Raw genomic sequence first — 144,179 nt, forward strand, 5'->3', positions numbered from 1 at the left:
TGCCACGCTTCTCAGTGTGCACGTTATTCTATTGAAAAGTCCCCGTTTCTAGGCCTCAAAAGGGCCTGGACTCCAGATTCAGCTCCTGTCTCCTGAAGCCTCGCTGAGGAGCGATACAGCCCCCACCTGTATCCTCGACCCTTCACTTACTTCCTGCCTCGCAGTGCCCGGCTCACCCTGGCTCTGCCTCTGAGTCTGCCAAGAATATGTTATGATTCCAGTTATCAGTTCAGTCCTCCTTCTCTGCATTCCTAAAGCTACTGAATCGCATCGATAGTTTCCGTCATTGTCTAGCCTTCACGTCTCCACGTTAGAGAAATACTGCATTTAATGGTCATTTAATATTCTTCATCACGCACTACATGTAGGTCCAGTCTTAGAATCAAGTTAGCCTTTCCCCTCCTGACTTCTAGTTTATATCAACATGTTCTCTAAACATCAGATACTAGATACTGCTTAGGTACATGTCGCCCTGACTCTCCAGACTTCAGTCTCTGCTCCTAGCACAGAGTTCATAGCCCCCAGCTTCCCCTAGTAACACGTCATTGCTAGTTTGCGCGCACCATCAGGTTAGAGGTCCCGGCTCCTCAGGTAGCCCCCTCCATGGTTTCCGCCCCATTCATGACATATTCTGTTACGTTTGCATCACATGTCTATGTATACGCCCTGTTACACCTCTTTTCACCCTTATCTTTCGCGACTGCTACGCGTCACGCCTTTTGCTCCACCCACTGTTACGCCTATTGCAATGTAATGCTATGTGTTCGCGTTATGTATATATGCTCATGCACTGTTATTAAAAGGTTACTTCCTTTGTCCCGATCCTGACCCCGGCAGCGCTGCTGGGCCTTACCATCCTATTCCTGTCCTTTATGCTGTAATAAACCTGCAAACTCCTACTACCTCGAATCTTGACTCTTATTTATTGAGCTATCTGTTATTCATTTATTCATTCAAAAATAGGGTATTATTTATTTATTTACCACAGTGTGACTGTTGGTACAGATGCTGAAGTGGTGGATGCTATGGTATTTCTGGTACTTATCTCATTAAAACTCTTTACAGCAAGAAAATAGACGCACCAATTAAAAGTTATTAGTGCCACTCCAACAATGATACAAAACATAAATGTGACAAGAGTACATAACTTCGCATTGTGGCTGCTGTATTCCTGGACCAGCACGGATGTGCCTTCTTCTTCTTCTTCTTCTTCTTCTTCTTCGGCAGTGGACGGGAAACCGCTGTCCTCATTCAGGGGGACCATGGGCATGTCTCCTTCCTCTCTCAGTCCATTGTCTATTGCTGCGGAGGCACAGGAGCGAGCCAAACGTCTCGCCGGTGGATCCATACTTTGCGCTCAGCTATCCGGACGGCAGTTGGAGAGGAATCAGTCACTGCAAAGGGGCCGTCGAATTTGGGGTCTTTCCACTTCCTGACGTGCCTCCGGACGAAGATCAGAGTCCCATGGTGAATAGGTGGCAGCTCTGGATCGTTGGAGCTCTTCTCCTTCCTTTTGGATCTCTGGGCAGAAAGGAATTGCGTAGCGCGGGTTAGTGTGCAGACAAAATCGTACAGTTCAGCTTTCACAATCTCACAGGATGACTCACTGTCAATTTTGGGCCTGGTGGGGGGGACAGCCACATTTATGGATCGTCCAGTGACAAGTTGGTGGGGCGTGAGGTGGTGATCCGAGCTTGGGGAGTTTCTTAATGAGTAGAGGGCAAGTGTAAGGCAGTAGAGCCATTTCTTACCGATGGTGGCGCTGATTTTGCTTATTTTATTTTTGAGCAAGTCGTTGAGGCGCTCACAAATACCATTACTTTGGGGATGGTAGGCAGATGTTAGTTTGTGTCTGATGCCTAGCATCGTGGTCAGGGAGGAGAAGATGGCATTTGAAAAATGACTTCCATTGTCCGTTCTTATGGCGGCAGGAATTCCAAAGCGTGAGATGATCTCACGTAGTAGGAATGTGGCTGCTGCTTTGGCATCGCAGTGGACGCAAGGTCCAGCTTCGATCCATCGCGAGAAGGGACATACCACCACAATGAGATATCGGTAATTTTGGCACCGATCAATCATGTCCACATAGTCGAGGTGGAGTTCTTTGAAGGGGCCAGAGGGTTTGGGAATGGTGGAAGTGACTGTTTTGAGCGTTGGATTTGGTGAATACTGTTGACAGATGAGGCAATTATTAATCAAGAGTTGGATTAGTTTGTTGGCATTGGGAATGAACCAATCTGCTTGCAGTGTTGTGGACATGTTATTTCGGGAAACGTGTGCGGGATGGTGGAGTTGGTCCAGTGCCACTTGCAGTAAGGCTTGTGGCATGACTGGTTTCCCTGATATGGTCTGTCTGTAGATAAAATCAGCAGTGTCCTGCTGTACTCCCCTCTTCTTCCATAGCTCTTTCTCTTGTTGTGGTGCACTTTCTTGTACTTCTCTAAGATGTAGTTGGGCAATGTGATCGTATTGTTGTGTGTCATCAATAGGGCAGAAACCAGGTGCGTCAGAATTGTCATTATTTGTGCCTGAGTGCTGAGCTGGAGATACACCATCGTCATGCTTTTGTACTTGTTCCGCTAGTGTTATTCTTTGTTCTGTGTGTTCTGACGGAGCGATAGCCTGAGAAAGTAAGATAGGGTGATATGGTGCAGGTACGGGTAAGGGGCCCCTGGCGCAGCTTTAGCTGCCCAATCTGCCAGGGCCCCTTACCACAAAGTCCTGTCCATTCGTGTGTGCTGCGCATTTAACAAGGGCTACCTCAGTTGGAAGTGTGAGTGCTTCAATCAAGTCTTCCAGCAAATCTTTGTGGCACACGGGTGTTCCATCTGATTTGAGGAACCCACGCCTTTTCCAGTGCAGGATGCTTGAGTGTGTCGTTGTGGTGACATATGCAGAGTCTGAGTAGACTGTGATGCGGTCATCGGCCCGCAGTTCAGAGCGGCAATTAGTGCCACTAATTCAGCAGCTTGGGCTGAGTAATGTGGGGGCAATGTGAGGTGCTGTACAATGTCAAAGCAATCGGCGGACTCGTGCTTCTGGGCTCTAACTACTGCGGCTCCTGTGTACCTGATCCCTGTTTCCTGGTCAATGGTGGAGGAGCCGTCAACAAAGTATACTGTGCTGTCAGGCAGGGGGTCCTCTTTTGCTGCTCCTGATTTATCTGGGGAGTATGTGGCACAGTCATGAGTGTCATCGTCTGATGCTGCAATGGGATGGGCAAAGAAGGTGGCAGGATTGACTGTGTGACATTTAACAACCTTCAGGGAGGGCAGTGACAGGATGACTTTGTAACCTGAAACTCTCTATGTAGTCAATGTTGTCTTGGCTTTCTGAATTATAGCAAAGACAGCGTGCTCTGTGTACAGTGTTAGCGAGGATCCCACGACAATGGGGGTGCTTTTCTCTACTGCAAAGGCTGCAGCAGCCAGGGCTTGTTCGCAGGGGTAATGACCTTTCATGACTGGTCTAGCATCCCGCTGAAGTAGGCAATTGGCTTATGGCCCATGGGGTATTTCTGAGTAAGGACTGCAGTCATGACCTGACCATTGCAGTGAGTGAACAGGTAAAATTCCTTTGTGTAATCGGGTGTGCCTAACTCTGGTGCGTTTGTTATCTCATCTTTGAGTTGTTTGAAGGAAGCTGTCATTTCAGGTGTCCAATCTAATTTGTTTCGCCTGTCTTTTGCACTTTAAACGGCTTTCAGCAAGAGGGTTGTTATGGTGGAGAAATCAAAGACCCACTGACGGACATAATTGACTAGTCCAAGGAATTTCTGCATGTCTTTTACAGTTAGTGGCTCAGGTGTCATTTTTATGGCTTCAACTCTTTCTGGCGTGACTCGTCTCCCTGATGCTGAGAGTATCAGGCCTAGATATTGTACCTCTCTTTGGCAGTACTGGAGTTTGTTTTTGTCTACGTTATAACCTCTGTGGGCTAGCAGAGAGACTGTATCAGTTCTGCACTGTCGTTCTGTAGTGCTGCAGAGCAAGATGTCATCGACATATTGCAGCAAGGTGCTATGACATTGGAAGTTCGATAAGTCCTCTTTGACGACTCTGTTGAAGACGCTGGGAGACTCACAGTACCCTTGTGGGAGTCGTCTGTACGTCATTTGCACCCCGCCGAATGAGAAAGCCAATAGGTACTGACTGTCTGGGTGAAGGGGGACGCTGAAAATCGCATTTTTCAGGTCGATCACCGAAAAGTATTGCGCATTCGGGGGAACATTGGTGAGGATGACTGAAGGGTCTGGGGCGATGGGAAACTCTGGTACCACTATGTTATTGATCGAACGCAAATCATGAACTAAACGCCACTGATTGGTCTTGACTTTTCGGACAGGAAAAAGACAGGTGTTAACTGGAGATACACAGGGGTATATGACTCCTTGATCTAGCAGGGCTTGTATTGTTGGGGCAATGCCTTCCTCTGCTTCCTTGGAAAGTGGGTACTGTTTAATTCTGGGTAGAATCGCACCTTGTTTCAGTGTTATTTTAAAAGGAGTGGCTGAACGGATGAGGCCTACATCATTTGGACCAGTGGTCCACAGATGCGGCGGGACTTGTGCCAAGTCTGCCCTCACGCACTGAATCAAATGTTGGTGGGGCACCGGGTGTTCTGTTTTCCACTGTCACTGAGAGGGGTACCTCATACTGATAGATGATCTCTGTTATGGGGTATTTGTCAGGATCACCAAAGAGTCTGCAATGTCTCTCACTTGGTGTTCGGGTTCGATGAAAATTACACAGGTCCAGGAGCGCATATCGTCGTCTCCTGCTAGGAATGCCCCATAAGTAGGTGTAATGTGGAGGGCGAGTATGCCTAGGATCATATTTTTGTCCGATATTTGGTAGTGCTGGGACTGTGGGCGAAAGAGAAATTCCTTTGGGAGCTGGACAGTGCGCTGGTGTAGTTCAGGGGTGTTGGCTATAACGATGTGCACCACGGTGGAGAACGCTTGCTCATCCACAGGGCATGCCCTCATTTGATCTGAAGAGTCCACCGTGAGTGCCATCATCCGTGCTAGGGGTGTACCTGGCATAGAACAAATCATGGTACCGTTCCCATGGAAGTGAATTGTCATGTTTAATTTTGCCAAGAGATCTCTCCCTAACAAGTTGACTGGAGAGTGTGGTGAATAAAGCAGTTGTTCTCCAGCACCCGGTCTCCTATTTGTAGGGGTACTGGCTTCGTAAAGGGGACCCTTGCTATTGCCCCAGAGTATCCCTGTGTGTCCGCTACTTGATCAGAAATAGGCAGGTGTCCACCTGTAATGCAGGAGTACGTGGCCCCTGTGTCAATGAGGAAGCTGTAAGTTTTGTTATTTATCGTGACCAGGGCGGTGGGGTCATCTTCACCGCTCATGATGCATGATAAAACTGGGCACACAAGAGTTGTCTGTGGGCTGTCCTAGTGAGCGTATCCTCCAGCTTGGTACTGCTGGATTGTGCCCAGTGTGAAGGAGTTGTTGGGAGTCATCACCACTCCTCCTTGGGGTGTTGTGTTTTGGGCTTGGGACACCATTTGGTACGTGGATACTTGCTGTTGCGGCTGTATGGGAGCTTGCATTTGCTGGGGCTGCATGGGGACTTGCATCTGCTGTGGCTGCATGGGGACTTGCATCTGCTGTGGCTGCATGGGGACTTGCATCTGCTGTGGGTGCATGGGGACTTGCATCTGCTGTGGGGCCGGCTGGGCATAAGCATACAACATCTGGGGCTGTTGTGAGAACGTCTGTTGTTGTTGTAATTGTGGTACTACTTGTTGGATGGGGACTTGGGGGATGGGGCTCATGAGTTGCTAGCCTTGCTCTCGAAGTCTAATGCGACATTCCCTCATCATGTGACCTGGTTTGTGACAGTAAAAACAAGTGCGTGCCCCTGCCTGTTGTTGGGCCCTTTATTGCCCCATTCCATTTCCTCGTCCCTGCATACCCATGTTTCTGTTGGAGTAGTTTCTGTCATTGTTGTGGTACTGTTGTTGGTCATTCCCGTAAGCAGGCAGTGGTGCCACGTATTGTACAGGGGGCTGTTGTTGTACATACTGCACTGTGGGCTGTTGTGGGGCTTGTACATCCTGCACTGCTTGTTGTGGTGGAGTTTGCGAGTACTGTATGGCGGGCTGTTGTTGCTGTTGTGTCTGTGCTTGCACATATTGCATGGCAGGCTGCATGGCAGTCTGCTGCACTTGTTGTGGGGACTGGACATTGGTAGTAAGCGCATGTTGGGCGGCCTGTGGAAAGGTGGTAACTGCTGTCATTTGGCTGACAGGTGCAGCCAACATGACAGTGTCTAGGGCGTCTTTTTTCTTAAGCTTCTGCTGCACCAATTTTGCAGCTGCATTTTCCATCGGTAGCTGTCTACTTTTTTCCTGTTCTATTTTCTTTTTGCAGAAATGTATAATGTGGTCTTGTATTTCAGGCCATGGTTTTCCTTCCATTGCGACTACTCCATCTAATTTTTCCTGCACGTCGTCTGGCAGTCCTCTTTTAACCATGTGGTAAAAGAGTCTGCTATTACCTCCAGTTGTATTCCAGGATTCACCTAACTCCTGGTGCCACTTTTCTTTCATCCTGGAAATGAAGTTAATCGGGTCTTCATTTGTTTGCATAGTCAGTGACATGAGAGACCCAATATCTGGGACGTCAGGGTATTTCAAGCGCAATTTAGTCCAGAAGGCCGCCCTAATTTTATCAAATGGTTCTCCATCGTATGTTGTGTCGTTCATAGTTATCAGTCCTCCACTGATGCTTGTGAAAATTTCTTCTGCCTCCCCTCCCATTAGGGAAATTAGCAAACTTTTCATATCGCCAACCCCTGGTTTTGTGCCTGTAGTATTTTTCTCTAGGGCCACTATCCATTTGCTGGCCCCCTCCGTGAGGGGCGGGAGGTTCTTTTTAATGGTTTCCTTTTCCGCATAAGACCAGCAGTTATATATGGGGCGGTCCTTTGCTGTTTTGTATATTAGCGGCATCTGGCGGCTAATCCCTACACCTGGGAACTTCGGTCTTGTGGTGTCATATCGTATAGCATATTTCTGCCAAATTTTGAGACTGGCTTCCATATAATCATAGTCCCAATCCTCATCCCCTGCACCCTGCAGTATACATTCTACTGCAGTGGCCATATGCTGAGGGTCAAAGGACCCTTCTCTTGGCCAGGGGATCATCTGCGGGGCCAAGGATTCTGTCCATCCAGCCAAATTGTCTGTGAAGGGGATGACAGCGTAATCTGAATTCTCGCCTATTGTCACTATTTTGTTGGGAGTTAAGTCCTTGTCCCGCAGGGCACATTGCCTGCTGAGGAACATGCCATTAGTTGGTCTAGTTCGAGTGTTCCGCATGGAGGCGGTGCCAGTGACCTGGTAGTTAATGTGAGCGTCCGTGCCAGGGACATCGTATGCGATGTCCTCTGGTCGTCCGTGTGTTCCCAATACTGCAAGTCTTTCTACCTCTGTTTTTCTCTTCTTCTTGGTCCCGCCCACAACCCCCGAGTTTTGGAATTCCTGATGGTGGTAGAACGGGTTTGTAGATGTGTTTGTCCCATTGATGGCATGTGGCTGGCTGGAGGAATTTGTCATGGCTGTGGCGGATGATGGGGCAAACGGGTCTGATACAGGTGCGGGGAGCCGTGGGGGTATGTCTGGGGGTGTAGGCTGGACCTGAGTTGTTTCAGGCGTCATATGTGTGTGGTCTGGCGCAGCTGTCTGGCGGCAAGGGGAGGGGGACCTATGGTACTGCACTTCCGGACGTCTTCATAATGTCTTATGTCCCGAGAGGGACCTGCACTTGGCAAAGGTGTGGAGGGGAAATGGGCTGTCTGCCGTTTACTATGGCCTAGTTCCCCAATCCCTCCCGTGCTTTCAAAGATGTCTGCCTGTTCGGTAAGTTGTCGCGAAGTGTTCATTGTTGTTTGGGTATTCGGTGAGTTAAAGTGGGCAAGCTTGAGTGTCTCGGACAATCTGTCACTTATCTGTTCTAACTTCAGTGAGGCGCGTCGGACCACCAGGGATATGTCGTCATGTTCAGGGCTGGGTGGCCTTTCTCGGATGAACATGTCAGTTCGGCATTCCCATTGGGACTGCACTCTAAGCTTTTATTGAATTCTGTGGCTGTTCTCCAGTTGTCATAATGGACTAGATATGGTGCTGGCGGGCCCTGTACTTCTCTATCCTTATTCTGTTGTTGGACAGTGGTGAATGTGATCAGCGGTTCGCCTGTGTTTGGACCGCAGAATGGCATGTGGTCTTGTGCGGTGGCCTCCTGCTCCGGAAGTTGTGGAGCATTGGTGTCACGGAGGCTGTTCAGATCGGGGTAGTGGGGGAGTGCTTGGCGAGGCGAGTCGGATGAGTGGTGAGATGACGTGTGTGAGTGGTTTGATGAGGCGATGGACACATTGTTGGTCGCCTCCTCTTCCCCCTCAACAGACAGGACTGAGACAGAAGTGGGGTTCAGTTGTAGCGAAAACTGCGCATTTATTTGCCCTGGTAATCCTGGCACCGTGGCGTGCAATGTTGGACTGCCACTGGTGACAGGTGTACCAGGTGGGGGGCTGACTGGGGCTGGAGCTGACGTGGGTATGGTGGCTGGCACTGTAACGGGTATTGTTGGCCCACTGCTGGTGCCGGGTGTTGTCAATGGGGCAGCACTATCGTCAGTGACAGGTGGAGGGTGTTCGGGTGTGGTAAAGATATCACTCGGGAGTTGACTATACCCTACAGTTGGCATATTATTAGTTGTACACTGTAAGTCCAGTTCTTTATTTTCGGCGGATGCTATTGCGGGATACATGCCATTGGCTTGGTACGGTGGGGGCGCAGGAGGGGCAGTGGGCCGGGTGGCAGTGTGTTCTGGCGTATTGTCCTCTTTAAAGATACGCCAGAGACCTAAGGTTGCCTTCCTTTTTTGTAATTTGGTGCCGGAGTATTTGGTGTCTAGGATGGTGGTGGCGTGCTCAAGGACATTTACGTCAAAAGTTCCTTCTGAGGACCATGGATAGTTCATATTTCTAGTTAACTTGTGAAGCTCCCTACAATGTTTGAGTATGCGCTGTTCCTGGCTACTAAACATTTTCAGGACATGTTGGAGTGGTGTTGCCATGATGAGATATTTGTGTGGAAGCAAATTAGGCTCTGCAATGGGGGCGGGGCGGTCTGTGCGGTCCTAGAGGTCAGGTATGAGTTCACCTGCTCCTGCCTCAAGGATGCAATCATATATGGCGCTTTGTAATTCAATATTCTGGAAGGGAGTGCACCCGGGGAAAAGAAGTTGGCCTCCAAAGCAAGCGTCAGCTATATTAGATTGATGTGGGTGTCTGGGGAAAACGCTAGATAGGACTGTCGGTCCTTCCCAACTTGCAAGGCGCAAAATAAAATATATATAATAGCCAGTAGGTGTCTTATACACAGTGGAATTCAGTATCCTATTCATAAAGTTACTCAATGCATATGCTGTTGCTGGGCAACACTGTGTGGGATACAGCCTGATGTTGGAATGGAGGGACAGACAAACCGTGCCTGGGTGTTTTCAGGGCTACAGACGTGAGGATGCAGATCTCTGATAAGTTCCTCTCCTATTTCATTACAGACAATATTGTAGAGTATGAATCTTAAATCTAATTCGTCAGGTCCCCTATATCTTCCTTCTGGGGATAAGTCAGGGAATTCAAGATTGTGACGGGCAAAGGTATTGCGAATTTTGCTTTGCAGTGGGTTCCGTGGCCAGGAGGACGTGAATACGGTGGGTAGTTCTAGGCCTGGGGATAGTAGGCGGATCCGTATGAAGATCCACTCTGGTGTTTTATGCACTGAAGTGCCAAATATTCGTTTCTCGTATACTGCCTGAAGAGTCTGCATGGGGCTTGTCTCCTGTGAGCGACAAGCAGGTGGTGCAGAGGTGTGGTGAAAAGTGCTATGAGCCTTTACTATATTTTCGGTGGGTCGTGAAAATGCTGGTGCGAGAGAGCCTTCACTGTAGGCTTGGCGGGGCGTGAACATGCTGGTGCGATAGATAGGGTGACTTGGCGAGGGTAGGCGTAGTCAATATTGAGTGCCTGAAATATTGTGAGAAGGACAGAGCTACTGAGAGGTGTGACGTGGATGAAGCAAGATGGTTGGCCGTCAGAAATGCCTACAACGTTATTGTTGATCAGGAATATTGTGATATTGTCAGTGGTATTATTACTCATTCCCTTATGTGAAGTTGCAACAGTGAGATGGGTTCTGCAGGTGTGGCAGAACGCAGGGTCCACAGTATTTTATGGGTAGTCGGTCAGTAGAGCTCTTAAAAGGGGTGCTGTATCGTTTTGAAGGTGTGGGTGATAGGAGTAGCAGTTGGAGGCGGATGCCGGGGGTGAGTCTGGGCCCTTCCCTTCTGGCGGTGGGATGAACGCTACTTCAGAAGTTGCACCAGACTGTATGGAGTCTACTGAAGACTCGTCGTCAGTGATGAGGATGGGTGAGGTAGCAGGGTTGTTTGGGTACCCTGGGAATCCAAGGGGAAGAGAGTGGGGGGAAGACAGGGTGGAAGAATCAGAGGCCTCTTCTGTATACAGCAGCTGAGGGTCTATAGTGTCTGGAGATGGTGGGGTAAGAAATATGTCTGGGAGGATGTCAAGAGATTGGATAGAGATGTTAAGCTGGGTGCCTGGCGTAGGGGTAATTCCTAAAATTGCCCAGGCGTCTGTGAGTATAGTGCGGAGTTCGTCGTCAAGGGAAGTGAATACGTTGGTAGCGGGTTTGTGAATTAATTCAGGCCTGCCGTGTGAGAACTGAATAGGTCAATGAAGGATATGTGGGGGGGTGCTGGACATTATGGAAATAAGGAGAGGCGGAGCATGACCGGTGTGGGGGGGCAGAAACCGGGAGGCAAGGGCCAAGACGAAAGATAGTTCTTACCCCTCCTCTTTTGGCACTCAGTTGCATGCGCAAGTGAGAGGCAAAAGAATGTAGTGGGAGTGGGTGAAGGGCGAGGCACAGGTAGTCAGTTTGTGGAAGAGAAGGCGAGGCTACCTAGCGAGAGTGCAATAAGGGCAATGTCAGTGAGGATGCACCCCAGCCATCGGGAGAGCTGGGGAGAGGTGCGGGGCAAGGAGGGCACTGGGGCCAATATCACGAGCACAGCTGCAGAGCCTGTTGACATAAAGCACGGCACAGAAGCAGCAACAGTACCGTGAGCACAAGCAGGGAGACTTATGACCTGAAGCATCAGACATAAACATGAAGCACAACACATAAACAGGAGACAGAAGGCAAAAACAATGAAAAAGGTATTTTTAGATGGAGCAAAAAATGCTAATTAAAAGAAAAAAATGATGTAGTCAGAAAATGTCGTAGGTGAAAAATTAGCAGTGAAAGTGTGTGCATGCGTCAGTATATGAAAGGGAAGGGAGGAAATGAAGCCACGGGTGAGGCAGCGTTCACAGAAGGCAGAAAAAGGGAAGTAGGACATGAGGCAGGGTGCCGATGCAGAGGGTAGAGAAGAGGGGGGCTGGGGGATGAGAGAGAGAGAGAGCTGTAGAGATGGACGAAGGAGTAGCGAAGGAGAGAGGAAAGGGTTTGGGGGGTGTCAGTAGATGGGGGCTGTGGGAGACAGGTGCTCAGGGTCGTCTGGTGTGACGTGCCATGCTATTAAGTGACCGACCGCAGCAGGGTGTTGTCTACAAAGAGCACAGAGCCCTTCCTCTTTCTGTGCGCGCAAAGGAGAAGCTGACAAAGGCAATAAGTCTTGCCGTCTCTGCCTGCTGACAATGTGGAGTGTGAGATATACAGCAATACCTACTCCGTGAACAAGAATACCCAATCCTTGCAGAAACAAATCAGGAGAAGAAAGAAGGGGAGAAATGAAATTGGGAAAGGCCGCATGCATAAAGGACACGGGTAATTTTGAAAGCATGAGAAAAACCATTAAATGATGTCTGTATATACTACAGCATAATGAAGAGTAAATGACATTGTTATCAAATATAAAACGGAAGCGAAACCAGAGTGTAAGACAGGGAAATGCAGTGAGACACACCAGTCGTATTATTGTACAAGGAAATCACACTGAGTATAGGCACATCAAATCATCTGTCCAGGAATTAAAACCCTGGACCCCATACAAACCTCGAGCTGCTGAGGGAGTATAAACCTAGAATTTGTCGAGGAATACCACCTCGACGCCATGCATGCGTAGGACCCAAAACTAGGTTTAGTCGGAAACCAAAAACCGATCCCATGCAGTAACAGGAATGCCGAGGGTGCGTAAATATATAACCGTAGGAGTACACCACAAAATCTCTCAATCCCCTCCGGGCTTTAGAACCGGCAGGTGTAAGCCCAACAGGAGAAAACGACAAAGTAACGGCGTTGGAAGGCAAATTTCTAAAACCACAGGAAACACCGAACCACATGCGAGAAACGGGTACTGTAAAATATAACTGGCATTTGTGCGAAAAGGCTACAAATTGTAACCACACAAAGATAGAGATATAGAGGGTAGAGGGTACTATTCCTGGCCAGACAGAGTGCCGACAGCAGGGCAAGAGGCAGCAGAGAGGCCCCAGAGAACCTGCCCCCTCCAATCAGACCCCAAGGGCAACTCAAGGGAAAAACAAAATATCCTTGACTTACCCCCAGGTCAGCAGAGGAGACCGTATCCCGTGGCACAATCCGCTGTTGCACTCCAGACCCAAATGGCGGCAAAATCTTTGCAGGATCTATTTCGTGGTACGCCAGCTGACAGAGGGCAGAAGAGGCCCCGAGCCCCTTTTTAGGTTGTGGTCACGCTTACTGTGGTCTGGATAATCGTTTTAATCAGGCACTGGTAAAAGGAAGAACAATAACGTGAGAATGACGACTGGTCAAGTTGGAGTGGCACGTTTTATTATTACAAACACATATGTATCAATAAGGCATAATGCTAGAAATCCTCTTAAAAAGCTCTGGCTTCACTCTGCCAGGAAGTATGCTAGGAATCAATTATTTCTAAAAGTTATTGCGATGCAAACAGAAGTGGCTATCTATTGAAAGACGACTTCAGCAGGAAACGTTTAAGAAGGCATTTAAACTGTTCGAGGAAGTACGTTGCCTTTACACAATGTCTCCGCCGAGAACTATCATTGCAGGTTAAACATTTTAGCAAGAATAAAGTAACAGTGGTTCAGATTCTTAAAGAAGTATACTAGAATTTCAGCTTGATTATTCAAAGTACATTTCTATCAGGCCTAGTGCCTGAGAGCACCTGCCTAGGGGAGAGAACCCTAACAGATCTAATGCTGAAAGATACCTATGACTATTGCAAGCAATTGGGTATGGATGAAAAAGCATTTAGCAAATTGAGATAATTAAGAGAGCTCAAGCTACTATCTCATTCAGGAAGGCATCACCTGGTAGAGTAGGTTTGCGTGTTCCCAAATCAGATAGTTCAGTCGACTGGAGAACCGCCCAAAAGGTCAGCTTGGAAAGTTCTGCCTTCTAAATGTAATGGTGGATCTCTTATACCTAAAAATAAGGAACTAACACTGTTCTGACGTATTTTCGGACGCAGGTGGTTTTGACCGCATTGTCCTAGGACAGTGGGGCCGGTCAGGTGACCTAACAGTTGGTGTACAGAACATTTTGTTCTGTACATTATGGGCGAGAACATCTTGTTCTGTAAATATTTCTAAAAATGTATGGGTGACCGGAAACTTACGCCAGGTGCTAGCTTTGCAAGAAGCTTGTGGCTTATTTCGACAAACTAAGTTTCAAAACAAGACTTCAGTGGAAAGTCCCTGAAGTGTGTCAATCTGTCTTTGCGCCAGCTGAATCTGGTGTACGTGTGTGGGCGTTGGCCTTGATTCTGTGGGAAATTACTACTTCACATGAGGCCATTTTACCACGTTATTTTTCAGTGCAGCAGAGAAATGCATTTTTAACATTATTGTGGCCTAGTGCATTTTTTGTTAGCCCAAGAGGCCTTCTTGGCCTCAGCCTTGGGTCTATAACCCCAGGATTCAGGGAGTTAGTGGGATTTAATATGCTGATCATGCATAGCAAAAATTGAGAGTATTTAAGCAGATTTCAGGTTCTCTCTGGCAGGGCCATATGTGACATTTTTTGCTATCAAGACAGCTAAGAGATGCTCTTTCTGGTGATCAGATGGTAGAGCGTGATTTTAACCCTTCATCAACACTGGGTCTCTTTTGTGGGGGTTAGAGATAAGCTATCTGAAGGAAGTGCTGTTGACACAGCTGAGAAATTTAAAGCTACTCAGAAACATGCACTGTAGCCATGTTCGCCATGGAGAAATCTCATACTGCTGTAAACATTTTGGAAGAGTTTCGCAGCAAGGTTTTTGAATGGCTGCACCCAAGAGGGCTTAATATTGGTTTTGTTTCCACAGATGTACTTAAGGCCATGGAGCTTGGTTCCTATTTCAGGGTTCCGTGTTTGGCACGCTGCATAAACATTATAGTTCAAGACTTTCTGAAAAAACAACCCATAGTCAGCAACTTACTGACCCTCTGCCGAAGAATATGCACTAATTTCAGCCATTCTTTTAAAGCTCGGAAGAAGCTGAAGATCATTCAATGTTCCTATAGAATGCCAGTCAAAGCAGTCATCCAGGAGGTGGCAACACGTTGGAACTCAACTTATTACAGGCTTGATCGTCTGTTTGAGCATTGCAGGCCACTCAATGAATATGTCATGCGAAGAGGGGATGCTACTGTGAAAGGCATGACCCTTCAGATGGACCAATGGTGCCTAGTTAAATGACTGACTGAGATGCTTCGTCCTTTTGAGGTCTTTACACGTGAAGTCAGCAAGGAGGACTGTACTATGGGCCAAGCTATCCCATTATTGCAAATGCTAGAGCATCAGCTGAAGGCGGTGTCTGAATCATACAAAAGGTGTAGAGGAAAAAAAAGAAGCCTATGAGTTGGTGGAGAGCTTAGCCCGTCATTTAGCTGGCAATACAAGGGTGCAAAATAAGATTTTGTCACAAGAACATTACATTTCTGCCACAATTCTGGATCCCCGGGCAAAATTGTCACTGGAGACATTAATTCCTTTTTCAGAGATGGATGTTGCCCGCTACAAAACTTGGATATCTGAGGCAGCGAGTAAGTTGGAAAATGAAAGGCTTCTAATTAAAAGTCCACTAGATCAACCCCCAACAAGTACTGCAGCAGGGCATCCGGAATCAAGTGCAACTTCGGAGGCTGAGGGCAGTGCATTTGGCTCAGAACACTCACCATCACTATCGACAACAGCAATAACTGGATCATTAGGCCCAGTAGCATCGTTACAGGATTGGTATTTACATTTAGGCATTGGTAAATGCAGTGCTGATGCACAGAGAAAAGAGCCCGAGAAAAGTTTAGCACCCCTGAACTTTGAGCGGATGGTCCAGGCCTATCTGGACGACCCAACAGAGGTGTACATTGATCAAAACCCATTGTGGTATTGGTATGGGAAAAGGGCCCAATGGCCACTGCTCAGCAGAATGGCGATAAGCTATCTGGCTTGCACTGTTGCAAGTGTCTCCTCCGAACGTGTTTTCAGTGCTGCTGGTTCCATTGTAACAGTGAGAAGGACCAGTCTCTCGCCCAAAAACGTGGAGAGGTTAACAATTATCAAAATGAATCAGCACTTTATAATACCGAATTGTACAATACATGAATCAAGGGAGGAAGATGAGGAAAGCGGCTCAGGTGACGGAAGTAGTGTGTTACATGATGATTACCTACTTCTGGTTGAAGCCCCAGAGTTTGAGGATGAGCTATACTTCCCTGACAATTAGGCTTACACTTACTGTCTTCCTTCCTTATTTTCCTTTATTTGTGTGTCTGTCTTTCCGGTTACAAACTTTGAATCACAACACATCCATCACCACCGTCTTCTACTTTTTTTTATTTCATTATACGAGTTTCAGCTGTCTGCATTTTACAGTACAGTCCTCCACATCCTGCTCCTCCGCTCCATCCTCCTGAATCTCCCGAAATCCATTGCCCTCAAGATAGATGATGATTGGATGATGCAAAATAGAAGAAAAAATAAAATCTTTCCTAGTCCCTCCAAAAGAAGTGGAACATGATGATGAATCCTATTAGAATTGGGGGTCTCTAGTTGGCACAGGTAGGTGCCTGTGACAAATAGGGACCCTCTCCTCTAGTCAGAGTAAGGGGGATTACACACCCAAAATAACCCCTGCTCAACCTCTAAGTGGCGTGGCGCAAGCAGTCAAGGCTTATTTCAGAGGCGGTGTAAGTTAAGCATTTATGACCACATACAGTAACCCAGTGACAACACTACAAATGGACACCACACAGGTTTTATATAAAAAATAAGTTATACTTTATATAGAGTTACCACAAGACCAATAAACGACAAAAAGAATCCACAGTACTATTAGCTTTCAAAAGTTCTTGTTAAAAAGGCTTAAATCAAGGTTCTGTGCGAGTCGGTAGCCCGGACGGGCTACAGCGTCGTTGAAAATAACAGAGTCTAGCAAATCCAGTGGACCGCGTCGGTACGGGTCCACTCATATATCGACAGACTCAGTCACAGTACCTTTTTCTTGGGGCAGCCGGCATGGATGTGCGAGCTGGTTCCAGTGATCGTCGCGGTGCAGAAAGGGAGCATTGCAGGATGCGTTGTCCCTCGATGCGGTGCAGGCAGCGGCCCATTGACAGAGTCAGTGGATCGAAGCCTTGTCTTGCAGGGCAAGACGGTGCTTCAATGTGGTGCTTGCAGCTTGCGGTGCGGTGAACGAGCCGGAATTCGGGAGCTGACGTCGATCAGTCCGGACAGCGGTGTGAGTCGGGCGGTGCATCGCAAAGCGTGCGAGGCGGTGTCCAACTCGTTGCGGTCGCAAGACTCTAAATCAGCAGCAGTGACCGCTTCGGTCAGACCAGTTCAATTCAGTGTAGCAAGGCGTTGCATGTCACGGTGTCCTTCTAGTCGCGGTGCAGGCTATGGCTTGGTGATGGCGTCAGGACGGAGTCGGTGAGCGCAGAGCTTGCGTTGTTTGAGGTGGACGTTGCATGATGCGGTACCTACAGGACACCGGGCCGGTCGTGAGAGTCGGTTACAGCTCCCTGCCTCTGTAGCCACTTGTTTCCAGCAGCAATTCACAAAGGCTGGTGAAGTCCACTGCTCCTGGGACTTCTGTCAGGGGGCAAGCTCTCTTCCAAGCCCTTGAAGATCTTTGCACAAGTTGAAAGAAAAGTCCACAAAGTTCTTTCTCCTCTCTTTGGCAGTCAGGCAACCACTCCAGGCCAATCCCCCAAGCAGCACTTCAGCTTGGGAATAGTCTCTCCTCAGTTTCTTCAGGTCCCTTCTCCTCAGCAGAGGTTTCGTCTTGTAAGTCCAGAAGTGATCTAATTTCATGGGATCAGGGTACCAATACTTATACGCCTAAATATTTTGTTCTCTGAGGGGGAGAGGGGCCTGTGCCTAGTTCAAGCCAGTTCTGAAGTACTCTGTTTACCAGACTTCTCCTTTCTTTTCACAGCGCAGGGCAGGCACATCAGACGCCCCACAGGAGGTGGAGCCAGCATTGTGGAAGGCAAGTACAGTCCTGGAGCACTTTGTTGACAGTCTTCCTTCTCTTCTTTTAGTGTGGAGGGCTGAGACATCAGACGCACCACAGGGGGTGGAGCCAGCATTGTAGAGGGAAGGCCCAGCCTTATTCAGGTCCCAGGTGCAACTCCTCCCTCCCATCTAGATGCAGATCCCCCTATTTACCACCGGGCTGGCCCAGCCTGTCTCCTGGAATTCCCAGCCCTGTCACACACAAACCCAGACAAGGAATAAACAACCTCGCAGAGGCAGGCTCAAATGGTTAGGCAAGCAAATACCTACTTTCTAAAAGTATATTAAAATGTTAAAATAAACTTCACTAAAAGATGTATTTTATTATTCAGAGTCCCGGCATACTATACTCGAATTTCTACCATGTCCTCTGAGTCTGCTAGGATTATAAAGTGTAATAATTCTAGCAGCCCATTGTGGCCTATGGAGAACAGGTAGCCTTGCAATAGTGAAAAACGAAAATGGCTGTAATTAACTAATAGGACATGCCACACACATTAGGGCTTGTCCTACCTTATACTTACAATGCACCCTGCCCTTGGGCCTACCATAGGGGTGACTAATATGAAGAAAAGGGAAGGTTTAGGGACGGGTAAGTGTGTGCACTTGCCCAGTCAGCATCACAGTGCCAGACTGCACGCAGTCTCTGCAATGGCAGACCTTAGACACATTTTACCAGGCCGCCTCTGTGGGTGGCACAACCAGGTCTGCAAGCCCACCAGCAGCATTTGGATTTACATGCCGTGGGCATACTCAGTGCACTGTACTAGGGTCTGACAAGTAGACCAAATAGTCAATCATGGAATAACCAATTAATATATTCATATTACAGTAGGGAGCACTCGCACTGAGGCACTGGACAGCAGTGGCACAATGCCCAAAGCATCTAACACCAGCAAAAACGCATGAGGCAACAGCAAAAATGGAAGGGAGACCCACGCCAATGGTGCTAGGTCTAACAACTACTATAACTATTCTCCTTTCTGACCCGAGAGAGACTTCCCATTAACTGAAAATGAGATGAATGAATGATGCCATGCGTTGGACGCAGATTGAATGATTTTGTTGTTGTTTGTTATTCATGAAGTTATTTCAGTGTGTACTATTTGTAATAATCATCATTCTACACACTAAAAGTAACTCAAGGAAATTTTCCCCTTCTTGCAACTATTTTTAATAAGAAATTTCTACTGCAACCTGATACATTGCTTTTGAATACAGGAAGGGGACTCAATCTGTACACTGCACACTGAGTAGGACAACAGCACCATGATGATGGCGGCGAGAGAGACGGCCCCTTAACTTAAGATGAGAAGGAACAGGTAATGAAAATGAATGGCATGCATTGGACACCTGACTCTGAGTGATTGGTGTTTGTGTTTTTGTTGTTTGTTGTGCATGAAGTGAAGTCAAAGTGTACTAGTCTTACTGTACACACTAAAGAGTGGCTCAAGTCAATAATATTTCTACTCTTGTTGTTTAATAACAAAATTGTACTTCTACTGCAGGCCGATCTTCACAGTCACACAGTACAAGTATCGGAGATGATTGATGGAATAATAAGTCAGGGCGTTTCATGAGTGGCATAAAAGGTAAACAAGTCAACAACAACCACAGCAGACATAATGTCTGTGTAGAAGTGGAGTCAAGTGTGGCGATGGTATGACTGCGGTGCATTGATTTAGTCACTTAAATTGTAAAATGCTATGTTGTTGGATATGTGCTTTGTCCCACTCTTTCAAAAAATGTACACTAAACAAAGGATGTGCTAAGCGACGTGCCGTCACTGTGGGCCTGTCTGTCCTGTTGTTGTTGTAGGTCAATGCTGGAAAAAGACTAGAGTAGAGATGATGCATACATGCCGCCTCGGAAAGTGTTCTTGTTGCACTGCACCATAACTTGTGCATTTTTTTCAACTTTGTTTCTCAATATCCCTTTTGTTTTTCCATCTACAATTACAGGCCAGGCCTTACCCTGTGCTATACTTGGTAAAACAATGGACACTTACCTTACCAATAAATCTACATCTGCCAGGCAGGCAGTGGCGACACCCAAGATTGATGGACGAGTGGACCAAGAGGAATGCCGAGATGCAAATCCACATTTTTGACCAGGATAACACAGTAACAGTATCAACTTTCATCATCTTTTAAATAATTTGATTCATTTTTTTGTCTACAATCTTTATAACAGTGTGTTCTTCTTCTTGTTATTATCATCATTAGGTTTGCTCTCTGTTTATGATTCATCCCTACCGATTTTTAAAATTTTTCTTTGCTATCTGTAAAAGTAAGCCCAGAACAAATGAACACAGACTGTATGTAATCTGGGTCTCCTTATCAATCATCATCATGCATGCATTTCCTTTATCTTCCTTAACATATTGATATGGATTTGATAGTCTACAGAGTTTGTCGTTTGTTGTTTGTCCATGCGTACTGTTTTTCATTTTCAAACCTTTCCCCAAAACCCCCTTCCCATCCATTCAAGAAACCCTAACCCTCTTTCCCCGGGCTGTGTGACTTATTGAGGTGTGACTAAATTAAATGTACACCAATAATTTATCACACGCTTGCTGGGGTGGATTTGGCAAAAGCAACAGTACTTCAATTTCAAGGCAGAGCGAGGATCTTCTTCTGCTTGCCCACCCATGAGCAGTATATTTTAGAGGTGATTTTTATTTACCAAAGGAACATATACATCCGCATTAATTGCCGGCATCGATTGGATTTGTTGACATCCTCCTACACAGCATTAACAGTTACGCTTGTGTCCAGTCAGTGTACCATAGGCCTAGTCAAGTGACTCGACACAACTATAGTTTGTAACTCTGTGTAGAAGGCTATCCCCACCAACATTATGTTTTGTTGTAAAATATTTTTGCATATTATTGTTTTGCGGTAAGTTCTGTACTGTACTTCATTCTACTCCCCCTCGAACAGTCTCTCTCAGGCAACTCACTGTCTCATTTTCTTTTTTGGAAATACTGCTGCCAATTGTCTACTACTACAATAACCACAACCATGGCTTGTTAGGAAACGAAACCATCATCACCATGCAGCCATCGCTGTGCCTAAGTTAAATATCAAGCAAAGGTAAGAGAAGTTTGGGGAGGCATAACTAATAATGGACAGGTTTTCAATCAATTCACACACCCCTTTGAGTCCAGTTAAAGAATGCATAGACTAGAAGAGACTGACAGTACTAGTAGGACAACTCAATCAGTGAGGGGTGCCGCATCTATCTGTTTGTGTCTTACAAAGTCAGCCAATTATTTAAATCAAACACTGGCTATGGGCGGCCCTGCACCAGCAAGGAAACAGTGGGATGTAAAACAGTAACCCCACCTACAAAACATTAACAACATTGTATGTAAAGTAGAAATATTGCTTTAATAACCTTAACAAAAATAAACTATGTATAAAAAAACACAAAACCTGACCCACTCCTCTCCTTAACCCCAACCAGCGGTAAGGGACGACGGTGGCAGCATCTCCCGACCCCCCTTGGCGCCTACTTACATAGTTGAGCGGAAGTGCTGCTGCAGATTGTTCTAGCGCATGATTGAAATTGAACTGATAATTTTAAATGTCCCAGCACTGACCCCGCACTGATCGTGCTTGTTTAAAATTGATTGGAGAATTTTAAAAGTCCCAGCACTAACCTGAATAGTCCGTGTTTTAAAATTGATCTTCTAATTTTAAAAGTCCATAGCGCTAAGTGTGTGATTATTGACTTACTGATGTTGCACTCGCACTTTGACGGGGCTCAGAGAGGCTCCCACGGCATCACCGGCTGTCTGTGCCCAATACTCAAGCCTGCCCGCCCCGGTCCGACTCGGTAGCCTATACCGTTGAGCGGAGGGCGGGGCAGGTAAGAGCAAGACACGCCCAGGAAGGCGAGCGGTTTGCCCTGTGAAGCTCTCCACTTCACAGGGCTATTTAGGCAGCGAGGAGGCACCGGACACTTGCGGTAAGGGACGACGCTGGCAGCATCTCCCGACCCCGCTTGGCACCTACTTACATAGTTGAGCGGAAGCGCTGCTGCAGATTGTTCTAGCGCATGATTGAAATTGAACTGATAATTTTAAATGTCCCAGCACTGACCCCGCACTGATCGTGCTTGTTTAAAATTGATTGGAGAATTTTAAAGGTCCCAGCACTAACCCGAATAGTCCGTGTTTTAAAATTGATCTCCTAATTTTAAAAGTCCATAGCGCTAAGTGTGTGAATATTGACTTACTGTTGTTGCACTCGCACTTTGACGGGGCTCAGAGAGGCTCCCACGGCATCACCGGCTGTCTGTGCCCAATACTCAAGCCTGCCCGCCCCGGTCTGACTCGGTAGCCTATACCGTTGAGCGGAGGGTGGGGCAGGTAAGAGCAAGACACGCCCAGGAAGGCGAGCGGTTAGCGCTCCAGCTCTCCACTTCACAGGGCTATTTAGGCAGCGAGGAGGCACCGGACACTTGCGGTAAGGGACGACGGTGGCAGCATCTCCCGACCCCGCTTGGCGCCTACTTACATAGTTGAGCGGAAGCGCTGCTGCAGATTGTTCTAGCGCATGATTGAAATTGAACTGATAATTTTAAATGTCCCAGCACTGACCCCGCACTGATCGTGCTTGTTTAAAATTGATTGGAGAATTTTAAAAGTCCCAGCACTAACCCGAATAGTCCGTGTTTTAAAATTGATCTGCTAATTTTAAAATTCCATAGCGCTAAGTGTGTGATTATTGACTTACTGTTGTTGCACTCGCACTTTGACGGGGCTCAGAGAGGCTCTCACGGCATCACCGGCTGTCTGTGCCCAATACTCAAGCCTGCCCGCCCCGGTCCGACTCGGTAGCCTATACCGTTGAGCGGAGGGCGGGGCAGGTAAGAGCAAGACACGCCCAGGAAGGCGAGCGGTTAGCGCTCCAGCTCTCCACTTCACAGGGCTATTTAGCCCCTCGTCGCCCTAGCGCGCAGCGGTTGCGCGCAGGGGGGTGCCTTAGCCAGCGCCGAAGACAAGCCAAAGACCAGCCCGTCTGCGCCCGCCCACGACAGGACGGGGCCAGGGGCCGGAGACTATGGCGCTACCCTCTCACTTACAAACAACCTATTCCTCGCAGGTATTATTAGGGATTCAAAGCCATCTACCTATGGGGTGTAACAACAGGGTGGATGGAAGTTTAGAGGGTCCATTTACCTGCCGCTACTGCAAAACTCAATTCCAGATAGTCCCTGGGGTCAGATACACCTCTGATATTCACCTTGAGCGGTGCTCACATGATAAGGCGATACTAGCTTACAACTCCACCCCGATAAACAATAAGGTCACCAATACACCACAGAGAAATAAAAACTTACTTTGTAACATCAGATCACTAGCCAAACACGCCATAGAGGTATGGGATCTAATCTCTTCAGAGGAACCCGACCTATGCTTCCTGACGGAAACATGGCTTAAACCCCACTCTGCCCCGGCCATAACCTTGGGAATCCCAGTGGGTTACAAAATTATTAGGTAGATCGCCCCACTAAAATTGGAGGTGGGATCGCGATTGTCCTTAAACAATCAATTAATATTACTGTGCTGGATGAGCTGTGCACCCCCGAGTTAGAACTCCTGATTTTTAAAATCCATATTTCATCTAAAAAGAGTAGAAAGGGAGCACTGATGTACCGTCCCCCGGTCTGTGCTCCAATCTATCTGTTACGTTGGTAGAGTCATTGGCACCCCATGTACACGACAATTCCGACTTCCTACTCTTAGGAGATTTTAATGTCCACAGTGAGGTAGAAAATTGTAACGAGGTGCAAACACTAATGGCAGACCTTAACTCACTGGGTCTAAGGCAGATAAACACCGGCCCAACTCATCAGGCGGGACACACGTTAGACTTAGTTTTAACCAACTCCCTACAGGTTGAGTGTCTACCCCCCTATCAGGTAGAATGGACAGACCATCTCATTATTGAATTTTATACTCCCACTCCCATTTTGCATAGTATAGCACAGATTGCCCTTCCCAGCAAAAGAAGACCATGGCACAAACTGACCCAGGAAGCCTTTAACAAAAGATACGTAGCTCCTACTCCCAGCGCCAGTGAGAGCATTGAAAATGCCCTAAGCAAATATGAGGAGATGGTACTCAAAACCATAGATGAGATTATTCCATTAAAAACCTTTAAGCCCAGACCTGCACACAAACAGGAAATTTGGTTTTCGGAGCTTCTAAGGTCGCTCAAACAAGTCACTAGAAAATTAGAGAAGAAATGGAGGGCTTCCCGCCAAGACAGAGACAAACAATTTTATAGGAACTCCTTGACAGCATACCATAAAGCTATTCGCGCTGCACAAAAAAACCATATCGCATCACAATTATCTGTGGCTGGCAATAACCCCAAAGTACTGTATCATATCTTACAGACATTTACGAAACCAGCAGCATGTGAAAGCCCAGAAGTGGCTTCACAGCAATTATGCGATGATACCTCTCTGTTCTTTACACAAAAAATGGATGCAATTTATGACAAAATTATTCATTCTAACCAAACCAGCAGGAATGATAATGCCCCAATTTTAACTATGGAAGTACAGCCTCTTGCTATGCACTCTCTCTCTGTATTCCCCCCTATCCTGATTGAGGAAGTATTATCACATCACTCAGATAAAAAGTGGCTGTCCAAATGATAATATCCCTCCGCGTATTATGCCCATACTTGCAAATGAACTGGGACCTGTGATCCAGAGGCTGGTAAACCTCTCGCTTAGCACAGGAGAGGTTCCGCTAGGATGGAAGAAGGCGTTGGTTAGGCCGCTCAGGAAAAACACAGCGATCCCCTGGAATGAGCTAGCCAACCTTAGGCCTATATCCCTGCTCCCATTTCTAGGCAAAGTTATTGAAAAGTATGTTAATAGACATTTGTCTAAATACATCGAAACTGCAGGAGGGCTAGACTATTCACAATCGGGCTTCAGGCCTAAACATAGTACCGAGACCGCCCTGTTGTCTGTCGCAGACGATCTACATATGTACCAGGATAGGGGTCATTCCGTTATCCTGGAGCTGTTGGATCTGTCTGCGGCATTTGATACCGTGTCCCACTCCATCCTGACTGCCAGGCTAGCTAACATCGGCCTGAAGCATGTAGCACTGGCATGGTTGAGGAGTTTTCTAACAAACCGCACCCAGCAAGTAACAATGGGTGCGTATCGGTCAGAGGAAGTTGAAATCTCCAAAGGGGTGCCACAGGGCTCATGTTTGAGCCCTACGCTCTTTAACATCTATGTGGCACCCCTGGCTAACATCATGAGAACCTATAGATTCATCCCGATATCTTACGCGGATGATACTCAACTCCTCTTTCCCTTTAAGTCCTTTACCACCGAGGTTAGGAACTCCTTCTCCCAGGGCATGAAAGCAGTGGCACACTGGATGTCTTCCAACTACTTGCAATGCAACGTTGGAAAGACAGAAGTCATGTTGTTTGGTGAAGCGAAACTCCTTTGGACTCCGGACTGGTGGCCACAAGATCTGGGCCCAGTACCCGAGCCCAAACAAATAGTTAAGAATCTGGGAGTTCGTTTAGACCAAGAACTTACACTCAAACAGCATGGCAACCAGGTGGTGGGAGTCTGCTTCCATGTCATTGGTATGTTGCGCAAAATCTTTCCCTTACTACCAGATGCAACTAGAAGAACGTTGGTACAGGCCCTGGTCCTGAGTCGAATAGACTATTGTAATGGCCTACTCCTGTCCGCTAACGAGGGAGTCATGACAAGACTCCAGGTGGTTCAGAACACGGCTGCTCGCCTGGTTCTAAACGTCCCCCCTCGTACGCCTTCCAAACCACTGCTGACAAAATTACACTGGTTATCTGTCAGACAGAGGGCCAAGTTCAAAGTGTGCTGCACAATACACAAAAGCCTTAATGGGCTGGGTCCAGCATATCTGACTACAAAGTTCGTCCCCTATGTACCTTCCCGGACTCTTAGGTCGAGTGAGCAAGGCCTCCTCTGCGTACCTAGAGCAAAAAAAGCCAGACATGGAACCAAAGCGTTATCAGTAGCAGGACCCTCCCTTTGGAATAGTCTTCCCAAGTCTCTTAGGCTATGTGTAGAACACCTCCCCTTTAAAAAAATGTTGAAGACCTTCTTATTCCAACATTAGAACAGCTGCTAAACTGGTTCTTCCCCAAAACATATGTTGTACATGCCTAAAGGCGCGGAGATACTCCTCTGGGAGTCGAATCCAGCGCGGTACAAACCTGCAAATAAATAAACCAATGTCCGTAAAGAAAAAGTCCAATCTAATGTCCAATTGTCCAAAGACACCCCAACGCCCGATTCCCACCCACTAAAACAATAAATAAAAAAGGGGCAAGGAACAGGGTCTCTTCTTTATGTTTGGCAGGATTGTCTTTGGAGGACAGGCACTGCCTCCTCAAGAAGGGCGACGCAGTGCTATAAAGCGCGGTAGTTACAGCCACAGTGGGTGGGGGCACCAATGATGGTAAGGAAATGGCGGCGGCGGGCGGCTGGCAGACGGTGGTGCCATACTGCTAGAGGGCGGTGGCTGGGGTCCAGGGCATTGGGGGGTGCTGCAGCTGCTGCCGCCTCCTCCTCCTCCTCCTCTTCCAGGACCACCAGTCGACGGTATTCCCACTGGATGGCCGCCAGCTTCCGGCGCCGTGCCTTGGCGGCCAACTCCTTCCGATCCGGTTTCCCCGTGGAAGGAGTAGCTATATATCAAAAAGAAAAAACAAGACTATTGTAAAATATACTCTTAGAAAAACAGTAAGACAAGTTAATTATACACATAGTGGCATGGTAGCACTATAAAGCACAGTACATAACATTTGTGGTATGTATCTATCCTCCCACTTCCTTGGACTTTAACATTTGTGGGATTTTTTCAGGCATTCAACCAACCATGCATCTGATTCCTATCAGCCACCTATGCATGCATGCATCACACATAGCCTTCTCTCTGTCAGTCATAAATATAAAATCTCGCGCGTCCTTCTTCCTTCCACCAGTCTGTCCCTTTTAGTTCAACACCAGGTGATCTGATCTGACTTTTATTCTTTTCCATAAAACTTTCAAAGCGCAGTTGAAATCAGATAGAAGAGGCCATTGGTTACTCTATACTCCCGCTGCTAATGCCTTTACTAATGCCAATTAAAGGGTATCTTCACTCTTCAAACATTCACAACAACTTCTTACTTACTAAGTCTCAAAAGCACAGTATACATACAGTATACTCTTGCAGTGAGTGTAATGTCAATAGTTAAGGATTAGTAATCTAACTTACCACCGCCCGCCACTGGTGCTGGCTCACCCCCTGCAGCTTCATCCGCAACTGCCACAACCTCACTGGCCGCGTCGCCTCCACCACTGGCCCCGGTACTGGTGGTCGGTAGTGCGCCTAGAAAAAACATTACACATTTTTTAGGTGTCATATACACCTCCCCTATTGTTCAGTAGCAAGATTGAAAAATGAGTTAATAGTAATACATACTTATACAACATATATCACTAGTACAAATCAGGTAGTAGTAGAGTAGACACTAGTAGTTATATATGGCCCCTAGGGTCATTCTAGTCTTTGCTTAGTTAGCCCGAGCCATGCAACCATTTAACTTATGTGTCTTTTTTTTTACGCACGTGACGTTACCTCGCAGCTTGTTGTATAAGACACCTTTGAACCCACATGACCTCATACTGCTACTGTCTAAGCGCTGCGTACCAGGTCAACTAAAACATTAACAAGCCACATTGTGGAGTTCTGGTGTTAGTCCATATTGCTTATCCATAATAATGCTACACTTTTTGGCACGGCTGAGAAATGCTTGCAATATAGTAACGCACACCATTTTTCTCATTACAGACGGAAGATTCCCTTCTACGAAACAGAGCTTTGCAGAGCTTATGATGTAACAACTACCAGTAACAGGTTCTTCTAAGGTGAGGGGTCACCAGAATTCGCTCAGAGACCTTCATTTATAATTTTATATAAACTATGGGGCATATTACCAAGGGCCTTATCTCCGCTTTAGCGGGAATTTTTCCCGCTAAAGCAGCGATAATTTTAACGCCCTATTACCTAGCTGTCGCTAACACCAGTTAGCGACAGCTAGTAGGAGATAGCGATCATCTTGGGGCCCACTTTGCATGTCAGCGATATTTATCGCTAATGACATGCACAGTGGGCGTGCCAAGATGTTAGCGACTGGAAACAGTCGCTTACATCGCTATCCCCCATGACCTACTTTTGGAAATAATCGCGCTAAGCGCGATTATCTCCAAAAGCTAACGCCTGCCCATAGCAGTTCTTAGCCATGTTATCCAATGGTAGGTGGATAACATGGCTAAGAACATTTGCTCGGTAATGCATGAATATCGCTGACTTTACAGCGATATTCATGCATTTCGGCTGATTTTTATCGCTTAGGAGATAAACCTTGATAATTGCAAGGTTTCTAAGTGATAAAAATAGGCGAAGCACGGCGATACAATTATTGCCTCTAACCAAGCTTAGCAATAATTATCGCTTATTCTTGGCAATATGCCCCTATATTCCTACCAAGGGGATGGTGGTGCTTCCACCACTGTTCAGTTATCATCATTTCCCAATTTTTCTACGGACTTGTAGTTGTTGTAACTGTAACTAAGTGTAACAATGTTTATTGTTTTAATGTTATGCATTTTCATGTTGGTGCTGCATTATAGAATAATGTACACAGCTTGTCAATTGAAAATAAAACTTTTGAACTTACATAGACTCGGTGGTATTCGGTGTGGACTTACACGAGTGAGCGAGCAAAAGGAAGGGTGTGCATGTGCATTGCTTCCACGACTGAGAGGTCGGGAGTGTTATGTTCTGGGTTGTCTACTTGTTGGGTATCTTTAGGGGGTTAGGAGAGCTAATAGTTATGACGAGACACTACTATAACTAGTCGAGCAGGGGATTGTGGTGGGTTCTGAACTTCTGATTGAGGTGTGAGGAAAGTCCAACCTACAATCACCAACATCCTTTTTTCTAGTGCAAAGTTCTGTATGTGCAAAATCTCTACAACAGTAGTGGTATGTCCTATCCTATCAAAATAGTAAAATCCGGTTGGGCATTTTTTGGTGGGAATTGTCGAAAAGCTTCAAGATTAACAAAGACTCAAGATCAATAAGAATAGAAGTAGTACAAGAGGACAACCCAAAGACCTGGACTCAATAGCTAGAGCTACTGGGGAATCTGAGTTATATTTAAAACCTTTTAAATAATGAGTGGCCAACTGGGCAAGCTTAGCTACAGACAGAATAATAGTAGAAGTACAGAGAGTCATCATAGCAGAGGCAGTTAGAGGGAGGGATAACAAGAATTTAGAAACGGATAGTCCAGATCGAAGGATAATTGTTGGTAAAAAATAGCATTAGGAAATGGAAACAATAGTTCGGATAAAATATGGTGCAGTAAAAGTTCAGGAATAAGAATTATTTATATTAAAAACAAGAAGATTTACTAGGGCTAGCAGAAGAGCCCTCGTCGTTGTCCTCCTGTTGTTGTTCTGCTCCTCCATCCAACTGAGACCCTGTGTGCTTGCCCCTGGGTGCTGAACATGAAAGATAAAAGAAAGAGACAAACATTGATGATTGGTGTAAAACAAATAAAATATTTTTAAAGGACAGTCAAAAAACATTTATGTAAACAACAATTGCAATAAATAAATGGACCTATCTAATCTGGTCAACAAGTAGTATAGGGGGATTCGCGGATCGACTACTTACAATTTATCAACACTAATCCAGTCTTCCATTCTGATTCCAGAATACTAACTAAGCCTAAGTAGTACGTACCACCAGACCTAGCCCACCTATTCCAGGCGTGCCAATTGTACATTAAGTATGCATTCAATCAATCAATCAGGTCATTTATAGAGCGCACTACTCACCCGTAGGGTCTCAAGGCGCTGGTTTGGGGGGGGGGGGTGCCGTTACTGCTCGAACATTTCCACTTCTTTTAGTTCTCAAAAATGCATAAATGGTCAAATGGAGGACACATGACTACATTTTTGCATACACCAAATTGTTGGTTGATTGATTGGTGCTGATGTTCTGCTAGTGCTAAGCCTATTACCACTCATTGAACAAACTAAAAAAGGTTCTACTAAGGACTGGGGTAAGCACAAGCAGCACGTGACGTAACAGAAGGGGCATCATGCATACCACTAGAAAATTACAAACACATACCAATAAGTAACTAAACCTAAGTATCAATCCACCCCTACCTCTTAGTGACAGGACAAAGTAAGGACTTGAGTCACTATAGCATTATGTAACTTCATTTACGTAATAAACTCTTACATAATCATGCTAAGCGAGCGCAACGCAAAGTTGCAAACAAGTAAGATTATTAGCGCAGAAGAGCACCTGTGTCATAACAATCACAGAAGACTTTTAAACGTAATTTACCTGTAATGTAAGCAGCAACATTCTAGCTGGTTAGAAAAAAGAAGATATTTGCAATATATAACACAGAGCAGAAGAACAGACTCGGGACCTCCACTCCTAGCAGGTTCAGCATGTCCTGCTCCCGGTCCAGGATATCGGACCACTGGTGCGTCAATTGGTTCTGGGTGCGCCGGACACCAGAGCAGCGAAACACAGCCCGGCGCACCTTCCCCCACCGCTGCTGACGCTCCCAGAGCCCGTATCCGGACCCAGGCCTGCCACCTGCTGCCAGGGTTAAGGGGAGGTGGCGCTGCACAAAGAAAACCGGTGCAGCTAACTCCACATCCCCAAATAAAGCCCGTGCCTGCACCCCTTGTGGGCGCCGGCGTCCAGCCCTTTACCCTTTGGCCATAGTTCTGGGGTACGCGGAGCGGGAAAGAAAAGGTAAAAATTAAAAAAGTAAGTAAAAGAAATTAAAAGAGCAGGCAATAGAAAAAGAGTGGAAAAGTAGTTAAAAAGACACGAAAAGTACACAAAAATAAAAAATATAGAATCAGGAAAGTAGTCTGAGAGATAATAAATAAAAAAGATCAAATTTTTTTTTCGAGAACCAAAGGATTGAAAAGATAGAGGGAGGATTCAAAAGCAGGCCCCAGAACCATAGCAATAGAGTGAAAAACAAGATGGCCGCGCTTATTGCGACCGCGTGGGCAAGTTTGTGCGATATTTTCCCCCCGAACACGTAAAAAGCATCGCGAACACGTAAAAGCATTCTCGAACAGGAAATACGTATCGTGAACGGCCGCAAGCATGCATTGCGGGACCTGGAACATGAAAAAGCATCGCGAGCGGGCAAGACAAGTGAAAACACAATGGCCGCGCCCACAGGCGACCGCATGGGCAAGTTGGCGAGACAGTTCCAACGCGATCACGCAGAAAATATCGCGAACAGGTGAGAAAAGAACTTCCGCGTCTTCGTGACATTTCTGCGTGTTTGTGACGATTTTTGACATTTTCGTGAAGAGTTGCATAACGCGATTACGCAAATTCCGCCCACCCCTATTCCTCTCATGTTCCAAAAGATACTATCACAAAAATGCAAGGTAAAGTCAGTAGTTTTATCTGTTCATCTAAGGGCATAAGGCTTTCTTGGAAAAATCTCATAAGAAAAGTAGAAGGGGAAGGTCTGGCATTACCGGATCTCCAATCTCCAATTTCCTTTTGTTATACTTTCCAGTTTAAAAATAGTAGAATGTTAGCAACACAGCCTGAAAATACAAATATAGGAAGAATGTATGCTGCAATGTTGAGGGACCTAGGGCAGGAACAATTTCTATATATGTTTGAAGACCCAAATTTTGTCAAAAAGGAATGCCTGAAGATACGGATAGCCAAGTTAAAGTATGGTTTAATTTTAGGAAAGGTCTAGGAATTCACTATACATACCTTGCTCTGATAAGGGACTTGCTTGGAACACACCCCTTGTTGTAAATTATTTTGTCCACCCTAAGCGTGGAAGGGTATACTCAGACATGAGTCCCTTGCTCATTGCACCATCAGGATTCAAGCAAGCCGGGCCGAAGACGGCTGTAATGCCAGAAACCGGTCCCCGGAAGCTTGTTTCCTTCCCAGTGTAAGAATTGGCTTTTGTAGTTTGGTTTGTCCTGTTCCCATCATGCACTGGGACAGGAACAGACTAATTTGCATACAGCCAGGTTCTGAAACTGGGATGGTGCAATGAGCTAAAAAACGGTGTTGGATCTAGCCCTGATCTTTGGACTGGGTGAGAGTATTCTGCTTAATTCAGAGACTCTGTCCCTCACCACCCCTTGTTGTAAATTATTTTGCTTGGAACACAAGCATGTCTAGACAACCAGCTTAGTTGCCCATTGAGAGAGGTAGGCGTTAATAGCTGGGGAGATGTAAAAGATGGGGTAAACCATATTAGCTGAGAGACTTGCTTGAGTGCAACAAAAGGTACACTTTTGTGATTTAAATACCTCCAGTTATACACATGGTGAACCTCTCAAAAGTGCACCAAAAAGGACAACTCGGAATTTGAAGATATGATTTAAAATGGAGTAATACCAAAAGGGAAGTGTCTAATTGGTATGGCGAATTAGTCAAAGAAGAAACTGGGAAGCTCATGGAACCCTGTGTTATATGGGAGAGACACTTGCCAACGATGGAGATAGAAATTTAAGGAGAGTATCTTTAAATTTGCTTTATAGCACTGTAAAAACAGATGTCTTATAAAAAAAATCAATTCTTCACCATTCACAGGATATATTGGACAGCAGAAAATTGATGAACAAAAAGTACTCAGAGGTAAGAAGTGTGAGATATTAAGAGCAAATGAAGAGCATATGTGTATTAGCTGCCCTGCATTGGCACCCTTACAGACAGAAGTAAGAAATACTCCATCAGCAATTACTGGGTAAGAAAACAAGGTAAGCCAAACCTTAATTATATTTTTGTGTGAGATCATGCATTTACACGCCTTAATGCTTCTCAAAAGAGACTTATGTTCTATCTAATTCTTTTTGCTACAAGAGAATTCTGCAAAAAATGGATATCCCCAGTTGCCCCTTTAACATTAGAATGACTGAACTCAATCAAATATACTAGTAAAATTAATGTGGAATGTGACCCCAAAAAGCCAAGATAAAGTCTGGGAGAATTTTGTTCTGTGGCTCCAAAGACATATGATTGCACCATCAATCAAAATGTTGATTCTATCAATCAATAAATTAAGATTTGTAGAGTGTGTTAATCACCCCGAGGGGTATCCAGGCGTGAGGTGGAACTACTCAAACAGCCAGGTCATGAGTCTGGCAGGAGGAAGAAGGAGTGTACTCCAGTTCGGGTACGAAGGATGTGGGGGATGGTGATGAGGGCCAGTGCGGCAGACCATAGGTGTCTGGTGGGCTGGTGGTAGGTCAGGCGGTCATTCAGGTATTCTGGTCCCATGTTGTGGAGGGCTTTATAGGCGTGATTGAGCAGCTTGCAGTGGCATCTCCTCTTGACGGGGAGCCAGGGCAGGCTACGGTGGTAGGGGTGATGTGGGCTCATCTGGGTAGGTCCAGGATGATTCTTGCTGCTGGATTGTTTGAAGGTGCTTGAGGAGGAGGGTGGTGGTTCCAGGATAGAGGGTGTTCCCGTAGTCAAGTGAGGAGGGCTTGAGTGACGGTTTTTCTGGTATCGGTTGGGATCCATCTGAAGAGTTTTAGGAGCATTCTTATTGTGTTGAAACAGGTGGAGGAGACCGAGTTGATCTGACATCTCATGGAGAGCTCACTTTTGAGGATTCCGAGGCTGGGAGCGTGGGTGGTGGGGGTGGGAGCTGGTTTGAGGGCAGAGGGCCACAAGGCATTATCCCACAGTGCAGGGAGTCTTTGGAAGAGGTGAACTTTGGTTTTAGTGGTGTTGAGTTTGAGGAAGTTGGCTCTCATCCAGTCGGCAACATCAGTCATGGCATTCTGGAAGTTCGCTCTGGTGGTGTCCATATCTTCAGTGAGGGAGAGTATTTGCTGGGTGTCATTGGCATAGGAGATGATGTTGCGAGCAATGGGTGCCAGCGGAGTCACGCAGATGTTGAACAGTGTGAGGCTGAGTGAGAAGCCTTGGGGTATGCTGCAGATTATGCTCTTGGGGTTGGAGGTATATGACGGGAGGTGGATTTTCAAAGTGCGTGCCGTAGGAAAAGAGGGTAGTGCCTTGAGAGCGTTACCGTAGATATCGATGTGGTGAAGTCTTTGGATGAGGAAGTGGTGGGAGACTGTGTTGAAGGCCGCTGACAGGCTCAGGAGGATAAAGGCTGCTGACTCGCCATGGTCAAAGATGGCTCTTATGTCATGCATGGCAGCTATAAGGGGGGTTTCAGTGCTGTGGTTCAGGCAGAAACTGGATTGGGAGGTGGAGCAGGTGGTTGGATTCCAGGTGGTCTGTGAGTTGGCGATTGAGAGCTTTCTCCAGTACCTTGGCTGATAAAGGGAGGAGCAAAATGGGGCAGTAGTTCTTGAGGTCCGATGGATCTACTGTGGGTATCTTCAGGAGGAGTTTGACTTCGGTGTGCTTCCATGTTTCCAGGAAGGTGGAGGCGCAGAATGCTGTGTTGATGATACTTGATGAGCTGGAGTCCGATTTCTTTGTGTCCGAGGTTGAAGGCGTGGTGGGAGCAAGGATCGGTGGGCGCTCCAGAGTGAATGGAGAACATGATGGATGTTGTGTTTTTGGTGCAGATAGGTGTCCAGTCAGTAAGGAAATGGGGAGGGAGGTTGGTGGGAGGAGAGGGGAGGTCCGATTACAGCAGTTGGGGTTTGATGTTTTTGTAGATGTTGGCGATCCTGGTGTGGAAGAAGCCGGTGAGTGAGTTACAGAGGGACTGGGAGGCCTGAATGTTTTCAACAGCATCTGGGGAGGAGAGTTCTGAGACGATGACAAATAGTTCCTTGGGGCGGTTGGTGGATTGGAGGTTGGTGGCGAGTGCTGCTTTCTTAGCTTCTCTGATGGCGTGATGGTAGGATTTGAGGGCCATTTTGAAGATTGTGTGGTTGCCTGGGTCTTTCCTGGTGCCCCAACATCTCTCCAGAGGTTTGCCTTTGTGTTTTTCTGCTTTGAGTTCATGGGTGAACCACTTGGCGTGCTTGTTGGTTCTACTGTTACTGAGGGTTTTGATGGGTACGATGGAGTTGGCACTAGTAGTGATCCATTCGGCTAGGTGGTTGGCTGCTTGATTGACGTTGTCGGTGTGTGGAGGGTAGTGGTGTTGCGGGCAGTCATTTATTGGGATTCGATGATGGTGTTCCAGCTGTGGTAGGCAGTGGGGAGTGGAGTGACGGTGGCCTGTCGGGTGCCAGCGATGGCGAAATAGACAATGCTGTGGTCCGTCCAGGTAAGCTCGGTTGTGTGGCTAAATCAGATCTTGTCACTGGACATAAAGATGGGGTCAAGGGTGTGTCTGGCAATGTGCATGGGGAGAGTGACGATCTGTTTGAGGTCCAGATAGGCCATGGAGTCTAGCAGTGGCAGAGTTGGTGTATGTGGGGTCTTTGATGTGGAAGTTGAGGTCACTGAGGAAGAGGTAGTCTTAGATTCCAAGGCGAGGGGGGCGATGATCTCAGAAATGGTGTTGCAAAACAGGGGCCGGGGTCCTGGTGATCTGTAGGCAAGAGTACCTCTGGCGGTTGACTTGGTGTTGGCTTGGAGTTAGAAGTTGAGGTGTTCCATGTGAGGTGAGGGGGTCATCGGAGGTAGTGAGCTTGATGGTGATCTTGTGGATGATGGTAATTCTTCCACTGAGTTTGCCTGGTCTGTCTCTGTAGGTTATTTTGTAGCTAGTTGGAGTGGCTATGTCGGGGGCTGAAGAGTCTTTGAGCCAGGTCTCTGTGAGGGAACACTACATCCGGGCTGGTGGTGGTGATGGTGTCCAAGAATTTGATGGCATGCTTGGCCACGCAGCGGAGGTTGGTTGGCAAATATGGACAGCGTGCTACAGGTAAGACGTTGGCTTTTTCCCCCCCTTAATTCTTGAAATTATAGCTCCAATCTCTGTTACTGCGACTTTGTAATAGACATAGCCTGCGTTGGTTGCAAGGCTTTTTTTTCAGGATGAGATGCATAGGAGCCTTGCAGGGATCACAGCCTTCATTCCAAGTAAAGTATGGCATGATGGTACTACGCTTGTCTGCTCTAAATTGCATGGGCACATACTTGGTGAATATAGTAATCACTAGTGTTGTTTTTAGGGACAGTTTTTAATAGTAATGCAAGATCGATAGCTTGATTCCCCCTACTTTACTACAACAATTGATTGACATCAAACTGAGACACTTACCTTGTGTTAGCTGTTGCTGTCTAAATTTCATCTGACATGATAAGCATTTAATGAGCTTATCTCAAATTAATTACTCATTCCTTGGGTTACAGCAGCATTGTTTGGGAATTTATTAAGGTTTTTTACACTTTTATTTGAGAGGTTTAGGAAAGTAAGCGCTTATCCTCTATCCATGGTTCCTGCTTTAGATTATAGCTGTATTGGTTGCACATTGAATATTGTTCAGTTTAAATTCAGAAATTTGACTTTTGACTTTTCCAATGTCATTAAAAGCTTGAATATCATATTTGATTCCACTTCAGAACCTGTAGGGCTGGACTAAGCCAGTGACCCATATGGTGGTGCCAGTTAACTTAAGGCGACTGACAGGTGCTGATTTTTCTAATTAATAAATTAAAAAATAAATATATATTTTCCCTTCTTTTTTTAGTTTACTCATGAATAAACGCCTGTAAATAGGTGACCTACTAGCACTGATGTTTAAGCCTTCTGCCAATTAATTTGGCTATAAGTATTAGATGCTTAGTATTGGAATGAATTTTTGTATTGTATTATCTACTCCTACAAGGTTTTATACTTATTTATCTAATTTCTTTCATCCTTTTCGGTCTTAAAATTATTTGAAGGAATAGGCTGTTCCATTATTTCACCTAATCTTGGAGCCTTTGAATTTATGTATAAACTCCTGCGATTATAATTCAGCATCTCCTCTTGATGTGAGTATGGCATGTGACACTTTTGCCTTCTTTGCCCCTTTGCATAGGTGGATAGGGCCACTATTAGTTGTACATTCCTTTTTTGGTTACATAGCTTCATTCTACAGAGTCATTTTCCGGGCAGACTCAATACGATCGTTGCACCTTTGGTTGGGTTTACTTTAACAATAGGTGAATCGACTATTACATCTCCTTGTTTTGCAGTTATAGGACATTTTGGCACATTAATCTATTCTTTTCACACATATAGGTTCCGAAGATGTTTAAGGGACTTTTATCCCCTTCCTCTTGGTCGTGGTAGTCATTTCGAAGTGCATTATCTTTTGTTTCTTCTCTCCTTTTTCTAAATACAGAGGGTTTTTGTCTCTTATTTTTTGCTGTAATAGAACCCTTGAATGTCTGATACCCATGTTTATATATTTTTGTTGTAAGATGTTTTATTGAAACTGGTACAGACGCTCATATAATTACCGTTTGTCCTGATGATGTCCATCTAGTTTCACTATGGTCGAAACGCCATTGACGCACTTATGTGGACAAAATTGAAGAGGACACATTGTTTGCTTTGTGTTGTTTCAGTTTTGTCCTGAACTTCTGATTTTTGTAAACCTTTTTTCCTCAGCAACTTGTCTGTTTACACATTGCACTATTTTTAGGTTTTTGTTTGTGTATTGTGTTGAGCGCCTTTTGTCTTATATGTTTAAAGATTGAATTATTTATCATTGTTAATAAAACTTTTTCTATGAATTATATATATTTAAACATGGGTTTTCTCTTTTTTCCTTTCTCTCTTTCCTGTTTTCCTTTTCTGTGTCTTCATTTGTATAATGTTCCATATTTTTCATAATATAATGTTTTCTTTAGATTTTTAGATTTTTTTGTTTAAAATGTGATGCACATATTGTGTTAACTTGAACCCTTGTTAGGATTCTAGTATGAATGTATGAGGTCATAAGCAGTGCACGACAAGGGTGTGAATTATAGTTACTTGAAATAAATATGACTTATGAATTTGAGTGGTTTTTTTTTGTTTTTTGTTTAAAACGTTATGTTTAATCTGACATTTTAACTAACTATAACGTCACTTTAACCTTTGGATTTTTTCAGTAAATGTTGGAGGTTTTTTTTAAAAGCAAAGGTAGATTTCATTAACATACATAAGGCCAACTCCCTGAAGGCATGCTCAAACCTCCTGCACACCCAACAATCCAGATATCAAAGTTTTTTAACCTTAATTTCTCAAAAACCTACTGAATGAATTGACACCAAATCAAAAACAGCATGGTTTATGTACCAAGATCTAGCTTTCTGCTAAATTTAGTAGAATTCCGTTCAGCAGTTTCGCTGTATCATTCTTCAGTATCCTATAGACAATTGCATAGGGAAATTACGTTTCGGGACCCCCCTTTTTTCTTGGGCCGCTTGACCAATCACCCCATAACTTTCCAGGAAGGAGCTGTAGGTTGATGAAGTTTCATGAAGTTTTGTCACATGATGCAACTGTTATTAGCAAACAAAAAATTGCTCTGCCTTTGGCACCAACGAACCCACAGCTGCCAGAACCAACTTCCACAGTGGGATGAAGGCAGTGGCCACCTAGATGACAGCTAGCTGCCTCAAACTCAACTCGGATAAGACCAAATTACTCATCTTGGGACCCACCCCTCAGGCTCCTGGTGGCCTGCCACTCTGGGAACCCCTCCCACCCTCACCCCCATGGACCAGGCACCCAGACTCAGCATCATACTGGACTCCTCACTCACAATGAACCGCCAGATCAACAACGTATCCCCATCCTGTTTCCACACGCTCCACCTGCTCTGAAAGACATTCAGGTGGATCCCCACAGAGTCCTGAAAGACGGTCACCCAGGCACAGATCACCGGCATATTACACTACGGCAACACACTCTATGCGGGCATCACACAGAAACAGCTCAGGAAACTACAGAAAGTCCAAAACACCACAGCCAGACTGGTCCTCAAAATACCCCGCCGCAGCCACATCACTCAACACCTCTGACAACTCTACTAGCTCCCAGGCAACAAGAGAATCACCTTCAAGCTCCTCATGCCTGCCTACACAGCTCTCCACGACTCAGGACCAGCATATATGAACCCCCAACTCTCCTTCACATACCCGCCAGAAAACTTTGCTCCTCCCAACTTTCCCTGGCCACCATCCCACGGATTAACAAGACCATACCCAGAGGAAGATCCTTCTCACATCTCACCACCAAGACCTGGAACACCCTGCCCCTCCACCTCAGGCATTCCCCGTCGCTGACTCAATTCAAGCAGGATTTCAAGACCTGGCTCCTTAACTAAACCTTCATGCCCAGACGGATCAGCAGCCCTCCCCCCTCAGCGCCTTGAGATCCTCACGGGTGAGTAGCTGCACTTTACAAACCCCTGATTGATTAACCCAGGTCGACCACCACTGTGTAGTAGTGTGTGTGTGTGTGTGTGTGTGTGTGTGTGTGTGTGTGTATAAAGACTCTGCAGACCTCTGTCTTCCCCCGTTAGGCCACCTTATTAATCTTTCCCTCTCGTCTGGTGTCGTTCCAATTAAATGGAAACAGGCTGTGGTGACACCTATACTCAGGAAGGCTACCTTGGACCCTCTCAAACTTGAGAGCTACTGCCCGATTTCACTCCTTCCTTGGCCTGCTAAAATCATTGAGGCCTTTGTAAATGGGGTGTTGTCTGAACATCTCACCAGGGCAGGTATTCTGGATCCATCCCAGAACTGTTTCCGTGCTAGCCACAGCACTGAGACCGCACTGCTCTCTATGACAGAACACCTTCGGTCCGTGCTTGACTCGGGTCAGACCTCGGCACTGATCCTGCTGGATCTCAGTGCCGCATTCGACACGGTCTCACACAGGATTTTACTTCAACGTCTTGGTGAGGCAGGTGTGTCGGGCACTGCACTTGACTGGTTCAGATCTTTTCTCGCTGACCGGACCTTTAAAGTGGTCACTCCACCATTTGAGTCCAAGTCCCATCCGTTGCAGCTGGGTGTGCCACAGGGCTCGTCGTTGAGTCCCACATTTAATCTTTATGTGAGGCCGCTGGCAGGTGTCGTCAAGCAATGGGGCATTACTATGGTCTCGTATGCTGACGACACTCAGCTGGCGGTCGTCCTAAGTGGTGACTCCGACCTTGATGCCCCCAGATTCCGGAATGGACTCTCTGCAGTGGCCAGCTGGATGAATACCAACTGTCTCCAGTTAAACGCCAAAAAAACTGAGGTCATGGTTGTGGGCAAGCGGGCTGACCTTTGGGGTGACATATGGTGGCCCCCTGAGCTGGGTGTGACCCCCATTCCTGTCCTGGAGCTAAAAAACCTGGGGTATGGCTGGATCCTGCCCTTAGCTTTTCTGGACACACTAAAAAAGTGGCGGCCATCTGCTTTGGCATTCTGCAAGGCTTAAGACCGATTCTGAGGTTTTTTGATCCTTCCACCAGGCAGCTGGTTATGCAGGCCTCTATTTTATCTCGGCTTGATTATGCCAGCTCGCTCCTATTGGGAGCCAATCAGGCAGAGATCACTCGGTTGCAATGTGTCCAGAACGCCGCAGCCAGAGCCCTGGTGGGCTTACCTAGATTCTGTTCTGCAGATAGTACCATCCGTTCGCTATACTGGCTGCGTGTGGCACAGAGGATCCACTTTAAGACCTTGTGCCTTTCTTTTAAGATCCTCAAGCTGGCCTCCCCCCAGAATCTTCGGAATCTCTTGGTGCCCTATGTCCCTGCCCAAAATTTGAGATGTTTGGGACAGAATCTGTTAACTGTCCCTCGGTTCAGGCTATGTAGAGCCGGCGGTCGGTCCTTTAGGGTACTGGCCGCAAAATTGTGGAACTCCCTTCCGCTCCATATCCGTGAAATAGATGAGCTCCTGAAGTTCAGGAGGGCTATTAAAACACATCTTTTTTCTTATTTAGTCTAGCCTTCTTGTAGTGCATTCTTTTTCCGTAGCTGCGGTGTTGTGTTTGTTACCCTTGGAAGCGCCGGGACGCCCCTTGGCTGGGGCAGCCGTGCGCTATAAAAGTGCTTGTAACATAACATAACATAACATATACTCCACTTTTCAATTCTCCTCGTATACCTCAAGTCTGAAAAGGAAATGGATAGACATCCCAGCTTCCATAAGAAGTCAGGAAAGTGAAATATGTGGAAACACTGTGAGGTAAAAACAACATATTCTCAACACATTTCCAGCACCATTTCCTCATTTTTAGAGTACATTTTCCATCTATTGGTCACCTTGCAGATATAAAGGCCAACCACATCTTTTCCTCATATTTTCCCCAGAAAATGATGTGATCCATTTCTGCTAGAACTAGAGGTATGGGGCCGCCCTTGTAATCCCAAGAGACCTTCTGTAGATATAAAATAACCTACTAGCAAGGGAGGGTGAGATATAGGTGTACTCTAACCTGTTTTCCATTTAGCATTTTAACATGCTTTCTCCCTTTGTATTTTATGGAATAGTAACTATGCTGATAATCTTGTTGCTTATAATATGTCTGCTTGTATTAGCTAAGATACTGCGCATGAGAACACGGCATTAGAAATAAATATTTCAAACTTGCACGTGTCTCTATTTACTCCCCATTTTGGACTGGTAGGAGAGTATAACGAAAGAGTGTTCATGTATTCCACATTGCCTGAGGTATTCTAAGTTCCATGTTCTGGGTTGTCTAATCATTGGGGTTATGGAAGAACCAATGAGACACTGATTGCTAGTCTGGTAGGGGATTTTGGCTACTAAGGTGTGTTTTGGTACACCCTAATCCACTGAGGTTCCAAGTCTCTATGCACAGTTCTGTGTATGAGCAGAATCCCTGCTACACAAGTGTAACTGAAGGTGTCAGTCAAATCATGTGCTTTGAAGTTTGATTACAATGCGTATTGTAAATGCATGTTTCGGTAGACCAGCAACTGAGTTCTGAGAGCTTAAAATCAAAATTACCAGCTATCGCCAGGATACAATTGTTACATTTACTTTTAGTTTATTTTAGTACTCTTTTCAAAACACATCACAATGGTAGAAGATGTAAACCAGAAAATGTTAGCAGTTAGTCTCTCCAATTCGATTCCACAACTATTTTAACTGAGGAAAAGCACTTAGGAGGCAGGCAGCAATGGAAAGTCACAAGGACTTCAGCTGAGTGAATTTGTAGGACCTGGCACTGCAGGTCTACCTCCAGTGTCAAGGTCCATGGCAGACTTAATGTAATAATAGAGAGAAAGAGACTGTATCTCAGGCCTCTGGATTTCTCTCCTCTTTTCTGGAGACTCCTCCTTACCCTTAAAGCAAAAATGACTGCAGCAGCAGGGGAAGGAAACTGAAAGTAACTCTGTTAGTTGTAGCCAGCCCTTGTAAGGGGGGCCTTTAAGGTTGATAGCTAAGTGGCAGCTGGGGCTGGCTGATGATCTGGCCACATTAAAAGAATTTGTAACAGTTATGTTATGTTATGTTATGTTATGTTATGTTATGTTATGTTATGTTATGTTAAAATGTACTTGTGTAGCGCACGTACACCGGGTTGGTTTCTTGGCGCTGCTCTGAAGGGTTAGGCTAAGATGTCACTATTATGCCTGTTTGAATAGCCATGTTTTTAGCAGTTTACAGAAGCTCATGAGATTTGAGCAGGATCTGATCTCAAGTGGCAGGGAGTTCCAGAGTTTGGGGCCTAGGATGGCAAACCTAGCCCCCCCAGCACGTTTTAGCCTGAAGGATGGTATAGTCAGGAGGTGCATGTGGGCGGATCGTAGATTGCGGGTGGGAATGTATCTGTTGATCGAGCTGTTAATGAATTTTGGATTCTTACTTTTCAGGGATTTGAATATAATGCATCCTACCTGGAAGGCGCATCTCTGGGATACTGAGAGCCAGTGTAGTTTCTTGAGAAGAGTAGTAATATGTTGACGCTTGTTTTCTTGAAAAATCAGCCTGGCCGCCTGGTTTTGAACCATTTGGAGGCGGTGGGTGAGATAGGCCGGGATGACAAGGTAAAGAGAATTTGCATAGTCGATGTGTGATATCACCATAGCGAGAACTGCCTGTATTTTTGATTCCTGTGAGAGGAACCTACTGATTTTTCTTATTTTCCTAAGTTGAAAGCAGCATGTTGAGATCACAGACCCAATTCGATTTTATCTTTATTGATTATGACTCCCAAGGGTTTGGCAGATGTAGAGGGGGCGGGTGGCTGACCAGTGGTGTGCTTCCTCGGGCTCAGCCTGAATTAGTCACCCTTTAAAAAGTCTTGTTTTTATTTTTGCACAATAAATATGACTAATATTCCTTTGCAAGCCCATAGGCCAAGGGTAGCGAGGGTAGTGCAAGGCGTCTCCTTGAGAAAGCTGGGGGTCACCATGGCGACCCCTAAATGACATCCATGCGTCTGATGGTTATAACATTGCATTCCATATCTAGGCTGCTAATGCATTATGCCTTCCCTAACTTTTCAATCATATCGTCTATTTCTTGGCATAGTATAGGTGTCAAAGGTGTAACATTCTATTCTCGGTTGTTGATAACAGGATTAAAGCCTTCTCCCTAACATTAGGTGTTCAGAGCCGAGCTCTATTATTGATATGTTCTTCCTCTGTTGCCTGCGCACACTGTAAATATTTTGCCTCTATTTGCCTCAATGTCCTCAATCAGTTATTTAGAGCTCAAACCAACGGAACTTTTCTTTCTTTCATTTCAAACTATTTTTCTACCAAAACATCTAGAATAGATCTGGGATATAGTCCAAAAATAATTAGAAAGGAGGAAAACCAGTAGAGGATTGGGCACACAACGAAATCTGTATAAGACCAAAGGCAGCACCTTTCCCAAGTCTTTCTCATTGAGCCCTAGAGCCTTCTTCAGTATCTGTCTTCTGGTCTTACTAAAACACTGTATGAGGCCCTGTGTTTAGTGAGAGTGCACTGTGGTCTTAATCTCTAACTGGTCACAAATTTAGGGCATAAATTGCAACATGAAATTGGTCCCTTGTGCCGTCAAATTCTCATCTGGTTCACTCACACTGGAAAAATGGTATGAGGACATCACAAAATGTGACGTACCACTGAAAAGGAATGCCTATGGAAAAAGAGTAGCATAATCCACCAAAACCAGTATATGTTTATGTCATCTACCCTGTGGCTCCAGTGGTCCTCCTTTGTCTATCATAATCCTTTGAAAGGGTCTTTTAATGACAGGTAATGGTTGTAAAGGAGTTGTAAGAGTATTCCCCAGGTTTACCAATTGGCCTTCAGGATATTGCTTACAATATCCTGTGGTTTCAGCATATATCCTGGCCCAAAAAAAGAGTTGGAGTATGTTTTGTTGGGTCTTTTCCACTCCATATGACCTCCTGTGATGGGGCTATGTGCTAGTTGAATGATGGTATCTCTAAACAACTTAGGGCCAGATGTAGGTGAGGGACATTTACCGACTCATAAATACCGAATTTTACCGATTCTGTATTTATGAATTGGTAAATATGAAGGAGGGAGATGTAGCTAATTTTTTATTTAGAAATACCGAATCGGTAACATTTGGTATTTACCGATTCGGTAAATACCGAATCGGTATTTCCTATTAATTCCTATGGGCTGTGAAGCCCATAGGAATCAATGGGAAATACCGATTCGGTAATTACCGAATCGGTAAATACCGAATGTTGCAAGGGTGCAGGGGGTGTCACTTTGACACCCTCTAGCACCCGAAGTAAAGGCATGTGTGACATGTGGCACACATACATGCCCTTAGGGCATGTCTGTGTGTCACATTGCACAGTGTGCATGCACAGATGTGCATGCACACCTGGATTCGGTATTTTAACACACAATAGGATTGTGTGGTAAAATACGGACTCTTAAGGGCCTGTGACACTCTCAGGAGTGTCACCTACATTTGGATTTACCGAATCGGTAAAATTACCGATTCGGTATTTTACAGATTCGGTAAATTAACCGAATCTGTAAATTTACTGATTCTGTAAAATAATGGCCCCTACATGCCAATTCCTAAATACCGGTCGGTAACGGCCGAAATCGGCCGTTACCGACCGGTATTTGGGCCCCTACATCTGGCCCTTAGAGTCTTATGTAGTGTTTTGCAGACAGGATACTCGATCAAAGCATGAAGGATATACCATCCGCTATATTACAAGGGCCATAGACTTTAATGCATCTTGTAGTACAGTGGACAGGACCTCCACCAAGTTTGTGATAGAGTATCCCATCTACAAATGCTAAATAAGCATGTGCCCCCCTTGCAAAACCAGGTCATTTTGTGACAGGTAATTTTGATGTCTCCACAATACATTTTGTACTCTTGCCTGTCGCGGGTACTTGGCCCACCCATGCGAGTGAGGTACCATTTTTATCGGGGGACCTGGGAAATTCTGGGTGGTAGAAAATTTGTGTCAGCAAGTGATCCCACAACTTTCCCACACAGAAATGTGAGTAAAGTGTGATTTTTTTCAGCAAAATATAAGGTGTGCAGGGGATTCTGGGTAGAAACGTTGGGGGTCAATGCAAGCCATAACTCCCTTTACTCCCCCGGGTGTTTAGTTTTCAAACATTTCTGGGTTTGCTAGGTTTTCCTAGATTGCCACCGAGCCCAGGGCCAAAAACCCAGGTGGCCCCTATTGTAGAACCAGGTAGTTTTGTGATAGGTCATTTTGATGTCTCCACAACACGTTTTGAGGCCTTCCATGCCGCAGGCACTCGGCCCACCTACACAAGTGAGGTACCTTTTTTATGGGGAGACTTTGGGAAATTGAGGGTGGGTGGAAGTTTGTGGATCCATGCAGATTCCAGAACTTTCCATCACAGAAATGAGAGGAAAATGTATTTTTCTTGGACCAAGTTTGAGGTTTGCAAGGGATTGTGGGTAACAGAACCTTGTCAGAGTTAGACAAGTCACCCAATCCTGGATTCCCCTGGTTGCCTAGTTTTAAAAAAAATGTATAGGTTTGCTAGGTTACCCTAGGTGCTGGCTGTGCTATGGTTCAAAATCCACAGCTAGTTACATTGCAAAAGAGAGGGTCCACTTTCACTGGAAGATTGTGATGTGTCCACGTTGCGTTTTGGGCAGTTTCTTGTTGCGGAGACTAGGCCTACACACACAAGTGAGGTAGCATTTTTATCTGGAGACAGGGGAACACATAATAGTAGAAAAAGTGTTATTACCAATTTACTTTTTTTGCATTGCTGCCTTCCAAATGTAAGGCCATTTGTAAAAATAAGAAGTCATTTTGAAAAATGACTTCTAATTCGTATGCTTGTATGGGGACCCACAATTTTGTAGATGTGAAAATAACCACTGCTTATAAACTCTATATTTTGTCCCCATTTCAGAACTATATTGGTTTCCTTGGTACCTACTTTTCACTCTGTATATTTTACCAAATGAATTGGAATATACCCGGTACACAATGAAAATCCATTGCAAGATGCAGCTCAGTTATTGGCTCTGGTTTCCTGGGGTTCTTGGTGAACCTACAAGTCCTACATATACCCACAACCTGAAGGGTGGATGTAAAGGTATATTGCTTTAAAAAATCTGTCATACTTAGTAGACGTTACAGGAGAAAATGTTGGCACAAATGGCTGTTTTTTTCAATTCAATTTCAATAATTTCTATATTCAGCTGTTAGTTTCTATAAGAAAACCTTGAAGGATCTACACAAATGACCCCTTGCTGAATTCAGAATGGTGTCTAGTTGTGAGAAATGTACAGCTTTCTGGGATCCATTATTGCTTACCTACACATTTCTACCACTTACTGGAAGGAGGTTGAAAGCACAAAAATTGGGAAAAATAGGCTATGTCCTGGTAAAATGCTAAAACTGTGTAGAAAGTTTTGGTTTTCTGACAAAAGTTTGCCTGTCCCTGACTGACGTGTTGAGTTTTAACGGGGTTAACCCAAATAAAACTACCCGACCTGGGTTATCAAAGCATTACGTTTGAGAAAAAGGGTCGGGGTAGTGTTAATACGGGAAACAACCTTTACAGCGCAACTTTTACAACGCACTACCATTACAACGAAACTTTTACAATGCAACATCCATTACATCGCATACCATTACAACGCAAACATTACAACACATGACACTACAACGCATACCACTACAACGCATGTCATTACAACGCATACCATTACAACGCATAACATTACAACGCATGGTACCCTTACACTATCCAACACTTACCCTACTGTTGCACTCCCTGGAGTTAGAATAGTAATTTTTACCCCTTCACTATCCAACACTTACCCTACTGTTGCACCCCCCTCGAGTTAGAATAGTAATTTTTACCCCTACACTATCCAACACTTACCCTACTGTTGCACCCCCCTGTAGTTAGAATAGTTCTTTTTACCCCTACACTGTCCAATACTTACCATACATGCAATGTAATGTTATGCGTTGTAATGGTATGCGTTGTAAAGGTAGCATGCGTTGTAATGGAATGCATTGTAAAGGTAGTTTTTAAAAATTTGTTGTAATGGCATGCGTTGTAATGAAATGCATTGTAATGGATGTTGCGTTGTAAAAAATGCGTTGTAAAGGTATGCGTTGTAAAAGTATGCGTTGTAACGTCATACATCCGTTAATACTTATGAATTTCTACATATAATCACCACAGCAGAATTTCTTATTATGTTCATCAAGAGCATATATTTATTATACTGAGTAATACATTTGTTGGTTGTTTTTTAATTCAAAACATCAATGAGGTTTCATGTATCGACTCAAGCATTTTTTCAGTTTGTGCATACATAAATGCTTTTCAAATCAAAACATTTAAATTCTTTCAAGTGTGATATTTTACAGTGCTCACAGTGTGATAGAAGGATGGTTTGGTGGGAAGAATGGGGGTGGTTGGGTAAGTGAGGAACAGGGTAAAGGTGTTGTGACAAGCACAATGACAAATATTTACAATAGAACCTTTACGGCCTTTGAAAGGTCCTCTACTCTCCTAGTATCATATCGCATAGGACATAAACAATTCATTGATTTCAATCCCATGTGTTTGTTGATGTGTAAAAGTCTACGTTTTGACCCCTGTGTGATTAAGGGCTATTATTTCCTCATGTTGGGGTCTTCATCAGGACAGGGGATGGTGAGGAGCACCTGTTGGAGGCACTGTGAATGGACCCTCCTTGTGTGGCAGCAAAACCGCTCCATGAGATTGTGATAAGCATGGGTAATTGAATGTTCCACGGCGTGATGTTCACCTTGCAGGGTCATGAATCGCTGCGTTACGGGATTATAATTCTCCCATTGTCATTTGCTGGCAGAAGTACGGAACAAACCCCGAGCTCTTCTCCTGAAGAGCTCGAGATTTGTTCCATACTTCTTCTGCTGAAGAGCTCGAGATTCGTTCCATACTTCTTCTGCGGAAGAACTCGAGATTTGTTCCATACTTCTTCTGCCGAAGAGCTCGAGATTTTTTCCATACTCCTTCTGCTGAAGAGCTCGAGATGTGTTCCATGCTTCTTCTGCTGAAGAGCTCGAGATTTTTTCCATACTTCTTCTGCTGAAGAGCTCGAGATTTGTTCCGTACTGGATTTGCCAGTGCTTTTTAATCAACGCATGCGTTGCAGATATGCACAGCAGACTGCGGATCGCCAGTCTTCTACACACATAAATTGCCAAACTGACGACCATCACCCACTGTGGCTTTCTCTTAAACCCAATTAAATAGCCCGCTGTTCAAGCGTATTCTTAAATCCGCTCTGCTAGATAGGTTATACAATATGAGCAAAGGCTTTTCAGCCCGCACAAATCACAGTTCTGTTGCAAACCCGATCCATGACAACTGTTTTTCCCTCTATTCAGACCTATCCACACATCAAGGAGAACCTCAATATTCATTACTTTGATGTGCATAAAATGCATTTGTACACGGTAAATATTTTTGTTCATTTTTTTCTAAGAAAGGCATGTGGTTTCTTTTCATTTCATCTCTTGTACAGCATCTGCCTGCCAGAAAATCTCAACTGTTTTTTTTCATTCTCTTATGATTAACAGATGGCTCTGTCAGGCAATGATCATCAAGACTTCAGTTGTGATAACACATATTAATTTAAAATGTTTAAAGAATTTCAATTCTAATTATAACAGACAACACAACGCTGAAAGGTTCATTACCAGTTACTTTCAATCCATCAACCAAATCGAATGAAACAATGAAATACTATTGTCAGTGAACTTGGAATTTATGCGATTATCTTTGAGTTAGGTGGGTGCACTGCTTAATTTGTGCAGTTGATGGTCACCTGCACTCATTTGTGGGGCTCGATACACTGGTGCTTATTTTTTTATATTAGACTTTGACCAACACATAGTGGTAGAAAGGCAGAAAAGGGAACAAGAATTATGAAGTGAAAGAAGAAAACAGCAACGAAGGAAGAAAGCAGGCATGAACATTAGGACCTGCAGGAGTGAAATAAAGACACGATGGCAGAAGAAAGAGGCTTTAAGTGGAATCAAGTCCAGGCAGCGTTGGTGTTCTGCAACTGTAACATATGGCAGAACCGGCGACGGGCTCTTGTGAAGAACTTTGGGCACCTGCAATGTTTTTTTAGGAAAGATTTAGCTTGTTCTTCCGCTCAAGCATAAAGCATACAGAAGGCTGATGTCCGCTGTTGGTTGGGTATAGCTGCTATAGAAAGAGTTCCAGGGGATCTGAAGGACACCAGAGCCCTGAGACAGACCTGTGCTCATTGCTTCAGGATTTTGTCAGCATGCAAAATCTTAGTTGGCTTTGTAACCTTTATCGGTCCAGGGCTCTGTACATCATTTTACTATCTGCTCATACAGTTCGTGAACAGATGTTCAACGAAACAACGCTGTTTTGTTTTCATCTTCCTTTCAGACTCGGAAAAAGTACAGGTAGACAACAGGTGCAGAATGAATCATCGGAGTCCTCAGTGGCATATTATTCAGCTCTCACAATGCAAAACAAGAAACAAAAAGGTCAGGCAAAGGTGGGGTACTGAATGCTAGGAATCAAAACGGCTATGATGACAAGAGCAACGCGGAATAAGAAATCAGAATAAATTTTACCTTCACATGTGCACTTACATACCCAGAGTAGCATTAATCAGGGCCTCGCATAAAACGCATCCCTGTTGCGTCGACAGAGTCGGCCTCGGAGGGAATTCCATTTCAAAGGTTACACATGGCATATACTGGAGCCAGCTGAGGCAAATAGATTCCTGGACATGGCACTATATCTTGCTAACAGGGTAAATTCACCTAATTGAATATATAGATCAGCTGAAATCAAGACACCGATCTACACTCACCAAGATTTAGCTGCAAATCCCATCAAGAGCCTATGTTATTGGGCATTTGTTTGAATCAGACTCATTACTCCAAATCATGTGTCATCACTCTCATGTTAAAGTTCTGAACACATTTAACAAGATGTAGCACCAAGAATCACTTGGTAAATATACTACATGCTATCATAAGACATTGACAAAGCCTATGGAAGGTGAAACACATCTGTGGTAAATTTCAGGTGTTCTTGGTCCACGTTTTTAAAGGCTATTTATTCCATATATTGAGCTACACCGTTTTGTGAAGGTGCTTACTGTAGATAATCAAAAGCCAGGAAAAGAATGCATAAGTAAATGTGAATCACTGTTTGGTTGCACTGACCATGTGTGCAGGATCCAATGGGAGCAATGCACTTTTCTATGTCACGCCGCTCACACAATCAATCAATCAATCAATCAATCAATCAGGACTTGCAAAGTACGGCATATCACCCATGGAGGTCTCGAGGCACGTATGTTTCTATCTGCTTCACCATGCTCTGTTAAGTCGGACAGCCAGGCCTGAGCCCCTTCCTGAATTGCTGTAATGATGGGTTGTCCTCAGGTGTAGGGGAAGTTCGTTCTAGGCCTTGGCTGACAAGTGAGATAAAGAGCGTTCTCCCCTGTTGCTTTTGCAGATCCAGGGGTGTGGCTGAGAGGAAGAGGGAGGCAGATTGTCAGTGTCTGGTCAGATGGTGGAAGGTCATTTGTTTCTTGATGTATGCTGATTTTTGTTGGGGGAGGCCTTTGTATGCATGGGTCAGCATTTCTTAATGGCACCTCCTCTGGATTGGGAGCCAATGTAGCTTATTGAGGTGCGGTGTGATGTGGGTCCATCTAGGGCTGTCGATGATGAGACTTGCCACTGAGTTTTTTATTGTCTTTAGACTCTTCAGGAGGTGTGCAGTGATTCCTACAGAGTGTGCTCCTGTAGTCCTGCCTGCTGGTGATGAGGGCCTGCGTGTGATGAGGGCCTGCGTGACAGTCCTTCAGGTGTTGACTGGGAGCCAACTGAAAATATTAAGGCTCATGCATAGGGTGTGAAAGCAGGCGGATGAGTTTGAACTTACCTGTTTCTTCAAAGATAGCTTGCTGTCAATGATGATGCTGAGGTTGTGCGTGTGGTCTGTTGAGGTGGGGGGTGGGCAGAGTTTCGCAGGCCACCATGCGTCGTTCCATTGGGAGATGAGGGAGTTCTGTCTTGTCTATGTTGAGCTTGAGACAGTTGTCCTTCATCCAATCGGCGACCTTCATCATACATCTGTGGAAGTTGGTTCTAGTGGTGTAGAGCTCTTCTGACAGCGAGAGGATGAGTTGGGTTTCGTTGGTGTAGAAGATGATGTTGAGTCTGTGCAATCTGATGGTGTTGGCCAGGGGGTTCATGTACAATACAATACAATACAATACAATAGGATTTGTAAAGGGCTACTTATCCCGTGAGGGTCTCCAGGTGCTGGGGGGAGAGGGGCTGGTATTGCAGGCTATCTGCTGAAGAGCCAGATTTTCAGTTTCTTTCTGAGCTCTTGGAGGGTCAGTGTTGATCGGAGTTGCAGAGGGAGTTAGTTTCAGTGTTTGGAGGCCACATGGGAGAAGGCGCATCCGCCGCTCCTGCTTTTATGGATGCGGGTGTGTGGGCCAGGTGAAGGGATACTGAGCGTAGTTGTGTGGTGGGTTGGTGGAAGTTAGCTCCATGGTTGAGATAGCGGGGCCGAGTTGTGGAGGGTCTTGTCGGCGTGGGTGATGAGTTTCAACTGGCACCGTTTGTTTACAAAGGGCCAGTGTAGTGCTCTAAGAGGGGGGCATGTGGGCTGATTTTGGGAGGTTGAGGATTGTGGAAAAGGTATTTTTTTTATCTTGACACTCGCTCAGCCATTTTATACTCTGTGGAAAAGTATGTCTGTTATCTTGCCATTCAGTCCACCATTTTGTGCTATACACTTCATGACTGACCTTCTCTCTGTATCACAAACACTCTAGAGCTCCACTTTTGACCTGCCACATTCCTGCAGAGACGCTCACACCCTGTTCGTGCCCTGGCCTGACCACAAACTGACCAGCACATGCGCAACCAGTCGGACAAGGAATTTCCCAGATGCTTATCGCCTTCACCCTGTGCACTATGCCCTGCAGGGGCCCAACAACTACCATCTGCGGACTTATCAGATTAAACTCTACTTGTCGTATAAACATGCTTTTCACCTACGCCCTGCACAGGCCTCACCGCTACCATCTGTGGATTTATCAGATTAACCTTTGTTTGACATATAATCATGTCTTTTTCACCTATGCCCTGCAGGGGCCAAACAGTCACCACCTGCTGATTGTATCAGAACGGACCACTGCTTGTCTGTAAATTATTGGTGTTTGTTATTGTTCACCTTGCACACACAGGGTGGGGATGAAGGGTATATAAGATGGGGAACCAAAGTACTCAGCAGACTGCCTCCTCAGGCAGCTATGGGTGTCTGTTGCTGACGCGTTCTCTCTCATGAGATTGTAATAAATATCCTTTCTCTCCATGCCCAAGTGTTGGTCTCATTTTGTATTCCGGACCCGTGGACTATAGGGTGACCCTGCACCGATGGGTAGTCCCCAAAAGACCCCCAAATCCACAATTGGCGCCCAAACGTGGGGCCCATGAGTGACGCGGCTGCCCGGTCGAGGGGTCCTAACGAAGTTTGAATGGACGGTCGTGGGGTATACCTACACAAAGAGACCCTCATCTTCGTAGCCACCACCTGGCCTTCACTGCATCTGAGGAGACCCCCGCAAGTGGCGTCAGTCCTGACTGAGGCCCCCGATAGACTTGGACAAGCTTTGCAGTAAAGAGACCGCCTTGAGAACCAGACAAAGGATTCTGGTAAGATCGCCAGTTGGCGATACCTTTTGTTTGTTTGGTTTTTGTTATCTGGCTTTTGTTCACTCTTTGCAAAAAGTGAAGAAAAATGGGTAATGTGGACTTTTTGCCCAAACTCGAAATTTGTAGAGATGTTTTTAATACAATATAAAAAAGCATGCCTGTATTTAGTAAATCTGCACGATGGTGTTGTTGCTGCACATCTCGATCAAAGGTATTGGAAGAAAGTCAGCTGGCTTCCCCAGAGGGTACCCGAATAAAGAAATATACATAAAGTACGGTATTTCTCCCATAATGTACAGCACATTATGGAACAAATACACGTCAAAGGATAGGGATAATCCATGGCCAAAATATGGCTCTTTTGACCCTCAGATAATAGAGGCAGTAGAAGCCCAATCGTACAGGCGCAGATCTAGACAATCCATGTTTGATTCCTTGAGTTATGGAAGAAGGAAATTATAGAAAGGGAGAGGAGAGCTCAGGCCGGATCCCAGAAGGCAGTATGGAAATCAGAGCAACAAAAATTGACGGATTTACAACAAGAAAAAGTCTAGATAGAGAACAAAGGCTAAATGCCTCTGGCCAGTATCCTATGCGATATAACCCCTTAGCACAATCAGACCCCCATGAGGATGAATTACTCCTACACCCCCCTGCCACCATCATATCATGTACCTCCCCCTCTACTTGCCGCTAACGGACAACAACTTCCCGGTCCAGACTTGCGTCACTAACCTACAGCTCCACCCTCATCTTTCTCTGGTCCTGAACCGGGTTGATTGCAGATTGATCTCTAATAAAAGAGAGGGACCCCAAAGTCCAAAAGGGTAGGGTACCAAACGACAATTGTCAAGAAAAGATTCCCTTTTGGGTACAATTTTAAGTCATAAAATAAAAAACCATCACATCACATTCATCCTGGAGCAATAAAGGAAAGGTTAGTTAAAACAAGGACAATTTATTCAATACAATTCATTAAAAAAGACTGTTCATTTCTGTACAACAAACACAAGTAAGAATCACATTAAAATGTCATTACATAATACATAAACATCTTGCGAGTGGGAAGCAAAGCTTAAGGAAAAAATATATCCTATTCGCATGAGGTAAGTACATTGACCATGATCAGGTTCACACTCTGATCTCAAATTGGTTTTTTTCCCTTTCCAGAGTCACTGTCACTAAAGCCTAAGGTACTTAAACTCAACAAAAAGGGCATTGACGCGTTTCGGTGGGCATAATGTTTTTTTAGATGCCAACACCTTCTACAGGATATAATGGTTGGTTCCCACAAGAAAAGTAAAATATCTGCAATACAAGAAAGAATGCCTTAAATCAATGTACCTTTTTTAAAAAACATTGTTGTCACATCATTTCAACACACAATTCCTAAATGCTCCAAATTTAGCGCTAAAAGTATCAATATCACAATTACATACATCCTCATTTTATATTTTTACTAGGACATCCTTGTAATTAATACAGTCTCCTTCTCGGAGTACCTGCAATCAATTTACATCCCTGGCATATACCAGCATTAGGTCTTACCAATTTTACCACAAGGCCATACTACCATCACTGGCGCAATTGTTCTTACATATGGATTACATACATTTCATCAACATTTCAAATTTTTTCTGATATACCTTTATGGTTTATACAATCTCTTTCACACATTGTGTTTGATCTAATTTCATCCTTGGCATATATATATATATATATATATATATATATATATATATGTCTTTCAATTGTACCATAATGCCTAGGGCCCGGCAATACAATAAGTTAAAAATAGTAAAAATAGTTGCTGTTATATACAACTTGCCTCACTAATAAGAATAAATCGATAGAAAATATATTACCTTGGTATAGGCTACTATTTCAATAAAAATAAATATAAAACGGTATGATATCACAACAGTGATTATCTTTAGATAGGGGGCAACCTCTTCTTCGCGTTGTCACCAGGCCTTTCATATGCCAGTTAGAATTCTTTTCATTTAGGCTGTGGAGGGAATACATGACACAACTTAGTTTTGAAGTTTCTGCCATATTCGGTCCTAACAATTTTATCGACAGGGAAGTATCAACCTCACTCCCTCTATATCCGTTCATCATGTAGCAGCACTGCACTACAGTAGTTTAATAAAGCCTTGTTTAATAAAGCATGTCGCCCATGATGCGGCCAAGTATTGTAACCCGACTAACCTCTGTTGTGCTAATAAGTCATCGGAGGTCTGAAAAAGGGATCACCAAATAGCAAACATCAAATGATTGGCTACATATTCATAGCAATACCTTTTTGGCCGAGTTTCTAGTCCCAAAAAGAGCCCAAAATTACAAATTCAACCGTATATCTCAGCTCTTTAGTAAGATGCTATAACACAGCAAAGTTTTGCAAACAAAGCTGCCCGTCCCTACTTCCTACTAGAGTTTTGCAAACAAAGCTGCCAGTCCCTGCTTCCTACTGACTTTAATTAACACCATGCTAAAGTAAAAAAAATAAAATATAAAAATATATATATATAGTTAGGATTTTGAAAATTCTATGTCTAATAACTTTGGCGTTTGTGGACGGAATTGGGGGGGGGTTCGTCCAGGGGGGGTCGAGAAAAAAGGGGGGTCCCAAAACGTGTTTTTAACATTGAGTTTTCCATAGGGCGGTTGGCCTCACTTTTAGCCTGAACGGCTGAATGGATTTGCATGAAACTTGGCAAAATTGTAGGGACTGGTAGCCCGATGTGCCTTTTGTAGGTCTCAATATATGTGCTCCAGTGGATTTTGAGAAATTAACGTTTAAAAAAAGATATATATCTGTAAGCGCGCTCTGGGCAGCGCTCCGGTCCGCGGACCTTAAGCGTACCGGAACTTCGCGTAGCGAAGCTGATTGGCTCTCCGGTGTCTGTCAACATTCTAAACAGTCCGGAGCGGCCGCCATCTTGTCTCTCGGTAGGATTGAGAGACAAGAGGAGGCCAAAACAAAGGGGGAAATAACCATAAGGGGGCATACTAGATCCTCCCTGACCCCCTAGGTTTAATGTGGAGGTTTTAAAAGGGCCCCGCGGGGCAAAAAAAACTAAAAAAAAATTTAGTTTTTTTTGCGTGGGTAGCGCCCGGTCCGCGAACCGGGAAGCGTTCTGGGCAGCGTACTGCAATGAAAAATGAATGATAGACTTTTCAAATACTGTATGTTAATTGATTGTTGGTTTTGTTGATTATTTTTTATTTATTTTTATTTTTTAAGCAATTATTTATTATTGTGATTGTGTTTCAAAATTTAATAACATTTCTAACATTTCACTGTCTGAAATGTCGTCATTTTCATTGAACATAGCTTGTAATCTATGAGGGTGTAAAATGTCCTCATTTTGAAGGAGGTCATCCACTGCTTGCACACATTGCAGTAGTTCTTGGTCCCAAGTTTCATCCATAAATTCTATATAATTTGGATCAATTAATTCTTGGCTGCTCTGTTGCAGGACAATTTGAAATGAAACTTTCTGTTCGCCTTCCATGTTGCCTGAAATTTGGATAAAAAAAATTTATATTAGTAGAGATAGGGCACTGTTGGGATTAATTTTAGATAGGCATTTTTTAACAGAGAATTTATCTTTGGGCAGTGTATAGTATCAGAGTGGAAGTAGGAATATAAAAAAGTGTATGTGATTTAACGTAAGTAAATTCATAATTATAAAAGAGAAGCCTAACTCCATCCATAACTATAACAGAGAAGTCTATCTAAATCTATAACTACTACAGAGGGATAGTATATAACTATCAGAAAAAGTTTACCATATTAACTTATAGTGCACAATATAGTTCAGTTTTTAAAATAACAACTTACCTTTAGAAAGAAGTTGAAGTGATTAGTGAAAATCCAATTGAAATGTACACCAGGAAGTAGTAGTCAAAATGGCTGTGTTTCATTCTCTTCTTTTATATATATTCAGGTACATAACCAATCAAATATCAGGTAAAAAAAATAGAAAATGAAAGTAACATTTTAATTGGTTGTCAATTCCAACACTTCAGATGTGTTTTGAGAAGTAATTTACCTCAGGGTATTTAGAGAGGTCTACAGGCTAAATGGCTAAATGGAATTCCAATCAAATTTGTGAAAATGGTAGGGATTGGTATGTAGTATGTGCTAATCTATATTTGGTGAAATTGTCTCCAGTGGCTTTTCTGTAAACTACTTTCCCACCTTTTTTGATGGTGCGCTTCCCAGGGAGCGACCCGGTACGCGAACCGTTGAGCGCCCCGGTTCGCGAACCTTAAGCGTTACGGAAGTCCACCATTTTGTGTTTCGGTCGAATTAAGATACAAAATGGAGGGCAAATAATGTTCAGATTGGGTAGAAGGGGGCACGGTAGACTTATCTTGACCCCCTAGGTTTTGTGAGGGTGGCTGAGGAGGCTTATATGTGCGAAAAAAAACCATTTTTAAAAAAAATTTCGCGAGGTTAGCTCCCGGTTCGCGTACCGGGTAGCGCCCCAGGGAGCGTACTTTGTTGAAAATTAGTGAAAAATGTTACAGTAAAATAATAATTGTGAGTGATCAGATGTAGGGTAGCTCTGAGAAGAGCTTTTGGGTTTATGGTACATTTAGGTACTTATAAGTAGGTACCAATGCACAGTCTTAAATTCAGAGTGAAAATTCTGTTGCCCTCATCTGAGAAGTGAACTCCATCTCCTCTGTAGATATCTTGCATGTAGTAACGCAAGTTATTGTTGTACATGGAGCCCATTCCATGGTCTCTCATGTAAGCTGAAACAGATTTGTTTACATGCTTCCTCGACTTCTCAATTTGTGGACAAAATTGGTTTGACCACCTCCATTTCTGTCTTTGGCATATATTTGAATATACCAAGGCAGTCTGAGGAAAAAGTGCCATTAATTGCTCAAAGGTGTCCTTTAAAAGCATTTCCAGACCTACCCCAGTCAAAGTGCCCAAATCATTACCTCCACAGTGCACAATTAACAGGTCAGGTTTGGGCAAATGCATAAAGGTTTTCACCAATGGTATCAATTGGTGACATTTTAATCCTCTGTGGCCAAACCACTTAATTTCCACATCTTGTAAATTGAGGTTAGGTAATTTTCTGTTCTCAGCATACCTGTGAGCCCAGTGGATATAACTATGTCCAACAATCCAGACAGAAAACATGGTGAGAGAAGGTTCTCCTGCAGTCAGATGAAGTGTGGCAATGAAATGGCAGTTGAAAAAATGAGAGTTTAAAATGAAAAAAATTGTGGAGTTTCTGTGTTCATGAAGCAGTAACAGTGATTGGTGGATTTTGATTGCTGAAAACAGAAAGTTAGGGTGCATGGATGAGTTCTTTGAAAGATGTATTTTGAATGGTCAAACAAAAATCATTAAATGAAAGATTGCACTGGATATGCAGGTGCACTGAGAGTTCAGAGTTCAATTGCAACATTGTTGTGTGAACTTGCAAACACCAGAAGTCTTCCAAGAGGTGGTTGCCATGCAGAAAAGGCATGAAATGGCAGAGGGGGGAAGGGTTTTCATTTGAAAAAAAGTGAGGGAAGAGTTTTGATTGGGTGACATGAGAGATATGTGTGAAGAATTACAGCATTTCTGTGCTTTTGATAGCTGCAGACTCTGGAGTGCATACCTTTTGCTCTGCTGAAGACAAATTGGTGTGTTTCTGAGACTGTTTTCAAACTCAAAGTATTTGCTAAGGTGAGAAAATATTTCTTTAATTTAGATAGAGAATAGTGTGCTTTAAGGAGAAAATTATGAATTATGTGGCGCAAATTGCTTGTAAATATGCTCCCACCTGTGCATGGAAAATTTAGATTTTGAATGTTTGTGTTACATAGCCATGTTAAAAGTGATACAAACATGCTGCAAAGGCAATCAAAAAACGCTTTTATGTGTCTTAAGGACATTTTAAGTAATTTTCCCATGTGCAGTGTTTTGAAATTATGATTTGAAAATCGTTTTTGGGGAAAAGGAATTGTTTTTAAATTTATGACAAGGACATAATGGTGTATGCTTCTTTATAAGGCAATTGACTGTCCCTGATGTTATTTTTCCCATTTTAATGTAAGACCTTTCTCTGTGGCGCAAATTGCTTGTAAATATGCTCCCACCTGTGCATGGCAAATTTAGATTTTAAATGTTTGTGTTACATAGCCATGTTAAAAGTGACCCAACCATGCTGTAAAGGCAATCAAAAAACACTTTCATGTGTCTTAAGGACATTTTAAGTAATTTCCCTGTGGGCAGTGTTTTCAAATTATGAATTGAAAATCGTTTTTGAGGTAAAGGAATGTTGTTAAAATTTATGTGCGCCATATGCCCCCAAATTTCTTTTTCAGGGGTGCAGCAGGGTGTTCTTGAGACAACCCTGCACCTTTGGAAAAATTCCTAATTTGCGATGAGCTAATTGCTAATCGCAAATTGCACCTTCATTCATATGGGCATCCTGGCCCATGGAAATGAATGGGTAATTTGCAATTAGCAATTTGCTCATTGCAAATTTGGAATGGTAAAGAATCGCTATTTATTCCTTAAAATTCGCTATTTAGGAAATGCAAAATAGTTTGATGGTACATATGGCGGTTGATGTCTAACAAGATAAGAAGCTTAGGGATACATTTATGATGACTGGCGCAATGAAGTGGACATTACTTACTTCATTGGTAGAGCTTTACATGTATTATGTCCTCTGTATTCTTCATCAAGCGTAACTTTAATCTGCAATCCTGAGTAGGCCTCACCTTAAACAAACCTCTGGATAGGCCACACCTTATCGTCATCCTGAATTAATCATTTAAAATGCTAGGGACACATTTATGATAGGTGTATGCCTCTTTTGCGCCACTTACAAAACACTGTCCACGGGGAAATGACTTAAAATGTCCTTAAGACACATGAATGTGTTTTTTTAAAGCGTTTGCAATTTTTTGGGGTCACTTTTAACATGGCTATGTGACTCAAACAGTCAAAATCTAAATTCACCATGCACAGGTGGGAGCATATTTACAAGGAATGTGCTCCATGGGGAAAGGTCTTATAATGTAATATGGGAAAAATGACATCAGAGACAGTGAAATGCCTTATAGAGAAGCATACACCATTATGTCCTTGTCATAAATTTGCAAACCATTCCTTTTCCCCAAAAACGATTTTCAAATCATAATTTGAAAACACTGCACATGTGGAAATGACTTAAAATGTCCTTAAATCAAAATTTGCTATTCCTTATTTTGCGATTGCACTGAAGGATTTGCAAATTTTGCGATTCCTTAAAAGCAATGTATCAAACAAAAAATATGTAAAAAATGACATTAAGGATTTGGAAACTACCACCAACTTCTAGTTTGTGGTAATTTGCGAATTCTTTTCAAAAAGCATTTTTTTACAAAAAACAAAAGGTGCCATATGACGCCAATACATGTCCTTAGGGCATGTATGTATGCCATATGCCCCCAAATTTCTTTTTCAGGGGTGCAGCTGGGTGTTCTTGGAAAAATTCCTAATTTGCGATGAGCTAATTGCTAATCGCAAATTGCACCTTCATTCCTATGGGCCTCCTAGCCCATGGAAATGAATGGGTAATTTGCAATTAGCAATTTGCTCATTGCAAATTAGGAATGGTAAAGAATTGCTATTTATTCCTTAAAATTCGCTATTTAGGAAATGTAAAATAGTTTGATGGTACATATGGTGGTTCATCTGTAACAAGATAAGAAGCTTAGGGATACATTTATGATGACTGGCGCAATAAAGTGCACATCACTTACTTCATTGGTAGGCCTTTACATGTATTATCTCCTCTGTATTCTTCATCAAGCGTAACTTTAATCTGCAATCCTGAGTAGGCCTCACCTTAAACAAACCTCTGGATAGGCCACACCTTATCGTCATCATGAATTAATCATTTAAAATGCTAGGGACAGATTTATGATAGGTGTATGCCTCTTTTGCGCCACTTTGCGTCACTTTTATGATGCAGCGGCGGTGCAAAAGATTTGCTATGAGGCGACAAAATTACAAATTGATGCATTTAGGCAGATGTGTCATGGTGTAAAAAAAACGTGCCACATGAAACCGATGCAGCAGTGATGCAAAAGATGCACCATGTTGCAAGACAGGCCTCACTTGGGGCCATATGTATGAAGCTAATTAGCATTCGCAAAGATCAAAATTCTGCGAATTTCGGCCTTTGCGAATGCTAATTAGACAAATGGTATGTATCAAACAAGTTTGATGCAAAATAAGGAATAGCAAAATTTGCTATTCCTTATTTTGCGATTGCACTGAAGGATTTGCAAATTTTGCGATTACTTAAATGCAATGAATCAAACAAAAAATATGTAAAAAATGACATTAAGGATTTGGAAACTACCACCAACTTCTAGTTTGTGGTAATTTGCGAATTCTTTTCAAAAAGCTTTTTTTCCAAAAAACAAAAGGTGCCATATGACGCCAATACATGCCCTTAGGGCATGTATGTGCGCCATATGCCCCCAAATTTCTTTTTCAGGGGTGCAGCAGGGTGTTCTTGAGACACCCCTGCACCCTTGGAAAAATTCCTAATTTGTGATGAGCTAATTGCTAATCGCAAATTGTACCTTCATTCCTATGAGCCTCCTAGCCCATGGAAATGAATGGGTAATTTGCAATTAGCAATTTGCTCATTGCAAATTAGGAATGGTAAAGAATTGCTATTTATTCCTTAAAATTCGCTATTTAGGAAATGCAAAATAGTTTGATGGTACATATGGCGGTTCATCTGTAACAAGATAAGAAGCTTAGGGATAGATTTATGATGACTGGCGCATCACCAGGGATGTGCCAGTCATCCTGCGCCGCTGTTCCGCCACCCATGGTGTGCTGCATTTACAATGCGGGGCATCATGGGGCAAAAATGGCACAGATGCGTGACGTATCTGTGCTGTAAAGGTAGTGATTGCTGGAGTTGTATCGCAAGTGCGATGCAGCTCAAGCAAGGCTCAGGGGTGCCCCATCTCCACAATGTTGCGTCAAGACCTATGCCTGCTTAAAGCAGGCGCAGGGTTTTGACGCAGCTTTCTCCTATCTGATTGTAAATACGGCACACCATGGGTGGCAGAGCAGCGTTGCACGTTAACTGGTGCATGCCTGGGGATGTGCCATTTAACATAAATCTGCCCCTTTACATTTAAGTATGTGCAGGGGACACAGAGTTGGTGAGGCTTATCCAAGGTTAAGAAGAGATGAGTCATGTTCACTGAAAAATTAGACATAGGCTTCACCTGCTCAGCATCGCTGGACATGGCTAAATAATAGCTGCAAAATGTTACTCTTGTTAAACAATTTTACTATTATAATCTCTGAGATTTGTCTCTTACTCTGCAACATCTCATTGTTGGTATCTTTCTTTAAAGATAAATACAACATCAACATGAGCGACAATCTGCAATCAGTTGATTTTGACCTCATCATTGAACTTGTAATTGAAACATCAGTGGATGTTGATCCCTTGGATGATTTAAATCCTGAGGATGAAGAAGAGCGTGATGAGGATGCAGATTTGTCCGAATTATATGACATAGGGTGAGAAGCTGACCTGCTTGAGCCTATGGAACTATAAACATTTATTTTTAAAATTTATAATAAATAAAAAGTAAAAGTGTAAACCGTTTAATTTAAAAATAAAGACACCTTCAAAAACAGGTTATGTGTAGTGTCTTCAATAAAATAATAAAATATGCTCATAAAATTAGATCAGATTCACATATAAAATAGCACAGGTAACATGAACATAAATTCCATTTCTTTTCTGCTATTTCTGTATTGTAAATTTGCCAAGGACTAAAAAATCTTCTATTTAAAATGTCAAGTAGTGTGTTAAGTTTTTGATCACTGTTATTGATTTACTGTTTGGTAATAGTGGTTAATAACATTTTTTAATATATTTTACCACAGATTCAACTGCAGATCATTTCAACATTTCACCATGCCAACGAAAGAAAGAGAGAGAAAGGCTGCAAAACGTCAAAGACAGCAGGTGAATCAAAAGAAGCAGCAGTCATCTAACAAAAAGATTTGTCAAGTCACGAAGAAAGCACCGGGTAAGAGTACAAAAACATTCATAAGAAATATGTGTAGTAAAAAAAATATTACTACAGAAAATGTTTCAGTCCATAAAAAGAGAACCAATTCAAATGGAAAGGAAAGGCCAATCAAAAATGTTACTGCTAGAGCAAGAGATAACTCTGTGCATGATAGTAGAAGGAAACAACAGTTTAGGGACATTCGTAAACGAATGTTCCGCAACAGGATAATTGGCAATTTGTTAAAAAATATTAAGAAAGGTCAACAGAAAGTGGTTTTTTATAAGAGAAAAAAAAAGTTGAGAAAGTTATTGATCAGGCATTTGAAATTAAACGTAAGTTATTTATTTTGATAATCAATAGAATTAGGAAGCTAAACAAGGCAATTTATGATTTTAAAAGAAATAGTAGATGGAAGAGAATAGTTAATCGTAGTAATTTTTGTGAAGTTTTTTCTGGAGAATGGATTCATAGTTCAAGCTGTGAGGCATTTTTTAATGAGGAGAGTTATTTCCAGGATAATGATTTGGTGCATGCAGTTGACACCAGTGGTCGTGCTTATGAAGTGAAAGATGGTTGTCCAGTTGAAAAAGAAAAACTTGTGACAACAGAGGCAGAAGAGGTGTTAGGTAATGAGGTTTTAGGAAGACGTGCTAAGGGTCCTGTGTACACCTGGAAGTGTAGTAGTATTTGTAGTGTGCGACAGGATTCCATCAATTTGCTTTGTGATTTTGTACGGTCATTTAATAAGAAAAGTTTGAAGCAGAAAATAAGGTTGTTGCAAGAATTAGATCCTTGCAGAGTGAGAGAAGTGACAGGTTTGCATGGTCATTCACTGGCTTGTCTTTCCAGGAGAGTATGCCAGAGTGTTTTTCATCATTTCAGAATGCTAGCAGTGCATCATAATAAAGTGAGGAAATTAGTTAGAATGTTGTATTATGCTAAGAGTCCAGCAATTATGCTTAAACAATTATGCGCTGCTCTTTTGCATGGTTCTGAAATAGATGTGAAGAATATATGTGAAGAAATTGAGTTTTGTTAATTTGGAAGTAAAGAGGAGAATGTTGAAATTGACCAAGAAGAAGCGGGTAATGTGGAAGATAGTGTACAGGTTTCCAGTACAGATAATTTCCAGAGGGAAATTGTCACATTTCAGGTCAAATCAAGTGAGAGGCCAAATTTCACTTGTGTGTGTTGTCGACGCACTTATTATAAGAATCAGACTAAGTTAGTGGATTTATATGCAAAAAGTGAAAGGGAAAATAATAGTGAATGGAAGGATTTTGCAACATACTTGATGGTAGAAAATATTTTGATTTGGGATTGGATCAACGTGTGTGTACTTATTGTTGTTGCAAATTAAATCAAAACCAGATGCCTGCTAGAGCAGTTCATATTAATCTGGAATTGGTTGAGATTCCTTCTGAATTGAAGGATTTAAATACTTATGAATCTATTTTGATTCAAAGTATCCATCCCTTTCAGGCTATTGTAAGAATGGAGCCAAAGACAGGGAAATTGCCTCCATCAGATTTACAGAGAGGATTAAAGGGAAGAGTTGTTTATTTGCCTCTAGATTTGAAGAAAAACATTAACACAATTGGAGTAGAAAAAGTGGAAGAGGAACCTCTGGTTATCTTAGTTAATGGGGTTCCGACAAAGAATAAGAAAATATGGCAAGATTTAGTAGATGTTAGGAAAGTTAAAAAGGCAACATTGTATTTGAAAAAAAATAATAAATACTATAAGAATGTATATGTTGCAGAAGAGGAAGTAAGTGAGGAAGAGGATAGCGATTTGTGTGCTGGTCAAATTGAGAAAGTAGAACCCTCTACTAGTGAAGAAATATATGAACATTATAGTGTTCATCCTTTGCATTCCAAGGAAGTCATGGGGAATGCTATTGAGTTGTTTCAAATGAAACAAGCCAAAGGGAGTCCCATTAGTGTTTGGGAGGAAAGTTTGGAAGCTCGGTGTTTCCCACAGCTTTTTCCAACAGGTCAGGGAGGAAGATATGATGAGCGACCTCATCAAATTCCTGCTTCTGAATACCGGACTTTGCGATTGTATGCAGGAGATGCTAGGTTTCGACAATGCATTCCTTATTTGTTTCATCTCCTGTTTGAAAGCGATCTGTCTGGACTGTCATATGCAGTGAACCACATCTTGAAAAGTGGTATACACATGCAAAACATCTCGGCAAGTGACTTTATGGATAAAGTCAATGTCCAAGACAGTATTTTGGATTCTCACCTGATTAATCTCAAGGCGTGTCAGCGTGGTACTAATGAGTACTGGTACCGTCGTCATGGTGATTTAAAATGTATGCTGAGGAACTTAGGTACTCCCACATGGTTCCTCACTCTGAGCTGTGCCGAGTATGGCTGGGAAGACTTACTTGAATTTCTACGAGAGGCAAATGCTAACGTAGATAACATCGAATTCAAGACACCCGGAGAACTGTGCTCTTTGGATCCAGTCAATGTATGTAGGTACTTCAATCATAGATTTGAAGCTATGATGTCTTTCATCATGAATAAGAAGAATCCACCTCTTGGAGAGGTGTTGGATTTCTTCTGGAGAAAGGAGTACCAAGCAAGAGGTGCTCCTCATATACATATGTTGCTGTGGATCAAGGATGCACCTAAATTTGGAACGGATCCAGAAGACTCAGTGATGAGTTTCATCCAACAGTATTCTACGTGTGCTGTTCCAAACGCAAAGGAGAAGAAAAGCCTAAGAGAAAAAGTTCTGCGTTTCCAAAGCCATCGATGTGGAAAGTACTGCCGTCGTAAATTCCGAAACAAGGACAAGTTCTACACCAAATGTCGTTTCGGCTTTCCACGACCGGTGATTTCTAAAGGAAGAGTAAACAGTTTGATGTCTTCGCTGCGACATAATGTCATGAAGAAATCACCTAAAAACACATACAATTTGAAGAGGAACGAAGAGTCCAAGTACATCAACGACTACAACCCGGTGATTTTGTCCATGTGGAATGCTAACATGGATATACAGTTTGTGGCTGATAACTGTATGGCTGTGGCTCGGTATGTGACGTCTTACATCACCAAAAAAGAGAAGACAGAATTGAAGGATATGTGGGAGGACATTTCCCATGAAAAGAGCCTCAGCAAGAAGTTGTACAGTTTCAGTCTGAAGATGTTGTCGCATCGAGAAATTGGAGCTTACGAATGCTCTGACCGGTTGTCTTCAGCAAGTCTCTATGCCAAGTCCAGGAGTATCATTTGGGCGAGTCTTGGTCTTGCTGCAACGCGTAATCGAGTTCTGAAACCTGTGCGGGAAATTGAGTATTTGGCGGAAAAGGAGCCAAACAGTACCGACATTTTGAAGACCAACATGTTGGATACATATTATCCAAATAGAAGCAGTCACCTCGACAATGTTTGTCTGTATGAGGTTCTTCAAAATTACATATTCAAGAGGAACATCAAAGAAGATACTGAGAAAGGAGTGTATGCTGTAATAGGAAGTGAGGGATGTCTGGTCAAGCAAAGAAAATGCCACTTGGTAAACCATCGAAAATTGAGTGGCGAATCTCCTGAAAAAAAGGAGTTTTTCTATTTAGCACTTTTGCTACTTTTCAAGCCTTGGCGTGCAGAAGAGGAACTGCTTGGAGATTTCCTCTGTTACGAAGACTCTTTCAATGCCGCCAAGGAGACCATAGAATGTCCTGCTTTTCCCAAATATGTAGAAATGTTGAATGCGGAAATTGAGCAGGAAGCAACGATTGCAGCCGAGATTGCCAGAGACAGTTCTCAGGACAGTCAGAGTTCTGCTTCATTGAGTCAGGATCCACTAGGAGGACCTGTTATCGAAAATGAAGCTGCCACTGCCATGAATGAAGTGGAAAGAGCCATGGCACATGCTCAGGAGGATGCGGTTAACTTAGAAGAGTTGGAAAGACAACTCAACGTTGAGCAGAGGAAAATATATGACGAAGTTACCATGCAAATTGATCATGGATTAAGTCATGACAAGAAAGAGTGCTCATGTACGTCGTTGAAGCCTGTCCGACTGTACGTGAGTGGAGAAGCGGGAACTGGAAAAAGTTTCCTCATTAAAGCAATTTCATGCTATTTGCAGGAAAGGACAGAGTCATCGCTGTCTTGTGTTGTCACCGCTCCAACTGGACTGGCAGCACATAACATTAAAGGGATTACTTTACATCGTTTACTGATGCTGCCAGTGGAGCATGACAACAAATTACAATATCACAAGCTATCTGGAGATGCTTGTTTTGAAGTTTCAAGAATCTTGAGGAAAATGAAACTTCTTATCATTGACGAAGTAAGCATGGTTTCCAATGTCATGCTTGCCTTTGTGCATTTGAGAATGCAAGAAGTTCTCAAAACAGAGTATGATGTGTTATTTGGTGGCAAACACATCATTGTTTTCGGAGATCTTTTGCAGCTGACACCAGTGAAAGGGCAACCTGTGTTCAAAATGCTCACGCATGAAGATACCAGGAAGTGCCTAGGCAGCATTGGCAACGTCAATATATGGTTAAACTTCAATTATGCTGAACTGCATGAAAATATGCGTCAGGCGAAGGATGAAGTTTACAAGACTATTCTACAAGATGTTAGAATTGGAAAAGTGACCGAGCATGGGAAAGAAGCTTTACATGCACGATTACTGTCAAATTTATATCCAGAACAAGATGTTGTGCCTGAGAATATTTTTCAGAAAATTACTGATAAGAAATCTGGAATATGTTTGATGCCAACTCTTGCAGAATGTGCCAAATTCAACAACAAAATGTTGCATTTAGAAAAGCAAGAGATTGTGAAACTGGAAGCTATTGACAGAGTAGAGCATATGGGATCAACAATTATTTTGTCTGAGAATCTGAAAACAAAATTGGATTCATTAGAGAAGAGTATATCTAAAACTGCAGGTTTTGAAAAGACTCTGAATGTGTGCTTGAACTGCCGTATAATTTTAAGAAGGAATTTACATGTTGAAAGAGGTCTGGTAAATGGATCAATGGGTAATGTTGTTGATTTTGTAAAATACAGAAATAGAGATGGAATTGAATTTTTAAAAATTAAATTTGATGGCATTGAGGAAGTACAGCTAATTGGTCGTTGCTCTGCTAGATTTTTGCTTGTAAAAGACTTATATGTTCGCCGTAAGCAGTTTCCTGTTTGCTTGGCATATGCGGTGACAATCCATAAATCGCAAGGTTTAAGTGTAGACTGTGCATTGGTGAATATTGGCAGTTCTGTGTTCAAGGAGGGTATGGCATATGTGGCATTGTCACGAGTTAGAACTTTATCGGGATTTTACTTGATTGAGTGTGATGTCACAAACATTTGTGCGGATCTAGATTGTGTTAAGGAATACAATAGTTTAAGAAGAGAGTATGCGCCACATTTGCCTCAGTATCCTTTGTTTGAGAAACGTGTGGTAGGCCGGAAACGAAGAAATGTGACCAATACTGGGGAGGTTGTAGCAAAAAGACGAAAAGTCGATGAACCTAAAATTACAAGCAGAAACAAAAAGGATTCTGTTGAAGATGTTGTTGGTTTTCAATTTGAAAACAGTTCTGGTGTCAACTGCTATGCTAATGTAGTGGTTAATGTTTTGTTTTCTCTAGAAAATGTAAAAGAAGAGATTGTGGTCAATTCTGATCAAAGATTTTGCAGTTTGTTAAATTCTGTGTTAGAGAAATGTAGCACTGATAGAACAAGCATAGAAAGTGTGTCTGAAATTCGAAATCTGTTAGACAGATGTTCAGGCCAAACACAATTCTCTCAAAATATTCAGCAAGATTGTCAGGAGTTTTTAATGTATATGCTTGATGTATTGCATGCTGAAGGTGTAGATGTAGATCAGCTGTTTGGGCTTTCTTATCAATGGCAGCATGACTGCGAGAACTGTATGGTATCAAGTACTACTAGTGTAGACTCAGAAAGATTTATATATTTAACTTTGCCAGACAGTAAATCAGTCTCCTTTAATAAGCTAGTAAAAGCAGCTGATCACAACATGGAGTGTAGCCAATGTAAATCTGAAATGATGTCCACATTATTTATACGAACATATGGCCAGTATGTCATTTTAATGTTCCAACGATGTAGGCCTGATGGAACAAAATTGACAACTTTAATTAAAAATTTTGTAGCTTCGCAGTTGTCAATATCAGGAAGGACTTTTGTAACTGCAGCAATTATATATCATGACGGCCCTTCAATAACATCAGGACATTACACAGCTTATTTAAAGTCTAGAAATGGCTGGTCATTCTGCAACGATTCTGTTTTAATTTTCAAAAAAAAATTGCCGTATGACCTTAAAAACTCTTACCTGGTGTTTTTAAAACCAAAATTTTAGGGAAATAATCTCGGGATGTGCTCTGTGGAATTTCAAGAAGTTCTAATGGCTCCTACACAATTTGGCCTTGAGGATAAGTGTAGTTCAGAGACATAACTTCTAACCATAAGACTGGACGTCATGGAGAAATAAGTGCACTTTGAATGAGTTCAGAAAAACTATTTCTTTTTATAAGCTAATTGAAGCAGCCAATCAAAACATAGAGTAGAGGGAATGTAAGTCTGCAATGCTGTCTACTGTTTTACATTGCTTTGTGATTGAAAGTGATGTAGAGAATTAAATAATTGTACTAGTCATAGAGTTAGTGTAAGTCTGCTTCATAGTAAGCAGTATCAGTGTCATAGGAAATGTAGAACATGACTGAGCAAGAAGAGGAAGATATTACTATTCCTGGATTGTGAAAATGATCTTCAACATTTTAATTCTGAAAGTTGCAGAAATGCCAAATGACGGGATTGGCTTACAAGAAATCCAAGAGTTATAAATGGCTCTGACAAGATTCGGCCTTGTGGAAACTTGTGGTAGAGAGCAAGAAGTCATTTATTGCATGTAACATGTTTTTAAAAACGATGGAGATTTTCTTTCAGAAAGTGGCGGGCTGAAAGTAATAACAGCACAACAGAGTGTAAGCTGTCCATAGGACATCCTTTGACGTCATGGAAAGTAAGTTAACTTTAAGGAGTTCTGAATTCTGATTTGTTATGTTGTATGGGTTTTTTAAACACAATCATTTTGATTGTGTTTTTTTTTCCCCGCTGTTATATGATGAATACCTTCAAGTCACTGTTTTTAGTGAATTTTGATACATTCTGAGAACAGCAAAAATAAACCATTTAACATGTATAATTAATTCTGTACTGTTTGCATTTATGATGTATATGTAGAACTGTGTAGGAGGCATGGAGAAGGTGAGGCTTCTGTAAGTGTCAAAGTTGTTGCATGCAGTGCTGCGCTTCTGCGTATTCTTTCATATGCTAGACTACATCTGCACAATGAGATACCTAAGCAAAGGAAACACAAGTGATGTGATTGTGAAATGAGCAAAATAAATTGCACGTATTTCATTTACATCACCTGTGTTTCCTATCATTACGAAGCACATTGTGTAGATCAAGTTTAGGTCTGTCCAGGGAAACATAGGAGGTTTGGACTTTGTTCAAGAGTGCAGTGGACATGACTCACTTCATTGGTAGACCTTCACATATATTATGTCCTCTATTCTCTTCAACAACTCGAAATTTCATCTGCAACCCTGAGTAGGCCTCACCTCAAACAAACCTCTGGATAGGAGACATCTTATTGGCATCCTGAAGCAATTATTTAAAATTTTAGTGTCTTGCGACACTTTTGTGAGACAACAGCAATGCAAAAGATGCACCATGTTTTAAGATAGGCCTCACTTCATCTGCATCAAGATACTGTTAGTTTAAAATGTATATCTTTAGGACTGTGTAGGGGGCCTGGAGAAGCAGAAGCTTCTGTATGTGTCAAAGTTGTTGAAAAACTGTTTGTCCTTCAATCTTTTCCCTTGTCTTTTGTAATTTTTAAATACATGTTTTAATATTTTTCAAATGTTTGTTCTCTCTTTCACAGATTGAAAGTATAAAAACAAAAAGTGAGTAATTTAACGACAATTATAAGGTAAATGTTTTGTACTCTTTTCGTTACATTTCTATCACATTTAACTTCTATTAGTTCCACTGCTTCATTTCTTTAACCCTCAGTTTCCTGCCTTTGCTACTTCCCTCATTCCTTTCTCTATTACCTACTTACTCAACTCCTTCCACTCTTTTTCTCAGTCCCTCTCTTCTCATAGTTCCTCACTCTTGTTCACTCACTCCGTCTCTATTACTCTTAGTGTCTTTGACTGATCACTCTATCACTATTTGTTCATAATGCTTTCTCTGTGTAGTTGAAGCACACTAAGGGGCATATTATGAACACAGCCAATAAAATTATTGCTCTTTTTATTGGCAGAAAACTGGTGCAAAAGTGGTTTTAGCAGCAGTTTTCTGCCGCAAAAGCAGCTTTAGCGACACATTTCTGCCAATAAAAGCTGCAAAACTTTTATTGCCTATGTTGATGATATGGCTCTATGTTACTTACATTTCTTTGCTATTTCAATTAATCTTTTTCTGTTATTTTTTGTTTTCTGTTTTCTATTTTTTCTCTCTGTTATTCCTCATGTTTTAATCTTATTTTGAACATTCACTCACATTCTCCAAGAAACTCTTCTTTGTTAATGTTATACTCTCTTTTTTTTTCTTTCACTTCGTTATCTATTTTGTTTTTCACAATTATACCCTCTTCCGTCTTTTCTTCGGTAAATAGATCTATTAAACAGTATCTCTTCTTTACTCCCTATAGCTGTCTTTCTTTTAACATCACTCTCTGTTTACTTTCCTTATACTTACTCTTTTTAAAAAAAAAAAAATTTTGGGTTAGCTCCCGGTCCGCGTACCGGGAAGCTAACCGGGAAGCGAACCAAAAGAAATAGAGCTTGCCAGAGTGCTAAACATTCTAGCAATTTTTTTTGAAAGGGAAGGTAGTTCTGAAAAGAACTTTTTTTTAAATTTTTTTGTTGTTTTATATTTTTTTTTTATTTTTTTTTTATTTTTTGTTTTTTTTGTATTTTTTGAACGATTTTATATTTTTTTTGGGTTTTTTTGGGTGGGGGAAACAACAAAAAACAGGCATTGAAAAGGGCTCAACAGGAGCAAAAAAAAAATTACTGGGGGCGGTTAGGGCAATTATGGTGTTCATACGCCAGGTTGATAGCATTTATGCTCATATTGCCACATGCTAACAACGCACGACAGTGCATACAAGTGTGGATCATGTGGCCAAAATGTTCTTGTATGTTTGGCACAGTTTCCCGTGCCTCTGCTGGTGTCAATGAAATGGATATTCTTGATCTGGCCACAGGAGTTGATCTTGGATTTTCCTGCAAATCCCGTATTTCCGCCCGGCTATAATTGAGTGGATGCTTCCTTGTCATGTGCCTGTGCATAGTATGGTTGCCATAACTATATTTCTTATCCGTCCCTCTGGATAATTTTTCTTTACAGATGAGGCAGGTGACATACCTCGCATTCACTTTTTTTTGGCCACGAGGGATCGAATAAAACTGCCAGATGAAACTGGCTTTCTTATGGGAAACCCGGGGCACTTCTTCTAAGAACTGTGGTTCTTCTCCCTCCTCTTCATCCATTTCTTCCTCTTCCTCCTCAGTGTTGGTCATCACCTGGGGAGGTGGTCCTCTCTTCCCATGAGGAGGTGGAGGTGGTGGTGGGGGTCCACCAGCTGAAGCAACTACTGAAGCCATTTCTGATATAGTAATAAAGGTCTTCCTCTCACAATGATGAAAGTCAGAGTGAGGAAAGAAGGAGGGGTTTTCATCATTTGGGAAAAACAATACTTCTCAACCAATGAAAAGTGTTATTTTTAGGTCACCTGACCTAGCCTTACATCATTATGAAACCAAAAGTGAAATGAACCAATGAAAAGTTTTATTAACAAGTCACATGACCTCTCACGCTCATGTTACGCGCTGCGGAACGCGCCCCGGTTAGCTTCCGGGTCGCTGAGCTTCGCGCCTCGGTCCGCGCCCCGGGACACTTCCGGGTGCGCTAACGCGGTACGTCACAAGACGCATTACGCGGCAACGCGATACATTGCGCTTTCGTGACGCGCCGCGGATCGCTTCCGGAGAGCTGCGTTTCGCGCCTCGGTCCGCGCCCCGGGGCACTTCCGGGTGCGCTAACGCAGTACGTCATAAGACGCATTACGCGGCAACGCGATACCGTCACTATGTTGATTTCTTACCGGTTCGCGGACCGGGTCGCGGCATCAATTTGAGCTAACGGAAAGCTTCCCGGTTCGCGGACCGGGAGCGAAACAAAAAAAATATTTAAAAAAAATTATTAATAAACATATAAAATATATTTTTGGATTTAAAGAAGAATACATTTTACAGCTATAGATATTAGCTTTTAAAAAAACCAATGAAATTCACTGAAAAAACCATAGGTTATAGACCATATATAGTTAGGAATTAGCATTTACAAAACCTTGAAAATTCACTGAAAAAACCATAGGTTATACACCATATATAGTTAGGAATTAGCATTTAAAAAACCTTATTTTACTCACACAAAACCAATGAAATTCCATATATAGTTAGTTGTACTAACTATATATCGCGCACCCGCAATCCACTGCTGATCATGTCACATATTACATCATTCATGACATGGTCAGTGACATCACTGATGACATCACTGATGACATCTCAAATGACATCACTGATGACATCTCAAATGACATCACTGATGACATCACTGATGACAACATCCAGTGACTGTGGGCCCGATTCACAGAACTAACTTAAGACAAAATCCTAAACTTACTACTTTTGGTATTCACAGAAGTTAGGATTTTGTCTTAAGTTTGTCTTAAGACAGACTTAAGACAGACTTAAGTTAGGATTTTGTCTTAAGTCTGTCTTAAGTCTGTCTTAAGACAAACTTAAGACAAAATCCTAACTTCTGTGAATACCAAAAGTAGTAAGTTTAGGATTTTGTCTTAAGTTAGTTCTGTGAATCGGGCCCATAATTTTTCTGTAAAGTTAAAATATGTCTTACATATTTAAGAATGAGTGGATGTATAAGTGTCTGGATGAAGGATTTAGTAGGTGCATGACTGACTGTATGAGTGAGTGGTTAAATGTGTCTCACTGAGTGCATGGGTTAGTGACTAAACTGTCTTAATTTGTGCATCATTATGTCTGTTGTTCTGTAAACTGCTGCATGTGTTGATCAGTAGCTATATGAGTAGCTATATGGGTTATTGATTGGTTGCCCAAGCATTTGTATGGGAGACTGAGTGTGTGTGTGGGTGGCTGGGAGGTGTATGACTCTGTGCATAGATGTATGGGTTCAAAAGTGCATGTGGAAACAGCTGTATGGGCGGTTGACTGTGTGCATGACTGTATTGGTGAGTGAATAGATATCTCAGTGCTACATGTCAAAGTAAGTACATATGTAAAATACAGTACATGTGAGAGTTGACATATATAAATAACTGTGCATAAGAGCCAGTGAATGTGTGAGTGGCTGTATGGATCATTGTGCACTTGTATCCAGGATTGTATAAGTGAGTAAATATGTTTTAGTATATGTTTGAATAAGTAAGGTGTGTATAACTGTATAGTTGTGAAAATGGAGGTGTGATTGATTCTTTGCATGACTGACTAGGTGTGTAAGTAACTCCATGGATGAGTGACAGTCTGTGAGTGTCTGTTTACACTGAGTGTATCTAAGGTTATATTAGAGTCTGAAGAGGTTCATCGTATTATCACATGAATGATGTCATCAGTGATGTGATCAGTAATGTCAAATGAGATGTCATCAGTGATGTCATTTGAGATGTCATCAGTGATGTCATCAGTGATGTCATTTGAGATGTCATCAGTGATGTCATCAGTGATGTCACTGACCATGTCATGAATGATGTAATATGTGACATGATCAGCAGTGGATTGCGGGTGCGCGATATATAGTTAGTACAACTAACTATATATGGAATTTCATTGGTTTTGTGTGAGTAAAATAAGGTTTTTTAAATGCTAATTCCTAACTATATATGGTGTATAACCTATGGTTTTTTCAGTGAATATATATATATGTGTGTCCTTTTACCCACAATAAGGAGAACTCATCATATAAAACACAGCCAAGTCAGCAACGTACCTTGCACTTTTTAGGCAAAAGATAAAACTGTGTCGCCTTGAAACATGTAGGGCAATTTGATTCTTGCTCCACGGCACCTCTGGTTACTTTGTAATCCCTGGTCTTGTCTGCCCGCAGTCTGTATTTTTAAAAATAGAATTCAAATATACACATTCAGACTCAGAGGAATCGATATATCGTATGAGTCAGAAGTTCTCTCTAATCGTGGTAACGGGACCTCGATAATTCTTACCTTGTTCGTATTGTTCAGATTCTCATCCAGGCACACGCTTCGTCGGTGGAAACAACCACTCGTGCTTAATAACCCACTTTATATAGTCGCGGCATTTGTTAAACAGTCGTTTTTTGGGGTTTTTTCGCACGTTAATTCTAACGTGAAACGTCGCTCAACTTCCGTATATGCCGACCTCGCTCCTCCCCAAACACTAGAGCGTTCGAGGATTCATGCAAAAGGGGGCAACACAGAAGAAAGACTATTCACTCAAAAAGCGGTACCAAACTAATTACAGGGAAACTGGTACTCGAGTTCAATTGATTTGCCTCAATAAGTGAAATGATTAATATCCATCATAATCCCACACATATTGGGTTATATATCGGAGAAAACATGTATGAAAAAATTCAAACATACTCCCAACGCGACCATAATCGCTATCGAGAAAGAGATCAACCAATGGTTTGCAGGTGAATTCACATAAAATCCGAAAACATGCACAAAGCGCATGACGCATTACTGTGCATATGGGCCATATAAATCCCTCAGCCACATGAGAAAAACTTCACCCATCACGGAAAACGTGCACCCAAATTGGGCTGCACATTTACCATTGCTCTTCGATCAATATGCCAAAAATGCGATTACATCCACATTTAGGGGTCGATTAGGATCGCGGACGGACTTGAGTCCGTCCGCGACCCCTGAGGAGGAGGGAACGTCCGCATGGGCTGCGGCGTTCCCTCCGATCTGATTAGGATGTGACCGCCAGGGTGGCGGTCACATCCTCTATCTCTAACATTGCGGCGGGTGCAGCTTCAAGCTGCACCCGCCCCAATGTAAAAAATGCATGCACAGCATTTCCGTGCACAAAGCGGCAGGCACCGCGCGGTGCCTGCTGCATTGTGCACGCAAATGCAGGGGGGTACCATAGGTACCCCCCATGTGCAGCCACCACCACCCCTTCACCCAGGGGGCCCGCAACGGGCCCCCGAAGTGAAGGTCCGTATGCTTTTCCATGGCGGCAATGCCGCCGTGGAAAAGCATATTTACACACACATCATAATATGGCGGACGGTGTCTCATAGACACCGCCTGCCATGTTATGGCTTTTCCGCCGCGGTCGGCTCCGACCGCGGCGGAAAAGCGGCGGACGGAATTCCAGACCCACCAGCCATCCTAATTTGGCGGTGGGTCTTTGGAGTCTCCGCCGCGGTTTTTCCGCATCCTCCAGGCCGGCGGACACTTCCGCCGGCCCGGAGGATGCGGAAAAACCGCCATCCTAATCGGCCCCATAGTATTTTATTTGTTTCTCCAAGTTATTGAACATGGTGTTTGCCATAAATTACCAGCCCTAACATTATTCATAATACTCGTAGACATGGATATTCATACATTACTTTTTCTATTAATCATAACGTTTGACATTCATAATTCATTGTACACAATAATTTCCTATTCATGCGCTTGAACATTTCAGATTTCTACTAATGCAGTACATTTAATGCTGTTGCACAGATCTTAGACATCTTCGGGGTTCCCTTATATAAATCCCAGCAAACGGTCCCACTCTTCTCTTGAGTTGAGACCATTTCTGACTGTGTTTACAGTCGCGATATACCATTGTTCACGCATTTTCCACTTAACCTGCATATTACCACCTCTCTTTCCTATTTTAATTTTTTCCAGGATGAACCACACAAAATCATTTTCGTTGTGGCCTGCCTCAAGAAAGTGTGTGACCAATGGTGCTGTGATCTTTTTTGTCCTAATAGCGGACCTCTGTTCTTGGATCCTAACTCGAATTTCCCTGCCTGTTTCGCCGATGTACCCCAGACCACAAGGACATCTCAGAAAATATATTACATTTTTGCTTCTGCAATTGTTCATAGTCTTAGATTTTAATGTCACTCCATTATGATTGATTTCCGTGGCTTGTAGGCATTGTGGGCAGACATTGCAAGTACTGCATTTAAAGTGTCCTATTGCTGTGGTGTTAATCATAGTTCTTTGAACGATCTGATTTTCTTCCCTATACGTGTGCACTAAAAGATCACGCAGATTTTTATTTTTTTTAAAAGCAAACAGTGGTTTTTCTAGAATAACATTCTCATTGTGGTTTAAAATATGCCAATTTTTGTTTATCACGTTTTTTAATTGATTACTCATGGTCGAGAATTTGCTTACAAACACAATTTTATTGAGTGGCACTTTCTCATTCGTGGGCTTGTTTACTAAGGCATCACAATCGTAAAATCTAGCTCTCTTCATTGAATGCGTAAGAAGCTTTTTTGGGTATCCCCTATCTCTAAATTTATTTTTCAGGATCTCCGAATGCTTATAAAAGTCTTCAAGTTCCGAGCAATTCCTCCTAAGCAGCAGAAATTGACTAAACGGTATGCTATCTCTCTGCGATTTAGGGTGAAAGCTCGAAAAGTGAAGAAGTGTGTTTTTTGCTGTGGGTTTAGTGAATAATTCAACTTCTAAATGCCCACTAGCTTCTTTAATTGTGATGTCTAAAAAGTCAACTCTGGAGGTGCTACGATGTGATGTGAATTTAACGTTCGGGTCACCCAGATTCAACCATAACAAGAAGTCATTTAAAAGTTCAACAGAACCTTCCTAAATAAAGAAAATATTGTCAATGTAGCGGTACCAGACCGCTACATTTTCGAAAAAGGGGGCAATTTCATTAAACACATGTTTTCCCTCAAACTGGCCACCGTAAAGACAGGCCAGACTGGGGGCACATGTGGCCCCCATGCTGGTCCCCTTCAGTTGTTTAAATAACTCATCCTTAAACAGAAAAACATTGTTGCTTAAAATAAGATTTACACATCTTACAATAAACTCCTTGTTTGCACCACCGATGTCTTGAGTCTCCAGAATATCCCTAATTACACAGACTGTATCTTCCTGGCGGATATTAGTGTAGAGAGACTCAATGTCCAGTGTGACTAGACACTGAGTCTCTCCACAGAACTCCCTCCCCTCAATAAGGGAAATCATGTGTGCTGAATCCCTAACATAGGATTTCATATTGCACACAAGAGGTTTCGGGAAATGATCTACATATTTACTAATTGGCTCAAGTAGGGAGTCAATACTGCTCACAATCGGACGCATAGGGGGGGTCATCATATTGCTTATGCACTTTAGGCAATCCGTATATCGCAGGAGTCTTGGGTTCTACCTGAGTTAAGTACTTAAACTCGTCTTCACATATCCACCCCTGTTCCCTGGCCTCCAATAGGAGTGCATTACAGTCGTTTGGATATTTTAGTAATATTACTTTCCTTTGTCCTCTCATAATGTTCCTTGACATTTAACAATTTATACATTCTATCATCGTAGTCTGCTGTATTAAAAACTACGACACCTCCGCCTTTATCCGCGGGCTTAATCATGAGGGACCTGTCTTCCTTCAGGGAGTTTAGAGCTAATCTCTCTTCTTTGCAGATGTTATGATTATTATGTTTTTTGTTGTTATCCAAGATCTTATGGATACCACTTTCTACAGCCATTTCAAAGGCTTCAACATTTTTCCTAAGCATTCCTAAGGTAGGTGTAAATACCGACTTGGGTTTAAATCCTGAAACATTACTATGTTCTCTTGTTTCCCTATCCTCAACAAATCTTCTCAGTCTTGCCTTCCTGAAAAATGAGCGCATATCTTTTTCAAGCTGAAAGGAATCTATACCAGTGGTAGGGACAAAGCTAAGGCCTCTACTAAGGATACCTATTACTGTGGAACTAAGGGATCTATCAGAGAGGTTCATGACTGGTATTCGATCGGTTGTCAGTACCGTTTGCTCCTAGTTCGTATATATTCTTGTTGTGGTGGAGGGCCCCGGTTGAATTGACCCCTCCCTGTATTCCCGTTGTACCTGTTCCCCCTCTTTGGGCATGAATCTAAAAAAGGCCCTTGCTCTCTCAAATGATTTCTGCCTTCATTTTCTTCTCTTTGACCTCCCTCATCCTCACTACTGGATCCGGTTGGCAGGATTGCAGAATGACACGTTTGTTCAAAGTGCGGAAAGAGGGATGCCCCCACATTAACTTGGTGAGGTTACTCTAAATGCATGCTTGTGCAATTGATTGAATCAGAGACACTTGTCATTTTAGGAGATTGGAGACTGGGATTATTAGTTTTCTCATATATTAAGGGTCTCTAATTTTAGGGAACAATGAGTAAACTAAGGAAATGCATTTCTCATTGTTATGTTGTTTTGAAAGTCCGTATTTGGACAAATTACTCCACTCCCCACCTCAAATTGGAGGATGTAGGTGAAATTTGGAGTGAATCTTTGGAATAGGGTTTTTTTTGGTATAAAATATACAAAGGACAATGAAGGTTTGAGTGGCTGCTGGACGGCTCCTTAGATTTAAACAAAAATACAGTATTTACGTTTTTTTAAAGGAAAAAGAAGGTAGATAAATGGAAAAGCTTTCGAAAATGAGAAGAACATGCACCACTTTAGCAGGGCTTGAAAAGAAAAAAAAAGAAAAAAGTCCACTCACAACGTTGAGCAAGATTTAATATGGACGAGCTATTTTAGGGATTACAATAGCGTGGTGACAACCGGTGTTCTGCTTACTCAGCAAACTGAATAAAAAATAACAATGCTTTTTAGCTTTCAGAAACAGAGGTCAAAAGTCAGTTTGTTTTCTGTGACTGAAATTAAAGGATTTTGTGAAGTGAACCGCGTTACGATTTCACTGTGCAAAACATATGAAATGAAAAACTGTAAGATGCCAGGTTTCTTTCTTTTTCTCCAACACAGCACTGAAATAGCTAATAAGTGAACAGTTAAAACATTTCAAATATTCTTCACCAATTATGAAGAAAGACTTTTGTACATTGTTATTGAGAAAAAAATATATACATTTTTATAGGATCAGAACAAATTAGAATGGTTTGCTTGGTGATGTGCAACTTTTAGGTATTCTTGCTCAATGCCAATTTTCAAACATTGTTTGTGCACTGTGTATCTTTATCAGTAAAACTACACGTTAGTGGGAAACCTTTAGTGGCCATTTCAATGGAGACTATGCTATCTGTAATGACAGTGCACTCCTACAGTATGCTTTGTTTTACTAATATATTTGTGATAGGAGAGTTTTAAATGATTACTATTCCTGCCCAGATGACAATGCTATTACCAAGTCAACCACCACAAGGTCCAGCTAGTCAACAGTCTGATGCACCCCTTGCCCAGGATGCGCAAAACATTGTGCTCTAACAGGGATATGTGCAAATGTTAGCCCATTTAATTGGGCCCTTTGTTTCAGTGAAGGTGCATTCCGCTACAGGTTCACAGCCTGTTCGAACAAGCTTTCTGGGGACCAGGGCACTCAGGGGTCTCTATGCTCCAATTGCATCAACTGGAGTGTTCCCTTCTCATTTTGACTCTTAGGATAGCAAGACAGGGCAGTCCAAGGCTTACTCAAAGCGGTGAGGTGCTGTTAGACATTCAGAATACAGCTCTGTACTGCCAGCTGATGAACTCAATTTACAGTCAGTGCTTTACTTTTTATAAAAGAAAAGCACTTTATTACACCCAAGAGAATTATATTACACATAAAGGTAGTACACACAGTGAACACCGGATGTCTCTACAACCCTCTGGGCTAGAGTTCTGACCCCAGACAGTATTATAATGCCTAGATGCTAAGCACTATAAAACACAGTTAACATGAAAAAGTACAATTAGCATTGTCTTTTACAGACCATGTTGCACAGGGTTGTTCTCAATAGACGTATTCTTATTATTAAAGTTATTGAAAATTGAACAAAGAAGATCCTGATAGAGTGTTATTGCACAGGTTTTTGTAGGGGAGAAATAAATTAATGGGAAATATGCAGAAGAGGAGGAGGAGGACAATCGAACGGGGGCTAGTCAACCTTCACTGGATCCGGCGCAGCAACGTAGTGGAGGATTAGGCCAAAATGAGTGTGCCTACTGCTTACAGGAAGGGTAATTCAAAGGATGAATGCCCTAATTTACAGGGTCAAACAACGGTAGCGAGAGGAAGGGGTAATTTATTCACAAGGAGTACAAGCAGAACTGGTGCAATCACACTTCTCAGACTAAGACTTCCATGTAAAAATTAAGGAAGCAGAGTTGAGAACAGATGCAGAAGAGGAGAGGGCAGATTTTGATGAAAGAGCAGAACAGATTAAGATGAAGCCGAACAGAGGGAGGTTGATTTAGCTAGGACAAGGATAGATTAGATGAAGGCTATGTATTACATTTTGACTTTTTATTGAAAACACCAAGCTCTATGTATTGACTTACTTTTGCCAAGGCGTATTTGCTTGGCCTTGGATTCTATGAGAGAATCTAAGAATCAAAATATGGTAGCAAAGATTTCCGCACCATAAGCATACAAACAGACAAAAGCTTTCACAATGATGACTACTGACATTTGATTATTTGATTATAATACTTTTGAATACCCTCCATAGGGCAGTCTAGGAAGGGCAGAAGAAGGTTTATGATACCAGTTAATAAAGCTGGCCCCTATGTTACTGTACCACTGGGGGGGGGGGGGGTTATGAGTTCCTGGTGCATACTGGTGCTACTTGCACCTCTCTAGTTCATAATCACTTTCCTAGGTCTCCCCTCTCAGGTGAATTTTATATATCTGTGGGATTTTCTGGCATCCCTGTTCAAAGTACTATTTTATTTATCTATCTAAAAGAAATAATGTGTATGTGTATTAATGTTTTTATTTCTCGATTCTTCAGAGATGAAGAGAATATTGTTGTAACAAATTACATTGTAAGGTGGAATGTGCTAAAATGCATTATAAATGCAGTGCATTCACCAGGGACCACAAAGGATGGATATTATATAGTAGGAATATATTTATGTATTGAGGTTTGGTAATGAGAATATGAGTATATGTAAATACAGAAGGACAGTGTGCATCGAATAAGTGTGCTACATATAATACTGTTTAGGGATACAGTGGGTCTAGAAATAATATGTCTTTCAGTATACAGGTGCACTCTTTAAAGGTGTTTGCCATTGGATTACAAGGTATAAAGGATTGGCACCGTTTGACAACTACGAGTATTTTGATTCCCAGAGGTGTTACTATGACAGAGATTTTCAACTGTATTTGCTGTTGGGACAAGCTATAGTACAATGTTTTAATCCTTCTTTTGCTTTTAATGGATTTCTTTTTAAGCCAACAAATACGGCATGCACCATTAATAGTACAACTATTGCAAGGCCTGCTGCTACCAAAGTTTCAATTGTAAAATGTGCTGCACCCACCTCCTCCAAAGACTATGTATCATGGTTGTAAGTACACAATGATTCAGGTTGCTTCTATTACACATGATATCATGATATAAAGATAAAAGATGCTGATATGTACTATGACCCTAAGTATATTATTGAAAAGGCTGGGTGGAAGAAAAGGAAGAAGGGAACAGGGGAGGATGTATGCAAACAGAAAAGGGATTTTGATAGGCCCAAATGGAAAGATATGTTTTCCAACGATAATGCGTGCTCCCATGGCCCGAATTTTTCATGGTTCATCACTTATAGGACGTGATGGAATGATCAGACTGTTTTCCCAAATGTTGGTACAAAGTTTGAAAGGGTAATTCCACTGCCCCAGGCCACTTCTCTTACCCACATTAAATGGACTTCCTCAGCATGCCCCCTACTCAAACTAGAAGTACCTGTTGGTTATTGTGTGCATGTTCAGCACATGGACAGAGGCATACCGATCCAAGAACTGCAATGTACAAACGATAGCCAAATGACTCCTGAAAGAATTCATACTGTGCTTTCAAATAACTATGCTTTTTTTGGTTCTGACAATGGACTGGCGTTCACTTCCCCTGTGATTGAGGGGTGGCGCAAGGGTCTAGTAGCTACACAGAAACTACATGTGTTCCACAGAAACTACCAAGTGAGAATGGTATCTCAAGCTCATCCTGATGGGTTGCACGTGTCCACACAGCAGAGAAAGGAAGAGTGTGTGTAAGCACACCCCAAACAAACATCAACTAAGAATGTCTAGAATCATTAACGCCCCAACTCCTCAGTCTACAAGTTGTGACAACAAGACCTCTTTACCTCTTCATCACTTAGTTTTCTTCATTTTGAGAGTGCCTAAGTAATAGAAGTGCTAGTAACCTATCAAATTACTTGAAGACAGGCACCAACAATTTCTTTTTCTGTTTACAGGTATGGCCACTGAGGCTCTGCATTATTTCACAGGAAACATTTGAAAATAATAAAAGTACAGCAGAAAATATGACAGTCTTCCAACTAGTCACACTAGCCGCACGAACCAAAGATTGGAACAATGCCTCAAGACTTTCCGCTTCACTCCTGTCAACAGGAGGGTCTGTGGAAAAGGTATTTTTTTATCTTGAAAAGTATGTCTGTTATGTTGCCATGCACTCTGACATTTTGTGCTATACCCTTCATGACTGACCTTCTCTCTGTATCACAAACACTCTGGAGCTCCACTTTTTACCTGCCACATTCCTGCACGGACGCTCACACCCTGTTCGTGCCCTGGCCTGACCACAAACTGACCAGCCCATGCTCAACCAGTTGGACAGAGAATTTTCCAGATGCTTATCGCCTTCACCCTGTGCACTATGCCCTGCAGGAGCCCAACAACTGCCATCTGCGGACTTATCAGATTGAACTCTGCTTGTCGTATAAACATGCTTTTCGCCTACACCCTGCAGGGGCCTCACCGCTACCATCTGTGGACTTATTAGATTAATCTTTGTTTGACATATAATCATGCCTTTTTTACCTATGCCCTGCAGGGGCCAAACAGCCACCACCTGCTTATTGTATCAGAACTGACCACTGCTTGTCTGTAAATTATTGATGTTTGTTAGTGTTCACCTTGCACGCACAGGGTGGGGCCGAAGGCCATATAAAAGATGGGGAACTGAAGTACTCAGCAGACTGCCTCCTCAGACAGCTATGGGTGTCTGTTGCTGACGCGTTCTCTCTCATGAGATTGTAATACATTTTCTTTCCCTCCGTGCTCCAGTGTTGGTCTCATTTTGTATTCCGGACCCGTGGACTAAAGGGTGACCCTGCACCTTTGGGTGGTCCCCCAAAAGACCCCCAAATCCACAGGATGAGACTTGCTGCTGTATTCTGTATGATCTGGGGTCTTCTCAGAAGTTGTGTGGTGATCTCTATATATAGGGTGTTGCCGTAGTCCAGGCAGATGGTAAAGAGTGCCTGGGTGAATGTGCGTCAAGTGTCGGTGGGGAGCCACTTGAAAATATTCTTCAGCACGTGGAGGATGTGAAAGCATGCAGAGGAGATGGCATTTATCAGCTTTCTCATTGAGAGCTTGCTGTCGAGGATGATGCTTAGATTTCTTGCATGTTGTGTGGGAGGAGGGCCAAGTTTGGCTGCCCACCAAGTGTCATTCTTGAGGGAGGCGGTGCTCCCGAAAATGAGGACCTCAGTTTTGTCGGTGTTGAGCTTCTGCATCCAGTTGGCGGCAGCGGTCATACATCTGTGGAAGTTTGCTTTGGTGGTGGTGGGTTCTGCAGACAGGGACAGGATGAGATGTGTGTGGTCAGCTTAGGAAATCATGTTCATCTCAGGCGCTTTGACCTGTGTGGCTAGAGGGGCCATGTAAGTGTTGTAGAGCATTGGGCTTAGAGGTGATTCTTCTGCAGATGATGCATGCTGCTATACACAAAGGGGCATCCTGGCGCTAATTGGTGCTGAATAGTTCTGGTAGTGTTACAATTTCACCTGCCAACAATAGCCCATCCGCCGTGTGATTTATAGGCACAACTTGGAATGCTTATGTTCCCCTCTGAGCCATGCCTTCAACATGCCTGAAATCTTGGTGTACCTGGGGGCTGATTCTCAAAAAAAATTATGTTTATTCCCTCACATGGATGTAGATTTGCAATTGTCTTGTATTAATAAATCTTTCCAATAATACTTTTGTAAAACTGTAGGAGTTGCATGTTTTCTCGAAAATGGCGAATACCAAATTATATGCAAGTGCTGCATGCGGAAATTGTAGATTATGTTCAAATTACCATGAGAAAATGCCTTCTCATGACTGCAAAACCACGTTCATTTGTTTTCATTTTCTCCATTGAGAAATATTTTTTCTGTGATGAAAACCAGACCCCTAACATCCTATTTTATGCTTGTTTAATCACTATTTTAGCCCTCGAATGGGACTTAACCCTACTTTTAACAGGGCAAACCTCAAACTGTTTCTAGAATGGGTTGCTGAGAAATTTGTTATTACCAAACTGTGCTGTCAAGTGTCCAGGGCATCCCGGCCTACCAACACCAATTCCTCCCCTCTAAAAGAATAGTTACTCATGCATAATAATCCAGCACACTCGAGTAATATTACACACAAGCACATCTTCTTAAGAGTACAACTTCACATTTCAAGAACTATACAATGGAATATGTGTTTGTAAACTCGGACATTTGCAGCCATAAGCTGAACTTATACCTGCAGGTGGCTTTGTGAACCAACGACACTTCCAGGACACCTCACACTCTTTTCTCTGTACTGTCTTCCCCTCTTTGTACCACTCTTCCATAATTCTGGTAGGTGTCCAACGCCAAAACGCTTCTGTCTTCTAGCTGTCCTCGCTTACTCCGCGCCATACCATTGGGTGTGGGTCTTGAATTACTGGTGGGCACAATGCAAATAAACTTTTTCTACTTTCTCACTTGGGTGAACGCAAGGTGAGACTTGAAACGTCTCACTTTGTGTTACCTTTACAGATTTCATCTTCAGGGACGTGTCCAGTGGCACAGCTCTGCTTGGATACGTTCAAGCAACTTCTTCAGAGCTTCGAAGCACTATATAGAGAATTCAGGTATTTCATCGTTGTATTCTCATATTCTTCCAATAATTATATTTCAAATAATGATAGTATACTGATATTTTGGACCCGGTCCACAATGGTAAGTTTGCATATGTAGATCTACTCACAAGTAGATCTACTACTACCATTATAGAGTGGAGATTTACACCGAAGTGTAGACTTATGAGTCTGCAGGGGTTGGAATATCCCATGACTGAATTTGTTCTCAAACTCTACACATAACTACAAGGTTTGTTTCTCTGGTACCTCAGTAGTTGAAGAGAAGGCAATTAAGTTGCAGGAGGCCATAGACTCTGTGAAAGCATTGGGAAGGAGGCATGCAACTTGTGGATTTAAAAGAAATGGGAGAATGAGAGGAGATGGATTAAATTCTACAGGATACCAGAGACAAAAGCTAATCCTGAAGGCAGAGCTGGATCCCGTTTCCGTTTCTCCACCCTGGAGCAGTGTGTTCCATCCATAATGCACCCTGACCTACTATGTGGCATTCCTGTTGCAGATAACCCTAACATAGGACCCGGAACAACTAAATCCCATCTCTAAATCTACCAATTATTTTACAACCACGGAGGTAACTCTGTCCGTCCCCCACCCTACATTGTCATACAAACATCTCACACACCTGTTATATGCAGCTTTTAACAAACACACACACAGACACTCCCACCCTCCAAATATGTTATTTATGATTCAGTTCAGTTCTTTATTCTTTATTCCGGTTGGTATACCATAAAAGAACATACCCAGATATATACAGACTGTACAAAACAGATAAAAAGGCTAAAAGTCATGGTAAAAACAATTAACAAGACCATTTGGGTTAAAACAGTGAGAAGGTCAGTCACTGAAGAGTCTATGATTAATCTTTAGGAAATTTCATCTGTGCCCACCACATAGAACTTAAAAAACGGGATACAGCAAAAACAATTTGGGGTGTGTGTTATATTTTAGGAGCCTGCATGCTTCTTTGCAATGACGTGTACCAAGATTCCTACACAATTGGATCAACAATCTATGTCTAGTTTTGTGATATCCTGGGTAAAAGAAGAATACATGAAATTCAGTCTCCTCTCCCAAACTGCAAGCTGGACACCCCAGAGTGGCGCTACTGGACCATTTGTTAGTGAATGTGCACATTTATTATTATTCACCTATTACTCTTCTTTCCTCTCATACAGTCACCATTACAAGTCATCTGGTTGCTATAGCTGGGTCAGGAGTACTTCATAATGCAGAGGGGTGACACACAGGGTCTGTCTGTAAACACAACCCTACAACACACACCGTTATGTCACTTTGCTATCACTATCACTGACATAATATAGGAATTGTTATACTTTTCTATGTTGGACCATAATAGTATTTTTGGGGCTTTATTTTAATGAGATAATCTCCCCAACTTTCTTACGTATTCCTACTACCCCTCCTGGGGTATGCGCCATCAACCAGGACTCTCCGACGGTCTCTGTCCTGGGCTTTTCTTTCAGTCTGACTCCAGGTGTAACCCATCTCCTTGTAGTCAGCCTCAAGGCCTCTGCGCCAAGTGTTTCTTGGCCTTCCTATTTTCCTTTTCCCTTGAGGGTTCCAGGTCTGGCCTTGCCTGATGGTGTTTGATGCAGGCTTGCGGAGGGTGTGACCTATACAGGCCCAGCATCTTTTCAGGATATCTTCATGAGCAGGGAGTTGGAAAGTCTGCTGCTAAAGGTAGCTGTTGCTCATGGTGTTTTTGCCAGCAGATTTGGAGGTTCCAAAGACAGATGTTGATGGAGGTCTTGACTTTGGTGGTGGTGGTCACTGTTGTCCTCCAAGTTTCTGCTCAATACAGAAGGAATGATTTTACGTTGGTGTTAAAAAGCCTGATCTTTGTCTGCAGCTCTAGATCTTATTTAGCTGAATAGAGGTAGTCCTTGTTTACCTGATTCTTGCCTTGACGTGGGCGTCTGCACTGCCCTGCCTGTCTATGACACTGCGCTGGTAGGTGCAGGCCTCACCCTCTTCTAGTGCATCACCTGCAAGAAGGTGCCCATGTTAAAATTCGGAATCTTGTTTTTTCCCAGGGGATATGAGGCCAAGTTGTGCTGATGTGTCTGCCCAATTGTCAGTCTTTTCTTGTATTTGCAGATCGGTATGGGAGAGTAGGGCCAGGTTCTCTGTACAGTAAAGGTGGTCGAGCTGCGTCCAAGGTGCCAATTGGATCCCATTTCTTCTCCTTTCTTTGGATATCTTCACAATCCAGTTTACGGTCGACCGGAAAAGAAAAGGTGAGAGCAAACAACCCTGATGTGTCTGTGTAGAATCTATTTTTGTGGAAGCCAGTGTATTGGTCACAAAACTGAGTGTCGACTTGTACGTTCATTCTGTTCAGGATGACTCTGTTGAACTCTTTGTCTGGGCTTGGTAGAAGTGCTATCCCTCTGTAGTTTGAGCAGTTACTCAGGTCACATTTCTTGGGAATCTTGGTGAGATATCCCTCCTTCCACTCTGATGGCACCTTTTCCTGGTCTCAGATCCTTCCAAGCATGGGGTAGACCATGTCTATTGATGTTTCAATGCCTCTGCAGGAATGTTGTCTACCCATGCTGCCTTCCCATTTCTGAGATGTTTGATGGCTTGTTGCATTTCTTCCTTGGTTGGTCTACTCTAGTTGATTGACAAGTCGTTGTCAGCTGCCTGTATGTCTGACGGAGACTGCGGCACGGGCTGGTTCAGCAGTTCTTCAAAGTGCTCTAGACGTCTTTGTTGTTGGCCTTCGCTACCCATGATTGTCTTCCCATCTCTGTCTTTAACATGTCTTTCTGGCTTGCTGTATCTGCCAGAGTTTCCTTGTTAAGTCATAGAGCTCTTTCAAGTTTCCATGGCTTGCTGCGTCCTAAGCTCCTGTGGCAAAACCGTCAATGAATCTTTGCTTGTCTGCTTTTAAGCTTCTCTTTGCTTCCTTGTTGGTTTTGGTGCACTCACCTTGAGCTTTCACTTTTTCTCCTCTTGTTCGGCTGGTGTTGACGGCAGCTTTCTTTTCCTTTCTCTATTGGGTTTCGGTGGTGATCCATTCTTTATGATGGTGTTTCTTGGGACCTAGTACCTCCTGGCAGGTTGATGTCACTGTTTCTTTGATCTCCTCCTCAGACTTTCTACTCGGTCTCTGTTGTCCTCTAGTACTTGCAGGATTTAAAACTTGTTGCTGAGGGTGACTAAGTATTCACTCTGTTTCTGTGCAAATTTGAGGAGGATGATGTTATATCGCTGACTTTGGTTTGTCGGTTCCATTTATGCTCTCTTCAGCTTTACATTTAGCTTGGCCACAACAAGGTTATGGTCTGATGCCACGTCCGCTCCTCTTATCAGTCTCATGTCCTGCAGGGACCTCCAAAACCTCTTGACAATACAGACATGGTTGAACTGATTCTCTGTTGAATGGTCTGGTGACAGCCACGTTGTCTGCGTAATATTTTGTGTGGGAATATGCTACAGCTTAACCCCAGACTGTTCAGTCTTTCACCATTCTCGTTCATACTGCCAAGGCAATGTACCCTGTGTTGTCACTTCCAATCTTTGCATTGAGTACCCCCGCCTGTATTGTTATGTCTCTCTCAAGGCATTTCTCCATGATGGACTGGGGTCTGTTGAAAACTGTTCTTTTTCCTCTTCTTTGTTGTCATTTGTATATGCATAACATTGGATAACATTCATGTTGATCCTCTTTTCTTTGTGCAGAAAGTTGGTGTGATGATTTTTTCTTCTCCGCTGCTACTTGGCCTCTCTTGCCTGTCTTGTACAGGGTCCTCACATTCCATGTCCCTATGGTCACAAGCAAGTGGAACAGCTTTGTGGCTTCCAGGGATCTATGGCTTTCACTAAAATCCACATTTGTAAAGCACACAATCACCCGCAAGGGTCTCTAGGCGCTGGGGGCCGTCGGGAAGATTAAGCAAGCTATTGCCCAGAGTCACATGGTGCTGGGCTAACCTGCCACCGGCGCCGGGGATTGAACCGTGATTCCCAGATTCCAGCGTCAGTCGCCCTGGCCGCGGCACCACACCTCTTCCTGCTTTGTGGCTTCCAGGGATCTCTGGCTTTCACTAAAATCCACATTTGTAAAGCGCACAATCACCCGCAAGGGTCTCTAGGCGCTGGGGGCCGTCGGGAAGATTAAGCAAGCTATTGCCCAGAGTCACATGGTGCTGGGCTAACCTGCCACCGGCGCCGGGGATTGAACCGTGATTCCCAGATTCCAGCGTCAGTCGCCCTGGCCGCGGCGCCACACCACTACAAGGCGTAATAGCTCTCCGTGAAGATTCCTCTCTCCCTAAGGCCAGGATGTCTTTTGGTGGACTTCTCTGTAGCTCTGATTTTGTTTTTTACATGATGGGATAGGTAGTTCCAAGCCTAACCCGGCTCCTTTCGCATCTGGGCTTAGGACCGGCCATTGCGGAGTTAAATTTACCAACTGTAGCTTATACTGTCGTGTTTTTAATACAAATATGCTCACATACTTGTTTTAATGTACTTTTAAGGGCCTGTGTTGCCGTACCATCCGCCATCTGCCCAGTGGTCAAAGTGGGGGGGGGAAGTAGGGGAACTGTGCGCGGTGAATCAGAGGGTGGGAATGACCCGGGGATTGGATCATTGGGCAGAGTCAGAGGTGTGGCCATAATGCACAAAACATTCCAATTTCTAGTATTTGTTTGCCATTTGACTGCCCAGTTACAGCTTATTATGTTATTAAATTCAAACAATGGATACACATGATTATTTAAGGTTTAATATGAGTTACTGACATTAAAATACATTCACAAACTGGGATATGTTTCCATTCACAGAATGTCCCAAATACGCTTAAAAGTGGAAGCACAAGCCATTTCTCTCCGAGCAGTGCAGTTTCTGTCATCAGCTCTTCTCCTGCCTTTTTCCACAAGAGCAGTTCAAACATGAATGGCATAATATCATAGTTTGCAAATGTTTCCTATATCAATATGGCATGCCATATTTGCCGCATAATACAACATCTGCAGCATAATATGACAGTAGTAAATGATAAATTGTTTGCAGCTCAAACGGATCAAACTTTACTAAAAAAATGTGACTTGTGTTGCTGCAGAGGATGACCCTTTGCAAAGGTTGACTGATCACCTTTCTCACTGCTACATTTGTGTGTTACACTGGTATTTATGAGGATAAATTTTTCCAGAGACTGCTAGCAAGTGTAAAAATGTCAAGATAGGGGGGCGTGGCCAAGATGGCGGTGGAGTAGGACGTGTTTTAAGTCCCTCCGGCGCCGGGCCTTTCATAGCCTTGTCCAGCACCTATCCCCGGGCTCCTGTACGGCTTTCTGGACGCCCTTGCGTCCCCTGGGGGTCGTGTCCGGCAACTGGCTCCAAGTGAGCGGTGGGAGTGCCCGGGAGTGGCGCCGAGGCTGGGGCGGACGAGCCGAGAGACCGGTCGACAGCGCTGAGCGGCCGTGGGGAGTTCCGGCCGTGCTGAGGGGTGCTGTGGGCCATGGCGGGCCTGGAGTGCTGCCCGGGATCCAGCGGACGGCGAGGTACCCTCCTTTTTGCAGCAACCATCGCAGCGGCGGCCTCTGGGGTCAAAGCGGAGGCGGGGCTTTTGCGACACTGAGAGGGCGACTCCCGGCCTGCAGCCTACGCAACACCGGGGCTTGCGGCCTAGACGCGGAAGGCGGGTCGAGCTGCTGAGGATCGCGCTGGAAGCGCTGGCTGCTGCCGGGCGGCGGAGCCCTACCTGGGACTGATCAGCGATCCCTAGAGGAGTGAGGGGGGCACGGCCCAAGGCAGAGGGGGCTGCGACGGCCGGCCTCACGACCGGCACGGGCGGGAGCACAGTGCCCGGGATGCCGCATGGGGGGCGGAACGTGCCCGAAGATAGCCGCGACCCTGGGCTCCCTGCACCGCCAGTGTATTGGTGGTATTGACTGGGCGAGGAACTCCGCACGGCACACAGAGGTGGAGCACCTAGAGGCGCAAGTGCCCCCCGGGAATCCCAAGACCACGTGGTGAGCAGCCGGGGACCGACGAGGAGCTTTACCGGGCGCACGGAGGTGGAACAGCTAGAGGCGTGGGTGCCCTCCCGGGGTCTCCCCGGATCACGTGCTGGGCGGCCAGGGATCGGTCGGCCTCCGGGGGTAAGTCTTGTCCCCCCCCAGCTGAAGGAGGAGCACTAGATCGAGCGCGGTGGCGCTGCGCTTTGAGGAGACGGCCAGTGCGTGACTATGGTGTCCAGCAAGAGGTGATTGCGGCTGCCAGATCGAGTCCCCATCCCGGCGGAGGGTTGAGCCTGAGCTGATGACCCCGAGTGGAACGGAGGGTCTCTGACCATTGCATATCTCCCTGCATCGGCGCTTTGTGGCCGCCTGGTTGGATGTGCGGCTGAGGCCTGGGATCCGTGTCTGGATACGGTGATCTGCCTTCTCCGGGGTCCGGCCCGTCTACATACTGGAGCCACGGGGTGGTGACGCCATATTCCGCCTGGATCCTCCACGTCTATTGAAGGGTCATTGGAATAACCTGTGGACACTGGGGCGGTGTCCTCGCTTGCGACAAGCTACGGCCATATCGACGGTGTTCCAATCTATTGCGCAGTGATTTCCCGCCTTATCTTCCTGACGGAGAAAAGCGGCAGCGATGACCTCCTCGCAGCGCAAAGGGAAACCCGGTAAGGAGGGGCCATCCAAGGGTTCCCAGCCACCAGCGTCTCCTGGCCCTAGTGCCTCACCCGGGCAGAAGGATGATGAGGCCCCGGCAACCAAGGCTTTCATGACGGAACTCTTTGCTTCTATAAAGGAGGATATCTCTGAGCTTCGCACTCAACTGGCATCAGATCTCCGCGAGGTGCCCAGGGATGTCGACGGAATTGGAGAGAGGGTGGCTACATTGGAGGATCACGACCTGAGCATGGCACACGATGTCCACCAACTGCAGCAGGACGTGATTCGGCTTATGGAGCAGAACATAGACCTACAGGCCCACGCGGAAGACCTGGAGAACCGTTCCCGTAGGAACAACATCCGCATACGGGCGGTGCCGTGGGACGGCGATGCGGGCGACCTCCGAGGCTATGTGCAGGCACTTTTCTTGCAAATACTGGACAAAGAGGACCTGCAAGAAATCAGGATGGACAGGGTCCACAGGGTGGGGCTGCCCAGGCGAGGTGGTGGACCGCCCCCAGACATACTAGTCTGCGTGCATGACTTCCAGCTAAAGGAGCGAATCCTGAGAAAAGCACGGGACATTCCATCCTTGCATTTCCGCGAGCATCGTCCTCAACTTTACCAGGACCTGGCAGCCTCGACTCTCCAAAAGAGGCGCGAGTTCCGTCCGGTAACCGCCTACCTGTGAGAACATAACATTTCCTACTCATGGGGTCATCCCTTTCGCATTGTCTTTCGGTGGCAAAACAGGCTGGTGCAGATCCGTTCTCTCCAGGAGGCAAAGGAGCTCCTGGGCATTGATGACACGACTCCTGCACCTGCAGCTGGCAGCCCATCCTCGCGGAGACGGCGACGATCCTCATCATGGCACAGAGTGGGCTCGGAGGCCGGTCGCAGACGGCCTGACCGCACGACTAGCCTGCAGGAGAGAGGAGACGCGGTGGCGTCCGTGGCTTCAGCGACGTTGATGTCTTCCCAGCAGAGCTCCGGGGCAGCCTGATCCTCGGGCTGCTGGCCATACGGTGCCGGAGGGGCGCGTGAACTCAGGTACCGAGGGTATGTTTGTACTTTTTGAGAAGACACCCCGGTCCTTGGCCCTGGGGGACCCTACGAAGGGTTCCCGACCCCAGCCCATGGGAAGTCCTACGGACTACTACACTCAGGGATTGTTTCTTCTGGGAATGTTTTGTTTCGTTCTATGGGTTTCTGGTGTGTTGGGGTGGAGGGGGGGGCCTGAAGGGGGGGTTGAGGGGAGGGGTAGTTGGGGTGTGGGATGGCGGGGCTGTGTGGTGGTGGTGACTGTTGGATAATTGCTGCAGGCCGTACTTTTCTTGGGGGAACAGCCGATTGGCGTTTGATTAATGTGCTCCTTACGCATAGCGCTCTAGGGTGTGGTAATCCGATTGAGATTTCCCCCTATCTGCTGTGGATCCGGGTCTGTCGGACACAAGGGACTAGGAGCGGGAGCGGACGACGGGGAGGGGAGGGACTAGTCGGGTGTATGCGTAGAGGGCCTGATGAGGGAGGGGGGGATTGGATGTATGTGGTATGAAAGGGGCAGAGGTGTGTTGCCTTAGCGACTGTGAAGCGGTGGGGTCTGCAGTCTCCTCATGCCTCTTAGCATTGGCACGTGGAACGTGAAGGGTCTCAACTCCCCGCAGAAACGCCAAAAGATTTGGAAATACTTGTTGGACCACCACCTAGATGTGGTGGGTCTCCAGGAGACCCACCTGGCGCGCAGAGATGAGCTTCGGCTCCGACACAGACAATTTCCCCTCATCTATAGATCTTCTGCCTCTACCAAGCATAGAGGGGTGGCTCTTCTTTTCCGGGCGTCCCTCCAATTCCAACCTATGGGAGTGTGTTGTGATAAGGAGGGCAGATGGTTGATGGTTAAGGGGTTGCTTTATGGCCGTATGTGTACGTTTGTGGTGGTGTATGTCCCCAATGCTCAGCAGAACAGCTTCCTTCAGGGCTTATTAGATAAAGTGGGGGACTTTGTGGAGGGACACTTGTTTACCTTGGGTGATTTCAATATGGTATGGGTCAAAGCCTTAGACAGCTCCAGTGCCCAGAGGATGGACTCAGGTGTCTTCTCCACTGCAACGAAAGATCAGGTGGGCGAACTGGGGCTGATAGATGGCTGGCGCACCGTACACTCCCAGGCCCGAGATTATACATTCTTCTCCCACGTACACCACTCCTACTCCCGCATAGACCATATTTTTTTGAGCCAGGCACTCAAGGGGGATGTCCGTGATTCCAAGGTTTTTCCGCTATCTGTCTCAGATCATAGCCTACTGGTACTCATGCTGCAGTGGTCGGTGATGGGGGATGGCTTCCGGAAATGGTATTTCCCTGCGGCACTTGTCAGGGATGATACCTCTTGTCGGGAGCTTAGAAAGGCCATCAGGGAGTTCCTGACGCTCAACCCGGCCTCGGACACGTCTGTGCTCAATAATTGGGACGCTTGCAAGGCCTCCCTGAGGGGCACTTGCATAGCCCTCAATGCGAACCTTAATCGATTGAGGAGGGTGGAACGGGAGAAATTGGAGGCAGAACTCGACAGCCTAGAACGGGCGCACAACTTGAACCCCTCTCGAGCGACGCTCCGGCCGCTGACGGCTGTTAGGGGGAAATTGAAGGCCCATTACACCAATCGTGCTGAGTTCACCCTCCTGAGATTACGGCGCGTATCATACTCGCAAGGGAACAAGGTGGGACGGCATTTAGCCCGTCAACTCCGTGAAAAAAGAGAGAAAGAATATATAGGGGGAATCCAGGACCCGGGGGGATCAGTGCGACATCGGGACGAAGATAAGGCGGACATCTTTGGCCGGATCTATGCCGCACTATATGAGGGTGAATCCCTGGATCGGGGTGCTCAGGACGCGTTCCTAACTGGCCTCCCCATTCCGCAGGTCTCTGGAGAGTGGAATGAACGGCTGACGGCCCCCTTTTCCGAAGCAGAGGTACTTGAGGCTATTAAGGCCCTGAAGCCTAACAAGGCTCCTGGACCGGACGGCTATACTGCTCTCTTCTACCAATCGTTTGCGACTGAACTGGTTGACTGCCTGGTCGCCCTTTTCAACGAAATGGCGACCACTGGGGAGACCTCTGGAACTATGGCCGAGGCCATGATCACCGTGATCCCCAACAGGGGAAGGACCCCTCCAAGTGCGTGTCGTACCGCCCGATAGCCCTCCTGAATGTGGATGCTAAATTGTACTCCTCTATCATTGCCCGCCGGCTTCAAGATCTGATGCCGGCCATTATCTATCCGGACCAGTCCGGATTCATTAAGGGGCGGCAAACACATGACAACTTGCGGCGAGTGTTGCACTTGATAGAGAAGGCCACCAGATTTCGCATTCCGGCGATACTGGTGGGGCTGGATGCGGAGAAAGCGTTCGACCGTGTCGATTGGGGGTTCCTGTTTTGTTTCGCACCCTGGCCGCCTTTGGCTTTTCGCTCCAGTTCCTCACAATGATTCGGGCTAATTACAGCAGCCCTAGCTCGAGGGTGCTGATTAACGGTCATCGGTCTGCTTGCTTCCCTCACTCCCGAGGTACGAGGCAGGGTTGTCCCCTCTCCCCTCTCCTCTTTGCCTTAAGTATCGAGCCCCTGGCACTTGCGATACGGGAGAGGGAACAGATCAAGGGCCTTCCCTTTACGGGGGAGCAGCACAAAATCTCCCTCTATGCGGACGATGTGCTATTATCACTGGGGGATCCGGCCCACTCCTTGCCGCATGTTCAGGAGGTGCTCTCCCAATTTGAGGCGGTGGCAGGGTTCAAGGTCAACTTTGACAAGTCTTACATACTAAACCTGACTCTCCCCCCAGCGGAAGTGGAGCGAGTACGCTTGCTCACGGCTTTACCGTGGGCATCTGCCTCCTTATTATACCTGGGAGTACGCCTGACACCTACAGTGGGGTCCTTATTCACGGCTAACTTTCCCCCAATGCTGGCTGCGATACGAGCAGACCTGGACCGGTGGAAACCAAAATTCCTTTCATGGCTTGGCAGGATCCATGCCCTTAAGATGGTCCTCCTGCCTAAGTTCCTTTATCTCTTCCAGGCCCTCCCTGTTCCAATAGAGATGGACTTCTTTCGGCGCTTAAAAACTTTGATGCTGAGATTTGTCTGGCAGGGTGGACGGGCCCGTATCCCTTTCACGACACTGCGACGACCGAGAAAGGAAGGTGGAGTGGGTTCCCTGACATGCTCTTATATTATAAGCCCGCGCAGCTACGTGTAATAGTGGAATGGTCCCAGCAGCTCTCAGAGAATCACTGGCTGCATATGGATAGGAGTGTGGCTGGGAGGTCGATCTGGGACTTGATCTGGAAACCCAAAGTAGACCGGCCTAAGAATGCCTACATTAGCACTCCTACTAGCACAGTCCTGAAGATGTGGGACACAGTCACCGGCGATGACCGCTGGACCACGTTTCCATCCCCCTTCACCCCCATTCACTTCAACCCGGCCTTTTCGCCGGCGTTGCAGGAGGGACCCTTCAGGCTGTGGAGAGAGGGAGGCTGTAGGGCGCTTACGCATTTGTTCCATGGGGTGGCTCCACTCACGTTTCACAACTGCATGCGTGACTATGTGGTTCCGGTCACTGAGCGCTTTCGCCACAACCAACTTCTCCACTGGGCTACGTCAACAGGGGTGAGCGAGGCCGCTACCCGGCCGCTTTCCCCATTCGAGTCCTTTCTTCTCCGCACCTCCACTATGAAAGGGACGATCTCCTTCTTATACGGGCTGCTGCTGGCCACTGCGGTCTCTCCACGCCCCCGCTACATGGAACACTGGGAGGTCCTTCTGGGCCGTGACGTCTCTGACGACGAATGAAAGCATCTCTGGAGTGACATTATGAGGCACAATCACTCAGTGAATCTTAGGGAAGCCCACTTAAAGACCATGCACGATTGGTATCTTTACCCGTCCAAGCTCCACCGAATATTTCCAGCTTCTTCGGATAGGTGTTGGAGGGGTTGTGGCCTACTGGGGGATTTCCGCCACATCTGGTGGGATTGCCCGATCATTCGCCCTTTCTGGGCTGAAATTCTTTCCCACATCAAGGATATCTTGGGGTATCCGATCTCGGAATCCATGGCTCATGTCCTGTTGGGACTCCGTGATCCGATGTTGGAACATCAAACTAAAGCGGATAAACGCATCTTATGGCTTTGCTTGGGGGCCGCTAAGCTTACGTTGGCGGCAGCGTGGAAGAAGCCATATGCCCCGGCCTTATCGCTGTGGCATGCAAGACTTTGGGGTTTACTGAGCATGGAGAGAATGGCGGACATCTTCCTGGGCAATTTTAAAAACTTTCTGTTCCGGTGGGGTCCTTTGGTCCGTTTCTTGTCACGTGGCCTGCCATCTGCGGTCTGCCCACCTACGTTCCGCGCACTTCACCTGTTCCAAGTTTAATCAGATTGCGTGCTTATGAAGCTTTGTATGACACGAGAGTGATATTGTTGCCACCACCAGGGGGGGGACGGGGAGGGGGGGAACTAGTTGGGGACGGGGTTTGTTAATTGTTGCGACGCTACTCAGCCTTTAGGGGATGTTGAACTCCTGAATCATTTGCAGCGCTCTTTCCTCTGCCGGCCATCAGGCCACACATGGATTTCAGCCTAAGAACTCCTTGGCATGCATTGGACTTACGAACTGAACTCTGTTATCATGTCATGCCACCCCACCCTGCAACTTCCCATTTATGTCTTTGAGTGCTCACAACAGCTTCCCCTGTGAGGGACTTCTGGCGGAATTGTCGCTTGTATGACTCTTTTTTTTTTCTTTCTTTCACTTTCCTCTCTTTTCCTATTCCTGCAAAAAAAAATTGAATAAAAATAAATTTTACATAAAAAAATGTCAAGATAATCAAGTATCAGATAATATACTGCATTATTCTGCATCTTTTTTTTTGTTGCATCATTTTGTCAAAACTGCGGCATCATTTTGTCCTCCTTTGCTGCATAATTCCAGTGGCCCAACCGTAGGCAGCAAATGTTTAAAGTGCTTGTGCATGAAGCAGAGAGAATGTGAAGTCTGCAAACTTAGTTTGGTGTGCATGCAGATCCTGCATTACCGATCCCTGGTGAGTTGCAGCTATTACTGCTGAAACAAAGCAATGGAGGTACCAACAGGTGAGGCGGACTCGCCTCACAGGCAGGGCCGGCTTTAGCGCTGTTGGTGCCCTGTGCAACAATGTTTGTTGGTGCCCCCCAATGCCCACTGCTGCCACAGATTCCCTCACTACCACCCTTTAACAGTGACCCTCAAGTCTCCATAACCACACTCTCTCTCAGATGCATTTAATTTTATTTACAGCACCGATCATACCAGTGTAGGGTGTTAGAGCACTTTACATCACACACATTACACAGGGACAATCAAATATATGTTTGTAAATCACTATATAGGAAATGTTTCAAAAGACTAAGGACTATAAGGTGTAGGAGTCACATGACAACCATACTAGAAGGCAGTATAGTTTAATAGTGATTGGTCTGGAGAAATACAAACTCAGAATTTAAAACATATTATCATGGTTGGGTGGTTTTCTTTAATAATCAGAATTGATTTCTATCCAAAAGAACAATTTTTGCAACATTTGGATAATCAGAGACTGGGGGGAAAATCATAACGCTCCAATTTATACCTTGCACTTTGCATGTAGCTCTTGGATGACACTTAATAGCTCACTGTTCTATGATAGGATTTTAAGTTATAACCTGCAAGTAACAAAAGGACCTCTATGACAAAAGCAGTAACCCACTGACCAATTTACATTATGTGCACTTTGTGATCTGCATGGTACATGTTCTTTGCAGCAGGCACATTAATCTTCTGCGCTACCTTTCCATGAGTCAAAACCTCCACTAGACAAAACTCTGAACTCTCTCTAGGAAAAACATTAATCACCGGAAATATCATGACATTTTTTACTGTTATCGAAAATCGCTGGTGGCCAGAAAGGAGGCAGCAAGTGCTTTTAGAATTATAGTATTCTTGCAAACATGATGCCCCCACCTGAAGTCAGTGCCCGGTGCGATCGCACCGGTCCCATCACCCTAGAGCTGCCCTCCTCAAGGGTCCTGTGACCTCTGTGACAGAGTCACTGTCGGTTGTGTGCTGCTTCATAGGCCTGTCCGCAAGACTTGAGGTGAACTTCAGTATGGATTGTGGTGGACAGGCCTTCAAGGTTAACCCGCACTTGTCACCGCTTGGGTGTCCGGCTAGTGCTCAGACACCAGGGTCTCTAAGGTCTTGCTGGGCCTTCTAAGGTTGCACATGGGAATGTGGTCCCTCAGGAGAGTAGTCTGAGGGACTGGTCATGAAGGCTGAACCGGTTCCTCAGTTCCAAATTTGTCTGCTCTGACCATAGTGCCACATACTCTCCTCCACTAAACACCATACTGCCCCACTGAGAGGAACTTGCACTGCCTTCAACTACAACACAATTGTGCCCTGCTAAATACACCTGGATGTGACTTAATCCAAATTAGGCACTAGACAAATGCAATATGCTGCCTGAAAAAAAAAGTAAAAACTTCCTTGAAAAAGCAAACAGTCATAGGGAGCAAGATTAAGAAAAGCAAGTGAAATGTAAGCAGGAACAACATGGTTACACCTTAACGCTTTTACACTCACTATTCAGAAATCAATGAGTGATTTTGCATGAAAAGTTAAGGACATGAGTACAGGGTCCAGCAGGGACCCGTTTCAATTTCCATTGCTTGTATACACATAGCTGCGGTACACATTTAGTTTTCCAATCCACCAATCAATCTGGCACTGCAGTACCTCCAAGATTGGCGCACTTCCCCACCTGGGGAAAAACAATGCTTTTCAAAGAAAGACAAGAAAACAAAAGTAGCGCTTCACTGGCAAACTCTGTAAAGTGGTGCTAATGTGTTTGGGTGTGAATAAAAGCAATCTGGCCACTTTGCTACCACTCTGGCTTTACTGAGTTATTTATTTATTTTTCATATTTCGAACCTTTTATTCCCGAGGCTGCATGTTGGAATAGAAAATGCCAGAAAAAGATGACATTTCCAGCAAAAGTGTTTTTCTTTTTTGGATCAATTTCACAAGGGAACAAATAAATGAAAGGAGAAAAGAGAGGTTGCGAACCGTTTCTTGAAGTCACGTTTTTCAGTAAGTGAGGAGGAGCTGCTAGACAGAAAGAAAATGAATAAGAGGAAGAAAGAGAGGGGTGGGCAGCTGAAGCATCAGAGCAGGAGAAGTTAACAGTGACTGTCCTTGTCTTCTCTGGGCAAGAAGGAGAAGACAGAGTCCTTTTCCTTCTCTGCACATTCGCCCGTCCCCGAATGGCCACAAACGCCAATCCTTACATGTAGGCCTTGGCTATTTCTGCCAAGGAACGCATGTTTAAAATCAAAAAGTAGGGGAACTGAATCTATTGAATTGAAGAAGTAGGGGCAAGCCGTGCCCTGCCGATCCCGCCCAATTCTACCACTGCATCAGCCACCATCTCTGCTTCTATTCCAAGCTCTGCACCAAAACTAGGACTGACCACTCATAGCATATGGATTAGAGAGATTAATTTTTGGTTCAAATATTTCTTGTCATAATAAATGTATGTCTACTGTGACACACACTTATACCCACTCATATCCCTATTTTGTTTAGTTATTGACTATTGTGGATATGCACCCCGTGAGGGAACACTGGTGCAGGGTCACCTTCTCGTCCACGGGTCCGAAGACTAACAAAAGAGAGATCGGCACTGGAATGAAGTGAAACAAACCATGTTTATTAAACACTCATGAGCGGGTCCGCATCCGATCAACACCCTAAAGTGTTGTGGGAGGAAGTACCTTGAATACAAAAACCATCATACTTATATACTGTTGTTGCGGTGTAATCGCATGGGAAAGAAAACTGGAAGAAACACGTTTAAGCACGGAGATAGCTATAGAAAAACAAGGGCAGATGGGTGACAAGGTGGTCAGCAGATGAGGAGGGGGAGTAAGAATGTTTATGGCGGTAATAAGCAATCATTTGATAACATCTGAGACCAGGTGAACCGGCAGCTGCGCCCCTCCAGCACGTACACCAGATTGGCCATGTCAGAAAGGTCAGCTTTAGGTTGAGGACACAGGCTGGGTGAAAAGGCAAGCAGCAGAGAATAAAATGAATAAGACAGAAACTAAATGGACGCGACAGTAGAAATGTCGGCCGCTTATGCTAACATAGAATTTACACTTTTCCACACTATGATATCCATTGTCACTTTTCTTAGGACTGTCACATTTCATTGTAATATAAGCATAATATCCTTTTTCTGAGCCCGAACCCAGAAATATGAATTTTTAACGTTTTAAATAAATATAGCACCAAAAATGCATTAAGCTTCAACCATGGTCAACTGATCTCAGTAGACCGGGGGCCAAAGCACAGTCTGCAATACAGTGCGGGTTGAATATAGAAACAATGTTCAACATGCTCAGAAGTTGTACCTTGAGTCTTAGTCTCAAAAATGGAAGTCCAAAATCTTCAGAGGGACAAGGCAGCAGGTTGCAGCCAAGGAGGGCTCCATGAGGTCAGATGGGCATTGAACGTAGTCCCAGTGAAGCCATTGGTTTTTAGTAGGAAAGTTCTGAGCGAGAGAAATTCAAATATTGTGTCCAGGAAAGTCCTCTCATCGGCCGAACACTTTTAGTGCCTTTGCCAAGTCAAGATTTTAAGGCTCGCACTTAGTTTCTTTTTTGGAGCTAGGAATCCTTCAGAGGGTCATGGCTACAGGCACCAATCAATCAATCATGGCACTTGTATAGCGCACTACTCACCCGGGAGGGTCTCAAGGCGCTTGGGGGAAGGGGTATGCTACTGCTCGAACAGCCAGGTCTTGAGTTGTCTCCTGAAGGCGAGATGGTCCTGTGTCAGCCGAAGGTAGATGGGGAGGGAGTTCCAAGTCTTGGCAGCCAAGTAGGAGAAGGATCTTCCTCCGGCGGTGGCTCTTCGGATGTGTGGTACAGCGGCGAGGGCGAGGCTAGTGGACCGTAGCTGGCGGGTGGGCGTGTAGAAGGTCAGGCGGTCGTTGAGGTACTTGGGGCCCAGGTCGTGGAGAGACTTGTGTGCGTGGGTGAGGAGCCGGAACGTGATCCTCTTGTTGACGGGGAGCCAGTGCAGGTCTTTCAGGTGGCCGGAGATGTGGCTGCGTCGGGGGATGTCCAGGATGAGTCGTGCAGAGGCGTTCTGGATGCGTTGGAGTTTGGTCTGTAGCTTGGCTGTGGTTCCGGCGTAGAGGGTGTTTCCGTAGTCTAGTCGGCTGGTGACGAGTGCTTGGGTGACCGTCTTCCTGGTTTCGGTCGGGATCCATCGGAAGATCTTTCGGAGCATACACAGGGTGTTGAAGCACGATGAGGAGACGGCGTTGACTTGTCTGGTCATCGAGAGGGAAGAGTCCAGGATGAAGCCCAGGTTGCGTGCATGATCGGTTGGCTTGGGTGCGGTGCCCAGGGCAGGGGGCCACCAGGAGTCGTCCCAGGCGGAGGGCGATGGTCCCAGGATGAGGACTTCCGTCTTGTCTGAGTTCAGTTTCAGGCGGCTGTTCTTCATCCACTCTGCGACGTCTTTCATCCCTTCGTGTAGGCAGGTTCTGGCGGTGTCGGGGTCTCTGGTGAGGGAGAGGATCAGCTGGGTGTCGTCGGCGTACGAGACGATGTTGAGGTTGTGTTGGCGTGCAATGGCTGCAAGAGGTCTCATGTAGACGTTGAAGAGGGTGGGGCTGAGAGAGGATCCTTGCGAAACGCCGCAGATGACTTCGTTGGCCTCGGATCGAAACGGGGGAGGCGGACTCTCTGTGTTCTTCCTGCGAGGAACGAGGTGATCCACTCCAGTGCCTTCTCTTGGATGCCGATGTTGCTGAGGCGTTGAACTAGGGTGCGGTGGCAGACAGTGTCGAACGCTGCAGAGAGGTCCAGGAGGATGAGTGCCGCTGTTTCCCCGTTGTCGAGCAGGGCTCGGATGTCGTCGGTGGCTGCGATGAGGGCGGTCTCGGTGCTGTGGTTGGCTCTGAAACCGGACTGCGAGGGGTCGAGGGATCCGTTCGTCTCGAGGAAGGCGGCAAGCTGTCTGTTGACGATCTTCTCGATGACTTTAGCAGGAAAAGGGAGGAGCGAGATGGGGCGGAAGTTTTTGAGGTCGGTGGGGTCCGCCGTTGGTTTCTTCAGAAGGGCGCTGAGCTCGGCGTGCTTCCAGCTCTCCGGGAAGGTGGCGGTGTTGAAGGAGGTGTTGATGATGTTCCGGAGTTGGGGTGCGATGGTGGAGTCGGCCTTGTTGAAGACGTGGTGTGGGCAGGGGTCGGTCGGTGATCCGGAGTGGATGGTGTTCATCGTGCGGGCTGTGTCCTCGGTGGTCACCGTGGCCCAGGTGCGGAGGGTGGTGGTGGGGGGCGTTGGTTCGACGGTGGGGTGCGTGGGTGGTGCGCTGAAGCTGTTGTGGATGTCGGCGATCTTGCGGTGGAAGGACGAGGGTGAATTCCACAAGAATGATCAGCACACACATTTTTTCAATTATATACATGTGATGTACTTCTTATTATGAAACAGGATGCACAGACCCCATTCATGTATTCTTTGTTTTAATAAGAATTGCTTTATTCAGATCTTTTTAAAATCAGATTTCTCATGTAGACAACATATTTTGTCTCTTCACCATAGACTTCCTCATGGCTTAATTTGTGGTTTAAATGTATAGAGGTCTCAAAATCCTGTTCCTCTGTCTAAAGCCAGACCTTGTCCCAATAGAAAGTTATGTTGTCTCCCAAGACGGATATGTATATGTTGCGGTCCCCATGCATTCATTATCCCACAGTTCTCTCATTGTTGTATCAGTGTGTTCATTATCTCATTAAAATCAATTCTTCAGGACACATATTCAAAGCCTGTGTTGGCATCATAATTGTGATCGACAGCTGAGCCAGGATGAATACCTTCTCCATGAAGCCCAGCTAAATCAGATTTGCTGCTGTGGAGAAGCTCCAAGTGGGAGAAACCTGAATCTTCAACCCAACCGCAATCCACTGCTGTCAAACTGGCTTGGAAGGTTTTTCCCAGTCTTCCAAAGTTCTTGAAGTAGAAAAAGTTCCTAAGTCTCATGTTTTCATGGGTGTTAGAAGAAGTCCAGTCAGGCACAGCCTAGAGTTCCAAATCATCATGAACAGCAGTTAGCAGTCAGGACTCACTCCAACAGAGGCCAACAGCAAGCTCTGGGACAGTTCAGTAAGAACTGGTCAGTTGACCAGGTGCACAAAGGGCCTCTTGTGGCTTGTTGTATCCCTGTAGTAGAAGGTCAACCTTGTGATCCTTGTAGACCACGTCTTTGTCCTGAGCCTGTCCAGTTCTTCAGGGCTCCTCTTAGGTCACAGACAGCAGGTCCAGTTGTCACAATTTGCTCCCTGCGCTCTCAAGCTCACCATCAGAGGGCCTACCTGTGGGGGGTTTCAATGTCAAGTAAGCTCATGGACCTTCTGCTATACCCATATAATGACTTCCAGACTCTTTGACACTATTATGAAATTCCTATTCATTTCAGATCTGTTTCCTGATTTGTGGAAGCCAGTTTGCTTTTGCAACAAATTCCAATACCTACAATTTCTTGCTGACCTCTTCCTATCCACCCCATCACCAAGAATGAGTGGAGGAATTCAGCACACCAATTCAGCTGGGAGTTGCTGGCCTGCTCTCACCTGAGGCATGTGATCATAGTGAGGTCACTTAAGCCCCAGTTTACTTTAGTCCATTGCTGGCCATTGTAGCGTTCTTCTGTTAGACATCCCCTTGTTCCCTAAGTTCCCAAGCTTTTGCTATCACCGTTTCTTTTTCTTTTCTTTTTTTTCTGGAGACAGTTCATGAATCTTGAATACAAAAGACATTAAGAAAATAGAATAATTCATTTAAACATCAAGCAGCGTACCCACCTAGTGGGAATTCAGTGTTTAAAAGACCAAACACCATAGAAACCAGAATGATAATAAAATGCCATAATTTCATTCCTGAAAATACAATCTGATTTAAACATGATGTCAACTTATAGTTGTTTCCAACATCATTGCCTCCCCAATGTTTTTCTTCTCCTTGAGTCCGAAATAATGAGACTGATCCACTTATTGAAATGGGATCTGTATGATTTACCAAGTGCCCTACAACATTACTAACATTGCTGATCCGTATAAGGTCAAGTTCTGACAAAAAGTCTTTAATCCTAGCTATCACTGTTTCTTCAAGATTTCTGAGCCTTAGCTGCCTGCAGTGCTTCTTTGATTCTTGATTTCTAAACCAGAACTATTTTAGTGCATCCTTAAACATTATAGTTCTGTATATAAGCCTTTCCCAGTCTCTGCCCTTCTTTCCCTTTCTCTTTGGTGCATCTTCTAGTTTGCTACATTTTTATCCCTGATGTCTTGGCTTCCAGCTTACTTGTATATTTTGACACTTGCTGTCTGCCAAGTGTTCCCTTTGTTTTCCCATCTTTCCTGTAAAGCTCTATTCCTCTCTAGCTACTTGTATATTGTGACTGTGAATGTTATTCTTCATCCTTGCTGTTACTGTCTTACGTGTTCCTAAGTGATCACCAGGATTTGTGGGCTCAGCTGACAACATAGATGGTGTTTCTCATTCACTGTGAGTATTGTCTTTCTGTTAGTTTTATAATATCACCAAATATATCAGAACACAGACAATGCCTTTGCATGCATAGCCTATATGGGATATTTTCAATCAGTATCTGGAATAGCAATTGTAGATAAGGAAATTACTACATTTCAGTCTAACCGTGTGGCGTTTCTGAGAGTTTTACCCCACATTCCCTTTATTATTAATGTTTTATGCCTATCATGCACATCTTGCACATCCTGGGTGTTAGTTTTTCAGAATACCAAATTGACCCAAGCGCCTTTTCTTTCTGAGCTTTGGCTTCTTGTTATCTTGTGCAGAGTTTTACTATTGGTCCCCTGTGCTGAATCCCTGTGTGATCTTGATGAGTTCTGTACCCAATATTATGTAGAATTTGTTTACCCTGCCACCAATTCTTGTCAGAGTACCTGATCCCAATCCTCTTCTGATATTCCTCTAGTCCATAAAATGTTCTGAGGAGAGTGCCAAGGAATGCCACATGTATGCCTGGTAGTGGCTTGTGAGTGGATGTGATTCATGGTCTCTCCCTAACCAACGGGGTAAAAGTGCTCAGGGGCAACCCTACCCACTTTAGCAGCTGTTTGTGTCTGCAGTACTGCAAACAATACTACAATGCCCCTCACTCCTAAAATCCCCAAACCCTTCTCCCCTTTTACAAAGCATGTGTTCCCACCCAGAGATGCGGTCAGGGTGATGAGTGCCTCTTTCTCAGTGGTCACTCCAAACCAGTTCTGGGAGAAGTGATTGGTGCCTGCCTGACTGGAGGAACAAAGGAAGGGGCCTGACCAGGTTTTATGTGACATCTGCGTGTGACAATGGTAGCCCCTTTGAAATAATTTAAGTTCTTAGGTGCAGCCCAAATGGCCAACCTACCAGAGGAACAAAAATACCCCGCACACCCAGGCCTATGTCTTTGTATTGGGAGCAGTTTTCACACCTTATTCATGGCCATTCACCAGCTGGGTAACAGCTGGAAGGATCATGTAAATCAGCCTGTAGGAGCTTCAGGCCGGGGAAAGGTAGCTTTCTAAAAGTTTCTTTTGTTAAATATGTATCCCATATCTGAATTAAAAAGAGTTGTTGAATCATATGTCTAGCTGGTCCCTACACTGGTCCCTACCCTAAGGAAGCAGAATTAATATTTAAAATTGCTTCCCAGTGTTCTTCTAGGGCCAGACAGCCTTTCCACAGAAAAAAATTGCTTTTGGGTGCTTGTCACTGTAAGGACATGTTCTACATGTCCTACTTTCAAATACCAATTCTTCCTGCATGGTGAGCAGCAAGGCCTACTTAGGGGTGCCTTATTAATATTTTAATGGCAGGTCTAGTCCTGTCAAAAGGGTTGATTGTGACAGGTTGAATTGTGGTTTTTATACTGCTCCAGTTGGGCTACAATGGTAGGTCGGAAGCTTTGTTTGCACTGCCATTGTAGTGCATGGAAAAATAGATCCTGCAGTCCACAAATGGCATTTACCTTTCAGGCCGTGAGTACATCTTATACCATATCCTTAGGACGTTTGGCAAGTTAAATTTGTCAATTTGGGGTATAAAATTCAACCATGTTAAAAAGAGTAGCACATGCACTTCACTACTTGTTAGTGGGGGATGTTCACAGAGTTTTACAGCCAGCAAAAACAGATTGAGCAAAACTTTGGCAGACACCACAGAAAAGATTGTTATTTTCTACAACTAGCCTGTCATCACACCATCATGATGTATATCTTTGAATGTCATCTTTTTCTATGTATACCTCTTTTGGTAGCAACAGTAAGACAACAGTTCCTGGTGTCCACATTGTGACCAGTACCAAAGATGACATCAGGTGACATCTTAGCAGCAATTTGGTCCGCTACCATCTGTCAATCAGGTAAGCTTGTGAACATATGACATCTAGGGCTATATCTAATTAGTTGCACATTCTCAGCATTTTTGTATGTTGTGTTAAATATTAGCTTATTTTTTATTTGTTATGAATTATTTGCTTATCTTTCATGTATATATTTCTGTACTACCATCATTTGTGTCAAATTCCACTGTTATCCTTTGATTCATATCTCTTTTACTCAGATTTCACATTAATGTCTCTCTCGCTACTGGGTCAGAGAATACTTTCACCACTACCATCTTCAAGGACACCAATGCAGTAATTGACATCAAGAGGTCCATCTATGAAGGAAGCAGGTGAGTTACCAATACTTTCATATAGTAATTCAACGTATGGATTGCCTGATGTGTGTGTGAATTAAAGAAAACTAAAACTTAGAAACCATACAAAAAATCAATAATTAAATGAAACATTTTAAAGGAAAGATAATTTTAAGGGAAAATCCCAAATCCCCTTTAACTTTGGCGGAATTTAGGACGAATGAGGGTTTTTTGGGTTCAGGGATGGGTTATGTTTAGAGTGATGAGGGATTTTTAGGGGTCAGGAATTATTGGTGTTTAGTCATCGAAAGGAGTTTTATGGTTCATGGATGGGTGGAGTATAGAGGTGGTGAGTGATTTTTAGGGTTCATGGATGAGTGGGTGTTTAGGTGTGAGAGGCGTTTTTAAGTTTCTGGAATGTGTGGAGTGTAAGGGTGTTGAGTGGTTTCAGGGTTCATGGATGGACAAAGTTTAGGGCTGGTGAGGATTTTTAACGTTCAATTATGTGTAGAGGTTGGGGTGGTGAAGAGTTTTTAGGGTTCAGGATGGTGTGGAGTTTAGGGTGGAAAGGGGTTTTAAGGATTCAGGGATGAGTGGAGTTTAGATGTAGAAGCGTTCAGCGATGAGTAGCTTAGGGTGATGAGGAGTTCTTAGAGGCCATTGATGGCTGGAATTTATGAGTGGTGAGGGTTTTTTGGGGTACAGGGATGGGATGGAGTTTGGATGTGATGAGGTTTTGGTGTAGAAAGGGGTTTTTAGGGTTCAGGAATGTGTGGTGTTAAGGGTAGTCAATAATAATATGGTTCAGGGATGGTGGTATTTGGGGTAGAAGGGTTTTTAGGCTTCATGGATGAGTGTAGTGTAGGTGTGAGGTTTTAGAGGACAGGGATTGATGGTATTTAGGGGTTATGAGCGGTCATCGATCGATGATATTTATGGGTGGTGATGGGCCAGCAAAGTAAAAGCATTCAAAGTAACTGTTTGACAATGTAAAAGATATAAATATGAAATAATGTCCCATGAAGTAAAGCACTGAAAAAGATATCTCAGAATAAACTATTTCTGAAAATAAAACCTGCAATCATTGCATTAACCCTTAAAAAGTAAGCATTCAAAAGCCAATTTTGACACAAAAGATATTCTAGGAATTGTTTTTTATGAAAAGTTAAATGTCATTCATTATGAAACTTTCCATTAAACAGTTTAAATTAAATGCTTTCTCAGTAATGGTATTGCATGAAATTGTTTTTCCATGAAATCACATTTACCCAGATGAACCATTACCTTCATATGTTTAAGTACAGTTTTGTGTCACTAAGTTAAAGTGTTTCTTCATTCAGAAATCTGTTTCAAAACAAGTCTGGTGAAGTATTGAACACAAACATTATTTTTACGCATTGCAAATGTTACCATTTTCCTCTTGCAGGCTTTACAGGCACTGGCCCTGACAATGATGCTGCACCAACAACAAGCAGATGACGGTGGACAATCTAAGGAGACAACCCAATACTCCTCAAAGCAGCTATCTCACTGGCCATCACTGCAGAAAAAGAAGTAGGGGAGAAGCAGGTGGTGAAGGAGAAAAAGCATATTGTTGACCCCACACAGGAACCATCAGCCAAGACTACCTCACAGCTGGCCAGCAATCTTCCACCATAGGCTTTCCTGAGGATTTGTAGTCCACAGCCACCAGCAAAGTAGCCAGGGTTGCTTATCCTAGCTATGAAGGAATCACCTCTACACAGACCTCAATCGACATGTACCTCGGTTGACTACTCTACAAACCCCCATGCAGGTGCTTCAATAGTCTTATCTCAATGATCTAAGGAAGAGGACTCCCTGGTAAGGTGAAGCAGCCCCTCTTCATTATTCACCTCCCACTACCTCGCAAATGGCAACCTTCAAAGTGATGGACAGCCTACTGGCCTTTTTAAAAGTCCATACACATGGGGAGAGAACAATGTTTTCCAACAGCAGCTAACTGTGCTTGGTGGCTGCGGACCATCTAAACGGACTCTCTCAGATAGCTGAAAAGCAGACCTTGGATAATATTATCAAGAAATGACAAAGATGCAGTCTAGAGGCAATAACAAACAAGTGCCAATATTGGTCTGCAGGTCCAAAGCATGCAAAGGATTCAACTTAGGCACCATAACATCTGAGGCCCACAACACCCACAAACCCTGGGAACCCACTCATAACACCCTAAAACCTTCCACCTCCCCCTGAGCCACCAAAAACACAATCACTACCACAAGCACTACTACAGCTAGCAGTACATTAGAAGCATATCCAGTCTTGCATAGCCAGAGTCATGGGCGACCCTAACTCCATCCACAGAGACATTACAACCATTCCTCAATTGATGTCCCGAGGGGTCCGGTTACTGAGGGAAACGATAGGTACCAAGCGGGTGCCTAGCTTCCAGGGCGGTGTGCCGAATAGCTATCACCCCCCTCCCGTGACCCGTGAAGTGCCGAAACGGAGCACTTTTAATAAACTCGGTTCCAATCCTAATGGGATCTGATACAAAAACTTGTATTTTTAACATAACAGTCCTTTGGTAGGGTGGGCCTTAGCGCGTCCATACCACCGAGGCTTCACACACAGCACTGTATTCACACTTTCTTGGTCCTGACGAATGCCTGATTAAACTAATCACATAGGCTGAAACATGTTGACCGTTTTTTCACCAGGGGTAACAGTGGACCTTTAATTTGTGTCCGTTATCCTTCACTTATTATCATTTTTTACTTGTCCATTTGGCGAAATCAATAAAAGATTTTTTCGACCTATTTTAAATTTTTCACTCCACAATCACAAAACCAGCTCCGCAGTCACACTGGCGTTGTAGCACACCGGGATGGCACTCGGCCATTCCTGGTGGGGTCCGATGATGAAACATGTCACCGACTAGGTCGGTGAGTGAGGGCCTACAATAAAATCCATTGAGATTTTTTCTTTTCAAACAACAGAGTGCAACTGCTTCTTGTTGCTTTCACAGGTAGTCATTCCTTGACTCAGCGTTTGACGCTCCTTTGTTGGTTTGCATGTTTTATTAATTCAAAATATTTTTTACAAATCCAAGGTTTTAAAAAAATGGTACACTGCCGTTGTGATTGAGCGAAATTGAAAAATAGTGATTCCATTCAAAGAGGAAAGTTAAAATTGGAGGGGGTGGCCAAATTATAAAAACATGTTGGGAACGTTAAGGACAAAGGCTATTTACAATACAGTATAAATACAAAAATGCAGTCCATCCTATAAAGGTCAAACACATATTTAAAAAGACCTAAAAGAAAGTCAGATGTTTGAATGAAGGTCAATAGTCCCCCAAACCAGATAGGGTATCATAAAAAAGGGCCTGATTACTTGTTTGTGGTAATGTGACCATTGTCAAAACGGTTGACCGCCCTGTTAGAATGCATACACTCCCATAGGCAAAAGACCGCCATGGATGCGCCGCCACCATCAGTAAATCCCGACCGCATCAGTGGCGAAATAGGTCAATGCGTCTGTCGGAGGGCGTACCGCCAGTTTCCCCGCCCACCCAATCACGATGTGCCTTACCACCAGCATGACTGTGGAGTTTAGGCCTCCACAGCTGAGCTGGTGGAAAGGGGAGGGTTTAAGGCACAAACTCACCTTTACTCACTTTCACAAGTCCTTTACCACCATGGAGCCGGCCCTCAATGTCCTGCCTCTGCTGCAAGGTGATGACGAACATCGTTGTGGATGCAACTGATGATAAGCCGTATACCTACCCATACCCATTGACTCCTCAGTAAATAGTTGGTCCGGCATGGACATGCAAAGCTTTATGGGGTTCCTGGCCCAAACATGTCATGTGGCCCCCTGTTCCCAATAAATTGGAATGTATGATTCAAGCACTGCTCCATGATGCCCTCTTTGGGCAGATTACAGGCCCACGTCACCAAGTTTAACATGTGTTTTAAAAGTAAGAATCAGAGATAGTGATGTGTGCATTGATTGGTGCAACATAACAGCACCTCCCTATCAATATCGCAGCTAATCATCTCAGTGACACCCTCACATTTGCCACTTGCTAGGCCCAGTTGTCATCAAAGACTTCTGGATGGCTGTATCATGAAACTTAAATACAACCTCGCTGCTAAATATCTGTATTAGACTCTCACACATCACCCACATAAAAAGTAAATGTGAAGTCAATGGGATGGTAAATATTCAGTGTGAAAAGCATACAAAGGTCACAATGTAAACACTCACTGCAAAACATGCTTGCATAAACCAGGGAGACCCCTGAAAGGCTAGGCCTTTGGCCCCAGTCCACTTTGCACATGCCTCCAAACCTCCATGTGTTATGGTATGTTATGTTATGTTATGTTATGTTATGTTATGTTATGTTATGTTATGTTATGTTATGTTATATGTAATGTTATAGTAATTTCTAAAGGACGGCAATTACCCAAAGGTGTCCTGGCGCTGACCACTAATTCTCTGAGACATTGAGACAAGAGTTCGGGGACAAGAACCTGTGGCTTGAAGTATATCAGGGACAACCAATAGCATACCCAAGTGCCATAAATATGTGGGGAATGTGTATGTGCAGGACATACAAGCAAACACGGCATTAACAGCATTTGTGGTATCAAGAAAACAGTCTGCACTACCTGTCTATTTCTGAAACACGCAATTAAGTTGCTATACCATATGCTCAAGCAAAGGAATTTCAGGCAGTTATTTAAACAAACATTTTATTTTGTTATTATTCACAAACCTCACATAGGTGTATAAATTGTGTCTTTACATCATAAAATATATACAAAAAATGACACTGGCCCTCAATGGTGAAAATTCTCATGGACTACCTTTCATACAAATCATTCATACACTATCACACTCACATATACCCATTCAGACTGTAAAGACACACTTAACATTCATCAAACATTATATCTAGATATGATATGAGGTCCCTATACAGGTGCAACATAGAAAAAAACTCTTTTTACACTTTCATAAGGCAATAGAATAGCTGGTGAGCGATCCACAACTAATAAATATTTGCATCAAAGGTCACAACGTAAAATTGAATAAATAAATAGAAGAAGTTGATCAAATCAGCATAAATGTGTTATACATAAATCAAACAATAAGATGCATGTGTAGGGAACACGAGATTTTTTCAATCAAACACGCCGACGAGTGTTTCGGTGTTACCACCCCCATTGTCGGGGTGTCACCTTCTTCAGGGTGTAACAGTAAATTCGTGTCAGAAGTCCATGGGACCTTGTGAGGAACGGAAAACCAAACAGGACATGTTTGTCTACTCGAAAGAATCAAGCACAATGATAGAAATGACGAATGAGTCAGCTCAAGAATGATGAATAGGAACAACCAAGAGTGAAAATGTTAAGGGATGGCAGCGGGTGAGTTCGGATTGACGCAGCCATCCACTAGGTGGCGTCATCAACCTGGAAATGGACGGGTATCACCCATCGAGGTGTAGAATCTATGTTTGTCAAAGCTGCTCAAATGCCAGAAATGTTGGTTCCAACGTCTGACCTTCTCGTAGTATGATAAGTCTTGTCTTCCTGTGTCTTTTATGAACAGGCCATAAGGAAGAGGCCCAGTGATAAAAACAGTATGCAACTTCAAATCAATTGCTCTGGGAAACCAGGATAACAGATTGCAGGGAAGCGGTTGGCAGATACGGCAGTCCACGGATGCCCGCAGCATTTGTCACATACATATATAATGTAGGCGTAAGCTAACCACACTAAAAAGGACACATGCCCAAAAAAATTGTAAAAAGGTATGACTATTCACCACCCACTATGTGTGGATAAACAAATTAACTAACTTGCTCACATCAAACACATGTCCAATCTACATCATAGGGAGAACTACAAGTTAAATGATGTTTGCATTGTCCAAGACAAGCAGAAATACATACCATGTGATATCCACCCAATACAATGTCAGCCCCATTTGGAATTCATCCCACATATCCATCCCTGGAACTGTTACCTTTCTCCCGCTTACACTCCAGCACAGGTTCCAATGTCAGATTATACAAACCTCTTCAAAGGGGTCAGCACTCAGGGAGAAACAAACACAACTGTAGTCACACATCCCAAAGTATACAATAACATCATATAGTTATAAAAGTAATGGCAGGACTAATGTGTTCTAAACAAAACAAATGTCCCTGAAGGAGCAAACCAAAGGCCAATGGCCCACATTCTGTGGTCTGGCACATTGCTGTGCCAAAACGTGCCCTTGATGACATTGCCAGGAAACCTCCTCATAAAGGGGCATCAATTGGGTATATCAGGCACCTCGATAATCTTATTAGGGAGGGGGATGTTTGGGTTTGGAAGGTGTATGCTTGGATTGTGAAGGTTGGACTGTGGAAGAGGAAGGGATGGACAGACCTTTAGGAGGGGGGTTGGGATTCAGAAGGGGTAGTGCGACGTTTCGAAGGGGGATGCTGGGAAGTGGAAGGGGTGGATGGGTCAGAAATTGGGGTGGATTTGGAGGTGGAAGGAGGAGGAAGAAGCTTTGAAGGTGTAGTGTAGCTCCTATTTTCCCAATAGGCTCTGCGCATTGGAATAGTACCTACAGCAGTAAAGGCCTAGGCCAGACGTTAACTAGGTCTACTACTGTCGATACTAGACTTAATTTTTGGGTTTGCCAGCTAAGCTCAGAGTTCGCTAGAAACTTTCTCGAATGTTCAAGGAAGGAATTAACTCCCCTGATTAGACAAGAAGGGATTTAGTTTCTGACAACCATAGAACATGACAACTTTGCTCTCCCCTAATCAAGAGTCAATCTCGAGAGTCGTGTGAGCACAAGGCAATTATTTTACTCAGTCAGTACGTGCATTCTTAGTCTCATCAGAATGTAGAGAAAAGGAAGAGACGGGCGTGTTCAATAAAAGATGTTATTTATTGATCAGTCTCTTTTCTCGTACAAGAGAAATGGATCGATATTATTGCAATACTTATAGTTAAGTAAAGTGCATACATTAGAAGCAATAGTATAAAATAATACTGTAAAAACATTGATATGGTTTCTGAGCCATATGATGTTTAAAATGATTAAAATATATTTACATACACATATACATTTGACTAAACGTACTCAACTGGTGTTTCTAAATACGCCTACCCCGTGTACCTGACCTAAGTCTAATACGTGGGCGGGAATAGAAAGTTACAGTTTAAGTTAAGTTTGTTTTTGCCAAGTGAATAACTAAAGAATTCTCTAGGAGGGGTTATTCAGTTCTGTACCTGGAATTTAGGATGAATGAGGAATGGTATCTCTTTCTCTGCTCTCGATATTCCAGGCTGCCTGCGAGGGCTACCCGGAAGCGCCGGTGCTGGGTCTCTCGGCTTGAGATAGCAGCGCGTCTCTCAGCGCGTCAGGAAGGCGGGGCTGCTGCCTGCGGGGTCTGCTTCTGCTCTCGGCTTCGGCAAGTATGGCTGCTCCGTCTTGTCACCACGCGTGTGTTTGCATAGGGCAAGGTCGGCAATATTTATACCTTAAAGGTGCCGGGATTGACGTAAGGATGGACATAGGTACGTCAATAAAGATGTCATACGACTTGTTCGTTAGCACATTCTTTACTAAAGTTCTCTGTGAAATCAAAACAATGGCCGCACGGATTATCCAGGTTGTCATAGGTTTGATTTGTTATGAGAACGTCGTATGCCTTATCAGGGGCTGGAGGAATGTCGCTTGTCTAATTAGATCTCAAGCGTTATGACCTAATCAGATAACACGTTCCTGTGCCGTAGTGTGACTGCGTCAGATAACGGTATCTGCATCATGGGGGATTTCTTGCCTCATGGGCTGACTGTTAGTTAACTAGCTAGTAAGTTTAACCAGAATAGGGTCAGGAATAGGGGGATCGATTCAGAACCTATAGAAATACACGACACCCACTCCACGCTAACTATGGTCATATCTACTAATCTATGCATAGTATAACATAGTACAACATACTATAGAGTATAGTGTATACCTTACCACCCCAAAATACATAAATGCATTTCGAAATTTTCAAATATACTGAAAAATTGCAGTCATATATATTGTATGCACTAAAGCTATGAATTAAATGCAAAAATAAACACGCATTGTTATGCATTATTGCTTGTTGGTATATGAGAAATACACATGAAATGGCTCTTAATATGGCTATACAGAAAAAAAGTCGAAACCATTTCATCACATAAAATATATTGTGAACATACCAGCGGGCAGCTAAAGTCTATATAAAGTCTATAAAGTATCTAAAAAAATAGAAATCTTAGTTCTCTAGGAATAGTTTCTTACTTTAAGCAGAAGATCAGTGTCCCGGGAAAAAATATATAGAAAAATATTTTAGGGGCTTGCTGAAAAAAGTTGCTGTCCGTGAACTGGATTGTAATTGTTCATGTGACTTTATTTTTAAAGTTGAAGGCCGAATTCAGGGAACGCCGTGTGCGAGTTTACTCAAAAGTCTCTATTTCTGTTCCGGAGAGAACATCATATCATTCAGGCTTTCGAAAAAACTGTCAACAGCTTCATGGGAAAGTTCCTCTAAGTCGGAAATAGGGGTAACCATGCATTCGTGCGCATGATTGTCTCCATTGACATTCTGATTTGCATTGCTGACAGAAGGTCGTACCTGTTCGATGCTGCTTTCATCTTGAACTTCACTACTCTTCAATCGCAGTGGTGAAGATTCCAGGAATGCCGTCATCAGAATTGGCAGCCTTTGAGGGCAGCACAGTGCGTGAACCTTGGTAGGAACCAGCAGTGTATCTGCATCAACCGGCGCATCCGATTGTAGCGTCAGACAGGTGTCTAACACGCATTCTTCTCCGCATAGCAGACACCTTAGTACAGGTAAAACACACCTTTGCCACATTGGTCGAAATGATAGAAACCAAGTCATGTTTAGGTCTCTAAGCCGGGAGAGTCCCAGGATTTTTGATATCCGGTCCCGGTATCCAATGGCTAGGATCGTATCTTCCATTGTCGTGAGAGTTTGTTCTGTGACATGGGTTGCCATAACGAAAAATAAGGACTAGGAATAGGATTCCTGCAATTAGTCCCAGGATCAAGGGAAGTCCGCCAAAAATCGAATGGACGAAATCTGGAAAAATACCCAGTATGGCTTTGAATGGTGTTAATGCCATCGAAAATACTGTCTTAAATACCTTTGAGACCCCAGTGGTATCAGAAATATTTAAGATTTCGCTCAGGATTTCCGCGAAATGTACGGGGGAATTAGTTGATAATAATGTATGTATCTCTGCAGTCGTCCTTGCGACTTGTAGATCATACGTTTCTTTAGATGACGTGAGCCTTGTAGGCGTCTGAAGAAGCACTGTTTTCATTCTGCTTAAAGTGTCTATTCGAATAGAAGTAATTTTCAAACTGGGCCATGCCCTCGCCTCCCTGTCTGGAAAGGAGCTGGGGAACAAAGAACGTCCACAGCACTTGACCTTCGCTGTCGTAGTGACGAGATAAGGAGTCCCGGGCATAAGACTGCAACATCTGCGGTCTACAATAAGAATGTAACTCCCATTATAGAGTCTTTGAAAGAATGGTTCTATTTCAGTTGCAGGTGCGCCTTGCTGGTGACATGAAAGGTTGTATGAATTCCCTTCACAGGCTCCGTGCAAACTAATACCGTTACATAGAAGCGTGCCGCTTAGTGACATAGCACAATTGTTGCCACTAAGAAACACTTTCTGTCCTTTATTACTGATACATGCATGTGAATAGGGCAGGTTCCATGTTGTTTTAAGGTACCCCTTTCCCAATTTCTCGTACATGCCAGCCTGTATATATTTTTGGCAGTATTGAAACCTGAAGGTTGAGATTGGAATATTTATGATTCCGTGGATTATCCATTCACTGACAGGTCGTTCTGACATTGTCATTGGTAATCTTTCTAGTTTTTCAATGCTCAAGATTGTATAATCAGCACCCTTCTGCGCCATACCGATTTGTCTATCAGTAAGGTTAAAGATTTGGAATAGTGACGTTGTGTTGATTAAACGCCAAGGCACATAGCCTGAACGCAGATTTTGTAACGTCCAGCCAAGCTGTACAATAGAGCGCAATTGTGACTGACCATGTTGTAATAACAGTAAGTCTTGCGATAATATATCGATTGCTGAAGACAAAATGCTGTCCAATGAAAAAATTCTGGAGGACAGAGTCATTAACCCATTGTCCACTACAGAAAGTGATGTTTCCAAATGAATACGGTCAATTTCCCGTATTCTTTCTGCTGTTTCAATTTGAGTAACCTTCCAGGCGTCATTGTATGCTGCATATACAGAGGCTGCTATGAAACGCTTTTGACGCTGTTTGCGTGGTCCCAGTATGAAATCACGCAAGTCAGCACCATCAGTAAGTAAAGTTAGGTGTTGCTTAATTTCAGGCAGTGTGGAAGTTTGTAGCCATTGAAGGCATAATTTGCCCACACTGTAGGTTGTTATTATCCCTGGGTGATGTCTTTGAGGATATCTAGGGTCTGGCCTGGTCATTTTGAAACCCTGTGTTTTATTCAGGAATCTATCTTGACAGTTATTTGTATCTGTGGGCCAGATCAACCATTGTTTCCAATCAGGATGTGTTCTGTTTTGGTTAAGTATATGGTTTATGTCTATTTCTTCATCTGTATCAGAGTTATTGCTAAACATTGTTGGCTTTGGAATAGACAGGTTATTTAAATCTTTGATTTTGGCTAAGCCAAGACAGGTGGTTTGTTGAACAGTGTCATTTAAAAATATCATTTGTTCTGGGATCATGCAGGCTCTAAACAAAGCTTCTAAACCCTGTACTTGCCATTCTTTCGTCCCCCAAACACTTTTCAAATCAACATTTTTGTCCCAATAATCGAATCCAAAAGTATTCATTTTTTCAAAGAATGAGTCAGAATAAATCAATTTTGTGTTGGTTATCATGGTTTTGGTCCCTGTCTTGTTTGACAATTTAAAATAAAATGTTTCCGCATTACTTGTGTTAAAACCTGAAAAATATGAATATTTGCCATACACGGTTCTTGAGCTCCCTTTTGGAGGTGTAGCACAATGTTCCCATTGATTAAAATTTAAAACATTTCTAGGTTGTGCAGATTTATGCAAGAAATGGTTACCATAATGGTTATAGCAGTACATGCTGTCATAATTTGTAGAACCCTGCAAATAATCATGTTTTGTAAATTTAGCAGACATTACTAAGTCAGACATCATATTGTTAATACTTTCAAAGTCCCAATCATCAGCAAATGAGTTTGGTTTTGCAAAGTCACTCAAGGAGATCTTGATTTGGTGTGGATATTTCAGGATCTCGACCGGACCATAAATTTCATAGTCAGTGTTGTCCCAGGCTACCCCACCAGGTATTGGAATTGCTGTGAAGTTGGCTGAAGAAAGTTCTGAAGAAAGTTCTCTTTTCTCGACGTGTGAAGATGTGTGCGGTTTGAGGACCAAGTTGATGTTCTGGCTTGCTGTGTCCATTTTAGCATATTTTCCCTCAATGAAGCGTCCCAAAGTAAATACCATGATGAGCCAAAGTATGAGGATAAATGCACCAAAACCCACCCAAAATTCAATCCATGGAGAAATCAGATATGTTTCTTTTAGTTGTTTCAAAAGTTCCTTTGCTTTGTCTTTAAAGGATTTTGGTGATGGCTGTGTCTTTTGTTCACTGAAGCCGTCAGAGGAATCATCGAAGTTGATGAAGTAACCAGATGCAGTTCTATCAATTGTTCCAATTGGTTCAGGATTTTTGTTTTTTGCATTTTCACTTGGTACTTCAGTATAGATTGGTGTGTCTCTGCTAAATGTTTTTATTTGGGTTTTCAGAGGTCTAAGTTCTATTGCATTGTTGCATAGTCCTTGTTGTTCTTCTGTAGGCGTTTCGAATGTGATGAGCCTTTTTGATAGAACCTCTGTACTGGTAGCAAACCTTGGTGTTCTGCTACTTATTGGGAGTCCACTTGGCCTACTGTTTGTTATCGGCCACATGTTGTGGTTTTACCAGGTCGATGGATACAACTCGGTTCTCCTTTTTTCCAGCAAGTGGCGGTAGTACAACTGATCTTGTCCCGTTGACAGACAAGACAGGAACTGCTTTTCTGTAAGAAGGCCCAAATTCCTTCTTTACCGCGATCTTCTCCCTGACTAGATCCCCGACTTTTGGAATCCAGACAGGTCTTGCTGGGACAGGTGGTGAATCTTCAGTGGTCGTTGGCTGTTGTTTCAACTGTATGTTGCTCAGGTCTTTTCTTGTTTTGTTTAAGTCCTGCAAAATAGCCAAACGGTCTTTGACATCAAAGCTTTTTTCTGTTACCACTGAAGTCTGACTATCATGGTCAGAGATCAACATCCTAGTTCCGAATAATAATTCGTACGGACTGAATCCCTTCAGAGAATTTCTTGGCAAGTTATTTAGACTACGTTGGACACTTATTAGATGTTTGACCCACCCAGCTCCCGAACCTAATATCCTTTCTATTATTGATTGCTTTCTGTCTTGGTTTTTTCTTTACACCATCCCATACCCTCAGGAAGGAAGTGAGAAGATTCCCGCTGGGCTGTGCTCATTTGGCCATTCTTTCCCCCCCCAGGCTGGATTGCCTGAGAAAAAGAAAAAAATGGTCGAACGTAGCATGCTCTTAGCGTATATGCCATTTAGACTCGCAAATCTTGTATAATAGTCCGGACGTCAGCCGAGTGCTGGTGATCTACATTATAAGTGGAAACTAGCCTGTATATGTTAATCGCAAGCCCTTCTTTTTGCTGGTAATATTATCTGCCTTGATACGACGAGGTATTAAACTGCTTCTCTCCCCACTGCGATCTCTGTTGCAGTTTGGGCAGTTTTTTACAAACATGGTGTAGTGCAGGCTCATGCCTGGCCACCAGTACCGTGATTGTAATTCTTCCAGAGAATCTTTTAATTTATGGTGTCTGAGACCCTCGCCCATGTGTGCGTCTGCGATTAACAAGTTTCTCCTGTCCATGTTTGGAATCACTCTATCCCCCACTCCAGGGATTCGAGCAAAAGGAATGGAGTTTGCATCTATGATGTATGTGTAATTGAGTGGATAGTTGATCGGTAACGCTGAGCAGTCGCCTTTTGATGACGTTTTCACCGCCAGCAATGTTTCGCCGTCAATGTATTTTAATGTACGCTTTTTTCGATCTACGGGGGCCAGTTTAGTGGCTGCCGCTGCGGCTGCTTCAGCCAATGAATTCCCTACAACGTGAACGCCATCACGCTGATGACTCAGTGAGTGAGTCACGTGAGTCTTTGGTAGTTCTTTTTTCAAAAGAGCTACTTGTTCCCAGAGAAGTCTCTGCTTTATTGGTGCATCTGTGTCATCTTTGTAACCATTCTGAATCCATGTCTGCAAATCGCTGTTATATGATTTGACGCAGTAATATGAATCTGACACTATAAGTGTCGGGAATTCGCGATCCGCATTATCTAGCGCCATTTTCAATGCGATTATTTCAGTTTGTTGTTCTGAATTAGTTTCTACTGAGTGTGATTTTGTTAATAGAGGTTTTAATTTACCTCCGCGCCACACTTCTTTTGTAATCTCACATGTGGGGTTGTATGCTTGTTCTCCCCAAACGGACGGTTGAGCATGTCCGTCTGTGTAGATTACACAGGCGTAATGTCGTAGAGGCAGAATGTCGATTGGCAGAGGATACGTCTTTTCATATTTTAGATTTTTCAATTCTTCTAGTTCTGGATCAAAGAAGTAGTATACTTTGTCCGTTGTGATTGAATTTACCCATTGTAACCATTCTGGATCCAATGTTGTTGTTGGTAAATTACACGGTGTTGTTAATGCTTCAAAGGCTGATTCAGCTGTTCTGACTGTGATATGTCTACCGTCAGCTATGTCTTTTTCTCTAGCTATTGCGGTTTGAACTGCTTGAACAATTTTTCCTTTGTTGTTGAATCTCTGTTCAGCTTTTGTGTACAAATGTGATTTGAATGCAATTGGTACCTTATCTCCCTCATTAGAGGTTAGGTATGTGAATCCGCATCTCCCTGGGATGACTCGGATCACAAGGTTGCGTGTATTATCACGGGTTTCTAATTTTATTTTAATTAGCATGTCTGTTTGTAAGGATCTCAAAATTTCTGTGTGTGTTTGAGTCCAACTTGATCTTTTAAAGTCTGGTTTAATTAGGTCATAAAGGGGTTTGACCCTTTCTGCGTAATTTGCAATATATGTTCTTCCGAAATTTAGGAAGCCTAGAATTGACTGTAGGTTTTTTAGTGTTTTAGGAGCTTGGATTACGGCACATTTCTCTAGGAAATTGTCTGCCAGGCTTTTACCTTCACTTGATAACTCATATCCTAAGAATAGGACCGTCAGATGGGCAATTCTGGACTTTTTGAAGTTGAATTTGTAACCCTCTGCAGCGAAACCAAGTATTATGGTGTTCACTCTTTTCAAGTGAGTCTCCAAGTCATCATCTGTTAAGTAAATGTCATCGACATAAGATAATGCTTCATCATCATATTGTTGTAGTAATTCTGTTACTCTCGCTGAGAATACCCCCGGGCTATTCTTGTACCCCTGGGCTAACCGACAGAATTGTTTTTGAGTGCCATTTACTGAGAATGCAGTTAAATATCTGCTCTCTGGTGCTATGTTTTGACAAAAGAATCCGTTGGAGATGTCCAAGGTTGTTTTGTATTTTTTGCGCACTATGTTATTCATTAGTGCAGCACTGTGTGAGTTTTGCACTGCAAAAGTTTTGCAACATGTGTTAAGGTGTCGGTAATCCAAAACTAGACGGTACGAATTGTCTGGTTTGGAGACCGGAAACAAAGGATTGTTCATTTGTGAGGTGCAAGTTTCAATCACCCCCTGGTATTCTAGTTGATCTAGTATTTCATTTACTTGTTTTTTAGCTTCTTGCTTAATTGGGTACTGCCTTTGTGCAGTAGGTTGTGATTTTAACTGGATTTTGTGAGGAGGAGAATCCTCATCCCATCCTACATGATTTTTATATAAAGCAGGTGCTAAGGCCACTGCCCACTTTCTAGCAAGTGTATATTTTTTATGAATCGGTATTTGATTCGAGAAGGCAGGCATAATTACTTCTTCGCCATGAGGGCACTCCCTGACAAACTCTGGTGGCCAGTCTTTTTCAGCTAGAAGGATGTCATAGCCTTTGGATAGGTTATCCCAAAATAGTCCCCTTATTTTCCTAGTCTTATCTCCCTCTATACGTAATGTTATCTCGTATATTTTGTGGGGCTTGCTAACTCTGGTATCTGCAGTTTCCACTTGAAGATATTCATTCGTGTCCACTGTCTCCAGATGATTCATCAGGACTTTGCGAGCTATGCTCACCTCTGCTGCGCTGTCTAGCATTGTCTGAGCCCATTCTCCGTTTTTCAGCTGTGTCCTCAGTATTCTCGGCATTGTTAACTACCTTGATACTGGCTACCTTCTTTTTGGGAAATTGTAATTTCTTTTTCAGTTGAGCAGGTTCCTTGTCTTTGGACTTGGCGTGCTCTTCTGATCGTCCTCTTCTTTCCGATTTCTGCGAGGAAGTCTGAAAAGATTGAGAGGGACGTGTATCAATGTCTTGATATCTATCAGGTTTTTTAATATTATCCCTATTTCTAAGGTTATATCTATTCCCAGAGGGTTCACTCTGGGGTGACCTTTGTCTCGGGTTTGGAGATTTCTCTCTTCGCCTAGGAGACCTTCCTCTGGACTGGAATTTCTTTTCTTTAGGATTGGATTGTTTGTTTCCATCCCAGTTCTTTTTTGGTGAATTATTATTATTAAAAAATATTTTTTCTGGACTTGTAGTCAGTTGCGGTTTTACTGGTATTCCACCTAGACTATCTCTGCCTAGTTCTTCATAGGATTTTTCTATGATTCTGGCAATTTCAGCTGGTTGGTCTGCTATATCTGTCTCTTTTAACCTCTGGCGGATCGCCACGTTTGCTGCTTCACCCTTTATATTGGCTAGTAATATAGCCGAGACCTGCTTGAAGTCTTTTAGTAATTTCATACCAAGAGTTAAAGCAGGTTCTGGACCGTATTCATCTTGTATTTGTTTTAGCACATCTGGTATTACCGAAATGGATGGAACACCGTGCGTTTTTGTGTAGATGGAAGCAAAGACTGTACCCCAAGTGTCACAGTCCTCAATGTGTGGTGCGATTCCCATTGGGAGACATATAGTCAGAATCCTGTGTTTTTCTAATGGGGTGGTGTCAGGAAACACCGCCTCTATTTGGGTAATTTTCTGTGCCAACCAGAATGGTATTTGTTCCCGTTTAGCTGGAACTTTACCTAGGCAGGATTGGATGTTCTGTGGTGTAATTTTATTTGTGTTCCCCTGGTGAGGGGTCAGCTGTGGAAGTTTAATCGCTGGCTGAATTGTTGAAGTCCGCATTACATACTGAACTAATTGTCTGTGAATTTTTAGTAGTTGTTTTAGCTGTATTAACAGCTCTGCTGCAGGCATTCTTTCGATGTCTGGATGTGGTGTGTATCCGGCTAGGACCGGCCACGTTGCTCCTGGTCTTCCTAAAGGACCGAGCCTTGTAATGTGATTGTTATGTTTTAGGGCGCCATCAAATAAGACCAAATGCTCTTGGAATTTGAGTGGTACTTCCACCTCCTCGAAAGGAGTGTACTCATTAGGAGGTTCCTCTACTTTGTAATAGTGGAAGTACTTTGTTATAGTATTAGCTGCTGGAAAATGTATCCATGTATAGTATACCTCTGTCTGCCGATATTCGTGTGCCTCGATTACGAATATGACTGTGCCACCTCTAGGTGTCAGTCCATTTTCTATAAGTTTTAAGGTTATAGATCTCCTTTTGGCGACCTGGATGAGTATTATATCCGGGTCTGCTGTTTGCATGGTAGCATCAGCATCTGCTATTTCAGTAGCTAATCTAATTGCCTCTCTTTCATCATCACTCTCTGCCATTTTACAGACAGGATGGTATTATGTTTGTTTGCAGATCAGGTTTCTTACGGAAACAGAGATTAGATGCACAATATTCTGGAACACTGTTTATCCTTCAACGTTGACTAGACCAAGAACCATACATAGGAGTTCCCTCCTGCGAGGTTTTGGAGGATATTATAACCTTTCACCCAGTCCAGACGTCTTTGGAGTATTTGGGAAAAGGGGTCTGAGTGAGAAAGCACGACTGAGTTACTCTAAATGTCTTACGTTAGTTTTATCGCCCTTTCCAAACGCGTTGGGCGCCATGTAGTGTAGCTCCTATTTTCCCAATAGGCTCTGCGCATTGGAATAGTACCTACAGCAGTAAAGGCCTAGGCCAGACGTTAACTAGGTCTACTACTGTCGATACTAGACTTAATTTTTGGGTTTGCCAGCTAAGCTCAGAGTTCGCTAGAAACTTTCTCGAATGTTCAAGGAAGGAATTAACTCCCCTGATTAGACAAGAAGGGATTTAGTTTCTGACAACCATAGAACATGACAACTTTGCTCTCCCCTAATCAAGAGTCAATCTCGAGAGTCGTGTGAGCACAAGGCAATTATTTTACTCAGTCAGTACGTGCATTCTTAGTCTCATCAGAATGTAGAGAAAAGGAAGAGACGGGCGTGTTCAATAAAAGATGTTATTTATTGATCAGTCTCTTTTCTCGTACAAGAGAAATGGATCGATATTATTGCAATACTTATAGTTAAGTAAAGTGCATACATTAGAAGCAATAGTATAAAATAATACTGTAAAAACATTGATATGGTTTCTGAGCCATATGATGTTTAAAATGATTAAAATATATTTACATACACATATACATTTGACTAAACGTACTCAACTGGTGTTTCTAAATACGCCTACCCCGTGTACCTGACCTAAGTCTAATACGTGGGCGGGAATAGAAAGTTACAGTTTAAGTTAAGTTTGTTTTTGCCAAGTGAATAACTAAAGAATTCTCTAGGAGGGGTTATTCAGTTCTGTACCTGGAATTTAGGATGAATGAGGAATGGTATCTCTTTCTCTGCTCTCGATATTCCAGGCTGCCTGCGAGGGCTACCCGGAAGCGCCGGTGCTGGGTCTCTCGGCTTGAGATAGCAGCGCGTCTCTCAGCGCGTCAGGAAGGCGGGGCTGCTGCCTGCGGGGTCTGCTTCTGCTCTCGGCTTCGGCAAGTATGGCTGCTCCGTCTTGTCACCACGCGTGTGTTTGCATAGGGCAAGGTCGGCAATATTTATACCTTAAAGGTGCCGGGATTGACGTAAGGATGGACATAGGTACGTCAATAAAGATGTCATACGACTTGCTCGTTAGCACATTCTTTACTAAAGTTCTCTGTGAAATCAAAACAATGGCCGCACGGATTATCCAGGTTGTCATAGGTTTGATTTGTTATGAGAACGTCGTATGCCTTATCAGGGGCTGGAGGAATGTCGCTTGTCTAATTAGATCTCAAGCGTTATGACCTAATCAGATAACACGTTCCTGTGCCGTAGTGTGACTGCGTCAGATAACGGTATCTGCATCATGGGTGATTTCTTGCCTCATGGGCTGACTGTTAGTTAACTAGCTAGTAAGTTTAACCAGAATAGGGTCAGGAATAGGGGGATCGATTCAGAACCTATAGAAATACACGACAAAGGGGTGGTAGGAAGTTTGGTAGTGGTGAAGGCAAGGGAAAGGGAAGGGGCTTCTTTAGGGAACTTGGGATCGGGTGTGGGAAGGGGTGAAGATTTGGAGGGAGAGTAAGTGACTTTGAGTGATGTGCTTGGGTCTATTGCAGATGTAGGAACATGTGTGTCAGGTGTACGTGCTGCTAGTATGGGTGTCCATTATAAACAATGGGGTATTCCCAAATGGTCCCTGGACCTGGGTATCGGTTATTATAAAGAAACAATGGTCATGGACCAATTATTCAAGGAAGAGTTAGATTAACAGAACCATCAACTTATTTGAGCTTACATTAATCTAATTAAAACAAACAGATGTGCATAAAAACCACTAAGTATTATTACAATATATTTATTTAGTCATTTAAAGGAACAATCATTAGAGGGTCAAGAAGGTAGGAGAATGTCCTAGGGAACGTGTAAGAAACAGTGCTCAAGTGTATATACAGAAGTCAAGAGAGCTCAAAGGGTGTAGAAAAGTAAAGGGCATATATTTACAAGACTGTACAAAACTGACATCCAATAAAGAGTTAGATGAAACCTGGCCACATGCAAATTATTCCTTTGAATGATATTTTCTAAAATTGTAAGGACAGTTTCCTTAAGGCTGTAAACAGGGGTAATGGGGAAGGGGAATTGGTCCAGGTGCGGTAGGGGGTAGCATTGACATTTTGATCCAGCTTATCGACAAACGAGGGACTTTAATACCTCAGCCATGTGGATCTTCCTCAGGACAAGGGGACAGGTGAAGAGACCCTACAGAATAAAAATAAGAACCTTAGTACCGGGGGCCAATAGGTTACCCAGGCGCGGTGTCTGCACATCAAATGGCAGGGGTAATATATTAAACCCACCTCATCAATCTTGCAATGCTCAGTTCGAGTCAAAACCTGGTTACACCAATGCCTGAAATTCAATAATAATAACAACAGTTGTTGTCAAGGGACCGTAAGGATTGTACACTAAAAGTACACAAGGACTGGCTGTAGCAACTCACCCGTAAAGTGGCAAGGGCCGACTAAGGACAAATCCCCTTATTCAGTAGAAACCATGACGGTGGTGCCCAGACCATCCATGGAACATAATATTCAGGCACGTATGTGTGGCAAGAGTTTGCTGAACGAATCAGGCAATCCGGGGCACAGCGTACTTTGTACGACTAGAAAAAAGGGAGGAAGGGAATTCTAATTAAAATACTGTTTAAGGAACGCAAAGCGTTCCTAGGTGTTGGTCGGTTGTGAAAGAGAATTACCTAGAGATGTTCTGATTGACGTCCTTACTCCAGCGTGGTAGCAGCCAACAGAGCAGCAATCCGCAGGAGCATTTATACTGAGAAAAAGGGGGCAGTGGCCTTGAAAAGGGGCGGTGTCAACCACACTCCTGTAAAAAGGGTCAAAAGACTCAATAAGCTCACAGTTTCTACAGCATTACGGAATGCCTCAAAGTGCTATGTCACAGTTCTAATATTAGTAGATAGATACAATTGTTCAATGTATATTAAAACTGCCAATGTACAATTAAACCTTTTTCTGTAGCATCTCCAATGTAATTACAAAACGCCTCAAAGTGCAATATCACCATTCTAATATTTATGATAGACTCAATCATTCAATGAGTATTTAAAACTGACAGTGTACAATTAAACAAAAGGTGCACTTCTCCTGTCCTTTGTACGTGTGCACATGTCCTGTACCCCTTTAGCAAAAAAATCGACAACAATAGATCTCGCCAAGGCGAGCAGCGCATGCGCTGCGTCGCTAGGCGAGACCTAAAAAAACAGGGAACCGAAGGTGAGTTAAAAGGATCTGGTGTATTGGGTCTTAGGAGGGACAGAGTCCTTCACCACACCCAGGGAAATACCTCTTCCTGACGTGAATCACAAATCATCCCCCCCTACTTTTCTATCGGGCGGTCTCGTGGCTCTCAGGCCGGACCTCCTGGTTAATGTCCTGGGCTGGGCCGGTTCTAGGATTCTCAGGGCCCTGGGCAGAAAGGGAATTTGCGAGGCCACTCTAATTTGCACAGACGTGACACATTCAGAACTGCCTCCATCTCAATAGATGCCCCTGCTCCTGAAGCTGCAGCCCATCCCTCTCCTTAAGTGCCTCTTAACAGCTCATAAAGGGCTGGAGGTGTGAGGGTTGCTTATCTGCAGAGACTGCCAGGGAACTAAACAGAGGGACAATAGCCATTGTGCTGTGCCTCTGCGTGGGTGGGGCTGGAGCCCTAATTGCCGGACAAACATGAGGAATGTGTTTTCCTGGAACTGGGACTTCCCCCCACCCTTCACCCCCTCAGGTTTGCTTCCCTACATCAAAGCAATGAGGCCAGGGGAGGGGGCCCCCTAAGGTGGCGGCGGCACACTTGCAAGGTTGCATCTTTAATGCCATGTCTGTGTCTCATTGGTGCCGGACCCCAAGTTGGAGGGCTGAATACATGGCCCTGGGCAGCTGTCCACACGGCCCATGCCTAGCGCTGGCCCTGGTCGTGGGTTAATGGAAAGGGTACTTCACAAGTAGATCAGGTGAAATTATACTTTGTCTTCCTTTTATCCTCCCTTTCTGGTCTAGACACATCTCCTCTGATTCTAGATTGGGTTTTCCTTCAAATCCAATTATTATCAATTCGGTCCCTTCTGCTTATTGGATGGTGACCATTAAAATAAATTACCTCAAATTTAAAAACAAACAAAACACACAAGAAAAAAAACCAACATAAACAATTGGTTCCACAGAGATACACAACAGGCCCGACAGTTTCTCTGGCAACTGCTGTTCTTGTGTTCTTTTAGGGCAGCCTCTCCTTCTGGCTCCCATCTTTCCCACTCTCTTTTTTGTTTTGACCGTCCCCTACGTCTCCCACCCTCTTCTCTTCCTACATGCGTACCTGGCGAGCCGCAACTCTCCTGAGTTGCAGCAGGGGAGTCACGCATCCCAGGGCGACCACCGTTCTTCACTCCAGGTTTCTGGTGACTCATCTAATTTGGGAGCTGGTCTTAATTCTTCGGTTCCGTTCACGACACCTCAAACGGCTCCGATGGAACAGGTCCTGCTCTCCTCTACCCAAACGTGGCTTGGCTCCGCGTTGTTTCTCGACGCATTTTCCGGCTTACGCCCCTTTTATACCTCCTCCAATATGTTTGTCCTCTCTTGACTCCCCACCCTCTTTTTTGATTCGTTATTAACCTCCGCAGTCCAGCCTTCTGCTATCGTCAGGGGTTCCTTGCTTATGACGTTAACCCTTTCTTCTTTTTTCTTCCAGGGACGGAGTAGCTGGAGCCGTTCATCATGCTGGGACGGAAGAAGTAAGTGAGGGTCATTTCAGGGTATAGGGTTGGCGCTGATTTGGGGTGATGGGTTACTTTCAGGGAGCGGGCCCCATCTATCTCACAAGACTACTACTTCCTTGCACACAACTTCAGGAGAGTACAGACGCATCCCTCTATATGGTCAATACATCTGAAGTGCAAATTAAAGATACAAAAAGTGCATTCAATGATGGCCTGTGTTAATTTCTGTGCCCTATTGTATCTCTGTTGAGGCTGTATAGTTGGACATCAGAAGGGTGTGAAGAGATAGGGAAAGAGGATACAAACTTGGCATCATTTGCAACAAAGTCATGTCATATTTCTTAAGATGTTGTAATATTCTAAATGGATCACATCATCTAGATATGCTTGCAGTCCCTAGTAGGGTAATATGTGTCTAATATGGTGTGTTGAATAATGACTGAGTATGTTTGAGATTCCATTCCCCAGATGCACAAGCAGCCCTAGTGTGAGATGTCATAACTCACCTATGAGCCACAAATCACTAAAATCCCCAGAAATCAGCAGTTGTGCAAGAGGTGGTTGATGGAAGATATCGCTAACGTGTACTTTATGGAAAGGCAGGACACACATCAATGAAACAATTCCTTCTAGCTCAGACAGCTTGTACATTGATGGAGCGCCAGCAATGTATGTTTCGGAAAATAGGTTTCTTGCAGTGAGGTAGCAGGTGGGTACTATTGATGGCACTCAAATACACGAGGCATGGATTCCCTTGCCACCTTCAGCCATTCCTCCAGTGACTGTGCCATGGCAATAAACGGGTGCACTTTGCTAGTGATACTTCTCAATACCTGGTGCAAGCTTCGAGATTGGCTTGCTTGTGGGGTGCCTACCTTGTTAAAACTGACCCTCTGCAAATACCCAGTGACCATAAAATAGTATGCATCCTATATCTTGAGTGGGAAAGTATAGCCTGAGAGCGAACTGTAGGTCAATTAAGTTCCAGTTCCCAGTCTTCAAACATGTCAGGGATAACTTCTTGGGAGAAGCAGGATCTGGTAATGGCTGCTTCCCTGGAAATGTCAAAGATGGTGATCCTTTGCCAGTTAACACTCCTCCTCAAATAATTGTTTCTCTAAATGAGAGGCAAAGCTACAAAGACATTAACCAATGTAGTGTACCCACAAACGTGTTTGGTGTGTTATTTCAATTCCCATGTTGTCAGTCTGCATGTGATCAAAGGATTTTCACCAGCCATCACTGCCTACCCTTGCTTTATCAGGTGTGTTCTGTTTATTGAGAGCCTTGTTGTAATATATTTTACAGGAATATCTAAGTTACATTTCAAAACAATGTTTGTCTAAAATATTACATTAGACATATGTAATTAACAAATCATGGTAAGGCCTTGTAAAATAAGCGTTTTTTCCTATTTTCACGTGTGTTCTTATGTGAGTGTATTGCAATACCAGTGACTGGCCATGTGTGGTCCTTAACATACTCCAAAGCATGCCTGGTGTACATATGAGTCTGCTTCATCACTATGAAATCTGTATCAGAATTAGAAGCATACTTTGTGAATGGCAATCTCTTACCCTTTTGGGGTTTTTTAGTAGCATGTACTTCCCTAAACTTTTCTATGAATTTTCCATAAACTCGACCTAGTTTGTAGTAATTAGATTCCATTTTCCAACTATTCCCCTTATCCCTTATCCCTCCCTTTCTTCCCACATAATCCTATTTATACCTAGATGAGAGAGATCTCAGTGCAGGAAAGATATCAGAGGTAGATGTCCTGATATCGGGTCAGAACTTTGTGAATTGTATTTTGTAGTACCTGAATAGTACTATTTTACATACTCCACGATGCAGTTTGTAAAGGATGAAACCTGGAGCACAGGGTATATGTAGACTCATGTTAACATATCTACTAAAGAACAAATATCCCATGTCTAGTCAAAAAGCAACACTACTGATAAATGACATTTTGAGGCCCTCGAAGTAGTCTCCTAGCTGTCAGTTGGCTGGAGGGGTGACTTGGCCTACCCTGTCAGTTGATGGATCAAGTGGCTCAGAATTAGTCAACAGCCACTTTACACTTTTTTATGAATATTCAATTTAAATAAAAATAGAGACATCAAACTAAACTTTAACAATTATGTTACATATGGTTGTAAGACTTATTGATCTCTTGGGGCCAGATGTACGGCCATTCAGTTAAGCGAGTCGCAAATTGCGCAGAATTGCGACTCACAATTGGCGAATCACCAAACTGAATGTACAACAGTGTCTCAGACAGTGTTTGCGATTCCCAATGGGGTCGCATATTGCATGCTTCATCAATATTCATGAGGCAAGTTCAGTTGACCTAATTGGGAATGGCTAGCACTCACAGGGATGGGGGCCTGCTGGGGTCAGCAGACCACCATGTCTGTGACTGCTTTTTTAATAAAGCTGTCATTTTTTTTTACATGCAGCCCGTTTTCCTTAAACCGCTGCCTGCTCTAAAAAAAAAATATTTTAGCACCCATTCACAAAGGGGAAGTGGTCCCCTGGGGACCACTTCCTGTTTGCGAGCAGTTTACTACCTACTTGAAGCAGGTGGCAAACTGCGAGTGTTTTTCGACCGCAAATGCGGTTGCAAAACAATAGTACATTGGTGTTAGAGTCGCTATTAGGAAGAGATGTCCTTGGCACGCCCCTTCCTAAGAGCAAGTCGCAAACACTATTTTGCAAGTCAGTGACTCGCAAAATACATACCACCTCAATTTTTTGCATTCTCAAACAGGTTGATTTGCCTTTTACGACCGCAAAAAAAAGTCGAACATCTGGGCCTTGGAGTCTGGTTTTCACAAAAAGTCATAATTTGGCTCTCATGGGTCTGTGAACTCGCATGGATGCAAATGTAGAAAATTTCGGAGATCTCCCAAAAATTCTAGATGTACGTCTGGAAACCAGCAACAGTAGTTTGATTTCAGGCATGTTCTTGGAAAATGTTTGTACCATAATTTGCTGGGCAAGTACTAATGTTTCTCTTCTGTGGGCAGAGAAAACGTTCTCCCCCATGGAGAAATCTGTTCCCTTGCACTTCAATAAATTTGGGGGGGGGGGGTTCTGATTTCCTTGGGCTTGTTAGGAGACCATTTGTAACACTCACAAGCGTTTGTGGGTCCGCACACACTTATTCGCCAATCCAGCTCTGGAGCGATCACTCCCAACTCTCAGAATAATCCACAAAAAGTCTTTGTGAGAGAAAATATTTTAAGGCGTACAAAACCGCCTTTGGTGAATTCTAAAACTTGCTCTGCAACAACAACAAAAAAAAAAACACTGTTTGCATGTGTAACCCAAAAGTAATCACGCCAGTAGTTTTTTTCTTCCGCTTTAGTTGCCTGTAACTTTGTTTATTCAGTATGAAAGCTACTGTGGCATGTTCTATTACTGCAGTGAAAAATTCTCCATGATTGGGCAGTACAATCACATTCTCGCCTAAATTTTTAGATTGCAGTGCAGGTCAAAGCAAAGTTATTTTTCTTTTCAGGTCTCATCTTCCCTGGCTGCAAGGGACATTCAACAGATTCCTTTTATCGCTTTGAAGAAGGCTCATGCAATCTCCTCTATGAAGTAGCAATTTCCTTCATGACATTTTCATCTGAAAACAGCCCATTCCCTCCCAGCCGATTGTGTTAATGGCGCAGCATTTATTATTCTCCTGGAAAGGCAGCGGAGCAAATAGGGGCAGAATCTTAGCCCCAGTCAGCTTTTTCAAAAATAGTCTCTAATTCTTTTTGCATTCCAACTCTTGTTAACTGAACTTTTAGTGGCAGCGTCTAAAAAGATGTCTGTGAGAAGTATCAGTATGTAAGTGATCGAAAATGCTCCGTAAAGGAATTTTATTCTTTTACTGTCAGTAAATTGAAAACTGATGACTTGGGTCTGTTGCTTATGAATTTCTCACTGCAATTCCAAGAGGGTTGCCTTCACCATGGAGGTCAGTCAAGTAAGCAGAATTCCAGGAACAGAGGAAGTGGCATCATGCAATCTTTGACACAATGCCATCACAAAAAGTGACACCGTATGAGCTTCGACCATGAATCCCAGGAAGTGATGCCACATGACCCTGGTCTTGTTGACATCACAGTAGCTGACTTTACTAAAGCCTAGTGTTAATTTAAGTAAAACCAATGATTGATTAATTACAGAGAGATGCCCATAAATGAGATTTAGAAAAGCAGTAAGGATCAAATCAATCTGCATTATTTCATTTACTCTTTTTCATTGTTTATATGTTTGGATTTTTCATCACTAGTAAAGAGCTGTTGCACATCCAATGCACAGAGTACAAGGTTTTCTTAAAATACACTATTTTACGTATGCTCACAATAAGGAAACATAGTAACAAGAATTTTGTTTAACAGTACATTGTTGAATTTGTTTCTTTTAGTGGATATTCTACAGAATGTGCATTTATTTATTTTACAGAACTGAAAGTGTAATGACTCAGTGGGAGCTCCAGAAGATAAACAGTATTCTTTAGGATACTATTTCTTTTCTGCTTATAGGATTGTGTTTCCAACTCCGAGACCAGGGATAGCAAGAGCAGAGGCAGGGCATTGCAAGGGGCACACCAGAGGGGCAGATGCAACATCTGGCGACCCTTAAATGATATCCAGGGTGGTAACAGGATTCAATGTGCTTGACATTGTTTTCTTCTTGCTGTTGGTAGCCGATGGAAGCAAAACATATGCAAAGGCATCCTGCTGAGAGACTACATTTGTGGATCCTGTAGCTCACTATGCCATCAAAGTCAAGCTTCTCCCCAGTGAGGAGCCCATCAAGGCTGGAACTAGCTGGGACTGGGCTTTATTTAAGTGGGGTTTCATCCTGTTCAGAGCAGGACTCGGCCTGTCCTTTTGGCTACATTTTTCTATTGGAGCAGAACCAAACTGAATTGCAGAAGGTTGATCCTCATCTAGAATGGCAATGTGGACAAAAAACAGCTAGTATATGGCCCAGGGAAATTACCAGCAGATGAGGTTATTCAAGTATTACATCCATCAAGTTTTCTTTTTTTCTACCTGCATTTTTAAAGTTATTATTACCTTGTGCAGATTTCACGGCACAGGTCTTAAATGTAGCCATGTTATGTTATGTTAAATAAATTTGTAGAGCACTGGATTACCTGAAGGTGTCCTGGTGCTAGCTCACAAGTTTGAACAAGAACTGTCGAACGGAACCAGGCCTAGTAGTTTAAAAGACACATTTTTAACTCCTTTCTAAAGGTGAGAAGATTGGGGGCAGACCAGATAGACTACAGTGAAGAATTCCATGCCTTGGCCGTGCAGATGATGAAAACTTCTGCTACTCCAGTTAGTTCTCCCAAATCTGGGGACAACAAGGGTTTTAGCTACCAATGAAGGAAGGGTTCTGTTTGGTTCCTTCCATGAAAAGTTTTGTCTAAGGTGGAATAGACCTGTATTGTGTAAAGCCTTAGCAGCAGTGCAAAGAGCTTTGAATTTGATCGGGTGCCTTGCCGGTAGCCAGTGGAGTTTTTGGATTTCCATATTGACAGACTTAAATTTGGGGGTGCGAGACAAAAGCCAAGCTGCAGCAATTTGGAGCATAATAATTTATTAAGATGTTGCTGCTGTATGTTGGGGTAGAGTCCATTACAATAGTCCAGTCTTCAAAGAACAAGGGATGTGATAATAGTTTTTGGTGACTCGTAGGGGATGAACTTAAGAATCTTTTTAATCATCCTCAATGTGAGGAAGGTAGAGGCTGTGACTGAATTCACTTGGTCACCAAAGGCGAGTTTGTTGTCCATCTGGACACCCAGGTTTTTGGCCTTCCTCACTGCTGTGACTAGGGAGCCTAATTCTGCTGGCCACCAGGAGACCAACAGAATTGTTTCCAAAAATAATTATTTCAGTTTTTTCTGAGTTCAATTTTAAGCTGTTATTGCTCATCCAGTTACTAATGGCCTGCATCCAGTCATGAAATCCACTGCCTATTGCCTGTGTCTATATCCTGGTTAGATAGTGACACATTAATTTGTGTGTCGTCAGCATAGGAAGTCAGAGAGAAGCCAAAAGATCTTATTAAAGAAGCCAGGGAAGATACATATACATATACATTAAACAGAGTGAGGCTGAGCCAGGACCTCTGTGGGACCCCGCAAGGGAGAGAAAAAGGATCAGAAACAAATGCGTCCAATGCCACCGATTGTTTCCTTTCTGAGAGGAATGAGTGCAACCGAGACATTAGGTAAAAAAAGTATACTTTTCCTAAAGACTGCCAAAGAGGGAATCTGTCTAATTTCTATCATAACTGAGCTCCAAAGAGAGGGCCTGGAGCAGAAAGGATTGTCTGCCTCTAGTGCCAAGGTTTTGTCAGGACTTTAAGATTATTTGTTTCCTTACTTTGCAGGTTGAGGGCAGGTTTCTCCCAATGTATTGTGTGGTATATATAATTGAGATGAAGGTCAAGCAGGCAGTAATGAAAAATAATGAGAACTGGTTGGCTTCGGTTTCTGGTGCCTATTCGTGATCTAGAAACGGGTTCCAGGTTAGTCCATGTGACAGGGCCCTCCGTTGTCCCATTGCAGTGCGCTTACATGGAACACATCCTGTGGTCCCAGAACATTCAGTGTGTTTCAGCAATAGGAGAAGCAGAAGCATATGTACCAGTGGGATAAGCCTTACATTAAACATGTGCTCTGGTTGGGAAAAGTCTGAGATCGAATTCAGCCAGCATCCCATCGTGCATCTTGCAGTGTAACTTCCCGAACTATTAAGAGATAATTAGAGATTTTGAAATATGTTTATGTTACAAAACATTTATCTTCAGACTTTTCCGTGGTTGTATAGAAATTACCTCTCTGAAGCTCAGGAGGATTGTGAAGTCTTTATTTTGTGGTTTGAATAGATAATCTTTGTAAATTCTCTCTTATAAAATGGATTCCTGGTTCAATTTGCTTGTTGTGTTCTTCTGGTGAAATGTTTGAATGTAGAGTGGTTCTGGACAATTGTTTTGGTTCTCTTTTCCGCAGGTTCAACACAGGACAGGAGGATGCCTCTAAAAAAAAAAAAAAAATCTATTCTCAATTTAAATACTTCAGCCTTTCCTTGGGCCGTACCTTCTACTTTCTCTTTTAGATTCGTTCGAGAGTTAAGATCTCCACTTTCTTTCTCCTCTTCCCACTTTCCGTTGGATTATTTTATCCTCTCCTTTATAGTATATAACCTGGTATGTTTGGGCCAAACTTAAAATACTTAAATGGCCAATTTGCCCCTTTTGCCTCATAGGTCATAGTATTTTGCCTTATCTCCTGTAGCGTCTCCTGTGTGTGTCGGCTGGGAGACGCTGCAGCTGCTCGTCTTTCTTTCCATAGTCCAGCTCATCTGAGATGTGGAGGGGAATCCGTCTCCTCATCTTAACGTCCTCATTTGTGGCAGGTCCTGTCTTCGCTCCAGCATTGGTCTTCCAGGGAGCTGTCTCCCTGCATCGTGCTTCTTGCCGGAACTACTGGCCGCTCGATCCTTGCCCCTCTTTACTGTCTGTTTCTTCGTCTTCCAGCTTTTCAAGTCCTGCCAGGGAAGAAACCGAAGTTTGTCTTAAACTTCCTACTTTTCATTGTTTTTGGTTTTTGGCTCTTTCCTTAGAGCGTCTGAGGTCGCTGGAGAGAGATGGTTGCCAGAAAATCTCAGCTAAGTCCTGTTCTGCCTGACAGTTGTCTACTTTCTAACATTTCATACCACTGTTAGATATGCAGATCTAAACCTTGCTCTGTTGAAATACCATGCACAGTAAGTCTTTTTATGAGTGGAAGTACACTAACAATAATAGATTTAAGAGCACATAATTCTAGCTTACGCAATAAGAACTTTTAATTCTACACAGGACACAGACGCGAGGATTATGCTTCCCTATCTTTACCGCATTTATTTAACAGAAGTCAATAATAAACAAGAAAACAAAAAAAAACTGAATTTCCTATGAGCATCACATTATATCAACAGCCACATCCTCTAATCACTATGAAGCCAGCCCTATAATAACTGCAGCCACCATCTTAGGTCCTCTCAGTACTGGAACTTTCAATCTGTAACTCCAGTATCATCCAATGGTAAGACCCTCCAACCAAGGAAAACTGGAAAAATAGGACTCAACAAGCACCTCCTTAAAAGCACCATAGTTCCTGGACTCTTTAGAATATCTTCTCCAAGAAGAACAAACCAACATTCCTTAAGAAAAGAAGAGTGTCCAACCGTGACGAACTAGGTCAGCTCTGGATATCAGCCTGGTTCATGATTGCTTCCGATCATTTCCTAAGGAAAAAGAACATCAAGCAGTAACTATTGTCCACTTAGAATAAACATCTAAATCATTACCACAGGGTGGACACCCATAAGAATGCAAACATAATGCAATCAAACATCATGGAATTTTTAATTTAGAAACATATACATCTCCATAGATAAGCCAAGATGGAATAATCCTTGCATCCATGTCCTTAGTAGAACTGAAAATTCTTAATGTGTGAGAAATAATTTTTTTTAATTCTACGTCAGGACAGGAGACTCAGATTATGCTCGTTTAAAGCTGTGCCACCACCACTGAGCATAATCAACAATTGATGTGTAATAACACCAATTGAAAGTTGAGAAGGAAGGTTCTGTTGCGAAAGGACACAATCTGCCTTTAATAACAGAAAATGTATGCGCTGCGAGAGGATCAGAAGTGACTTTTGGGCGTTGACAATGAACCCAGCTCCTATAAGAGATAGATTGTTCGGTCCAGATGAGCAAGTACTGTCTGACAGCCTTGTGCCACCAGGATGAGGTCGTCTAGGTTAATGATGAATTACACTGCTTTTAATTCGCACGGCTTCACAAGATGCAGAGGAAAGGCCAAAGGGAAGTACCTAGAACTCGTAACAATGACCTGGCCACATGAATTGTAGGAAATGCCGATGTGGGGAAAAGATTGGGATTGTTAAGTAAGCATCTTTCAGGTCTAGTCACGCCATCTAGTCGCCCTCTCGAAGAATGTCTTTTTCAAGATGGATCCCTTCCATCTTGAAATGCCTGTAAACAATCCAGGAATTGAAGTAGTCTTTCAGGTTCAGAACTAAGTGGGAACTGCTCCCTTTCTTCTCAACTAAGAAGACGGAACTGAGAAACCTGTGAGGGAGAGGGACTGACAAGCTGATCACTCCCTTCTATAAGAGTTTTTGTATTTCTGAGTAGATGAAAGTCTGCTCATGTTGAAAAAAATGCATCTCTTGGGGAGGAAATCTCTGGTGAGTGGATTCGTAGAACTCTAGCGTGTACCCCTGGACTGACTCAAGAACCTAGGGATCTTGAGTTAACATCTGCCAACTGTTCAAAAAGAGAGAGGTCCTGACCCTCAGAATCATCTCTGTTAGAGCAATAAGTATCACCTGTAATTCTAGAGTCTTGGGAGGATCCCTGTGACCCTCTGTGCTGCCCTCTATGGAAGCGGTTTCTACCACCCTGTGATCTTGAGAGGTCCACGCGGGTAGTAGTCACATTGGGGTCCTTGTAGAATGCGCAGCCTAACAATCGCCCCCTGAATCACCCAGCCCAGCCAAAAAGGGATTGTTGAAAACAGACTTTTTAAAGTGAGAGTTTAGCTTTTTCTAGCGTGCTGTATGTCGACACATATTTTGCCAAATCTTTGATGAAAGGGCCTAAAAATAGGAGACGCTGGGCTATTTGGCCTGTCTCTGATGATGCTAATTTGTTTAGCAAAGGGCAATATTCATTAAGATAGAGTGTCTGCACTCTGTTGAAATCGAACAATTTGCATTTCCCACCTAACACACGGCTTGCTGGGCCCAGTCTTCCAGCACATCTGGATCAATCAGGGCCTATGATTCTTTGGCTTGAAAGGCCAGCTCCAGAATTTTGGTAAGATCGCCGGTGACATCTATTAGCTTGTCTTGGCAGTTGCCGCAAGTTCTATTCAGTCCCTTCTTGGGGTCCTTAGAGTATTTTTTTTAAACATGACCAAAATGGGGTGTAGTCACTTTGCCAGGGAGGTCTTGTCAGGTCCATGCCAGTTTCGGTACCTTTTTATAAGGTCCGTGGTTACCCCTTGCCCCATTTTCCCATTTGGGGTTTGATTCAGAGACAGGCCCAAGCTGGTCGTCAAGTAGATTGAGGAGACACACTTCCTGATTGTGCCATTTAGTTTTTAGGTTAGCGCTCTAGTCTTTTCCCTGAGGTCCGCCATTTCACGCTCTCGCACATCTTAGGCTGCGCACTTCAACTGACATTCTGGAGCAGTCAGACGTTCTGTGTAGAGCTCCCGTAATTCAGGCATTAGTTTTCTTAGTAACTCCTTCCCTCATATTCTGTTCCTATTTTCCATCCTCGTGAGGGTTCCCAGGGATTTATTTGAGTTCCTGCTCTGGGTTCACTCTTCCGTTTTCTCTCGCTGAAGCTCGCCTGTCAGAGGATATTTCCGTGAGTTCAGTTGCTGTTTTCGGCAGCTTCCTTCAGAGGTACCCGTTTCTTGGTGACACTACTCCCGCTCCCAGTCAGAAGCTGAGCGGTAAGAAGTTTCTTCTTTCCAATTGTGACCAAATATCGGAACAGTAATTGTTCGCCTGGGCAGAAGTTTTTTCTGAACAATTTGCAGTGTTGCATGCGAGGAGGAGAAAAAATTGTAACGCATGCTTGGACATTATCAAAAGGTTTCCAGGTGTTAAGTCAGGCTCTTCACGGGGCATTAGAGTCCAGAGGCGTCAGTACTTATTTGAGCACTTCTTCGTCCAGTGACACAGCGTAAGGAGTTCAATTCAACTATTGAGCATTCACAAGGCAAGACATTTCATAAGGCGGCACGTAAATGTTAGTATCAAATATATGCATATAGTTATACTAGTGTTTACCACCACAGCTACGCTCTTCCACAGCCTTGACTCCTTTGATCGAACTATCCAAGCGCTTCTGCAGCGAGACAGCATACATAGCTGCAAAGTGTCATTTACAGAGAGAGGCAAAGGTCCACACAGTAACAGGTAAAATTAGGGATTTGTAGAGCTGACAACTGTAATTCCACATGTTTGTTTGAACGGTAGTAATTCTCTGTTAAATGTTCACAGGTGTCTACCAGCTTCCACTACTGAAGGCAGCGATAGAAGACACCCGTGTGGCAGTCTCTCTTTGTCATCCACTTCCCCTTTCCCTTCCAGTCCTGTGCCTGGATAGTCTCCGGGTGCAGGGGTGTTTGGGAATTTGGAAATTTTCAGCTAGAAAGCCTTGGTCATTCGCTTCCACGGAATCAGGATATTTCAGGTACTGCTTCTGACAGATTGAAGTGCCCGACTTACCTTCCGTCCGAGCGAGATGGCTGAAGGTTTAGATGTCAAGGCCTTGGCTTCCATTTTAGAGGGGTTACAAAAACAGTTGAGTGAGACCAGGGAGGAGGTCAGGAAATCCAATCAGGAAGCCAGTTATTTGCGTCAGAGATTGGATGAGCTGTCAGTGAGTCCAAGTCCAAATTTTGGGAGTATTAAGTCACAGCCTTTTACGTCATCCCCATCTACCTCTTCCGAGTTAACTACGCAGGTAGTGCATGCTATGTCCCCCACGATTCCGTTGGCCCCTCCCGAGAGATTTCATGGAGATCCCCTTAAGGCGCAGATTTTTCTCACACAGTGCTCCTTGCATTTCCTTTGCAAACCCATTCTGTTTAAGGAGGATCAGTCTAAAGTGGCGTTTGTGCTGTCCTATCTGAGTGGCGATGCCGCTGCATGGTCTTTGCCATTTGTTTCTTGCAATGATCAGATGTTGTACCATTTTGAAGACTTCAAGGCGGAATTTCTGCGCATCTTCGACCGAAGAACAATTTCTCAAACTACAGATAACGAGTTGTTGGACTTAAAACAAGGAAATAGGGATTTAGTGGCGTACCTGGCGCAATTCAACAAGTTGATAGTAGAAACCAGCTGGCCAGAGGCAAAAAGAGCAGCAATTTTTTACAGAGGATTGAAGGATGAGTTGAAGGATGGTTTGGCTCAGATTCCGAAAAGACCAACCGAAGTATCAGAACTCATAGATCTTGTACTGCAGATTGACCAGCGACAAGCAGAGAGGCGTAATGAACGGCGGAAAGAAGTCCGAGTTCCCCCACCACGTTTTGATCGTGTTAGGACAGAAACAGCCAAGAGTCTAGAAGGACCTTCTAGTGAAGAGCCAATGCAAGTGGGAACTATTCGCGGTCCTCTTACTAAGGAAGAAAGAGAGAAGAGGCGTCTGGGAAGACTGTGCATGTATTGTGGACAATCGGGCCACTTTGTCAAGGAATGTCCAAAGAAGCCAAAGACCAGCTCGTGGGTAAAAGACAGGCTCCACCAGTAGACGGAGTTGCACTGGTGGAAGCAAGAGGAGAGACAACTCCAAAGCCTCAGTTTTTGGCGAATACATTACAATCTGCAGCCCCGCATTTGGTTTTACCCAGCAGAATCACTTTTGGAGCGGCTCGAGTGGAGGAAGTTTCGGTCATGGTTGACTCGGGGGCAACAGGGAACTTTTGTGACATTCAGTTTGCCAAGACGATGGGAATTCAATTTGAAAAGAAGTTAAGACCTGAACCAGTTCGAGCTGTGGACGGCACAAATTTGTCCTCGGGACCCATAGTTTTTGATACTGAAGTGATAACTGTGTTGGGTCCGGGAGAACATCGGAGTTATATCAGATTTAACCTCATTGATGCTCCTCAATTTCAGCTCATTCTCGGACTGCCCTGGCTCACCGAGCATAATCCACAGATTGACTGGTCCAGACGCACAGTGAAAATGAATTCGGAATTTTGTCATGAACATTGTTTCCACTCTTTATCTGAGGCCCCGAGCTCCACCATGTCATCTACTTTAGCTAACCAAACTCAGATGATTTGCGCTTTGGAAGTTCCAGAAATTCCAGATGAATACCAGGATTTGAAAGAGGTCTTCAATGAAAAAGAAGCAAAGAAATTACCGCCTCATCGTGAGTATGACTGTCGGATAGAACTAGAACCTGGGGCCTCATTGCCGTGCAGTCGAATCTACGCCTTATCAGAGCCAGAGAATATTCACCTGAAAGAATACATTGAACAAAATTTAGCTAATGGATTCATTCGCCCGTCCCAATCCCCTGTGTCATCGCCTCTGTTCTTTATTCCAAAGAAAGATGGGTCCTTGAGGACCTGCATAGACTATCGGGCATTAAATCTAGTCACAAAGAAAAATCGCTACCCGTTACCACTCATTTCAGAACTCCTCGATCAGGTCAAAGATGCGTGCGTCTATACTAAATTGGACTTACGAGGGGCCTACCATTTGGTTCGTATGGCTGAGGGTGAAGAGTGGAAGACGGCGTTTTGAACCAGACTGGGATTGTTTGAATACCAAGTGATGCCTTTCGGTTTATGTAACGCCCCAGCCGCCTTCCAGCATTTCGTGAACGATGTGCTGCGGGAGTTTCTCGACCGATTTGCCGTGGTCTATATAGATGATATCCTCATTTTCTCCAACAGCCTTGAGGAACATATTTTTCACGTACGAGCAATTTTGGAGCGGCTATTTGAAAATCAACTGTTTGTGAAGTTGGAAAAGTGTGTTTTTCATTCGTCAAGAGTTGAGTTTTTGGGCTTCATCCTTTCTCCTGAGGGAGTCTCCATGGACGACACTAAGCTTCAGGCAATCAAGTCTTGGCCAGCTCCCAGG

This window comes from Lissotriton helveticus, chromosome 2_1 (assembly GCF_964261635.1).
Source record: "Lissotriton helveticus chromosome 2_1, aLisHel1.1, whole genome shotgun sequence".
NCBI classification, from domain to species: Eukaryota; Metazoa; Chordata; class Amphibia; order Caudata; family Salamandridae; genus Lissotriton; species Lissotriton helveticus.